The sequence below is a fragment of the Bacillus rossius genome, chromosome 3 (assembly GCF_032445375.1).
Source record: "Bacillus rossius redtenbacheri isolate Brsri chromosome 3, Brsri_v3, whole genome shotgun sequence".
Lineage (NCBI taxonomy): Eukaryota > Metazoa > Arthropoda > Insecta > Phasmatodea > Bacillidae > Bacillus > Bacillus rossius.
In genome coordinates, this window is record NC_086332.1 from 25,654,939 (window position 1) to 25,778,894 (window position 123,956).

The 123,956-nt window shown below is 34.5% G+C and overlaps 2 protein-coding genes across 5 annotated transcripts; one reads left to right on the forward strand and one right to left on the reverse strand.

Moving 5' to 3' along the window:
• Positions 1-371: 371 nt before the first annotated feature.
• On the forward strand, positions 372-90,145 carry LOC134530408 (poly(U)-binding-splicing factor half pint). Of its 4 annotated transcripts, none has more exons than XM_063365204.1 (15): positions 372-533; positions 18,685-18,775; positions 33,670-33,744; positions 37,807-37,967; positions 43,245-43,291; positions 46,848-47,064; positions 48,953-49,080; positions 67,312-67,519; positions 70,311-70,422; positions 72,569-72,829; positions 74,074-74,195; positions 78,264-78,401; positions 80,531-80,616; positions 80,699-80,808; positions 89,800-90,145. In XM_063365204.1, exons 1-15 carry the CDS (start codon positions 489-491, stop codon positions 89,907-89,909), a joined length of 1,911 nt encoding a protein of 636 aa, XP_063221274.1. In that variant the 5' UTR covers positions 372-488; the 3' UTR covers positions 89,910-90,145. The 4 variants fall into 4 exon arrangements, with proteins under 4 accessions (XP_063221274.1, XP_063221273.1, XP_063221275.1 ...); XM_063365203.1 differs by lacking the exon at positions 43,245-43,291 and adding an exon at positions 43,359-43,417; XM_063365205.1 differs by lacking the exons at positions 372-533; positions 43,245-43,291 and adding exons at positions 32,134-32,220; positions 43,359-43,417 and having other exon boundaries at positions 18,686-18,775.
• Positions 90,146-116,564: 26,419 nt separating this feature from the next.
• Positions 116,565-119,036, reverse strand: LOC134530409 (E3 ubiquitin-protein ligase COP1-like). Its single transcript, XM_063365208.1, has 2 exons — positions 118,940-119,036; positions 116,565-118,602 (listed from the first exon to the last, which is right to left on the reverse strand). Exon 2 carries the CDS (start codon positions 118,556-118,558, stop codon positions 116,570-116,572), a length of 1,989 nt encoding a protein of 662 aa, XP_063221278.1. The 5' UTR covers positions 118,559-118,602; positions 118,940-119,036; the 3' UTR covers positions 116,565-116,569.
• Between the last annotated feature and the right edge of the window lie 4,920 nt (positions 119,037-123,956).

Below are 123,956 nucleotides of genomic sequence, written 5' to 3' on the forward strand. Positions count from 1 at the left end.
GTCGTTACGACGTCAACATGAAGTTATGCCACATCGACGCCGTCCCTGTATTGTGTTTATAAAACGAATGTGCCAGTAATGTAATTGGGTGCAGTGAAGGAAACAAATTTGAGTTATTCTGTTAGTGTAAGTTTTAATTATCATTGATGGCAAAGTTTTTATGGTAAAAAAGTATTTTTGATATAAACTAGTTATCTAAAGTGTATTTAATATTGCTTATAATTGCTTATGCAATAGACAAGAAAAAATATATTTATAATGTCAATTTTAAATTTGAAGATTTTCCAATTTTCTTATTTAAATTTTTTTTTACCGATTTTATTTTCTTTTTATTAAAATTTTTCTAATTTGTGTATGTAGTTTGTTATTTTGTCTTTGAACGGTAGTAATTCCTTAAACCGGAAGTTAAGTTTACACGAAGGCTATTTGTATGGTCGATAAATATGTATTTGTTTTTGAAAATTTTGTGGTTTTATTAAATTTTGAGAATGGCTGCTGTTGAGTACAGTGCGATGAACGGTACAAATAATATGGTAAGCACATAAGTTATGTTTTGTATTTGAGGGTACGTTTCTTGAATGATTTTATTTGCAATCGTGTTCCTTGTTTTGGTTTTTATCTGAATGTTATAACATATGAAATAATTAACTTTAACTTTCTACAAATAACTTTTGGCCAGTTATAGTTCTTTGTAAAATTGTCTGTTAGGTTTTATTTTAATTATTGTATGTTCTGTGTATCTTTGAGCCTTTTATGTAGTTTACCGCCATTTTGTTTTACCTAATGATTAGTGGCTTGATGGTCGACTGCCAAAATTTCATGCAATGATGTCTTTTTGATTTTTTCTAGTTATATTATTTTAGTATCCAAAATTTTTTTTTGCGCATTATAATATGTATGATTGAATTCTATTCCCACCATTTCCCTAGTTTTGTTTTAGTGAAAGTAGACTATGGGTTTATACATGTAACAAATGTTTTGTTGGCGCGTGTCCGTGTGTCTGCGAGGTGCGAGCGCGTTTGTGTAGCAACTTGTGTATCGTAAATGGGAAAGTGGGTGGCCCTTTTTCTACAGTTTAATGTGGTTCGGGTTTGAGTAAAGAAATGCAAGATACTTGCGGAGTCGTCTAAATTTTCTGAGGAAGGAGTAGTAAGAAAACGAGAGGATTCCTTTCCTCCATTTGAAAGCCCAATTGCTAGTGTGTAATAATTATTAAGAAGTGAGTAAATACATAAGATAGATGTTTTTTTTAATTTCGCAATTCTTAGAGATCCTTAAGTGATTGTTTACATTGCGATTGTAGGATTTGTGTATACCCAACAAATGCAACAAAAAATTATGATGTGGTTTTTATAAATTACTTCGCAAGGTACTTAACATCATAACTCAACACGTAACATACTCAAGTAAATAATAGTTGCCTATGAAGCACGAAAGATACAAGATGTTATCAACCCTACATTTTGAAATTTTGAAACAATAGAAATCAAACTTGGGTAATTATCGGATGTCCTTGCTTTTTAGAACTTAAAAAAAAAAAATCTGAAAACATGGTTTTTACACACTACACAGTCCATAAATTTACCCTGAACGGATGGTTTCTTAATTCCTACAGTTTGTGAAAAATAATAGTTAATAGCTTACATTACTACACCATCATCGGACGTCACGGCTTCTGGGAACGAAAAGTAAATAAATCAGTAAACATGTTTTTTAAGTATTAGAGAGGTCCTTATTTACCGTGTGGGTATCATGTGGGGATCTGCAGGTGGATTGAAGAAAAATAAAAAAAATCATGGTTTCTGAATTCCTACAGTTTTATTAAAAATAACACTACCTACATTACAATACCTGTGTTTTCACACTGCTGCCGCCATTCATTGTTTACCATTTTTGGTAAATATTTACAATCGCGGTAGATGCCAAAAATAATGCTAAAAATCCGAAAATACTTTTATTCTATGCACTTTCACTTCCTCTTTTCAAATCAACCGGCGGAGATAAGAAATTCCAAATACTTTAGGAGATATCGAATTTTTTAATTTCATGATATGTAGAGTCGCGGTAGATGCCAAAAAAAATGTAAAAAATCCTAAAATACCTTTATCATATGCTCTTCAACTTCCTCTTTTCATTAAAAGCGGCGGAGATAAGAAATTCCAAATACTTTAGGAGATATCGAATTTTTTAATTTTGCAATACAAGACCTGTGGAACCATTCGAGCGGCGCCATTTTTGTTATTTTGCCGTGTTCGTGAATACGTGAATCGTGAATGCGTAATTAATAAAATGGTTGATTAGGTCAGGTCAGTTACATTATTAATACTTTCAAACTAAGCCGACATTAAAAATTATTTTGTGAATAAATTTTAATGGCTGTTTAGTTTTAAAATATTTATAATGTAACTGACCTGACCAAACAAACCCGGACAGAGGGTGAACAGTAAACTAAAATGGTCGATTAGGTCAGGTCAGTTACATTATAAATACTTTAAAACTAAGGTGATATTAAAAATAATGTGAATTAATTTTAATTATTCTTTAGTTTTAAATTATTTATAATGTAACTGACCTTACCTAACAAACCCGTAACAAAGGATGTACAGTAACAACTCACGTAATTTTTTTTGTTACTTATTACTTGCGCAACAATATCAAAATAACAAATAAGACTTTAAAATTAGAAACGTTAAAAACTCACGTAAGTTGGAGGCGGTAATTAAACACCGTTTTAAACAATAATTGAACTAAATAATCACGTATTAGTTCATTTGAATTCTGGCCTATCACGAACAATCACGTGACATCATTATCCAATAAAAAAATAGATACTCGTTCTCGTACGTAAACAAAAAACAATGGTATACGCACGCCACAGGAATGCGCTGGTTTTGTGCTGAAATTTAAAAATTCGATATCTCCTAAAGTATTTGGAATTTCTTATCTCCGCCGCTTTTAATGAAAAGAGGAAGTTGAAGAGCATATGATAAAGGTATTTTCAGATGTTTAGCATTTTTTTTGGCATATACCGCGACTCTACATATGATGAAATTAAAAAATTCGATATCTCCTAAAGTATTTGGAATTTCTTACCTCCGCCGGTTGTTTTCAAAAGAGGAAGTGAAAGGGCACAGAATAAAAGTATTTTCAGATTTTTAGCATTTTTTTTGGCATCTACCGCGATTGTAAATATTTACCCCATTTTTTGTGTATCTCTTTGTTTAGCCTAACTGTAGCCACCTATAGAGATTTAAAAATATGTTAATTCTTTCATTTCATATATAAAATTTTATCCCTGGATCCTTATGGCATGATCTTATAGGCTTGAACCTGTGGTACATGATGCTTGCTGTTTTAATTCAGTATGTCGAAAGATCCTGGGGCCCGTTTCACACGTTTGTTCGTAACAAGTAAATCCTGACAAACTTGTAAAAAAATGTAAACATTGTGTTTCACGAAGCTACAAGTGAACACTTTTGATTACAAGTGAATTTGGTCAAGTTACAAGTAAAATACTTGTTGCGGACAAGTGTAGTGCTTGTTACCAACAAGATAATGGATCAAACTTGTAGGTTTCAATTGTTGTGAACAAGTCTTTTTTACAAGTCTCAGTAGGTAGGTAGACTCTACAAGTGAGTTTAAAACATTAATTTGAAGGGAAAATGGAGTCTAGTTCTTCTGAAGAGAAGAGAATCCACCAAAAGGAGAAGAATTATCAGAGCAAGAATAAATGGCAATTTTCAGTCAGTGTATGAATTTAATGAACGGTTTCGGATGAATGCAGTGAAAATGGTACAGTTGCATGAGGACATTGGGCAAATATTATTTCACCCCACAAACCAGTCTCAAGCATTACCTACAAAATTACAGTTATGCATTGGTTTGCATTGGCTAAGCAATGGGGGACAATACCATGTCATAGTAGATGCACATGGAGTGAGCAAGGCAAGTGTGTGCGTGTTCTGTTGTGAATGCAGTAAATGAAGTAAAATTTTCCATTGTCATAAAGTGGCCTGAGAATGTTCTCAACGTCTCTGCAAAATTCTTTGCTGTGGCACATTTCCCACAAGTAATAGGGTGTGTTGATGGCACACTAATTAAAATAGATGCTCCACCTGCCTATGAGTCTGCTTTTGTCGATAGAAATGGTAATCACTCCATAAATTGCATGATAGTTCAGCCATTCCAAGCAGACGTGTGTGACATTTGGATGATGATGTTTGGCAGTTTTATGTGCGGCTGTGTAAAACACAAAATCATATTTAATTCCCTTTAGTATAGTTGCACAATTTCAATATTTACAATAGTAATCAAACATTTAAAGTCTGAGGACGGTTGTGACAAAGCATGCACTTGCAATTAAGAAACAGGCTCATATCAAGAAAAATCTGTGAACTAGATAAAAATAGAGGTTAAATTTTTTTTTACTAAATAATAAGTCGTTAATAATATATCCGAATAGAAGAAGTTGTTTAATTTAAGATTTGTTATATTTTGAAGCCAAATCCATAGGATAGGTGTGACACTTCACCTACAGATGGGTGTGACATTATGAATTTTACTGACAAATCTACATGATAATTTTTTTAAGGAGGAAAATTTTCTTTGGGTCAGCTAGGAAGCAAACCCACAAGTCATGCATGTTACTAAAAATGCTAAAAATTAAAGTTTTTAAAAAAAATATTTTTTTGTGTTCATTCAAGTTTTTTCACGTACATTAACACTCTAAGGAAACTCATAATACAACCTATCTCCAGTAAGTTTAATGGTTGGTTCTGGAAGAATAACAATGATTTGCTCAAATTGAACATAAGATATATCACTTTCATCCATTCTGAAAATCTGGGCCTTTACTCGTATCACACACTCTCAAACACATTACTTTCACTTCACCATCTTCTTCAGTTTCACCCTGACAAATTGCAGCGTATCTGTATTTAAACTCCTTTACACTTCCACTTACAAATTCAACAAGTACGTAAATTCCCTGCTTCATATTTTCAGCATTAGCAGGCAAAAGTGTTGCATGTTCTGTTGTGTACTGATCCATCTGATTCAGAGTATACATCTTTATAGTGCAGCCTATGTTTTGTTGCCAAACTGAAAATAACATACGTATCATACTCGGAGTCAGCTGTACGACCAAATACAACGGTGGATTTACCCAAAGATCTGAAAAAATGTTTTGACTGTAAACCTTGAATTAGTTGTACCGTTTCCCATTTATCATCCAGAAATTTCTTGTGTTGAGAAATAATTTCACTAGATATGAACAGAACTTTTACACCTTTCGCATTCTTTGTTGCACAGTGATACAAATCTGCAGCTGTATTTATCACTACACATCTTGCCTTCACTTCTAGCCAAATAATCCTTTTTACTAACCCACCTACACCATCTACAGCTCCTTTTCCATGGGAAGTTGCAAAAAAATTCCAGTCTCCATCTACATGAAAATCATTCTTTAAAAATCACAAATTTGAAATATTGTATTTGTTCTTAAATTGTGTGGCGCAACTATAAAGGCAATATTTACCCTTTATAGAAAGTAAATATTTAATTTCCTTAGTATTTATTTTGTTAATTACACTTTATTCCGTATGTTTACATTTGTAATCTATGATTAATTCAGATTTAAATTTCTTTGGTTAGCGTTTTTGTCTATGTATTACTCTATGTTAATTTTTATTTTAAATAATTGTCAAAGCTAGTATAGCAGTATTTTTTGAAACTAATATTAATTTAAAGATGAACAACGACAGTAATTGGTAGTAATTTTAATAGTTTTGTTTTATCAACAACTTTAAGAGAGTTGTTTATTAGTAACGAGGAAAAAGATTCTTTAGAACAATTTGAGACTCGATGAAGGCAACATCTAAAAACGCAACGATTTCGACCTTAATTGATAATTTGACTATTACTAGAAGAATTGAAAATGTTTATTAATGCTAATATTGAATAAGATTTCGAAGGAATTACTAATTTGAATCAACGAAGATAAAACTCAAACATCAAGAATTCAAACAATTATTTAAGAAGAGGGGACGACGAATATCCAGATTTCAAGAGAGCGTCTAATGAATATAAATTGCTTTGAAACTACGAAGAATTGATGCCGTTGATCATCCTGAAGAAAGAAGAGTTCAGTAGAAGAATGAAAAGTCGCAGTTCGAGCCCGGGAAGGATGATCGTCGTGCAGTCCAGCCCAGTTCCCGCCCACAGTCCGAAGGATGGAGTCGTGACGGCGCGTATTCCTGCCGCCCGCTAGAGACCGGAGTAGCAACACCAAGTTCGCAGTCCTGACTGAAGCGAACCAAGGATCCTCCAAAAACCTACACGTCTCGTGGGTATTCTGCTGCAAGGTTTGGTCCCTTACCCCATCACCCGAAGACTCGCTGATTAAACAAGTATCATCACTAATGACGATTTAAACAAGACGAACATTTTTCACCGAACTAGAATTTTTTTATGTTAACAAACGTATTCTTTGTATAGAAAGACCGTGTACTTGTTCATCTTTAGATTTATCATTTAAATTACGGAATCGCGATCCCGAACCTAATAATATTAGATAGTATAGATGGAACTTGATATTGAAAGAACATGTTGCTATTTTGTTTGACGGGTACTGCAAGTTACGTACCCAGTAGTCCACGCTCTGCGGACTGAAGCTAGTTTAAAATAGATAACACACAAATGATTAACATTTTAACTTAAAGATAATTTACTCTAATGAAAGAATTGGTAGAAGCTTTGAAGTCTAGAATAATAACAAATTCCATCTGTATTTTAACATAAACTATTTTAGTTAAGATATTTATATAAAGTGTGATATTGTGCTGGCCGAAGTATATTGTCACCGTCTGCACAAAACCTTACCCGCAAATATAAATATTACATTTGAATTTGTTTACACGTCATTACCAGATCTATTCACGAAATTAGTATTTAACATAATTTTTGACACACTGTAATTTTGACTTACAGACACAAACTTCTAGAAACAATTCTTAAAACTGATAGACAGGCTAGAGAAACTGGAATTATTAAGTACATTTAATAATTTACATACTTACACTAGCTGACTACACAACCATCAGAAAATATTGAAATTTCTTGCAAGGATGTGAACTCTTCTTTCAGATTCTTGATAATTTCCTTGAGGAAAACCCAGACGGCATATTTGTTGTGAAGTAGGTCATTACTGATGATGGCGTAACATCTGCAACATTTCTCCCTGGCTGTGTTCTTAACCCAAGCGCAGCATGTAAAAATGGTGACTTGCTCATGGTTCCAGTGCGCACTCTGGATTTCGTCCTGGTTAACTGCTGCAAAATTTTCCGCAAAATCTATTTGAAGAACAGCATTTTCTTTTGTGACATAATTTTTTGTCTTCTCAAAATGTTTGGCCTGCACTCTCTTTACAAAAAAAATGAGTCTTGAAAACTTTCAGTTGACCCTGCAGCTCAATCATAGCATCTTCAACAGAACCTTCCATTTCTACAAGTTTCGGCCGACAATCTACATCTTTCCACTGTGTCCATGTTATGTGTTTGTCGTAATCACAGTCTTCGGGCATAAAACTCTGAATTTCGCCAACACAATTATTACAAAAGTCTGTCATACATCACAACAGAGTTTGTTAAGCAGTTTTGTTGTATCTGCTGGAAAGCCGTTAATATTTCGTTGCAGTGCTGTCACAATATATGTAAAGTTTGCATGGTATCTGCAGACACATACGTTATGTGGCATTTCAGAGGAAGTAAGTACATACAATGGTCTGAGTTCGTAAAACTTTGACACCTTTAGTTGAACTTGTGGATATTCATCTTGAAATAGAGAGTAGGCTTCTTTCACCGTCATGATCATGTAACATTTTTGTTTTAGTTCTCATACTCCTGTCTTGGGGTTCTTGACGGATTTACAGTCTCTCTTTCCTGGTGCCTGATAACTGATGTCATCTCTGTTGTAAAATTGGACTACCTTTTCTTTAGTTTCATCTCATGTTTTGTTCCATGACTTTTTTGGGATCGGTGTCACTTTGAAAACAGCATTTTGAACATTTGATAATTCTGTGATGAGTTTTTTCACAACTGCTTGTTTTTTACCGGGGCTTGTCGGTAGCACCTTTTTCACTCTTTTAACAGCCTTGCCGAGTGACTGGACGCATTTGTAAGACCCAAGCTGAGACACATTTTTGACACTTTGCTGTCTATTTTGCCAATGCCTTCTTTGTCTTTCAGCATCCTTCAGTCTCTTCAATTTCAATTTGTTCTTGTCTTGAGATAAACAAACATTTTTATCTTCCCACATTTTCTTATCTCTCACCGTTTCCTTTAATAAGTGTGCCTGTTTTCGTTCTGCATCTTCATTTAATTTTTGTCTCCATTTTTGTTTTGAAACTCTTCACTTATCTGTTTCTTTATTCATATATGTAATAATAAAACAAACATTATTTTATTTTAACCTTCTTAACCATCCACATTGTTTTAAATAATTCATAAATAGTGTACATAATACATGAAATTTGTATTTATACACTGAAACAGATTCTTTGTACGGAATAATTATCTTTTGTGGCACCTACAACAATTTGAAAGGACGGGTGTGACAATTTTTCTTTCAATTATTTCTGTATTTCAAAAACTGAATAAGTTTATCTTATTTGCAGGCAAGTTAATAAGCAACCTAATCTCACTTATAAAGAACTTACACTACATGTTCAATTTCATATTGCATAATAAAGTAAACTTCAGATTACTTTCATGGACTGGTGTGACAATTGGAAATGATAACACTTAACAATGCTCTAATTATTGATATAACATTACCTGCTTTCAGCATTCAGCACAAATATGTGGAAGAACACTTCTTCTTTACAAAACACTAACCATTTCACATGACTGTAGAACAGGAGGGAAAAAGCAAGGCTGCCAACTTTTGCCCACTTTTATTCAGGTGGTCAACATAGACGCAGCTTATAGTTTCCTTAAGAATATAAACATATACAAAATTACCAATGCTGCTAAAAAATTTTTGTATGTAAAATACAAATAATGAAGACTTGTGTTCTGTAGTATATAACAAAAAATGTTCAAATTTACAAAATAGTACTTAGGCTCATTTTAGCATGGAATGGCTGAGTTTGTGGTCCAAATATGGAAATCGACTTTGTGAGTGCCAAATGGCCTGGCAGCGTCCATGATGCGTGAGTATTAAGGAACAGTAGCCTGTTCCGAACAATGGAAGGGGGCTGGCGTCCAATCCCAAACGCCATCATCCTTGGGGACTGGTTACCCTTTGCTGCAATGGCTTATCACGCCAACCGTAAACTGTGTGCATGCTGGAAGCTTGGCATTTAACAGAGCACATAAAAAAAACAAGACGCATTGTTGAGAATGCGTTTGGAATTCTCAAAGAGAAGTTCCCTTGTCTCAATTATCTTAGACTGTCACCACTTTATGCTGCTAATGTATTTAGGGGTTGTGCAACACTTTGCAACATTTCATGTGAGGGGGAGTACATTGACCTACCAGCAGTCAATCATGAAGAACCTATGGAAAATGGAATTGTTGAAGAGGTTAACCATGCACCTCCAAATGCAAGACAAAAGATTGCAGGAACTACTGAATTACTTCAACCACTAAAATTTTGCATGAACATTAATAGAGCTACTGTGGCAGAAAATGAACAACATTGACACACTGAAGAATGTATTTTAAAAAATTTGTTCTACAGACATTGTTTAAATTTCATCAATATCATGTAGCCTAAATGAAATGTACTTTGTGCTCTTAAGTAATTTCAGTTTGTACATGCGATGGTTTGTAACATCTACTCAGTCTACCAAATAAGAAACAGACGTTAATGATTCTGTAAACTTAGAGGGAGCAAGATCTAGTTCCTTTTCTAACTTCAAAATTTGCAATGTCTTAAGGTAGTTTTCCTTCTCCAGAAATTCCACCTGCAACATCAGCTACTTCTTCAGCTGATGCAGTGGCTCTTGTGACAATGGGTCTTGAGAATCATTTCTTTTCTTCTTTGTCCCTTCATTATTTCCTGTAGGTGTACCAACTAATTCACTAACATTCCCTGCATTTTCAACAACTTCAAATGTATACGCTTCAGGCACGACTGTTTCATTGATGTCTTCAACACTTACAGCTTCCCACGTCTCAGTAACACCAAGACTTTGAATGACAGGGCTATCCTTTCCAATAATATCTAAAACTAAGATATCCACTTCAGTGTATTTGCAGTCAGGACAACCTGCTGCTCCAGTCTTCTTTCGGTTATCAACCTTTTTCTGTAAAACAAACAAAATATGTAAACATATACTATACATTTTAAAACTAACTCCAAGAAAATTAATGTAAATGATATGCTTTGGTGTTGAGTGCCTTAGAATTAGTAATTATATTTATTATAGGCCATTTGTGTACTATTCGAGAGGTAACTGCAATTATATGAAAATACACAAATAAATATACAAACATACCATTGTTGATTTCTTTAGGTTCTGCCACAATACATCACGAGTGTAAGTACATTCTTTATCAGCCGCCACCAACCCCAAACTGCCACATTGAGTATGAATTTCTTTCCAGCATGATGTTTTCATTTCCTTTGTTAAGGTACAAGAAAATGGTCCAAACAGTGTCTCCTTATTTCTGATTTCTTGTAGGATAAGAATCTTATTAGCGACTCCAAAATATTTAGACATTTTTATCATGCGAATGTACTTCTGACTATAGGTTATGTTTATACTTGTTACCGACAACACGTGTTGCGGACAAGTCTAGTTGGTAACAAGAATTGTTACGGACAAGTCTTGTCACCAACAAGTTTTCCAAAGATACGTAAAACACTTGTTGCTGACAACTTGTAGTAATAAGTACTTGTTACACACAATTGTTGCGAACAAGACTTGTACATTCGTGAAACGGGCCCCTGATGGCATGATCATGTTGGCTTGATCCTGTGGTACTTGATGCTTGCTGTACATAAAAAAATAATGTCATTATAATGAATTATGAACGTATTAAAAAGTTATGAATTTAGGGACGTGTTTAGTGTGTGAAAACCGTCCAAATTTTTTTCGTTCTAAAAAGTAGTGACATCTGATAATTACCCAGATTTCCTTCCCCTGGTGTTCTTTTGATTCTTATTTATTATGAACACATGCAGTTGTCAATGATTTCAATTAAAAAAACCTTATTTTCTTTTATTGTGAGAAAATTTAATAAGTGAAAACATTATGTTAATAATTAAAACATTATTGTTTTCTTTGATGCACATAATGTCTGGATCTTTAAAAGATTTCAGGACACTTCTTTAACTGTTGAAGGCAGAAATGCAAGCATAATTGCGAAGAGTTGAAAGTTTGTAGATCTTGGCATTCTTTTATTTGTGCTTAGTTTTTAACTGGTTATGTTTTGATTTATAAACCAGGCCCAAATTCAAGTACAAAGTTGAGTACTTAAACCCCCTTCATACTTCACTTGTCTTGTTGTAGTGCAGTAGAGCAGTGGACGTTTTTGAAAGAGGATGTGAGCCAACCAACAGCCTGTGGAATTGCCACTGTCAATTGTAGGACACTGAATTTAAACAGTAACTGATATTGAATAAGCTATGTTGAAAAAGATGTCGACAAAATCCTTAAATTAAATTTTAATTCATTTGATATTAGATTTGGTTATAGCCTTGTAAAGGACTTTGGGTAAAAGATGTTTAAAAAATTTTTTTTATGGTTTGTTTGTTTCTTCTTTTCTTGATAAAGATGTGTAGGCAGCAGTATGTGGGAAGAGCTTGTTTGTAAAAGCTGATGCTATTTCTATCCACAGAAAAAAAAACGAAAAGGCCAGATTTATTTATTCCCATTGAGAGGAAAAACCACTAACATGTGTTGAAGCAGTTATTATATACATCTTGTGTAAAAATGTTGTGTATTTACATATTGATTATATCTGTTGTCTTATTGTGTAAAAAAATTAGTTAACTGCAAAATAAATAGTAAATTACCCAGAAAGCCATTATGCCTATGGCAGGCATCAGAGTGAGTCTCTTTTCTAGCTAAAAGTGTCTTTTTTTAAAAAAAGCCTCTATCAATCTCTATTTTTCTGAAATCAGTCTACACTCTCTCTTTTTTGTTCTTAAACTGAAGAATTTTTAAAATATTCATAAATTTGCTCATTACTAATTTGCAAAATACTACATTACTGCAGAATGCAGAGAATGCTTGACCTTTCCTACCAATAACTGTATGGAAATCAATCTAAATCTAAATAAATTTGTTCGTATCAAGTTACATTACAGAGAAATTGCATTTATTGTAATATAGTTTACCCTCTGGTTGAGGTCCTGGCTGTGGTATTCATTATTAGCAGGCAGTGTATCTCACATGACATAATGTGTTGGAGGGATTATAAGTCTGGTTAGAGAAGATCCCTTCTAACCAGTGATGGTAACAGTTGATGGAGATAGGCATTAGCTGACCTTAAGGACGATTTTTCTCTCTTACTGTAAGTTTATGACTACAGTGGAACCCCTGAATTAAACTTTTCGAGGGGAAAACTGAAAATGGTGCAATTCAGAGGAAAGTGTAATTGAGGGTAAAGTAAAATTTTACAAAAAAACTACATGGAGTTATTCTTCAAGTCAACACTTGTTGTCAGGGTTGGGAAAAAAAAACAGTTTTTTAAAAAAAATGTATCAAAAAACATGTTTTTTAATGTTTTAAACGTTTTTTTTTTTGTTTTAAACAGTTTGTCATGTTTTAAAGAGTTTTTTTAAGTTTAAACTTTTTTTTTGTTTTTAATATTAATTTTAATCAGAACCACCACACTATGTTTTGCACATATGGTTTCAGCAGAAGTCCCATCAGGTGTAAGGTACATATATTGCTACACATTTTTGAATATGGAATTCCCTGACATTGCCCGGTTTTCCCTGACTGTAGCCATTCTGGATATTATTAAGTACAAGGCAAAAAGGCACCTTTCAAGGAGTACTATTCAGTCCTGTAACACTAAAAGAGATTAAACCTCTAGTATGGTGGATGGCTTTGGAGAAAAGTACTCATCATGCAACTCTGAACCTGGCACATCGGTTTCACAGTGCAGTGGCTTTGTCAGCTGGTATTGAACGTCTTTTCTCCACATTCGGGTTTGTGCATAGTACTGTAAGGAACCTGCTAGGATCAGAGAAGGCTGCCAAACGTGCACTTAACTAACAAAAACAAATTTTAATTAGGTTAGATGAACTTAGTGGAACTGGCACCCTAAAAGGTATGACTGGTTTGACCCCAAGCAGTGCTGGAATTTTATGTTTACGTGAGGAATGTGTTTCACTTCAAAACTTCTCATCCTAGTCTGGATATTTATCACAATTGGTGACTTACAATGAGACAGTGATGCTTGCGATGAAAATGTCAATATGCAGTTTTCGTTTTCGTAAGAAATAAAACTTTTTTTAAAATACATTTAAAAATAGAATGTTTTAAACATTGTGTTTTAAACTTGTTTTATTCAGAGTGTATTGTTTTAAACAATTTTGAACATATTGTTTTAAACATTTTGTTTTAAACGTGCCAACCCTGCTTGCTGTAATAACAATTTTCAATTTTTTACAGCATTAACTATATTATTTTTGTTTTAACTTTAGTAGTTAATGTCAACCTCAAAACTTGAGTAAAAATAGTTATAGGCCTAACATTTAACAACTTGATATTTTGAATTTACTTTAAGCAGCAGCAATAACACAAACAAATGGGATGAAATTAACAATGCAGCAGCAATAACACAAACAAATGGGATGAAATTTATATATTTAATGAAGACGCAGGAATATCCATTGTTGTATTTGAAATATTTTTTAAATGATCTTTATTTTTTGTATGTTCCCGTTCTGTTTTCTTAGTGCTTGTGAAATTAAGATTAATAATAGTGTTTCTTCGGATGGGCCAGGGAGGGGGGAGGGCAGCCAATCCCCATCCAAAGCCAAAAATGAATTGTTCAGTGAGATGAATGAAAATCAAAGCTTAAACTCCACAAAAAAATATTTGTAATTATTCTAAAATAAAATATATTTTTAGTGTTTAATAAATTAATAAATTATCTGACATCTATTTTTTTAAAGTGCATGTACATTATTTCTAGTCTTGACCTGCAAATTGGTAGGGGTATATAAAGAAATCTTCTTTTAGCATTTTTAATTTTTGTCGTTCTTGATGATTGAGGCTTGATTTTTGAAGTACATTTTATAGAGATTTGATGGTCTACAAAGTCTACTTTTTTAAAGATTTAGTCTACATTTTACCTTTTTTTAAAGCCAAGGGCTACTCCTATCCCTGCTATAGCCTATTCATATGTTTTCCAAACATATATATATATATATTTTTTTTTTAAATTTAAATTATTAAAATTGAAATCAGTTTAATAATGGCTTGAACAACTCCAGTCCCATAAATTTCAAAACAATTTTAAGTTGCTTATATAGGATATAGATACTACCATCTTCATTTCTATAGAGGTAACTTCTGCTAACACAAAAATGTTGCAGGCTCGAATTTTTTTAAATGAGCAGTGCATGCTACTACAAAATTCAGATTTCTTTTCCGTTTCTATTGTGCTTTTGTAGGCGCACACATAATTTGATATTAAGGTAATTTGAGAATACTTGTGGCCTTTCTGTAAAAAAAATTTACAATAATGCCCTTTTTGGATACTTTTTATGTTCCATAATATCTTCTCAAATAGCGTTTTGAAATTCCTACTAGAATTATAAAATTACTTAATAGAGGGTAGGATGATGAAGCCCAGGGAAATTGTGAGGTAAAAACATAAAAATATTGAAATGGAAATAGTAAATTAAAATTGCTTTAACCTTAAACTCAGATGTATAATTTTCAGACTTTACGGAAAAGAGGAAGTACTGTGGCAATTCACAATCGTGCACAGCGTAGACAATGACTTCCTTGCACATACATAAACATTTGAAAATTGCTTATAGAAGCTGGGTGTAATAATCTATTAATAGATTTAAAATTATTTAAAAACCATTACTAATTGATTAGAAAAAAAGTTTTAAATGCATTTTTAAATTTATTCTTCTGATATTGCAAAGTTACATTTTACATGATCTGTTCAAGGAAAAACACTTATCAGTCGCTACTCACAGTCCTGTGACTTTACAAAATATTTTTGTCTAGCTACAAAGATACATGGGAAATAAATCCTGGTGAACCAGCGGTTGACCCGGGTGTATGCAGCACGTCTCAGGTTTTAAATTATAGCTAAAACTTATGAAAAATGATTTGAAACTCAAGGTTGAAATACATTGTTGTGGCACGGCTGTAACCCCCCTCTTAAAATTATCTGTTCTTAAGCAGTTATACTATGTTGTGTTTGAGCCGGCGCTGCACACGTTCTTTCAGCATAGCACAATAATAAAAAAAAATTCCAATCGGGGACTTCCCCGAAAAGCTGCCTTCCTATTGGCTACAAATATTATTCTTACAAATATTATTCAGTGATTCCACGGTCAGAGAGCTCTCCCACAGTCCTGGCGAACATCTCTCTCTAACATGGGATGCAATAAAATATCGTTGATAATTTTGGCGCCACAGCGTTTTGAATCTTTCTTTCCTTTTACAGGAACCACTGCCCTGTGTTATAGAAATGTCACGAACATACAATGAATCATAAACTAAAAAATATAGTTGTGAAAAGAACATTTAAATGAAATAAAATCCTGAAAATCACACATACGTAAATAGCAATTTATCCAACATTGTGATAATTGTTAAAAACACAATTAAAATGTTTTTTAAATAAAATAATTTAATATTAAAAATAATTACAAGTATATTCCCAATGATAGAATATATGTCTACAACTAGGTTACGGTCACCTAGAACTTATATAACCAGCTGATATACTCATTACTTGGGAAACCTCACGACATAGGAATACTTTGCAAAGTTGGAAACGGCAATTGTCTGCAACGCTTCACACTCCAAAATTATCGCTCCTTGGCTATGTACAGGTGTTCCACATGTACAGTTTTCATTATTAAGTTGTGTTGTTATACTGCTTATGTACTGTATGCACTGGTTGGATTCAAGAAAATTAATTTGTACTAACTTTCCAAACTTATTTGCTACATTTCTTTTGTGTCATTACTGAGTAAAATTTTAATTAGATAGTACTGGCCTTTCGGTTTATGCTGCCCGTTTAAATACATGGTTTTTATCTTGTTTTTGAAATGCCCTCAACCTAAATATTACTATCCCATGGAAACATGAAACCACACTTGTTCAGTAAAAATTTCTTGAAAATTAGCACTTTTCATATTCTAGGACTTACATTTGATCTGTAACACAGTTTTCTGCATGGAGGTTTTAGTTCCTTGGTGATGTGATGGTAAAAATAATGGGAACTGTATTCTTTAAAAATTTACTGCAGCAATAAAGTTTTCTGTAATCTGCAGCAACAAAATGTAGAGCTCACACAATATATGTACCGAGATTTCTACTTATGCTATCGTCCTTGCAAATTTTTGTTTTCCATAATTTACAGTTAGTTTTTTTTTGTGCGATGGTGTGACATGCTATTTTAGGTATAAAACATGAACTCTTACGATCATGGACGGAAAAATACGGCACCATTATTAAACTGCTTCCATGCAGCCATAGGCGTTAGGCAACAACTAATTTGTGTCCCACAGTTCCTCCTCCCCTCTCCTGGTGTATCACATGACACAATGACATAAATTGGCTGGTACCTTTAGTCGTCCATAAAGTTTATGACCTCTATTATTGTTATTGTCAAGCTAAACAGGTTCCTAACATTTTTTTTCCCCAAATAAATTTAATCCTAGCAAACATTTTTAAAGGTTGTGTATGTTATCATTATTATATACAAAGGTATTGTGATATTGCAAGAAATTGGTACTAGGTGCCCTCCCGATGCCACTGGACTGCAATTGTGTTGGTGTTGATGCTTGCTTGATCAAGTTAGCTCTGGATGACGTATGTTCGAAGGTCGGTTCTGTATGCCACTGCCCTGGCACACCTGCGTGAGCAGTCTCCACTCGCTTGGCGAGCATCTGTCAAAAGCCACTAAGCCATTTACTGATGTTTGCCGTGACTAATAAGTAAATGCACACCCTTGCATGTGTAGTGGTCACCTGCTGCTCTGCTGCTGTTTACATTGGCTACTCCTCACTATGGGTTGCTGGTTTAGAACTCAACACCAGTTGTACAGAGGCCTCTGTGCATGTATCTCAGGAACACAACTTGCAGCTCTCATCTGGACACTTCTATCCATTCCCACTGCCTCTGTGCTGCTCTTCAATATGCCAGAGTATTCTTCTCTACTCTGCTCTCCTGTATTTAAACTTTTCCTCCATTGTAGGGTATAACCTGCAGCGCTTTGGTATCGTAGACTTCTAATTTGTAGTGTCTCTTAGGCCTGTTCTACATTGACACGGAAATGGAGACAGATCATGTAAATGGAGATGGGTAGTGCAAACTGAGGAGGCGTAAAATGAGATGGATCTCACGGAACAGAGTTTCTAAAATAGGATGGAGACGGACCCATATGGATTAGCTCGGCAATGCCGAGTTCTTCCATTTATGTACATTGCTCCGTGCCACCTATAGAATCAAAGTATTTGGCTGCAGTTGTAGGGGGTTTGTTTATGTTCTAAATATGTTAAAAATGGTTTCAAGTACAAGAATGTCTAGTGTTTCTGTTATGACTTTGTGGTACATTTTTAATATATATGTATATTCTGCCTGTGCTATGAACTCGAAAACCTATTTTTTAAATTTAAGTTAATATTTCATAACCTTGAAATGCAATCTCTTTAGTTACCATTTATTACATTTCAGTGCATTGTGGAAGCAGCAAATACAATAGTGAAATGTTCCAGGAGATCCTTCTCCGTTTACATGATCCGTCTGTTTTTGTGATCCGTCTTCTTTTCTATGCCTTTGTAAAACGGACCTTAGAAGAATTATTTGTAGTGTTCTACTCATGGGCAAAGTCTCGTTTCGCTGTATAGTATTCCGCGTTCCAGCGGCCAAGCGGTTCTGTTAGGCATCTCGTGATGAGCGTCTAGGAAGTTTTGGGGCATCGCCATGCAGGTTAACGGGTAGTAATAGGTACTGTATAGTGGTAAAAGAGTAATTGTTAGTGATTAATTTAATTCCAAGCAGTATAGTATCGAATCCTGAAACAAAGTAGTGAGGGAAGTGTAGGAAAGTAAATGATAATGCCATGTTTTTTTTTGGTATTTAATTAAAGTTTTCAAGGTGAAATTCATTTAGACTACCTATGTTAAGAGCCAAGGAGAAGTTGCAGTTCTAGAAATGTTGTATTAGTGGTTCGTTATTCTATCACTAGCGACCAAAATATTGATTTTAATTGTGAAAGTTAAAAAAAAATTATTTTGTATTAAAAATAGATGCAAAATTGCAAAATAAAAAATTCTGTTTATCCGATTGCTACCAAACTTCACAGGATCACCCTCTGGGCTAATCTTAAGATTGCCTGAAAATTTCATCAAAATCAGTCCAGCCGTTTTGGAGACCATAGGGAACATACAGTACCACATTGATTTTATATATATAGGTTACAGAACATGAGTTTTACTTGAATATAATTATTATTCTAATTTCAGGTTGGACAGGCCCCGATGCCTGTGTCCGCGCAAGTGCAAAATAATAATACATTTGATTCACCACCTCCTGCAAAGAAATTGAAGGCAGAAGGTAAGTGTTTAGAAACATTTGGTTGCTTGTCAGTTTCACCGTTCATTCAGCCAGCATGGTATAAAGTTAGGTGAAGTGCCAGTGGTTAGGAGATTTTCTTTTGTAAATTGTCATGGCACAAAGAATTGCATATGAGCAATTGAGAGAGTCAAAAAATGTCAAGGATATTGCTTGATTGGGAATGCATACTAATACCCATTTGTCTTTCTTTGTTTCTGAGTTGTTACAGGCGACCCCAAAGCCAAAAGCACGAGTGATCCACTTACTTAAACTGCTGGTGGAGTTTGCTCGTCAGGGTGGGGTGGGAGTGGGTGGTAGTTCTAGGTTATGAGCAATTAAATATTTTGATTGTAACATTTTGGCATCTTAAAGTGTAATAGGACAGGTACACATATAAACAATAGTAGTAAAAGTTAAATGAAGTACTATTATTATCTAATTTAAAACTTTAGTTTGGATTTACCAACAGTTGTCTAAATTACTTTTTTTCATAGTGCATATTAATGCCTAGTTGGGATTATGTTTTCTTCAAGATTATCAAACTGCTCCTTTCTTGAAGAGCAGTGCCTAAAGTATAACGATAAAAATGAAATCACACCCAGTTATGGTGTGGATAACTGTGGAATCACTACAGTACAGTTTTCAACTAACAGTGGATATTACTTAGGGAATATGGTGATATCTTAAGTGTGTGTGTGTATCATGCGTGTGTGTGGGAATGGTTGTGTATAAGGGTATATGTTTATTTATAAGCATGTTGACAAGTATGTGATTATTGGTATATGTACACATATGTATTGTTTTTTTTTTAATTAAAGATGTTATTAAAAGTAAGTGGATATTTAGAGGAAATGGTTGTAAATAACGTACTAGAAAGTGTTAAAACTGTCTTCATGGTAATTGATTATTATTTTAGAAAAACTTTAGGAAACTAGTACACCTACTCATGACCTGCATTTAATTGGACATAAGATGCTCAATAACAACTGCAAAGAAAATGGTTGCGTGGCACTGACCAAGTCTGAGTCTAGCAAGAGTCCGCTGCAGTTAGTGCACCAGTGGTGTAAAATTGCCATTATTTGGAACGCTATCATGTTTGGAAAGTCACCTATATCAAGGTGTCTAGCAATTAAAGTTTAAGGTGTAGTCAAGAAATTCATCTAGATTGAACAAAAATTTGGTTAAGAAGCCTAATGAATTTCATTCATGCTATAAAATACACACTAAAAATAAGAGAGAGGATTCATATCGTTTAATTTTTATATTTGAGGCTTTCAAATTGTTTTGTGCAAAATAAGCGTAAGAGGTGCAATTATGGTCACAAGGAATAGAAAACGCTTTAAAAAAATTATATTTATTTTTCTGAGAAATTTTGAATTAGTTTTAAATTGAGGATTTATGCATTGGTAAATCAGATTGAGCTGTTGATTTCAGTATGCCCAATCTGAGAGTATTATTCTATGTACGTGATTTACTGTGTGGTTTGTAGAGATGGCAAACAATGATTAGTATGGTAATGTTTTCCTTGTGGGTGTGTTCAATTTTTTTACGAATAAAACACTTCATAGTTTGTACAATTGTAAAATTAGTTTAAAAAAAGATATGACAAATTTATATATATATAACTCGTCAGTTTGGTTACATCAGCCATGAAGTGTTTTTGGTTTAAGAAAAGCTGTCTCAAAGTTATGAGAGCTTAACTAACAAAACCATACTCCAAGGATTCTCAAATTATGTACCATAGTAAATTTTACAAACAGTTGATAATGCTATAAAAAAAGGCAAGGCAATTTATGGAAGAGATTTTTTTGAAAGCTTTGTCTGACTTGATCATTAGAGATAATTATTTTTTTCTCAATAAGACTTTTGACATTATTCATTAAACTTTTGACTGCTATGGGCATAAATATTAGTTCGTAATACATGTGCGCTCCTTGCTAGAGACAAATATATTCGTCAGACATGCATTGCACTGCTAGTGCGAAAGAGGCATCTATCTACCTGCGTCTATCACATTTGCTACTATAGACAGTTGTTCATAAGGTAACACAATCTAGCAGCTGATTCTGTAAGTACAGTAGTGTTTCTCATTTATCATATAGTACGTTGTTGTTTCTATCACATACAACAGCTGTTATTGCTGGTAGTGTGTGGTACATCCAGTCATGCATTTGAGTGCAACAACCAACAATTAATTGTGAATATTTTTCAATCTTTTGTTTCTATCAAAGGCATTATATTGTATGTTTCCTTACAGATTATGTTGACATATATTTCTATCTAGCATACTGTATAGTTTTCATCCTATATTACTATTTACTTTGTTAATATTCTACCTGATGGTTTATAAGATGTGATCCGACTGAGTTAGCACAACTTTTTATTTGTGACGTCTGTGAATTGAATTTTATATTATTATTTTGTTTGTTTACGTTCATTTTATTGTTAAACTCCGTTTCAATTTGATGGTTTATTACTGTAGCTTGAAATACTTTTTATATGGTATGTTTTAGTTTTGTGCATCATTTATGAGCTGATTGACATTTTGTAAACTTTATTCTGCCATCCCCAAAAATTAAACTAATGAGGAATTATGGGAAATGTTGCAAGAAAGTGATTTAGATAATACTAGCAGTATTTCTGGCATAGAAGACGGTTGGGAATCAGATAAGTCAAGAAATTCGCTGCAACGTCATTCATCCATGACTCAGGCTCTAGCTGTTAGGAAATGTTTCCTAGTTTGACTTTTGAAAGTGATGCAAGTGAAGTAGATCCAGGTAAAGAAAAAGCAACTCAAAAACTGAGATCATTGGATTTATTATGGGAACAGCAAGAATTTGTGCCTTCAGTTCATAATTGTATGATATTATTCTGAAAATCAGGGAATGGAAAAAAAAGCAAGAACATTTGCTGAATTTTTTTGTGTGTTTTTTTCAAACTGCCAGTTGAAATAATTGGTACAAAAACAAATATTTTGATTTCTCTGGTCAGGAAACCTCTACATCGGAGCATTCTCGCCTCGAGAAATGGGTGAGAATACAAATTGGGAAGAAACAGCATAAATTAATATTGGTCATGAGATTCCTTTCTTAAAACTCTTGCGTTTGGTGAAATAATGTCCCGAGACATTTGTTTTCTTATTTTGCTAAGAAAGCTGCACTTTTCTGACAACTGTTTCTCTAAGAATTTTGTGATGTTGAAAATCTGCTGCTTTTCAAGGGAAGGTTAGCATACTTTTCAAGGGAAGGTTAACATTCATACATACAGTATATCACTTTGAAGGGAAGTCACTTTTGTATAAAAACATTTGTTTTGTGACTGCAAAACAAGTTTTGGGCTTGACATCATAGTTTACACTGTTGTTTACGACATTGACGATGAAGGGGCGAATTTGAGAAAGACATGTAATATAGTGGCAACATTACTTAATGAATTCCTGCCGGCAGAATGGAGAGAGAGTGTTTCTTGACACCTGGTACACAAGCTCTACCATTTTCATGTGGCTTCATGAATGATCCACAAATGCATGTAAAACAATCAGGAAGACAAGTCATTCTGAAAATGGACGAAAAGCTGAAGAGAGGAGAAATGTCTTCCAGGTCATCTGAACCACTCATCTGGTTTGACAAAAGAAGTGATTATGCTGACAATTTGTCAAACTGCAGAAATGTTAGAAATTCAGCGAAAGATTTCTGAAAAACTCAAGAAACCCAAGTATGTTATTGACTACAATGAAAACATGGGGTGCAGTTGACAACTCAGGCATGATTATCAGCTGCATCAAGTTAATGAGGAAATCCATAAAATGATACAAGGTTTTTTTCCACCTCCTAGAACTTGCATCGCTGAATGCATACATTCTATACAAAACAGTGACTGGGAGAAATTTGCTTGGTCTTATTAAAAACTTCTTGGAAACACTGAAAGGGAAACAATGGCTGACAGGGGAAAATGTTCAAATGAGGAGAATCCATTTCTTGTAAGGAGATACACTTTCTAGCTGTACTGGCAGTAACTACGAAGAAAAGTCTAACGAGAAAATTTGTGGTATGCTCAAAAAACAAGAAGTGCAAAGGAACTCACTACTACTGCAAGGCCTGCTATACTTCATCCACTGTGCATCACAACATTCTTTGAAATATTCCACACAAAAACCAGCTATTGAAGAACAAAGTAAATAGAGATGACATCACGTCTTTGTATAAAGTTCAGAAAGACAATAAATTAATAAATATAAACCAAATAAACAATAAATAATATTTTTTTATTCACCAGTTGCAGTTTAAAGCTCTGATCAATATGGTGAGGGATTGTATGTTTTTGTGCATTATCATAAGATACTAATAAATAAAAAGTGGATGATTAGAAAATATTGGCTAACACTTTTTTACCACAGAAACTGAAGTGTTTAAGATAAAAATTGGTTTATTAAGTAATATTATACATTAAATACTAAAATATTAACTACATTTTAATAGCCATATACTTGTGTTAGTTGATTAGACAGTTAACTCTTAATAATTATTTTTAATAATTTGCAGTCAAATTAATGCTCACATTACCGAGCAAACCTTAAAAAAAATCATGATCTATGTTTCAGTCTTTGTATCAACACAGTGTAAAACCAGATTATCATGTGTGATGATGCTGTTATGTATACTGATAAGTATGTAAAAACGTGTAATAAATTCTAGAACACAAACAAGATCTGTGATAAATAACTTAGGTTTGATCAGAAAAGTATATGGAAGTGTTATATTTTAAATGAGGGTAGGTTGCAAATGCCAAAAATGCCCCGCAGGAAAAAAAATTGTAAATGGAAACATAAGAATATAAACACACACTGCTGGCAGCATAGCATCTAATATCAATATGTTTGCTTTCATAATGTATATATTTGATGATGCTGCATTCTTATATGCGTTATGTGTTGTTTCATGCTGAACATGTTGGTGTGAAAGTCTGTAATCATCTAGAAAAATTATGAATACAGCTAAACTTATGAAAATATTTTCTTGTATTCTTCCTGGAAACAGCTACTGTTTGTTGAGTGAAAAGGTGAATTTTTCAGCGGGGCTGGAATGAAAACTAGTTGGGCCTCTGGGGAGAACATTGTGTCTACTTAATAAGGGGAATAGAATTTTCACCTAGTCCCTATGATTGCTTCAGTTATCACTGTACACAATATTTTATTAAGTAGCCTCACTATGTACTAGACATAACATTTCTTCTATTTGTCTGTGGGCTGTAACAAAGAAGAATATGAACTTATGCTGCTCAGGAATCCTTTAAGCTATGGCCATTAGGGTGATCTTATTTAGTTGTGTACTTGTGTCTTTGAGGAGCTATACAATAAGTAGTTAATAAAATTTCACAAATGTAACTGTTATCTGTTCTATAATTAACCACCTTCACTCTTGAGGCACGATCTAAATGGTTTTAACGTTTTGGGAATTTTATTTACATGTTTTCCATTCATGTCACATAACTATACTTATATTTATGGATTGGAAATTTTTTTTGCTAGCATGTTTGTGCTGTTGGATGTCAAAAGCAGTTAGTGTGATGAAAATTTGTTTTGGTTCATATCCTCATTTCAGGGAACTCCTTGGATTCGCTTATTATAATTTAGCTCTATGGTTTCATTCTTTTCGTGGACTCATTTTTGCAATGAAAAAATTTCTTTTACTGGGATATGTGTGTTGAACACCATTGCCATCAAATATATCATGTAGTTCAAAATATTGTTTTAAGTTCTTCAGTATATTAAAAAATAGTGTTTTTTGTGGCAGTATCGAAAAACAGCAGGGTATATGTGAAAGTTCTATAAGTGTACAATTTCTGGTAATACAGCCAAGTTTATTGAAGAGCAATTGTTGAAGTCATTGCTTAAATACAAACTGAGTGATAGAATGAGTTATGATCCCCATGTATTCACCATAAGTCTTGTGACAGGTACTGAATGGATACTGCACTCTTCTGTGATTGACACTCTTTTCTTTCTTTCTCGTTCTCTCAGTCATAGAGTAAGATTGTTAATGTGATATGTTTAGGTTTTTTTATGATATCATTCTCTACCAAAGGAGCTAAATACAAAAAGAACAGCATAGAATGATGCATTGCCACTACAAATTCCTAGTGCCAGTAGACTTACCCCTAATTCTGTATACGGCCAGATAATGGTGCTGGTTACTTTTGTTAATTTTGTTCAAGCTGGTAGCACAATTTGTGCTGTATTATTTCTCTGTATTGTTTTAGGTTTCCTCTGTACTCTCAAAGGATTTCAGTTCATCACAAATATATTTTCTCCTAACAAAGCTCACTTTGCTATTAATACTTACTAATTACTGTTCAAATGCCTTTCACTATGTACCAGCTATTAATTTACTAGTTTGTTTTGTTGTCTATGGCCTAAAGGGTAGCAGTGTGTTCAGTTTGTTTGGAAAGTCACAAGGGTGGTTTATAAGTTAACATTATCTTCTGTGTGTTCAGCGTGGAAAGGAGATAATTTTTATGCTAAATTAGATAATCTATTTTTTAAAGATATTTTATGGGTTGTGTTATTAAAGTTTGCTTAGTTGTAAGAGTGTGTGCAATATCAACAAAATGAATCGTTCTGCTTACTGTTTTCAGATATTTGTCATGTAGGAAGTATGGTGTTTGTACAGAGGCGAAGGAAGCCACTGCTAGCATCAATATGTATTGAGCTGTCAATACTAACATGTTTACTGCTCTGCATTGAAATGTTCTGAATGTACTTCATGTAGCATTTCTCACCAGCTCATTCACATTATGTTGCCAAATTCATTACGTATTAATTTCTTAACTGTCAAGTATTATTAACCATTTGTAATAATTGTGGTTTGAGATTATTTAATGCTGAATTATGGCTAGAGAAATAATGCTGTATAGTTAAACCTGACTAAAATTTATGAACATGTTGCAACTGTTTTTATTATGTACTTATAAGTAAGCTATAAATAGCAATTGTCAGTAATTCTGGTTAGTGGTTGGTATGAATGACATAAGTTTTATTTTATATGATATTTGAAGCAAAATTGCTGTGAATATCAAGTTTTGACCTAGGCCAGTATTTTTTTTCTGTAAACCAAGTGCTTTGCTGTAGATGCCATTATCCATTTACAGTGAACTGTTTTCACAATTTGTGATGCCTTTAAAATATTTAAAAAAAATATAACCACTCATTAATATAAGGCTGAAATTATAAGTGTCATGACTATGTAGGAGATATTTTGGATAAAAAAAATGGTAAAATAAATAGTGCAAAACTTAAATCTGTCAAATCAGTCAGTCTGTAAGTGGGACCCTTATGCATTTCAAAAAAAAATATTTTGAAAGGTAAATTAAAGGGGTTAGCCGGATAAGCATAGATGATCTGCTCCGACGTAGTCATATCAACTGTGTTGTATAGGTGGGCCTATAAGTTATATGCATGTATTTTTTGGACCAAAACAAGATAGTTTTGGAGATAAAAGAAGGTTGTCAAAATGATGAGTTTAATTTATTAATTTTTTTCTTGGATACTACTTAACCTAGCATCCGTGAATATTTTAGAGAATACTATGGACACTTTTTATTATACAAATCTGTGTAATTAATAATTATATCAAGTTATCCACCTTCTGGAAAGTCTGGGAAAATCTCGGCAAAGTCAGGAAAGTTGGAATTGGTTAGGAAAAGTAAGGAAATTTACTTGAATCCTCAAAAAATCATGGAAATTCTGTGAAAGTATAATACACTTTAAAATTGAGTATCAAGGTTCTGTTTGAACTAGGCTAACTGTGGGGACTGGACAAAGAACATGAGTGACAGGCATAACACCATGAAGTCCGTTTCAACTCGGTAGACAAACGGATGTACTGTGGCATACAGTTAGCCATACGAGGGGGGAAGAGATGCGCACGCAGGTCTGACTATGCTATCGGCTGTTGTACAAACATTAGCTATGGAAATTTCTGTTGAGGCTGTGGGAGTGTAAAGGACAAAATGTTTTTACGTCCGCGCGTATGCCGCCGTGTCGTACCGTTGTCGCCCGGCCACAGACAGGGCTGTGAACTTCAGTCCAGCCAGTGGCAGGTAACTCACACGGACACATCACAAAGCAATGTCGGCCCATTCGACTGCCAGTAACTGAACGTGTGCGAGCAGCTGGAATCAATTGGAATAATGTCTTCCATCGTGTTAAAAAAATGCATTGAGCGGAAAGGTGCAATAAAAATCCTTGTATTTTTTTCATTGTGTTATCAGATATTAATAAAATTTTGCTTTATAATAAATACATGAAAACACGTTTGGTTTTTTTGGAGGTGGTCACATAATAAAAACCAATACAAATAATTTAAAATTTATTATTTCATTTTATAGAATGTTCCCTTTTATCAGATTTTTTTTTTAGGATTATCTCTGTATGTTAAGTTGTAATAAAGAAATAATATAAAAAACTATGATAATCTTTTTTGATAATTTTCTTTCATATCTCCATGACTTGTCTTGTTTTTGACCAAAAAGAATTATGCATATGGATTATTTATAGCCTCACATAAGCGAAAAAACAGTTGATAGGGGTTTTTTTTTTTTTTTTTTTTACTGAGGCAGAGATCACCTATTCTTATCTGGCTATATCCATATATGATTTCTAGTAAAATATAATTTAAATGTTGGTGTTGCACATGCAGGTAGTAATGTTTTACTAGCTACAACCTGTTAGCAGCTTGCAGCATAAGGTTTATGATTTTTTTTGCAATCAGTTTTCAGTTATCTATATTATTTTCAATAAAATCACTATCACTATATAATAAAGTAAACCATTTGATGGAAGAGTTGGTGGTAAATGCTCGTTATAATTAGCTATTCAAACAAAAAATTTTTTTGATAAATTATTTATCTGGTTTGTCAAGGCAATTTAATGTACATATACTGATATTCAGCCATAGTGTTAGGAAATGAAGTTTAAATGATGAATCATAGATTTTTTTCTATTTTGAATGATTGACAAACAGTTCTTAGATGAAACCAAGGTAGTCCGTTGAATAGTGAAGTTGTGTTTTTAACAACAAATTGTTTAAGTTTTACACAACTCACTTATTTCCTTGTAATTTAGCTCTGTTACTGGGTTGATGTTTGTTGCATGTTTCAATTACCAATTGTTCCATGAAATAATTTAAAATGTAATTTGGTTGATTATAAACACAGTTTGAGTAAATAATTTTCTTGCCAACTTCTGTTGATTACTTGTACAGGACCCATCATTTTGTACGAAAATTTATGTTCTTTAATATTTGATAAAATCTTTTGTCATACATTTTTTCACTTTTGTTTTCATCAAAACATGTTTTCATAAGTTTAAATGATTTAAATTGGTTTATTAATTCACAAGTTATAAATTTTTAGAGGTTTTAGTAAAGCAGAATTTTGATGTATTTTACTATATGGAAAAATATGTAGGCACAATAAATTTTCTGGTATATATTTTAATAATTACCTCTTGATATCTACTTAAAATAAATAAAATTAAACACAGAGAAAGAAAATTGCATACATCTTTGTTTAATAATTTTTATATTAACTTTTGAAGACAAACCAGCCTGCAATTGGCCAAAATGTGATAAATATATAGTTTTATACTAATTTAACTAGCGAGGCAGGGTGGATGAACGATATGGAGCGAAGAAACTAACGAACACTGGAAACTCAATCTTACTGACTTAGTTTGAATATATGTGTGTGTGTGTGTGTGTGTACATATATATGTATATGTATACATACACACACATTTTGGCAAATTTAAGAGTAATTTTTCTTTAACATTTATTCATGATTGTTACAGAAAATGCTGTATAAAACTTTTTCTAAGTTTTTTTTTAAAGCAAAAAGCTATATATCTATACTAATATTATAAAGCTGAAGAGTTTGTTTGTTTGTTTAACGCTCTAATTTCAGGAACCACTGGTCCGATTTCAAAAATTCTTTGTGTTGGATAGTACATTTATCGAGGAAGGCTATAGGCTATATTATATTATCAATAACATTAGGGATTCTTACTAAAAGTCCAATTTAGAATCAAATGCGTTGGAGGGGGTTAGATACAACATGCAGTACACGTACAAAGTGTGTGTTGACAATGCCGCAAGCGCTAGAAGTTTATTAAGCGAAATACCACTCACTGACTCACTCATCACGAGATCTATAAAACTATACACCCGATTGACTTGAAATTTAGCATAGTTACTCATTTTGTGATGTAGACGCTCACTAAGAACGGCTTCTGCGGAAGTCCGATCCCAAGGGGAGTTTCGGGGGCGTAATATATCAAAATTTCCAGTTTTTGGTAGGAAAGCACCATGGCAATGGCTGTTGCTTTGATGATGCTTCATTCGTCTCTTATGGCAACGACTATTTCATTGTTAGTGCAGTCCTCATCACCGTTGAAATTTTGCGGGTACTTTAAATATCAAAAATTGCCCTTTTTTTCAAGTATATATATTTTACAGACTTGAAACTTCACAATAATGTTCCTTATGTTAAGCAGGATGACATTTTCCAAAAATTAGATCCCATGGGTGGTTAAAACCAGGCAACAGTGGGTACTTCGTCTGCATGAGAACAGGATTTTGCATTGTTCATGCCTTCTGCGTCTCCATGGCAACGGGCATCGCGCGGCAGTGGTGTACCCACAAGGAGGGGCATGTATAATGAGCGGCTCAAGAGTGATCTGCCTGTAGACTGCCGTAGCGAAGTGCCGGTACATCATTTGTAAATTGCATGCACGAGTCTGGAAACCATCGGTGCTATTCATTTTCTCTCCGGTACATTATACAGCATTGTAATAAATTTTCACTGAATTTTTTTTTATTTACCATTACTGTAAATGGGAGATGTGGCTTAATTTTTTTCCATTAGTATAGCTGTGCGAAGCCGGGTCGGGCAGCTAGTGTGTGTGTATATATATATATATATAAAACGATTTTTTACATTCTCACTAACGGTTGGAGAACATAGGAGGTGGGCATGACAGAGAACAGTGGGTCATATTATGGGAGCTATAGTAATTTTTTTGTGTTTCAAGAAACCTCTATTTCTACTCTTGGTGGGATTGTGCCCATTATAGAACTCGGCGGAGATTTTCTATTACATATTTTATGTATCAGTTTGGAAGTGATTTTTCAAAATACTGCAGTTATCGTGTCCATAAATATGTTATACATATATATAAATGGTAATTGACACAATATGTATTTTCCCAGAAATCTACCCAAAAGATACCTAAGTTTCAAATACATACAGTTCAGGATGCATCTTTACATCATAGCACAGACTATTGGCTCTTCGCTCAGCGCCAGAAATATACTATTTGTTTTTAGAAAGAAAGAAACTGGGTCGTGTGGTCTTGTTTTAACTCAACAGTATTGCCAGAATACATTTCTTGGGGCAACAGCTGAGGCACACTAAGGCTGCGCCATGAGCCCTTAATGCAGACGCTGGTAGTTGAGGAAGTTTCTAATTTTTTCATATAAAGATTGTTACTTGGTGGCTGGGCTCATCACTGATTTTAATATTATTATTAATAATAATGATATAAAAGATTTCATCAGTCAACAACTGCACACAACCATTCCTGGCTATCGATGAACAATGACTGACAAACGAGGCTACATAACTGCCTATCGTCATGCAGAGAAGAGAGAGCCTCGTGACCTTTAACAAATCACAACACACCTCGTACAAAGGCACATCAGTACACAAATTACATTACATTACCCTTGCATTTAGGGTGTTTCTGTAAAAAAAAATTAAACACAATATTACCAAGTCTTTTTTGATTGTCTCGCATCAAACCCTGATAAATTTACAGCTTCACGTGAGGGCTAATGCCTGATGATTTTCTCATCACAAGAAATATACACAGAAAGCACCAGAATGTCTAGGTTATTGATCAACTGTTTGGAAAATTGGGGCCGCAGTGTCTTTCGTCTTTTCTTTTGAGAATGGCGGCCTGCAATGCCATTAGTGTAGTCACTGCAAATAGGCAAGTACCACCCTCAGGTTGGCACCACCTTTAGATAGTTACCACACACAAGTAGGCACCACAGACCTCCTGACTATACACGAGACAAATGCAGAAATACATTCAGCATTAAAACAAGTACAAACCATATAAATACAAATTCAAAGACCAGTGATGAATAAATAAACATTTTTTTCATACACATAATCATATGTCATATCAAAATTTATGACCATGCGTCTGGGGCCTAAATTGTAGTTGAAAGTACGAAACAAGACAAAACTAAGGTTGTAACTTATTGTGGCATGGCCTTGGCACCCAGACATTAAATTAACTGCCTTACAAATCAAGTAGTGGAGACTGGTGAAGGTAACCTCGTCACAAACTGCTTACAAGTCTTACAATTCAGAGTACATAGTCAGTGGTAACAGAGCTAAAATTTACTCAGTGTTAGCTTGGTTGTTAAAGTGTTTTGTAAATTTATATTCTAATAATTTTGGGTATTTATCTACTATATTACACACACATCTTCACTATTTAATGGACTTTAACTACTATAGGGGTAATAATTACATTAATTTCTTTAACATTGTGAATGAATGATAATCAGTCTGCTGAATTCTAAGTAGTTAAGATCCAAATTTAGTGAGAGTAGTTAGATATTAGTTTTCATAGTTGCCAGGTATTTGTGTTGACAGCATGTTTAATGTGACAGTGTCATAGGCAAATATATTTATATTGTTTGGGAAAGGCAGAATAAAAATTATTGCTTCTGAAACTTTCAATACTTTTTGAATATTTCTTTGGCTTTTGTCAAGTTGTTTAAAGTAGATCAGAATATACCAAGTGCTAATACTGCAAGCCACTCACTGGTTAAATAGGAAAGAATAATGATATGTGTTACAGTATGCAAATGAAAAAAATCATTTGCACTTAATTTATTCCACAATAATAATTATTTTAATTAGGAATGAATAAACATTTTATAAAATGATTGACTATATGTTTTAAGAATAATGCAAGAAATGAAGTTAATTGTTTTGGTATCTAACTGCTAATGCAATTTAGTTGGAGTATCTCGAAACTTTGTTTCTTGGAATAATTTTCTGCCTTTTCCAGTTTTGGGTTGATCCTCATGTAGTAAGGTAGTCATTCAAGCCCGTATGCAAAAAGGGAAGTGTATATTTCTTGTGTTGTGTGAGTGCCCTATTGGCAAGTTATGCAGGGGGCACTGTATGTGTTAACATCGGGGCAATGTGAATAACCCTCGCACTGCTATACATATAACACAGTTTTCTTAATTTCCGTCCATTTTGTTCTGTGTTGTTCGAAGGGCAGAGTTGCACCTAGAACTAGCCCTCTGGTGTTAGCGCGGCCGCTCCGACTGAACTAGGGGCGTCATGACCTCCTATCCATTGCGGTAAAGGTCAACTCTTTGTCTTAAGTATTAGTAACATGTGGGCTGGTCGCTCCCTCACCCATAGTAAAGAACATCGATGTGGGACTCGCAGCGCAGGAGAAAAGCTGGCGTTATTTATGGATATTTCTACAGCCACAATAACAAGTTTTTAGAACAGAGAAGGGTCTAAATTTGACATCCCGGCTTGAATTTTTGACACATAGTGACATCAGAATCATACATATGTTATTAATCTTTGACATGTTTGTAGCTGTTGCACATATGATAAAACTTGTTATAGTGCCTGTAAAAAATTCTAATTATGTTCTCTAAAGGGGTATTCTAAGTAATACTTTGATTGGCGTTGTAAACCGAGGCAAGGCAGCAGTTGAACTGATTTATGATGTCGTTTATTAAGAATTTTTGACAGAAAGCATGAAAAATTGTGTTTCGATAAATTTCTTATATCAAAGGTTTTAAGAAATTTATCAGAATATTACAAATAACCATTACTTTTATATTAACGTTATACATAAAAAAGAAGGCTAATTTTATTTTGTATGATGTAGAATGTATTAGTAAAAAAATATTTTCCATTTATAAATTTTATTGTGCTGTTTTAGTTTAAGTATTCATCCTCTTTATCAGCAGTACTGATCTAATATTTATCAGTACTTAACTTTGTTTTAAAAATTTTACTGTGGTTAAATAATGCACTCAACAAAATTGGTGTAGTAAGCTCTTATGTCTTTTTTATGACATCATATGAGGTTAAAGCTGTTTCTGTCATGTCACGTTCCACTGTCAATGCTACACTTACTAGGTAGCAATGTTAGATGTGTTATTTGCTTAAAACACAAGTCCCGAAGTTGTTAGGTTTATGCCAGACAATACAAACAATTTAATGTCATTTTAATATGTAAATTATTGCTCCCCTTTATGATTTGCTTTCATTTTAAAGCAAGTATTCTGCAACACATTTTAAGTTCTCAAACTGTAAGTACAGGACCACAATACACTATTTTTCATAGTGGTGCTTTGTGGTGTGGGTCACTTTTTCATAATGGCAGGTAAAGTAGGTTTAATACATTATCCCCAAATTGAATAAGAAAAATGTGATATATTTCACTTAATCACTTTTAGTTGCTGAACCTACATTACTAATAATACATTTGTTGCAACTTAGTTTAAAATTACGCATATTTGTTAGCAGCATTAGTACTATGTCTATGTGATAAATTTTTGCACTCCTACCTGCACTTTATTGTTGGTTGTTTTGAAGATCATAAACCATGTCTTTTAGGTCCTTGAAGTCCATGGACTGGGAAGCTTTGCAACACCAACACCAGGACGGTTCCCTCACTGTGTGTCTGCATGTGTGTGTTCTCGTGTGCCTGCTCTTCCATTTTGTCCGTACTTGCTCGCAACACACTGTGTCTGGCATGTGACTGGCTTTTCTCTTGCTTTTAGATGGCAAGCCAGCTGCCTCGGAATTTTTGCCAGGACCTATCTACAATTTGGCACAGTCGGGACAGGTTGTTGCAGGTAAGGGACGCACACTAGCTTTTGCTTTAACTGGTGCTCCTAATGTGCCTAATGAATATTCTCCAACTTCAGGTTAGGCCTTACAGTGCTTCATTACTTAACAAATAATTTTTTTTGTCTTATTTTTCAAAGATAACTAATTGTAGTTTTTCAGCAACTTATTTTCAAAAAAATAAACTCTTTTCAGCAGTTATTTATTTTATGAATTCTCTGGCATATCACAAATAGTTTTTACATCATATGTTAAACATACTTGTCAACTTACACAATTTACTCGTAAAAAGTTAAATGAAAATCGTGTTGTACAGTTCTATGGCCATAGCCGTTATTTTAATGATTTTCTGTCAGTTTTGCATTATTAAAATAAATTTAGAATATTTGGATACAGCGACAGGATATCAACGTAAAAAGAACAGAAAATACATCTGTGTCGTGTGTTGTTGATTGGCTGCTACAAGTCAATCATATTTGGGCATGTGCAGTCCAGTTTAAGTGAATTAATGTGCAAAATGGCAGTGTTGTTTTCTCAAGTTTGATATTATTTCAATGCTAGGTAAGTTCGACATCAGATAGTTTAGTGTAACAATAATAGTTCTAAATGTTAGAATGGCGCCCGGGAAATAAATTTCTATTGTCAGTCTTCCGGAACATAACATATTGCATAAATTTTATAAACTTATATTTGTCAAAGAGTTTTATGCCATTGTGAGGCTTATAGGCTTTTAGTATTGTTACGTCTACAAGTGTGATGTTACAGTAAAACCTAGATGTGAACAGATGAATTGAGAGCAGCTTATGATGGGCGCAATATTGTGTAAAGTACCTACTTTAAAGTGTGTGAACTATGAAATTTAAAATGCAGATTTTTCAGGTGCAATTATCCTAGCTATATTTTGTTTTTCAGAAAATATTTTGACTTTGGTAGTGAGTATAAAATGTACCATATTTAGTAATTTCCAGGTTAAATCATAGAGTGACCAAACTATATTGTTTGATTTATGCCAAAATTAACCATTTGTTTTTTATTCCGGATTTGGGATTTCAAAAGTTGGCAAGTATGTGTAAGTATCGGTTTGCAAAATCCTGTGTGGAATAATGTTGTCTACTATATAGATGCTCATAATCTTCAAGTTTTTGCACTAATAACTATGTGAAAACTTAAATAAGTTATTTAGTTTCTACTTTCTAATGCATTATCAGTTCAACATGGCCATCTCAGGTGAAAGTATCTCTTCCTGAAAGTTCAGCAGTTTTTCAAGAGAGGGCAGTTTCAGCACCAGACTTGATGGATCTGTTAAACAAAAAGAATATCTAGGGGTCACAAGCATAGGCTGTATTCACAACCCAACTATAGCATATGTATGTTTAAAAGTAAAAACACGTACTCCATGATTCCATTCAATTACTCACATAACCTGTGTACATATGTAGAGTTTCTAATTTTTCATGTAAGTACATATGTGCAAACATCTCACACGAACTTTCTCTCTGCTACTATTTCGCAAGTGAGTGCAGTGAACTTTTTCACAAGAATATTATTGCTTTTTTTTTTTATTAAGAAGGTAATAAAATGAAATCAGTTTCCATATTTGATTTGAATTAATCATGCTCAGTAGAGGTGGAAGGCAGTAGTCTGATGGTAACTTTTCTACCTATGATAATTTGAACCCTAAAAATCATCTTGCTTGTCTAAAAATTTTGACACCTATGAACATTATCTAAAAAAATTTAAGGACCATAATCAAAAATATATATTGTCACTAATTAAGAGCTCTGCTTATCTAGGCGCACATATGGTGTGCAGAGCTTCAGGAAAATCCATACAGTTTGAAACCTGCTGAAGATATTTGATTGGTGTATGTTTATGAATAGTTTTTAAGGATACACTGAGGGCAGGTGAGTAATTCTTTTTTCTTATGTTTATATATTTTTAGGAAAGTGCAAAGGCAGGGTGGCTACAGACCGGGAATACCGGGAAAACCGGGAAAAGTCAGGGAAATTTAGTATGTCAGGGAGAACAGGGAAATGTCAGGGAATTCTGGCCAAGGTGCAGGAAATTTTTTGTTGTAAAGTATTATTGCGATTTCTCATTTTTATACACTATTTTAATGCATTTTATTTTATTTCAACCACATTAAAATTGTATCTACCAATTTTACTCCCACATTTTTTCCCCTTAAAAAAAACCGCGAAAATTCAGGGCGCGTGCTTGCATTTGATGCTGGCCCACCGGACCGTGCCGACATCCTCAAGCTTCTTGACTGCGCCGCAGCCGGACCGTGTCGAGCTGGAGAAGCCTAAGATGTACATCAAGTTCTGTCCCTGCCCGAACACGCCCGAATATTCACCTTCAGCCAACCTCGGGATTTGTTTTATTTTTGAGCAGGAAAAATGAATTCAAATATTAAAAGTGGTCGGTTAGGTTAGCTACATTAAAACACTCTAAAACACTATGGGCGGTTAGTTAGGTTAGTATAGCTACATTAAAATAAACAGAGAAATATAAATATATATAAAAATAAACCCGAGGTTGGCCGAAGGTGAATATTCGGGCGTGTTCGGGCAGGGACAGAACTTGATGTACATTTTAGTTTTCGCGTCGAGCTGCGTCCAGTGAGTGCCGAGCACGTCATCAACGTAATGGCGGACGGACAGTTCGATTGTTCGAAAACAATTGTCTTAGCCATGCACGCGTGTGCCGTGCGTGCATGTTGACTAGTAGGATGTAGTTTTCCGTGAATAACATCGTGGAATTTTTGTCTGAAGTGTGAACATAAACAACTGGTTTTATTTATTTATTAGCTGTTTTGAAGTGCCATCATGCAAGTTTGCCATTCGATATGCCTTTGTGAGTGATAACTGCGATTTCTCATCATCAAGAGTGTTTCTGTGTTATGAACGTCGACCATAGTAATGCATTAATGTTAATTCAATAGAAGACTATTTGAAACACGTAAAATCTAATATAAGTTTTAAAAATCGTCAGGAATTTGAGTTATGGTTTAATATTTTTAATTTTTCAAACTTAACCACCACTTAGTTGCCATGTCGAAATTCAGAAAAACAGCATTTAACGAATCATGGCTTTTAGATCCAGACTTCAAGAACTGGCTTAGAGAATCGTCCGGGGATTAATACTCTGCCATATGTACTTTTTGCCATACAAAATTCAGTCTAAGTAACATGGGTAAACGAGCCGTAAGAAGTCATATCACCAGCAAGAAACACCAACTTTTGTTGAGTAATGTTTTCATTTAATTTAAAGTGCAATATAATAAATGAGGTTGGTAATTTACTGTTTGGATACAATTTGCATTGAAAGAAATTCTAGGGGAAATGTTTAAGTTACGTCACAACAAAGTATTTTAACAGTTGGAAATTTCGGGGAAATGTCAGGGAATTTTTCGGCAGAGTATCTGTAGCCACCCTGAAAGGGCTGCAATGCATAGTTCAGAAAAAATTTCTAGACGTAAAACTTCTGGTACAGATCTTGAAAACACTCAAGGGCCATGCATAACATTTTTGTCTTTATTTCTTCATTAAATTATGTTATGGTCACCGTTCTAATCTTACAATTGCTCTGTGCTTGATGAGAAGACTGCGCGTCATTCCACAGCCTTTCGCTTATAAGCCATATCGTGCCAGAGGCACCAGCGAATGTCGCTTATTATCCAGCCTCACTAACACAAATACACACCTGGCTAGGTGGGCCATTAATCTATTATAGTGAGGATGCATGACTATACCAGTTCAGTATAGGTGTCTAGAAACACTGACAATAATAGCACCGGTAAATAATTTTTCAAATGCTAGCCATTATGTGTCATGTGGTGGTTAACAATTTTGTTGGCCATGATTGTTAACACATCATGCTGTTTAGGAGATGGTTTTGGATTTGATTCCACACCTTGCCGTCACTTGTTTTCTTGAGCTCGTGAGTTGTCACCCAAGTAAGTCATTTCGAGTCCATTGCACAACCATTAGGTGTAAAACCTTATACAATCAATAAATGCAGAGCTTCTCTTGAGGTGAATGTATGTTGGACTCCGGCACATGTGACAGGTCCAGGGGCGAGGAACCTAACCATCCCAGGACTGCTGGGTGCGGGGTTACCAAAGTTGAGTTCGGATCAGCAGGAGGCGGTGACACGGGCTAAGAAGTATGCCATGGAGCAGAGCATCAAGATGGTTCTCATGAAGCAGACTCTAGCCCACCAGCAGCTGGTGAGTGCCGACAGGCACCCTTTCAGTACTGCTGCCGTGTCTGCGGTCTGCCTGCTCCAGCTGTGTTGGTTCTGTTCTCTTACTTACTTCACTACTTCCAGCAAGGAACTATTGACCAAGTAGAAAGTGGTACCTTTTCTTGTAAAAGTTAAAATTGTTTTTTACAGTTTAATATGTTAAAAACCTGTTGCGAAGTTTTCGAAGGACTTAACTTAAACTCATTAACCAAGGAAATTTCTGGAAATGGTTAAATTGCATGTACGTGCAGTGAAAGGTCAAATCCGAAATGTTATGGTTCGGCAAATTATGTAATCCGATATATATCGAGCCACTTACACTCGGATATTTTTTTGGTGGATTCCGGGTGTTCACCTCGGCCACCAGGTAACATCATATTGCTACTGGCATTTTGATTTTCTCAGAGTTTATTGTTACTGTCAGTGTCGATTTCAGTACAGTTTTTCTTGTTTCCTAGCAGGTAAATTTTCAATTTCACGAGTACATTTTCAAAATGATCATTTGAAGTAAAGTTCTGAATCATGGGGATATGATGAAGAGATAGTTTTAAAGACCAACAATATTCTGTGGTTTTTTTTTCTCTATAGAGCAATATATTGCTATTTGTTTAAATGACAATGTACTTAATGTACTTATTGTATATTAATTTTTCTTTTATATTATTGTTTTAACATGGAATCTAAAAATGTTTATGTGGAATTTGATAAGGCAAATTTGGGTATGTATACTGTAAAAAAAGGACTTTTTTTGAAACTTGTTTGGAATCCTTGTCTTGAATGCTGAAAAATGTTAGCTACTTTGTGGCTCCCCTACAATTTCATTACAAAACAGATATTGTTAATGTTTCAAGGTTTTCAGGAGTGTGAGACAAATTCATGGTTTGGCTCACCCCCTTAATTTTTAGTTGTAATAAAATTCAGTAATAACCAAAATTTGTAAAACACGTTTCTATAGACAAGAACGGTGTATATTTTCTTCCTATATCTTCAAGTCTTCTACCCAGAATACTTGAATGTCCAACTAATAGTATTTTGTTATTTTTTATTTGTTCGACATCTTTCAGCATTGCTGCTATAATATAAACTTTTTTAGTGCTTTTAAAATACTAAACAGTATTTTAAAAATGCCATTTTTAATGAATTACTCATTGGCACCCAGCAGTGTGTGCACCCACTGCCTGCTTCTCCTGGTGGGTCTGCAAGTCCTACCACAAGCACCATAGGTTGATGTTATGTTCCCCAATCCCCTTTATAAATCAAAAGATACAAACTAAATGTGTGTGAAGTGCAACCATAGTCATAAGGGTTCTGGAGTAGCATACTGCTCAAGCACATGTTTGGAAAGGATCTGTAGAAAAATATCAGGTTCAAGATCCATGCTATATTACAAGCGTAGCTTTATTTTCAGATTGCTCTAACATGGCAAGCCTGTGAAGTGTTGCTTATATCATTGTTTTCGTGATAATTTTTTACCCCTCATTGAGTTTTTTCTGAAACTATTATGGTTTTACACAGCATTTTTAAAGTCTTGTACAGTGGTTATACAGTGTTTTATTGCATAATTGTAACACATTTTATACTAAAATCAAGTTTGTAAAGTAGTGGTGTGATTTTTATGCTAAAAAGCATTTTTTGTCAGGTGAAGTTATTCATAAAGTGCGTATTCATGGAAAGTTGAGTGTACAAAAGCATGCCAAACAATTTAAATTAATAAGCCATACAACAAAAACATTTTGTTCAACTTTAAATAGAAAAATGATAACTGTGGCCCGAACGTGAGCCGGAGTTAACACATAACTATCATTGTTGTACATACTTAATCACGAAAGAGTGTGGGCTATCAAATGTTGTTAACTCGGCAAAAGACAGAGCGCGCACATTGCATACTATCGGCAAGCTATCGATGTTGATATTCGACTATGTGCACGCGCTCTATACAGGAATCAACATAACCAAACATGAATGATGCTAACTAGCCATGGGTGCATTTTTATAAGCGGTACTCAGCGGCGACAAAGATGAACCTATACAGGAGTTAACATTTAAGAAGTCTTTAAAAGAAAATTTACACATCAGACCATTTCGAATTTCTGTTAAATAAGTAAGTGGTAATATTTGAATGAATATTAGATTTCAACTTTAAAATACATTGTTTTACATGGAAAAACTATGTACACAAAGCGCTCGGAATCTCAACAGTGGGGCCAAAAACATCATGCAACGTTTTTACGAGAATTTATTTTCTCCAAATTTTGATGTCCTAAAATAACGGTGTGGTGATTATGTGCGTGCGATAATTATGTGATAAAACACTATGTTCTGATAGTGCCTTGATTTGGTGAACATCACAAGATTAATTTTTGGGGTAATTATTTTGGTTGCCACCTAAAACCTGTAGCAGTTGGCTACACTGTCGGTCGGTATAGGTAGCGCTCCCATTGTCTTCCTCCCCTTTTCCCCCTCCACCCTATAGTCTCCTTCCCTCCCTCCATCCCCACTCCCATCTACTCCCTGCATCCCCGCCGCGATTTTAGCGCGCCTAGTGGCGTAGTTTCAGAGGCCTATATAAACTCCAGATTTTGCATGTTTTGCCACTGTCTGCTTGCTCTTCGGAGTGATCGACAGTCCGTCGGGCATTAGGCGATGTTAGGCTTAAACACGGTGAATCTATGCTAGTGGTAATATCGATGGGGTCTCGCTCGCCATCGTTACGTTTCGGAAGGTTATTATGTCCGTATGCGGTCAGATGGTAGTAGGTTCAGTTATGTTATGGTTACCTACCGTATCGCTTCGTTGTTATTTAGTGCAAACTTGAATACTAGTTGTTTGAATTTCTCTCTTTTATGGCACTCGCGTCGCGCTCAGTAAGGCTTACTTACATCAAACTCTTGTCGGTTGTAGATGCGCCAGAGTTCGTGTTTCCTTGCTTATGATTGTAGCTTCATTCACGTCACTGCCCGACGTACTTCCGTGCAGACGTCTGATATATTTCAAGTCAGTAGTAGGTTTAATGATAGAGTTGTAGAACGGGCGTTTGGCCCATTTAAATTTGTATTGCTCTGAAATCGATATTTATATATATGCTATGTCGTTATTTCCTAAAATCACGATAGGTATAAGAATATAATGACGTAAGCTGAAAGAATACGTTGTACCTTATATCATGTTAGTCATGAATAGCCATCTGTTTAATACAGTTCAGAGGTCTTGCGCAAGTAACGTTCGTCCTATTGGATAAAGTTGTGTGTATTTGATTTTTTCTGCACTATTATTTCAGCAGATTATTATCTTATGTTTTATACGAATGTTATGCTCGTAATCTAAACTGCGTATTATGTAAATTATTTGTATCTCATACCCTCTTTATTAGCAGTAAGATTTCACGTGTAAATGCAGTTGATTGCAAATTTATTGGACTATGAAAATATCGGAAATGAATCACGAAAACCACGTTATCATATTGTAAACACTTAAGTAAAAGATTTAAGGCGATTGAAATATACAAATATACAAAAATGTATAATGCAAAGAATTCTATGTTTGTGGCCATGTGCCAAATTGACTCATGAAAATTTATTATGCACGGAATTGTTACTACAGCCCAATTGGTATATTGAGCTAGTGTGTGCAGCTTATTATCATCAGTATTGTTACTATTTATGTCCTTTATCTAAAATTGTACTTTTATATATATATATACCTGTTTCGTCTATAATAAAATGTTATTTTTGGTAACTTTGGATTTACTTCAAAACCTTACTGCGCCTTAAATAAGGGTAATAGAACCCTTTATTTTTTTCTTCTTGTTACACTCTGTATTGCAGTTAGGGATAGGTAGGGACCATTCTCAACCCTCCCCCCCGCTGCAAACCAGTAAATAAAATTAACCAAAAGTGGTGCAAGAAGTCTAAAACATAAATACAATGCAAAAAACACTTAAAGTATGTATTTCTAATAATTTATACAAAAGGTTCATTTTTGCTTTTTATTTAAAAAAATTTATATAGACTATGGATTAAACAGGAACTATCCCCAAAAAATCTCTTACTACTGTTGTGAATGCTCTGAAACCAAAATGTCTATGATATTTTTTCATGAAAAATACTTTTAATGCCAAAAGTGAATAATGCATGCCCCAGTATATTATTTGATTTTGAATTCATTATAATTTTTTATGTGCACAAGTTATATTCTGTAGTTAGATTAACTTTATTTTTATTTATAAATTTGAAAGTTATTAATTTACATATTTAATTTTAATCCTTATTTATATTATTCTACTCTCTAGCCATGGTATTCACCAAAACAATACAGTATGACAAACCTAAAAGTTGGGTTTGTGAAATTGAGTTTGTGCATATTCTATTTTCAGATGGCTTGTCAGACTGGATTGACATAAACAGTGAAAGTATTGTTTTGGCTGTGCAAATATATTTTTAGTACAAGTATATAGTTTATTTTACCTAAAGTTTGAAAACTGTTTAATAATAAGTAAGCTTGCCTAATTAATGAAACATTGTTTCTTGAATCATGAGAGAAATTTTTTGTCATTAGCACTAATATAGTTTTTGCTATATATGTGTGTTCTGTCAACTTAACAGCATATAATTTTTCATGTGTTTGGTCAAATTAATTGGATTTTTTTTTCCAAATGTTGGAAATTTTTTCACAATTATAAAGTATGCATGATATGTTTGCAGTATTTTTTTAATAATAGTGTTCCCTCTATATGTATATATTTACAACAATTTGTTTTATTTTGTTCAATGTCTGGTTTTTCGGCATTTTTTGTGAATACTTATATTGTTTAAGTAGTTTGCATAATTTTTTGTATCATTTCATAGTGACCTCTTATGCTTTATAAGGTATATAGTTGTACATGACAGATTTGTCTAGGCATAAATCATGCCATGCTGTTGTGATTTTCAGTGAACTAGAGGGAGCACTGTTATTGACAAGTATTTATTTGATCATAAGTATTGATAAGTGTCCCAAAGCTGAGAACATAATTGTGTACTGTCATGTGCTGGTTTCATGTCCATTGGTAACCAGGTATTGTGTTTCTAGTTATTGCAAGATCCAGAACATTAGTTTTTATTAAGTACTGCTAGTAACTGTGAATTGTGAGTAGTAGTAGTTGGTAGCATATAAAAGGAAAGTTGTATGATTATGTTGCCAGTGTTGGGATACACTTGTTGGAGACACTAGATTTTGTGAAGTGTTTTTGCTGATTGCAGTGTATTTGACTTTCTGCCCCCAGAAAGCTAAGGCGTTCGAGCGTTTCCAGGTGCTAGCTCTGATGTGCAGGTTAGTGTTGCTTGAGCGCACCCCTCCCCCGTGTATGCCATGACATGACTTGTTTGATTTGTTGCAGCAAATGGCTAGTCAGAGGAGCCAAGTTCAGAGGCAACAAGCCCTGGCGCTGATGTGCAGGTAAAGTCAGCCGGCGCTCTTGCCTCACTGCATGTTTGCTACACCTTTTACCATGTAAGGTTGTCGCTAGGGCGTTCTTCAGCCTGCCTCTTGGCTCCACATCCGCTACTTGTTCCAGGTTCGCAGAGCTGGTGTTTCAGCAAGGTTGCAGTTAGTCCATGCTGTGTTGCAACTATTTGATTGTAGTGGTCTTCCTGACACAAACACAACCTTGTAATGCAGCCCACTGCTCAACAATTATAGCAATAGGCCAGTAGTTCAGGTGCAATGTACTCCTTTCTAACATGCTAACATTTCAATAAAAGTAGTAAAAATAGTGTAGAACAGAACATTTAAATTTTAACAAGTTTTTTGGTAGGTTTTAAAAGTTGATGGTTGAATTTTTGGAATCCTTAAATTTGATCCCTAAAATAATATTTGAGTTACAGCTGCAACTAACTGTTTATTTCTTCTTAATGTGTTTTAAAATAAGTTTGCCATGTCCATGATCCATCATAAATGGGCAAGATAGCTGCTGTATGGGAAAGGGGGGAGGTTATGATATACAAGGGGTGGGAAGTAATTAGCTTTGAGAATATAAAAATAACAGGTAATGTCGTAGAATATGTTAAACTTTGGTATGTCGTCTTACTTTGTCTTCTCTCAAATAAGGAACATATTTATCCATGCATTTTATTTTGAAGGATTTCTAGAGATGGGAATATTAATTTCACTATATGTGTTTTGTAGACAAACAGCAATGTAACAAAAATTAACACTTGGCACCTGTTTTGTACATTCATAATTATTTACATTTTCTGCACTTCTTTTCTGTGGTCTCATCATTCTTATACAAATTGAATTTTCTTCTTTTAATGCTTTCCTGCATTTCATGTTATTTTTTTTACTAGATATACAAAAAAAGATTTCACTTATTACATATGATAACAGAAATTCAATAAGAATATAATTATTTTTCATTTGATTTTAAAGTTGTCTTCTTGCACGTGCAACTGTTAAACATATAGCAAGTCCTGGTACACTATCATCTTGTTCAGTGTTGTTTCACTTGGAATGAGTTGTCATAAGGAAGATACTTGACTAGCATTTTGGAAGTTCTGGGTTCAAATTGTGGTCTGACTGTCCTGACTTATGCTGTTTCTTCAGACGGATGATGCTTTGCATTATGCGATTGATATAATATTTTACTATCCTTGATTTGTGGTGTGTGTCATTCTGTTATAACTTTGGTGTCATTAAGAAGTAATCAAAATGACATTTCTTGACACATTTGTCTGGGTGTTGACGTGGATTGTGAAAATAGATGGGTTATATTTATTTTAATATAATGGAACATAGGGGATTAACTGAATGTTATAATAATTTCAAATAAACCTTTAAGTTGTTACTGCCAATTATATATTAAAATGGTGATAACTTTATTCATAGCAGTGAAAATTATTTACGATTTCTTATTTTTATGAGTACAATTAACACAACCCACCAGTTTATTCTTATGGCAGGATGTGACATTCAATTTTTAACTTTTTTAATACACAGCTGCCATCTCAAGGAATATGATCACCAATGTTATTGTGTCCTTTCTTTCCAGCAGTTTTGTTTCTTACCTCCATATTTCATCTTTTCTCTTTACATTCCTCTTCATTGTGTCTTCCCCCTTCACTATACCTTCTTACTATTCATCACAAATTCTCCTTCACGAGTATATTTTCAGTACATTTCCCTTCTTTTGGAGAGTTTTTACCTCTTCACTATTGTACACATCTTTTATGTACTGTCTCCATTCAATCCTCTATACCATGCACTTCCACTCATACATGGCCCTCAGCTTTTTCACTACTTTACCTTATTTAGGGTGAATTGTTTAATGTAGAGGAGTCTGGCTCGGTAGTCTTGGTGGGATACAAGCGACCTTATGCTGCATGATGATTCTCATCCCTGATTGGTCGGTTGAGCACACATTGTGTGTTCCTGGCTGCTGATGGTTAGCTGATAAGATCTGACAGCAAGAAGGTTTTATTAGTCCTATCATCTATTGTCCTTATTTCATGTTTTCAACCAGTTTGTTGGTGGTTGTATGAACTTTTTTTTTTGTTAGAAACTGGTCAGTCTTTTAAATTTTCTTTCTAATGCACTGCCAAAAAAAAAAAAAGAGATTTTTCGACTATCTTGTTTACAGTAAAGCCTCTGTAGAGCAAGATAGAACTTGTTATTTTTGGGTTTGTTTGAAAGTTGTTCATAGCCAGCTGTAATGAAATAAGGTCTTAATTCTAGTGTTTTTTAATGTGTGTGTGTATTTTTGTCTGAGATGTTCATGATAAAGTATCTTGTCAGTTCAGTCTCTCACATGTGCTGACGTAAGATCACCACTGTTCATTTTTTACTCTTCAAATTATTTTTAGTGCTCTTCAGATAAACAAGTTTCATGAAACTTATTTATTAAAAGATTTGAGTAAACATTTCCTTGACAATTAAAAGTAATTAATTTTTCTTTATTAAATTTTTATGCTATTTGTTTTTCAAAATAATTCCCTTTATTAAAATTTGTGGAAAATCTGAAGTTTGCCCAACTAGATATTTTAAGTATTCTATTGTTAATCTCTTCTTGGTTAGCAATATTAATAAGTGGCCTGTATGTATCAAACATTGGCAGTTACGGTAATATTGAACCATTAATGGAAAGTATAGATATTTTTGATAATTTTGATTGTAACCTGGTTGTTACATAATTGCATATCAATAGTTTTTTTTTTTTTAATCTGCACAATTGTTTGAATACATCTGTTTAACTTAGGACTTTACTGTTGGTTCTAGAATGTGTAGTTAACACAATATATCTAGTTGGTTACTTTAGATGGGATACCTTTTTAAACTGTGAAATTGTGTGGTAGTATCAATCCATTAAGTGCTTAGAAATGTCTCGGGTTGTTTTAACAGCTGGTCAGGATAAGTAAATAGTTTATAATGATGTTACTATTTAACTATATAGAAATTGGTAGTAATAAGTATGGTGGTGATTTGAAGTAACACTTATTGAAAAACACCTCATATATTGTTCAAGTTTTTTTTTTTTTTTTTTTTTTTTCAAAAGTATTTGTAATAGTTTTAAAAGAAATGTTGTAAGGCTCAACTTCACCCACCATGTTTGATTTAAAAAAAATTTTGTTTGCTTGATGTAGATTTTTGTATGGAGTTCAATCAATTAGCTGACTGTAGAAACACATAGTATAAACTGAGTGGTCATGCTGCAACATACGTACATAGTGAAACATTTGTAGGAAATGCCCTAAAACAAAAATTATTGACTTTATAATTCATTAACTCGATAATGTGCGTAAGGTTGTGCCTTAAGTGTGTTTTGTTGATTTTGTAGTATTTGAACCTTGTGCTTGTCAATGTGAGTGATATGTCGCATTGTCACCTGTTGCAGGGTCTACGTGGGCAGCATTAGCTTTGAGCTGAAGGAGGATACCATTCGCCAGGCATTCCTGCCGTTTGGTCCCATCAAGTCCATCAACATGTCATGGGACCCCATCATGCAGAAGCATAAAGGATTTGCCTTTGTCGAGTATGAAATTCCAGAGGCTGCACAACTCTCGCTGGAACAGATGAATGGTGTTATGATCGGTGGGCGGAACATCAAGGTAGAAGTTATTTATCCATGTTATTCATGCATGACAACATAGTTTATGTCTGTCCATTCTTCAACATTAGCATTATTTTTTATGTTACCATTAAATATATACAATTAAAACCTATATTTTCATTCATGATAAATTATTTCCTATCCAGCAAAACCTTGTATTAGTCTTCCTTTTTACATTTTCCAACAGTACATTCAGTTTTCTTAAGGTACCGTTTGTTGTACATTTAAACTAATAATAAACATTCTCTAAAATGACTCTGCCCGAAATGTGTGCATTCTAGAGATGGGTCAATTCCACTTTTCTTTGATTCCAACACCCTCCATTCCAGGTTTAATTTCTTTTTGATTTAAAGTATAGAAGAAAGCTAACCTAAATAACAACACTTAAGAAGTCTTAATATACATATATTTTCTGATAAACTGAGCATATGAACCCTAAATATATTTCCTCTTAAAACAATTTTTGTTCTTTTTAACTAAACAATTTACCTACATTACATTAATTTGGTCTTCAGGCATAGCAAGAGTTCGTTCAATGTGCGATACATTAAAAAAAAAATTAAAATTTGAAAAGCTTGCAAATATTGATTAGATTTTTCTCTTACCCCCCTTCCCCTTCTTTAAAGTCACAAACACCATATCAGCACATAAAATTGAAATAATCATTTTTAGACTACAGTTGATAAATTTAGACATTGTGGTTCAACATCATCAAATATTTGCGAAATACATAATTTAAACTCTTCAAAATCTATGATACTTGTGTTCTTATGGAATTCCACTCTCCTGCCATGGTCTTGAACAGTTCTGATTGTCAAGTTTCACTTGATTTACGTCCGTGAATGTTTATTGTGTTTCAAATTCATAATAGATTTAATAATAACTCATGTTATGGTCATGGCAAATGAAACATCAACACAAACATGAAAACAGTCATTTTGTACAAAAATTTGTCTACTCAGGTGCAGCAACTTGTTAAGACAAACAATAAATCTTAGGCTTTAAATTAACAATTTTATACATACGTAAGTGTAATTTTAAATTAACTTCTTTTAAAATTAGAATATTTATATAAAAGTATCTAAAATATTTATAAATAACATGGTTGGCAAGCCTGATTTAAATTATTTTACGTTTTGAGTAGAGAAAAAAGTAACATTAATGTTGTATTTATGAAATACAGTTATGAGGTTACAATGTTTTCCCTGCAAGTACTGAAATCTAACTTTGGTTAGTACAGTATTACGAATAAATATAGGCTATTGCGGTTGTAATCTAACTTTCAAACAATTGACCACGTGTTTTGTATATTAGTGCTAGGCAAGTTGCATAAACATAGTCAGCTTACTGGTTGGGAAATAAGACAATTGTCGCAAGAATCACTTTAATTTAGTGAATATATTTTACATATAAATTATCGTCAGTTCTTATGACCTACCATTTGAAATGTGATATGATTCCTTATATGGTTATATGATATGATTACTCGGAACTTGTGAATCAAAGATTCAGATTCTAGGTAGAATCTGAATTGAAGTGCCAAAGATTCGACGTGCCCATCCCTAGTGCATTCCATAAGCTATTAACGTTTCATATTAAAAATGGATACATTTACTAATGCTTATAATGGGGCAAGTCAGATCTGTGCCACTGAAAAAAATATCATAATAGTATTTGTAACATTGCAAGACCCTGCCCTTCCTGGATTAAAGAACATGAGACCGCTGTGTTAAGTTTTTTTCCCCGTGAATTTTTTTGGTTCACCGTTTTGTTGGGTCCCTCTACCCATGATTCATCTGTTCTTTCATTTGCCCTTCTTTTTGGAGGGGTTATAGCATGGGCTGTTTGTGCCCCGAACCAGTGTAATGGGTGGCGTTCCTCCCTTGCAGGTTGGCCGCCCCAGCAACATGCCACAGGCACAGTCTGTCATTGATGAGATAACCGAGGAGGCAAAGCAGTATAACCGTATATATGTTGCATCAATTCACCCTGACCTGACGGAGGATGACATCAAGAGGTAAGTACTTTTTGGATTACGTCACACGTATATTTCCGTGATCAAGTTGTCTGTGTTGATTTGATGAGCATAACATTGTTGGGGACATAGGGACAGTGAAGTTATTGTTTGAAGTAGGCATGTGCGAGAAAGACTTTTTTGAATTCGAGACGAGATCGAGAAAGCAATTTAAAAATTCTCAAGAATCGAGTCGAGATCGAGAAATCTGTACTTTAGTTAACAGGATAATATGATCCAAAAAAGTAAAACTCAATAATCTGACAAACATACATAATTATTCAATAATTTTATCAAGTATCCACAATTGCAATTACAACTTTACCTTTACACTCAACAGTTTATTTGCCTACTGTCGTATGTAAACATACGTTATTGACTCCATAGTCTATACAGTTTCCTTGAGCCATGGACGGTACTTGATCATGAAAGTCTGAACATTCACCACTATCGATATGTCACTATCGATACGGACCGCAATTTAAACATCATGTTGCTTGTTATATACTGCTGGCCGTGTGTATAACCTAAGGCCATAAAACAAAATGCAATCGCGGAAGAATTCTGCAGTCATGTTTATATTTTTATTTTTTACCGTACCGTTTGACGTTGATACTTGATATTGATACCGAAAATGATTTATTTTTAACTTTAATGTTGGTTTTATTAACGGAAAATAATCATTTTCTTCTGTAATTTAATGTGATAACCACAGCACAATTCATTGTTTACGTTTACCGTTTCATGTAGTGACTTGTGAACGGAAGTTGTTCGTTTTTAACTTTTTAATAATTTATCGTGTATACTATCGTAACAAGTATATTTTATTTTATTCGATCTACGTAACGTTGAAGATATGTTAATTATTTCAACACGCAACACAAAATGCTGCCTCAATATATTATATTACCTAACTATTTCTTGTTTACAAAATTCTCGAAAATTCCGAGCCAAAAAAATTATCTCGAGACGAGATCGAGAAAATTTCTGTCTCGACTCGTTCTCGATGATGCCGAGACTCGCACATCACTAGTTTGAAGTAATAGCACAGGCCTGCCAATTTCACGGATTTTATCCGTTTTCACGGATTTCAGGTCCTCAAACGGATTCCCGGATTTTACTGAATTATAACGGATTTTCTCTAGTGGGATTTCCGTCATAGCTGTACAGTGAAACCTCGTTTATTCGTTCCCGCATTGTACAATTTCCCGGTTTTATTGTTCAATGTCCGTGGTCCCGAAAAAATCCCGCAAGAACAATGTTAAAAAATATCCCGTTTCCATCGTTTACGAATATTTTTTAACCCGGTTTAACGGGTTGAACTTTATACAGGCTTTTTACCGATTTCACATTCAAATTCCCGAGAAATATTCCAGTTTACGCGTGTCTACACGACACGCAATACCAATATTTACATATGGCGGCCATTACTAAAAGAAAACGAATAAAGTGAGCATGACGCTGTTGCTAACAGGTTCACCAACTTCGATAAAACAACAGACGAAAGCTAACGCTCGCACGATAGTTCTTGCTTTGTGCGATAATCAACACAACAATATAACCGTGGTCAATATACTGTACATACTAGCCCAACGTAAACACGTTTCTATTTAGCGACAGTGAAATCCTGCGAGAAACATAGACAAAATTGTTCATCCTAGCGTTTCCGTGGCCGGCCGTATATGCGCGAGATTTTCTTTGTTTACGGTAAATTAGCTTTACGCATTTAACTCTAATGCACGTGTGAAATTTGTAAAGGTTCATTGATATCTATCGGCCTACAAAAGAGGTTAAAACCAGTAAAGAGCGTTTAGAAATTATAAATGCCATTGAAAAAAATCCAGGCGAAAAACAGGTAGATTTGGCAAAGCGCTATGGTATTCCTCCATCGACTCATAACAAACTTGTGATTACCAACACCAAAAATATTTTGCTGCATAAAAACTCATCTTATAATTTCTCTGCATTATAAATAAGAAAGAAGTGTGCATCTTATAACATGTGAGTATGTACCTTTTAAATTTTGAATAATACATACGTAATTACTTGCTTAAAACATACAAATTTGAAGTTTATTTTGTTTTGTTCATTTAAAAAAATTAAGGAAGTATAATTTTCCAATATTGATAGTGTATATACAGGGTGCTGCTGCTGTCAGTTTATGGAAATACCTAACTGATTCACTTAAAGTTTTTGCAATAGTACATACATTGTGCATTTGGTAACTTTAGAGTGTGTTCCCACATTGTAGGATTTCCTGGATTATCCGTTTTTTACTCATGGTCCATTGGAAAACGGATAATCAGGGTTTCACTGTACATACTTTGTCGTTCGTAAAACAAATATCATAAATGGCGGAGAAAAACAGCAATGTTGGAAATTTAGTGCTGTCAACTGCTTTTCCAAAATATTTCTAATACACTATGAGCATTGCCAAACATGCATGAAGATGCCATATTTTCAGGAATTTGGTTATGTTGCTGTTTATTTTTGTAAAAATCACATTTAAAACTCATTTCATACTAATACGTAATAGTTTAAAAGGGAAAGATATAAAACTGAATTTAATTTTTGAGTTCACATCACCACTGTTTTGGTTCATGGCCATATGGACTACCATGGCACGTAAAAAAACGTTGTTTGTAGGGCTGGGCTGATCACTAAATTTGCCAATCATTCCGATACTGATCATTTCCGCTGATGATCGGCGCCAATCATTGCAGATCACTGATCAGACAAATTAAGAATTATATAGCTTGTTTGATGTTAAAAATAAAAATCTAAAAAAAAAATTAATGAAAAAGTTACCTTATGATAACTTACCATTTTTTATTTAACACTTCTGACAAAACAATTTGTTCATTGGTTTTTAAAAATGAACAATAATATAATGTAAACTAAATATTTCCTATTTCTACTATTTCTAGACCTTCCCATCCCACAAACCAAAGTACCCATATGACACTTTTCACAGGTCTTGAAAATAAGTGCTTTAAAGAATCACTAAAATAGACAAGAAGTCACGAAGCATAAATTAGAAACAAAGAAAAAAAATATCAGAAATGTTTCTTTGTTTTTACAAACAACTTTGTGCAACAGAAATTTTTTTAATAAAATTTTAAATTTAGAAACTTAGAATACAAAACAATCGGATCGTAAGGGAACAATAACAAACAGGTATATTAGTTCAAAGATTAATGAATGCACAAAATATGAGATCCATGCCTTGGTAAAGAGTGTGCACTGTTTTCATAATCATTGGTAGTTTGCGCCACTAGTCTCGCTTCGGTGCTGGCCATAGATGCTAATAGCGAAGTGCACACTCTTCCTGATGCTATCCATATCTATGGCGCAGTAAAGTTATTTTCTTACGTTTGCAAAGGTAAACAATGGACGTTTTTCAAAAAGCATTTAAACGTAGTTTATAAGGAGGAATAAAACCAAACCATTTGTGAATTTTGGGACTTTTCCGCTTCGTAAAACCATATGAAACGGGAAATTAAATCTTTTATTAGTGTATGTTCCGGGAAAATAAACAATTTTAAATATATTACTTTCGGCGGGACCAAAATTAAGCGGCGTGACACGGGAAAATGTATGAAAGAGGAACGTATCATCGAGGTTCTACTGTACTGTAAATTCGTGTTTTTGTTGATACGTGATTGTAGGCCTACCTTATTTAGTTATTTTGTAAGTAAATTTGAAACGTACAACTTTGCATTTGTAAGCTTAATTCAGTATTTATTAATTTTGATTTAGTATGTAATGATCAGCGTTTGGTGATCGGTATATAATTTGCAGATCGGTACCGATGCCGATGTGTTAAAATTGGCCGATTATTGTGATCGGTGATTGGCATCGGCCCAGCCCTAGTTGTTCGTTTACAATCACAAGCAAAGCTGCCGTGACCACACGCATTAACGTAAAATAAATAAAATCTTTCCAACATTCACTTTCAACTTTTAATATTCCGACTAAACTTTTCTGATATATTGCTATTGAATGCAGTGCTGTTATAAAATAAATTGTGGGAAATGCTTTCGCTTAAAGGTAATATTGGGAAATTGGCGGTGCAAGTGAAAACAATAGGTTCAACACAACAATTCGTAATTCCTGGGTACGTAAAAATAAGGATCTATTGTTGATTATCCATTTATCTATGATTAGGGACCCTGAAAAATGGTAAATAAAAACTACCAATAGCGGTGCAAAAAAAACTAGTGAAAGCGGTGTAAAAAAACCTGGTAAGAGTGGTGTAAAAAAAACCATTAGAAGCGGTGTGAAAAGTCAAAATTTTTAATAAAGCGGTAAATAAAATTAGTTTCACTTAACACGTAGTACATTTATGTAGGGGGGGGGGGGGATACAGGACAAGTGAAAATAACTTAACTGTTAAATTTTAACTTTCATTATGAGATAATATTGAAAACATCATGCTATTTTAAACACTTGAACATTTACACATTTAAAATTGTAATATTAATATAAACCCTTGTTGGGAAGTTGCAAAATTTGCACATCAATATTTTTTTCTTTGCATCAAATACATAAAATCCGTCAGCTGCAAATTGATACAATTTTCGGCATGATTTAAATTAGGGATGGGGCGAATCCTGATTTCCTCGAATCCGAATCCTAATTCAAATCCTAGACTGGAATTGCCGAATCTCGAACCCAAACCCGAATCTTTTAACAGATGATGTCCACATATCTAATGTAAGTGAGATGTATTCTGCTTGCACTAAAAGTCCCTTGACTTTATCACATGTAGTTTGGTACATTTCTGGTATAGCCTAAGTGTATATAAAGACAAAAAATTTTTCTTGAGAAATTTCAGTTTTAGTACAGATTAGCGGTTAGGATTTTTTCTATAAATAACTAGAGGTCTGCGAGCCTAAGAATTTTACTTCCAGCCGAGCTCGAGCGTATGTGGTACAGTTACACTTTTGGGAAATTATTTTTATCTTAAACTTAGTATAATGTTTGAATAGAGTATTAAAATGGAGTGGGCTTATTAATTTTGGGTAACTATTTACAGCGTGTGTTTACATTTTGCACTGCTAGAAAAAAATAACATTTTTCATTGAATCTTACCTGTTTCCATTGGTTCATTAGTAACTGATATCATCCAACTAACATAACCAAGTATATGTTTGTGTAAATGTAACATATCTTTGGGAAAATTTCATCCTTGTCAATTTTTCTGGAGTCCTTACTGAGCTTCAACAAACTTAGCACCAAAAATCATGTTGTTTGAAAAGTACATTCACATTGTTTCAACATTTCCACTTTTCAGCACAATAATTCTGAGAGAGATTGTCACAGAGTATTAAATTATGTTCTTTAATCTATCATGCAGAACAATAATTTGTTCTGCACGTTCAGGAGTTAAATTAGCTCTACGATTGGAGATAGTTTTTCCAGCAGAAGAGAAGCGTCTCTCGCTGGCAACCTGCTTGGCTGGAATGCTTTAGTAAAATTGCTTAACCTCAAAATTAGTGTCATAAATATCTGTAACTGGTCATTAAAGTTTAATCAATTGAAAGTAATAAAAATAAAAGCATTTAACTTCATTCAATTTACACTTGCAAAAAAAACATACACACAAAAACCTACATGGAAATTAAAGTCTTTTTCAATATCCTGAAGTCTGAAATATGTTTACTCATGTCATTAAATGTAGAGCTGTATTGAAGAAACAGATTTTGCCAATATTTAGTTGAATCGGCATTTCTGCCGACTTCCGATACAGTACGCTTGTTAATTTTCGGCCGATATTACTGAAAAACGAAAGAGACTGCCATAACCTAAAAATCCACGAGTACCATTTTCACTTTTCGTAGTAGTACTGCATTCTTTCACATCGCATTATTTCTTAGCAACATGTGCCATCCTTACATATCAAAGTTTAACATCCTCTTTTTTTTCAATAATGTTCTTTAATTTAATATGTCATAAATAAATAATACATTACAATCACGGTAAATATACATCTCGGTTGTTACGGTAACTATAGTGCAAATATGGTAGCTATCATGCTTCTGTAGTAATTATGGTATTATACAAAGAATCTTTAGTTCTTTTTATGGTAATTATCTTAAAATAACTATTGGGTTTGTACTGTAGTTATGGTACATCATCCATATTTCTTCGTATGTTGTTGTTCATTTGTCTTTTCTTCATATTTACGTGCGCCATTATTTGAGACAGGAAGTTTCAGAAAAAATTTTAATGGACTTTATATCACACATTTAATGGCGTAAATGATGAGACCTCGGGCAATTTAAACGCTTTATACGGAAAAACTTACCATGCGGGACCTCGTAAGCGAGTTTTACTGTATTTTTTTTCTCCGTAAATAGTAAAAAACCGAATCCTTTGACGAATCCTATATCAGACCCGCCGAATCTTCGAAACCCTAGGATTCGGCGGATTCGGCGGATATTGGATTCGGTCGCCCCATCCCTAATTTAAATGCTTGTAACACGTTTAGATATGGTGTATTGCAATTGTATAACTGTTGTTTAAATTACATGCTTCATTCGAGGGCAAAGTACTAGATAAATTACTGTTTCAGATAAATGTATGAATATATAAATTCAAGAGTAACACTTAAATCCACTTTTCAATCTAAATAAATATATATAAAAAGTGCGTATTCAACAATAAGCAACTTCAAAACAAACAAGCCCGGAGTTTCTGAGGGAAAGATAAATCTGTTTCTCCGAACGTCTCAGAGAAGACAAGATAAAGTGTGTAAGTTTTGTTCACAATACATCAAGGACGTCATTTTGTATGGAAGGACGCCATGTTGGTAAAATTATTGTTATTTTTGTAAATTACCGTAATTCGGTATTGACTTCAGATATATTGTGAATGTTCTAGAAAATTAAGACTTTTTTCCGTATAAATGGGGTTTGAAAGAAAAAAGTAAAGATTCACAGCGAAAAATTATAAAATTCTACATGGCGTCGCAATGATAAAGTGTTTATGTACTTTCTTTTCTATGGCTTGTTATGGCCGTTAGGAAACCCGTTTGCCTACGAATGGAAACAAATCAGTTGTGTTATTGTTAGGTAAATAAACGTAATAAACCTGTTTCTTGAACCCGAGGGTGTTAAAATATGAAGTTACTTATACAGTGAAACCCCTTATTTACGTTACCGTTATTTACGTTTTCCCGTTATTTGCACTATATTCTTCAGGTCCCGTTTGGTTCTCATTTAATCCAATACGATACTTTCACGCGAATTACGTCTCAAAAATCTAATCCATCCCGCTATTTACGTCACGTAACAACGATAGTAGGCCTAAAAACATTATGAAAAACGTAACTTTTATAGTCAGCAGTGAACATTTTAAATCGCAAATTAAACATATTTTATAACATGAAAAGTTGCTTTTATTTCTAAACATATAATAATTTAAGCCTAGGCGTTATAATGGTTCGTTATATACAAAAATAAAACAGTTCAATGCCGATTGCAAATTTTGATGTTTTTATTTTTATTTTTCTAAACAGAATGCCCCGACGAATCCAAACACTTACAATAGTTCATTCACTCGTTCCACATGTATATCTGACTGTCGAAAATACTGCTGGTAGCTCGCATGATGAGAAATTACCGAAAAATAATAGCGTAGATTGAAGTCCTTCAGTAATGTTTTACTGCAAGTACACGAAGATGGTGCGACCTGGAACAGGGCCGCACCCAGCGAAAACGAATCTCGCCCCGAGCCAAAATGCCTACGAAGGTGGCCGCAATTTCTAGTTAAGTTATACCCGAAACGAAATATATAAAAAATTAGGTTGATTTAATAATAGGCCTGGCTCCGACCACCAACGTGAAATTATCTCTTCATAAATTACATTATAATTTAGCGAGAAGCCATCGAACGCGACCTACTCGTCCAGCGTTTGACAGACGACTGGTGATCTCATGAACTCGTCTCTTCCACGAAGGGAGTAGACGTCACATGACCTCACCGACCAATCACACGCACGCTTCATTCATGCTTACAGATACAAGCCAATCACAGAACAAGTTACACTACATGAAAAAATCTTTTATTTTCTTCCCCTGATCAGTCTCTTTTCAATTTCACATCGAAATCGGGGACTTCCATTCTCGTTCTCTCTCCCACACCGTGAGACAGCAGTTATCACTCGGTTCCCATGCAGGGGGGGAATTACCGTCTTTATCTCGGTTGGCGGGGAAGCACTGTTTCTTTCTCACTTCCACTTACAGGCCTCTCATGCCTCTCTTTCTAACCATCACTCCAGCCCAGACACAGTCCCGTGATTTATAATTATATTACAACACGTTAATAAAAATTAAGAATAATTATAATACGAATTACTTTACAAAATTAAACTTATTGAGAAAAACCTGAATAAGTAGGCCTAAACAGGTAAAAATCTAGTACAGCGGCTCATTTGTGATTAATTACATAAAAATTACTAATGATAGAAAATGTCTGTTAAAATACAAGGTACATTCTTATAACACATAGCAAGTGAAAATAACATATATTAAAAGCCATAACGTCTGATTATACTGTCTCATAATATACACACCACTCTAAAAACATTGACTTATTTATATTTACCTATACAAAAAGAAGTTTAAAAGAAAATTATTTAATTAGGAGGGCAGGGTTCTGCAACATTACAGCGTGTAAGATCCGAGTAATTATAGGAGACAATCTAAAATGTACTTGGGAAAAACGTAAACTCACGAATGTATAAACGTTCTGTTACTATTTTTATGTCACAACTTAGCAGAAATACTGGTACGAGACATAAACTTCACTAGATAAAATGAGCGGAGTCTTGTTAACTGTTTTAAACGTATTTTATAATTTCGGAAGTATTTGTAGCGTTGCAGAACCCTGCCCTCCAAAAAAAATAATTTTCTTTTAAACTTATTTTTGTATAGGTAAATATAAATAAGTCAATGTTTTTAGAGTGGTATATATGTTATGAAACCGTATAATCAGACATTGTGAATATTAATATATGTTATTTGCACGTGCAATGTGTTTTAAGATCGTACTTTGTATTTTAAGAGACGTTTTTAATCATTACTATATTTTATGTAATAATTTACAAATGAGCCGCTGTACTAGAATTTTACCTGTTTAGGCCTACTTTTTCAGGTTATTTCTAAATGATTTTAATTTTGTAAAGTAATTTGTATTATAACTGATGTTTATAGTGTTCATTAACGTGTGGAATGATTCTAGAACATGGGACTGTGTCTGGTGTAATGGTTAATGGTTAGAAAGAGAGGCATAAGAGGCCTGTAAGTATAAGTGAGAAAGAAACAGTGCTTCCCCGCCAACCGAGATAAAGACGGTAATTTCCCCCCTGCGTGGAAACTGAGTGGTAACTGCTCTCTCACGGTGTGGGAGAGAGAACGAGAATGGGAGTCTCCGATTTCGATGTGAAATTGAAAAGAGATAGATCAGGGGAAGCCCAGAGTTCTGTATGTACAAGGTTTTTTCATGTATTGTAACTTGTTCTGTGATTGGCTTGTATCTGTAAGCGTGAAAGAAGCGTGCGTGTGATTGGTCAGTGAGGTCATGTGACGTCTACTCCCTGCGTGGAGGAGAGCATGGCAGGATTTCACCAGTCGTCCGTCGATCGCTGCACCAGTAGGTCGCGTTCGGTGGCTTCTCGCAGATGATGTAGAAGTATTTTGAAGAGATAATTTCACATTGGTGGTCAGAGCCAGGCCGATTATTAAGTTAACCTAATTATTTTTATATTTCGTTCGGACATAATTAGAAATTGCGGCCACCTTCGTCGGCGTTTTGGCTCGTGGCGAAATTCGTTTTCCTTGGGTGCGGTCATGTTTAAGGCCGCACTAATTTCGTGTACTAGTAAGAACATTACTAAAGGACGCTATTTTTTCGTTAATTCTCATCACGCGAACTACGAGCATTTTTCGACGGGCAGATGTATGTGGAATGAGTGAGCAACCTCTTTTTGAAGTGTTTGGATTTGTCTGTGCATTCTATGGTGAAAAAATAAAACAAAAACTAAAATTGGCGGAACATCTGTTTATTTTTGTATGTAACGAACCGTTATATTTGGCGCCCCACGTTAGGCGCCAAATATAACGGTTCGTTATATACAAAAATAAACAGATGTTCAACGCCAATTGTAATTTTGTAGTTTTATTTTTCAAATAGAATATTGCACAGACGAATCCAAACACTTTCACAGTTTTTCTCACACTCGTTCAACACGTACATCTGCCCGTCGAATAATGCTCGTAGTTCGCGTGATGAGAATTAACGAAAAATAACGTCCTTCTGTAATCTTTTACTGCAAGTACACGAAATTGGTGCGGCCTGAAACATGACCGCACCCAGCGAAAACGAATTCCGCCACGAGCCAAAACGCCGACGAAGGTGGCCGCAATTTCTAATTATGTCCGAACGAAATATATAACAAAGAATTTGGTTAATTTAAGAATAGGCCTGGCTCCGAACATCAACGTGAAATTATCTCTTCAAATGCTTCTACATCATCTGCGAGAAGCTACCGAACGCGACCTACTGGTGCAGCGATCGACGGACGACTGGTGAAATCCTGCCATGCTCTCCTCCACGCAGGGAGTAGACGTCACATGACCTCACTGACCAATCACACGCACGTTTCTTTCACGCTTACAGATACAAGCCAATCACAGAACAAGTTACAATACATGAAAAAACCTTGTACATACAGAACTCTGGGCTTCCCCTGATCTATCTCTTTTCAATTTCACATCGAAATCGGGGACTCCCATTCTCGTTCTATCTCCTACACCGTGAGAGAGCAGTTATCACTCAGTTCCCACGCAGGGGGGAAATTACCGTCTATCTCGGTTGGCGGGGAAGCACTGTTTCTTTCTCACTTACACTTACAGGCCTCTCATGCCTCTCTTTCTATCCCTGAATCATTCCACACGTTAATGAACACTACAAATAGCAATTATAATACAAATTACTTTACAAACTTAAAATCATTTAGAAATAACCTGAAAAAGTAGGCCTAAACAGGTAAAAATGTAGTACAGCGGCTCATTTGTGAATAATTACATAAAAAATAGTAATGATTAAAAATGTCTAATAAAATACAAAATACCTTCTTAAAACACAGAGCACGTACAAATAACGTATATTAATATTATAACGTCTGATTCCATTGTCTCATAACATACACACCACTCTAAAAACATTGACTTATTTATATTTACCTATACAAAAGAAGTTTAAAAGAAAATTATTTATTTAGGAGGGCAGGGTCTTGCAATGTTACATATTGTACAGTTGATACATATTTTTTAAACTAACCATTTATATCTGGGGATCATAAATAATTAATTATTGGTATCAAGACATCAAGATGAACGTAAACTTGAACACGTCACGGCAGCGAGAAAACTGGTGCTTATACCAATAAACTGGTATTAGAACTGGACAAAACTGGTACACGGGAGGTGGAGCTTATATTTTTTTCCGCTAAGTTCGCATCTATTGGCTGGCTGCTGATGGAACGTCACGAGTCTGGGCGGAGCGTTGAGTGAGTTATACTGCGCATGCGCAGCTCAGACAACAGAGAGAGCCAGCCGGCGGCTACGCCGCGCCATAACAGCTGAGTACGATGACCTTTCTCGGCGCACGTGGCGCTATTGACGGTAAATTTCCAATTTGCTGCCCTTTTTTTTTTTTTTTTTTTAATTTTTTTACTGTGGTGCAATGCGTATGTGTAATGTAGCCCGCATTTGTTATGAACTAGGCATGTGCGAGAAAGAATTTTTTGAATTCGAGACGAGATCGAGAAAGCAATTTAAAAATTCTCGAGAATCGAGTCGAGATCGAGAAATCTGTACTTTAGTTAACAGTATAATATGTTCCAAAAAAGTAAAACTCAATAATCTGACAAACATACATAATTATTCAATAATTTTATCAAGTATCCACAATTGCAATTACAACTTTACCTTTACACTCAACAGTTTATTTGCCTACTGTCGTATGTAAACATACGTTATTGACTCCATAGTCTATACAGTTTCCTTGAGCCATGGACGGTACTTGATCATGAAAGTCTGAACATTCACCACTATCGATATGTCACTATCGATACGGACCGTAATTTAAACATCATGTTGCTTGTTATATACTGCTGGCCGTGTGTATAACCTAAGGCCATAAAACAAAATGCAATCGCGGAAGAATTCTGCAGTCATGTTTATATTTTTATTTTTTACATTACCGTTTTACGTTGATACTTGATATTGATACCGAAAATGATTTATTTTTAACTTTAATGTTGGTTTTATTAACGGAAAATAATCATTTTCTTCTGTAATTTAATGTGATAACCACAGCACAATTCATTGTTTACGTTTACCGTTTCATGTAGTGACTTGTGAACGGAAGTTGTTCGTTTTTAACTTTTTAATAATTTATCGTGTATACTATCGTAACAAGTATATTTTATTTTATTCGATCTACGTAACGTTGAAGATATGTTAATTATTTCAACACGCAACGCAAAATGCTGCCTCAATATATTATATTACCTAACCTATTTCTTGTTTACAAAATTCTCGAAAATTCCGAGCCAAAAAAATTATCTCGAGACGAGATCGAGAAAATTTCTGTCTCGACTCGTTCTCGATGATGCTGAGACTCGCACATCACTATTATGAACGCTGCAGGATGCGACTGTATTTTAATTAACTTTAACGTATTTCTTACTTTTCCCTTTATTTACACTTTCCCGCTTTTTACACTTTTTTACTTTGTCCCCATGAAAAGTGCAAATAATGCTGTATTATCAAATTAAAAAGTGAAAAAATGATTTGCCTAGGCGTCGTTCTATAAAATATTTTCGTGTAGTGTGGAGTTTTATCTTTGACTAGTAAACATATTCTTGCGCAAATCTTAAAAATAGTGATTTTAAATGGACTATTTCGTGCAAAATTTCGTGAAATAGAGGAATTTAGCCCTATTTCGTGCAAAACGAGAAAAATGGCAAATTTTGTGGAATTTCGCGACGCATAAACGGTTTGTAACACAATAAAAATAACATAAATTGTTGGTATGTTGACCCTATATGCTTGTATAAAAATTTCGTGAATATACCATTTGCGAAATAAAAGGGTCCCTATCTATGATTATTGCTTTTGTTTAGCTATTTTCTTAAGATTTTGTTCGTGTTGCTTTTGTAAAATTTCTAGGGCTTGGCAGTTTAAACTAGAATTAAATACTTGCAGCCCTTGATACAATGAACAAAAAACGTAAGGCGTCAACAGATCGGGCTCCGTTTAAGCAGAAGTATAAACTAGAATGGGAAAACCAACTAGAATGGATAAAGCCAGGGAGCAGCGTTTACCAAGCTAAGTGCACAGTGTGTAATTCTATGCTCAACATCTGCAACGTCACAGAAATACTGAATGTCACAAAAGAAATCAAAGGGGCATAGAACAGAATTCCTCGCTGTCCAGTTTTGTATTGAAGGAAAATATTGGTGTGATTGGTGCTGAATTACAATGGGCAAATTTTGTTAGTGAAAACAACCTGCCAGTAAGTTTAAGTGATAACTTTGCTAAATTAGTGCCAAATATGTTCCCAAACAGTGACATACCAAAAACTATCATTGTGGTTGCACATAAATGGGTATGATTATTCAGCAGGCATTAGCCTCTTGTGAAGAAGACATTGTGAATACAATGAGAACTTCACTATTTACTTTTTTAATTGATGAGTCTAATGACATAACAGTTCACAAACAAATGATTATCTTGGTAAGATTTTTCACAGATTGGCAAATAGAAACACGGTTCTATAAAGTGGTGGCTATTGAAGGCAAAGCAACTGGTGAAAATCTGTTAACATAGATGAAATACCTTGGAAGAACTGTCTAAGCATGTCTTCAAATGATGCAAAGACAATGGTTGGGGAGTTCAATTCTGTGCTTTCCAGAGTAAGGGGATAGCAAGATAACATGATTTCTACGTTGCACATCTGGCTGCATCACATGCATGTGCTGAACTACCTAATATGTGCGAGCAGTTGTCACGAGATAATTATTCTTTCTTCAAAACATCTGGTAAATGCCAAGATGAATTTAGACATGTACAACAGATTTTGGAGTTAAATCAAAATAAAACATAAGATTTTGCGGCCTGATGGCTGGCCATGCTTCAGTGTGTGAATTGTCTACTTGAGCAATGGCCAGCTTTGACAGAGTATTATGTGTACTGCTGCTGCAAACAATTGCCAGTTTCGTTCAGTTTGGTGTTGTACAGAAAAGTAATCTGACCTCAATCAATTTTGAACGACAAAACCAACTGTCTGATGATTCTCTATTCATTGGTCATTCAGCTCGTACTTTCCTAGCAGAAAGCAAAATATCCTCTTCCGAACAAGTGGAATTTTTCAACAACATAAGGAAGTTTTATGAAACTGGAACCAAAGAGCTGTATCGCCTTCTGCTGCCGCTACATGATCATGTTCTTCAAAACCTAGACGTTTTCGACCCAGCCAAGAAAGAGTGTGGAGAATGGGTGAAGGTGGAAAATCTGGCCAAAGCTTTTCCAAATGTCATTTCTAATGATGATCATGATTCCTTGAATGCTGAGTATTTTGTTTATTCACTTGTGAATTTATCTGCACCAGACATTCTGCCTACAGATCCTATTGATGTTTTTTGGCACAAAGTATCCAAGTATGAGAAAAATGGCAAACCACTCTGTTAGTTGGCACAGGCAAGGTTGATTCTCCCTCACAGTAATGCGAGTGTAGAGAGAGCATTCAGCCAATTGAAACTCATCAAAACAGCACATCGGTCATCACTGCAGTCACCAATACTAAATGCTTTGATGCAAGTATCTCCTAGGAAGAAAAAGAGTGAATTCTAGCCCACTCTTCAGATGAGAAAGAAAGCAAGAAATCTCAAATAGTGATTTAGTTGGTTTGTGAAAGACAGCATTTATTTCATTTAAGTATAGCAGTCCACAACCGCCATGTATTAATCAGCAACGTAAACATAAACAAGCCAGTTTCATGACCAAAAACTATTTATTGGTTAGAAATAACTTTATGGATTTTTGTATTGTTTCAAGAGTTTGCTTTATAAATGTGTGTATTTTAATTCAGCAATTTTTAGTTTACCAGTCTTTTAGTTACATAAGGCGAATACATTTTTGGTAAGTTTCCTGGTTAAAATTTTGGTGTATGGTTATTTTATTTAGTTTGCAAGGATTTTACAGGATATCAGTTTTAAGTTACTAGGATTTTGTACTGGATTTCGAATTTGTAAGTTTCCAGGATTTTACAGGATTTTTTAGGGCTGAGACCAGGATTTATGTTAGAAACCAGTGGCAGCCCTGTAATAGCACGAGATCCCACCGTGTGATTTCTACGTCCATCTGTTTTTTTTTAATCAAAATACAAATTTTATAGATAATTGTTAATAGAAAAATACGGTTCTGCCGGGTGGCCTATCAAAATATGGCCGCAAGTATTTTTGATTCATTTTTTTTATTAATTAATTTTTTAAAACTATTTTGTTTATTTGTTGTAAAAATATTTTATAATTAATTTCAAAGAGAAGTATGTAAAGAATGAAAAAAAGTTTGGGTTGCCGCTTCTCATTTGGCCACAACCTTTTGTCGACCAGTGTAAACAGGTATAACTTTGTTAAATTTATACTTTCATAAAATATTTTAATGAAACATATATCAAATTAAAGCTAATTTTTTTTACACATATGTAAAATTGCTCTTAAATAGGGGTTGCCAAATGTTAAAGTAACAAAAGAGCGAGGAAGAGTTAGCTCACCACACCATCCATCAGACAAGGATGCAGTCTGCTAGCTGTTCGTCATCGTAAATAATTAGTCATGATTAGGAATCCTGAAAAACTTGAATTAAAATTGATCAAAAGCATTGTTAAAATAAGGAAAAGTGGTTTAAAAAGTCAGTAATAAAATGTAAAAGCTATGCAATAAGTCAGTGTAAAAAGAATTATATTACTTTTAAAATTAATTCAGTATTAAATGTTCATTTTTGCATTCTATTCCCTTAAAAATTGTTTTTTGTACACTGTCAATTGAAACTGAAGAACTTTTGGTTATTCTAAAGACTACTCTTCTTCCCAAAAAAAAAATAATTTAATGGGCTTTCTTTAACTTCATTTTTTCAATCATTTTTTAAGATGGTGTTTTGAAACTTAAAAGTAATTTAACTGGTTTAAAAGTTGTTGGGTTAGGTACATTAAAATTACTATAGCATTGTGTGAATGGTTGGTTAGGTTGCTACATAAAAAATTTGGTAAATTGGTGTGAACAAATAGTTAGCTTAGCTGCATTAAAAAATATTTTAATACAGTAAGGGTGGTTGGTTAAGTTACCTAGTTATATTTTAAATTGGTAATTCATAATGTTGTTAAGTATTTTTAATGTGGCTAATGAATCTTAATCAACCAGTCAAACTATTTAAAGTATTTTATATGTTGCTAACCTAACGTAGTCAACCATTAACACTTTTTAAGTATTCTAAATTTAACTAACCAAACCTAATTATTTATTAAAAAGGTAAACTTTATAAAGAAATACAGCACCTTTTTAGAGAATGTTTGGAAAATGTGCTAGGAAATAAATGAAAAGTAGATTTGGTATTTTCATTCAGAAAAGAGGCTTTTCTTTAGAGTTACAGATTTAATACATATTGTATCATAAAGTTAACAATTATTTCTTGTCCTAAACTATAAAATTACAAAACATAAAATGTAAACAAACTTTGAGGATATGTTATTTCCTTATTATTTTTCACTTTGGTCCTGAAGATTTTCAGTAGAAGGTTTTCTCCACTGCAAAAAAAAAAATACTTTTTTGTGTCACATCAAGTAGTTGAATAATATAATATAAAATGCATAATAATTTAACTTGAAAACAATGCCATCACTCCTACTTTTAAACAGAACCAAAGATTTAATAAACTAGATGTATAACTCTGGATTGTAGGGACAGCACAAAGAGCATGGACATCGCGTTTCAGGCTTTCATAAATAGTATCGATTCATGCTTTGGTAGAGAACAAAATATCTTCAAGATATCAAAATACACTATTATGTAATTTGTTTCCTTTGTTACACAACAGCATGGCGTTTTCAGAAATGCCGTCGATCATCTAAATGTTTAAATTTCACACCTAAACTTCGTGTTTCATCAAAAATGTTTAAATTTCGCAAAACCTAAAACAAAAAGACATATTTTTGTTTTGCGTATTTTGCAGTTTACTGAATTTCAGGGTCCCTAGTCATGATCTATCTAACACCATGTTCACACCGCTTTAGCTTACTGGCATCCTTGCTGCTCAAAAACAAAATAATCAGACTTAAAAGTACTTAACTGTTGGTGGGAGTGTGTCAAATTATAAATAAATACATATAAATAAATAATCATACTGAATAAAGGTAAGTTTCAAGAGAAAATTGACTGGAAAATGTGTCTTAAATACTGACATAAAATAAATGGCTGCAATAAATAACCAAAATTGGTTAATGACTGATACTTAAAGTGTAAATGTGTAAATTTTGTCATTTGGCAAATGAGGCTGTATTTAAAAATTTTACTGCCTTCGTACAAATGAATTCATTTCACATGTTTCATTGTATTTTCCTATCCTGATGCAAAAGCTATCATTATATTACGGCTTATATAATAAATGAGAATAAATACATCCTAAGTAAAATACTAGAAATTTTTGGAATTTGTAAGTTTCAAACAATTTTTGTTTCATTCCCATTCCAATTAAAAAAATTTTATTTCTGCCTGTAATTTTCCCATTCTATTGGGATTTTTTGATTTCTGCTTGAAATTTGCCCAACCCAGAATTCCCTATCCCACTCAGTTTTAAAAGCAGTTGAACCATCAAAACTAATTTTAAATAATTACACATTCTTTTATTGATATTCATAAAGCATTATTGAATGCTATGTTGATGAAATTTCAATAGTTTTTCTCTTGCCATAAAGTGTTAAGTATTAAAAAATATTTTTATATTCTGCATAGTAATAGTAATTTTTTCATTTTTTATTATAATTTTTTTTATTTAATTTATTATATTATTTAGATTTAGGAGTATTTGGTTAGGTCATGATTGAAGAATAATGTATTATTGTATCTATTTTTGAATTTTAAAAGTTGTCTTTCTGTTTTTTGTGAAGTGTTTTTGAAGCATTCGGGCCCATTAAGTATTGCAAGCTAGCTCCAGGCACGACAGCGAACAGGCACAAAGGCTATGGCTTCATTGAGTACGAGACCCAGCAAGCAGCGCAGGAGGCTATTGCTTCAATGAACCTGTTTGACCTGGGAGGACAGTACTTGAGAGTTGGCCGTGCCATCACGCCTCCTAACGCCCTTCAAGTCAGCAAGGTAATGAAATATTGTGTGTAGTGACTGTCTGTTGAAAGATATATTTATTTTTTTGAATATAATAATTTTTTTCCAAACTGAAGAAAAACATTAGTGAAACTATTTATACAATATTAATTTTACATAGGACCACAAAAAATTGGTGTAAAGTGCAATGAAGTGTAAAACTGTAAAATAAGAGTCTTTATAGTGCATGAATCAGGTGTAGTGAAGATTATCAGAAGAGATCATTTATTTATATTGTAAAGTGTATTTACAGTCTTATTTCTTGAAATCTTCGTGTCAAAGAATTCAATAACTAAGCAGCTGTGATTTGAACATTAGCAAGAAAGATTTATATCAAGGTAGAGTTATTATTACAGTCAAACCTCTATCTATCGTTTTTCAGGGGACCAACAAAAAAATTCAGTAGATGCGGACATTCAATAGATGTGGACTTCACTCTAAGAATTTTTAAAAAATATTTCAACCTCAAAATTAGTGTCAGAAATATATCAGTTACTTGTCATTAAAGTTAAATCAGTTGAAAAATAAATAAAAATGGAAGTATTTTACTTAATTCAATTTACACTTGCAAAAAAAAAACATACGCACAATAAATCTACATGGAAATTAAAGTCTTTTTCAATATCCTGAAGTCTGAAAAATGTTTACTCATGTCATCAAATGTAGAGCTGTACTGAAGAAGCCGATTTTGCCAATATTTAGTTGAATCGGCATTTCTGCCGACTTCCGATACGCTTGTTAATTTTCGGCCGATATTACTGAAAACCGAGAGAGACTGCCATAACCTAAAAATCCACGATTACCCTTTTCGCTTTTCGTAGTAGTACTGCATTTTTTTCAGATCGCATTATTTCTTCGCAACATGTGCCAAACGTACATATAAAAATTTAACATCCTATTTTTCAATAATGTTCTTTATTTTTAATATGTCATAAATAAATACAGTAGAACCCTGTTATAATGAATCTGAAGGGAGTAGTTTATATGTTCACTATAGAGGGGAAACTTTATATCTGGGAAAACTTTTATATTGGCAATACATACTCAAAAGCATAATCTTAACTACACATAGGCCTAAGCCAAGAAAAGAACGAATGAAAATACTCAAAGCAACAGTTTTATGAGCAAATGCAGATATTATTTTTAATACACTACACATGTACAAACTTTCTATTAATGGTTCTTCGACATCGGCGTATTTTCCTTTTTTCAGGCGTTTAATACTCTGTGACGTATTCACAGCTTGAGAAAGAAGATTGTTCAGCTTGTTTAATATTGTATTTAATGTGGATGTTGCAATTCCCAGTTCCTTTGATATTAACACGTGCGGGACAGTGGGGTTGGAGTCTACCTTTTTAATAATGTCCACTTTATCTCGCACAGATAATGCCTTACGTTTTTTAACGCATTTTTCACCCTTTTTTATGTACGTATTTCTTATTGAAGCACATTTGCAGCTTAATAACACGAAATTCTTTTTACCGTCAAAAGTAAATAAACGAAAAATAACGAGTCTGGCGCATCAAAGATCACTACGTATCATTTAGTATCTCAGTTGCTAAAGCTGGAACGAACATTTCTTACTTTCTTAGGAAAAATTTAGTCCACAGAGTTCTATCTAGTGGTAGTCTTAAAAACCTTACTCGATCAAAATGTCCGAAACGTGAACGATAAAAATGAGACGTAAAAATATTGAATTTGCTGCTATAATGTACATACGTATTTGTGTGGCGGTAATTTATGTTTAATTTTGATAACTTATTAAATGTACACGCGTTCGCCCATTCTTTAACTATGCAGGGAAAACTATTTTTTATTTTCACCAAACTGAGCACCATTTCTGGCTACACGTAGCCTACCGAGGCCACTCGATTACGACTTGTTTATATTATGAACAGTGGACAATGGAGTAGCATATTGGGGAGAAAAACGTTAATGTGATCCAGAATAGACGTTTTGTGAAAATACTTGTAATTATATGAAAATATTTGAGATAAATGTGCATTATGTCGGCAAAATTTGTTCGTGGTACACGGGAAAACGTATCAACATTGACAAAAGTTGTGCGCTATATCCAATAAATTAATACATAACCTCACATCATTTTTCCGGGACCGAGACGGAAATTCACTATAAACGGGAATTCATTATAGGCGGGTTCACTATAAACGGGTTCTACTGTACATTACCGTCACGGTAAATGTACATCTCGGTTGTTACGGTAACTGTAGTGCAAATGTGGTAGCTATCGTGCTTCTGTAGTAATAATGGTATCGACAAAGAATCTTTAGTTCTTTTTATGGTAATTATCTTAGGATAACAATTGGGTTTGTACTGTAGTTATGGTACATCATCCATATTTCTTCGTAAGTTGTTGTTCATTTGTCTTTCATTCATATTTACGTGCTCCATTACTTGGCTGCAGATTTAACTTTATTTTTACTACTGTATACTATCGTTACTGTTTTTATGACGGTTTCTTTCTAAGAAATGGTTATTTCTGCAAAATCTGTATGGTTAAACGATCATCTATTATAATTTATAGTGACGGGACCACATATTTTGTACGATCAATGCGGACAAAACGATAATTCGAACATCGGTACAAGCGGACTTTTTTAACCTTAGTTGTATGGCAATTTTGCCGGGACCGTAGAAAATATACGATAAACACGGACAATCGATACATGTGAGTTCGATAGATAGAGGTTTGACTGTAGTTCTCATTAGAAGTAATAATTGTCACTTGTGGGACGATGTGGTAAATAGCTGTCTCCTATGCCAGAACCCTTCGAGCTCTGCCAGTATCATGCCAACTGCGGCAGCCGTTGCTGCTGCTGCAGCCACTGCCAAGATTCAAGCCATGGATGCTGTAGCCAGCAACGCAGTGGCTCTTGGTAAGATTTTAACATATTGTATTTCCTTTTACAGTTCTTTTTACAGATCCCTTCTCCATTTGTACGCCTACTGCCCTATAGAATGAACAGTTAATTTATTTCTGCATTTTTAAAGACAATATGGATAGTGAATGCCGTGTTTTATGACACAATTCTGGTACATTTAAATTAAAATCACGTTTGGAAAGTAGGGTGCAACTTTTATGCGAAAAAAGCATTTTTGTTAAGTTAGAGTTATTCATAAAAACAAAACCTATTGCATGGAAAGTACGTTTATTTGCTAAAAACTTGAAAAAAAATATGTGTGTGTTATACTGTAAATATATCTGAAATTATTTAAGTTGAAAAATTTTACTTGAACCTACTCATTACTGAATACCCTAAACAAATAGGTTACATATATTTATATGACAATACTTTTGATTTAGACACTGATTATTAGTTCGTTCCCATAAACTAATCTGGAAAACTATTAATCCCTTTAACAAAATCGAGGACGCACCACAACGCCGAAATGCCAAATTGATTACGACAGAAAACTGCTGTGTACCTCAACGCCGAAATACACTAACGCCGAAAAATGTCATTACAGGGCTGCCACAAAGGTTAGGTTAGACTAGATTAGGTTAGACTAGGATAGGATAGGATAGGCTAGGCTAGGTTAAGTTAGGTTAGATAAGGTTAGGTTAGGTTTGATTGTGGTATTTCGGCATTAAGGTACATTTAAGAAACACACACAAATTCATTCAGTTGTTATTTCGTCATTGTGGTCAATTTTGACATTCGGCGTTATGGTATTTCGGCTTTGTGGTCAATTTTGACATTCAGCGTTATGGTATTTCCGCTTTGTGGTAACGACCCAACAAAATCTATAAAAACTGTTGAACTAATCATCATCGTCACACGAAAATGAATGTTTGTTTACATTTTTCCGCTTTTTGGCGCGATTAAAATGCTTGTGCCTGGTTCACCCGATAATCTGCTTGATACTACGGCTGACGTGATATGGCCACTCACGTAAAGCTGTTCCAAACACTGTTCGCCCAATAATCTGCTTGCTTTTGTATTTATCCGGTGTCGCTGTTCCAAGCTGATGTCAGTGCCCCGAGTGGTGTGCGTAGGCTTTAAAACTTCGCCTGTTTGTCTTATCTATCCAAACATTATGCCGGAAAGGAAAATAAACGCCGTAGTTTTGCGTATTTTTACAGTATATTTTTGGGTTCAACATTATAATGTGAGCGTGTGTAAGCTTTTGTTTGCTTTAGTGCATTTATGATTAATGTTCAGTGGCTGCCATGTTGCGGTGTTTGTTTACCAGTGACGAGACAAGTCTTTTACCCAGTATTTAAATTTCGCGTAAAAACACTGCGATTTTGCGTTTTAATACAAAATTTTGTGTAAAAACGCTGTGTTATGGCGATTTCGCGTAAAAACTGTATTTAACAGTGATTTCGCGTTTATCGTCGTTTAATCGCTATCGCGAAAAGAACAGGCCCCTAATCATGGTTAGTATGTACTACGATGATAGTTTTGGTTCTCATTCTGGTCATGGTATCAATTTTCAAGGTAAAGTTGAACGAAATTGGTTTTTGTTTCAGGACTTATTATTAATTTAAATTGTTTGGCTTTATTTTCTAAACTTTCCTTTTTAATTACCTGGCACCTTGGTGTCAGGTTACTGGTTTTAGTTGGGATTGTGAAGTGGTGGGTTTGTAAGTCGTGTTGAATATATAAACATGCCATTTATTACTGTATCTGTAGTGTGATTGAAAATTGAGAGTTACTGAGAACAGATTTTTTTTTTTTAACTAAGAACTAGGTGAAAGAGTAGATCCAATACATTGGAGTAAATCCCTGTTAATAAGTTTCTCAATGCACTTGGATATTTAGACTTATGAACAGAAAAAACTTATTAAAAGAGTACAAAATTTTTTTATAAGTAAAGTTTTAAATTTATTTAACTTAATATTTTAGGAATTTTCTTAGGTACTGTATTAGGTATTGTGTAATACATTTTTGGATTGAAAATATGAGTGTGATATTATTATATTATTCATTAGCTTTACGACCAAGGACTGAGAACCAGCCATGACAAAGTGTAGGGTGGTTGTGAATGCATCATGGGCATGGGTGGTGTTTGTTGCAGGACTATCCAAGCTGAGCTCCGCCGGAGTGGCTCAAGCAGCTGTGCCCCTGCTGAATGCCATCCCCTCCCTGCCCACCGTCATCCCCACCATACCTCTGCAGTCGTTGCCTTCCCTCCCGGCCCTGCAGACCTTGGCTCCGGTGGGCATGGCTCACCCTGGCATCATCCCCACCGCCATTCCCGCGGCAGCCCTCATCCAGCCCCCGGGCGTAGCCATCCCACAGTTGAGGGGTGCTGCCCCTGTCACCACGTCCTTCGCAGGTAACTGTCTAAATGAGTTTTCATTAATGAGATATGTCTCGTATTCAGTACTATGGTAAGAATACCAGCTATATAGTCTTTTTAGAAGTATTTGTGCATTTGCATGTACAATCTTAGTTTACATAGTTTCTTGCTTTTTAAATGTTTCTGATGATTTTTATTTTTTTTACCCAGGTCCTTTGTTTGAAAACAGGCTGATGTAGTAGTTTGCCAGTTACGTAATAATTACAGACCGAGTTTAGTCGTAGTGCTGTTGGCATGTTGCATGATTGGCTGATGTTTTTCTGCGTAATTTTGTAATTTGTTGTAAATTACATCACATGGGCTTCTTTGTATTTCTCGGAAGAAAGGGGTGGCCAATGGAGTCGCTCAGTATCTGCACAAAGTACTGGTAGATCATGTGTTGGGCAGTGGTTTACTAGTAATATATTAATGTGTGAATATAGAATTTCACAGCTGTGGTACCAGTTACACCGGTCTTGAAACCTTTTCAAAACCTTTTAATGAGAATATGTTAGACCAGCGGTTCCCAGATTATTTTGGCCAGGGAACCTTATGTTTTAACTTTTCTTTGGGTGAACCCTAACTTCTTCAAAGAAAGTTATTGGACAATATAGTGCCTGCTTTATATGAAAATTCATCCTGACTCACGGAACCTCTGTGACTTTGCCACGGAACCCCAGTGTTCCGTAGGACACCTTATGGGAACAGCTGCGTTGGACCACATCATTAGTAGCAGTGATCGAATAACTGTGTCTGTGTTCCGAAGACAAGTCCTTTGGCTCGTACCATGAGTTGTAAGCAACCCCTGGATTTTCTTGGAAACAGTAATCAATTTCCAACCTTCGGTAACCTCGAACAGTAAATTTTTTTTTGGAGTCATTGCACAAGTGCAGATATTTTGTGTGACCTGTTTGTATTTTCTAACTGTGTTTGTTTTCATGTTCGGGAAATGGCGGTCATGGAGACTTGTGAATTTCATAAAGAATAAAAAAAAAAAACTGAAAATCAGTTTGTATCCAAGAGACATTACTCCAGTAATCAATCGACAGTAACATTTCTTTTGGAACTTCAATATTTTTTCAACACCCACAATTTTCATCTATTCAGAGGTCTGAAATGTAACAGTTGATGGTATTTGAGGAACTGGCCCATTTCTACAATAAAGTTAAGGTTTACTGTACTGTGTTTAGTTTTAATGTTTTAATGTTATAAATGTTTCATGCAGATATTGCTTGTTGCAGGTGCTCCCATGGCTGTACTACCGCCTCCGGGTGTGATGGCTCCCACAGTTGTTGGCCAGCCCCACATGGGACCAGCCCTGGCTCAGCCAGATGCACTTAGGAGAGCCCAGGAGCAAGCACAGGTGAATAGCAAGCCCTCTTACCAGAAGTGCCGTTCTTTCTTGAATGTAATACGTCATCAGTTCTGTGATGCATCCCTCTTTTGATCCTCAAGTTACCCAAAAATAAAATAAAAATTTACTTAAATATGCAGGGTGTACATCAATATTTAAGTAACATATTATTATTACTACTACTAAATTTTAAGTAGAGGCACTGGAAAATAGCGTTTATAAAGACTGTTCGTAGATTTTATATTTTGCTGTGTAGCATTTATATAGCTTTAATTTTAATAGACTAGAAAATTCTATTATTCATTATTTGATTATTCCATATTTTTGAAACGGTTTTGACAATTTTCTATATACACAATTCACGATAGCATTATTGTCCATATAATATAAAATTGCGCCTTAATAACATGTAACATAAAAGTTTAAATATCACATTTGTAAAGTACCTACATCAATTAACACTGAAAATAAAAATTTTCAACTGAGATGTTAAAATATCAATGCAATAAACAGTCAATGTTGTTCAAGTACAAACATAAGTGTCAAAAATCACTTTCACAAAACCGAATATCAAAAATAATTTTCACAGAGTTTTTAAATAAAATATAACTTTACCAAACACATATGCCACTAACAAAAATTAAATGACAGCATTGAGCATGTTTCAACAGTCTTTTCAGTCATGCTGGTTCTTCGATCTGTGACAATTAAATTATATTTGCTAGAAAAAAATGTTCACCATCAACACTGGTTAATAACCTTAATTTTATTGTGAATAGCAGCGCAATATTTTTGTTTCACAGATTGCCGTTGGTTTTTCGGGTTAGGAAATTAGGAAAACACTAGGTACGTTCAACAAATGAGTGACAAAAGCATAGAGCTACATTGCTGCCATCTTTTTTTTCCCGTTAAAGTGCTAACGAATTTGACTGAAGTAGAGTTTTGTAAATTTTTTTTGTAGTTGCCAAATATAAGCTGCGTGTGTTGTAAACTTAAATTAATGCATTTTTATATTTTAGTTGTCATTTAACAGTAAATAATTTGATTACTTGTGTTAATATCACACACGCACACACACGTTGGCAAACATGGCTGCTTCAATGTTTTCACTTTCTTTCCCATGAAAATATTCATGCACGTAAATAAACGTCTCTCTTTAATCGTTTACATTTGTTTGGGTCGTACGTTAAGTTTGCCGTTAACAAAGTTTCCGCGCGAGCCTATGCGTATTTAAATTGTGTTTTGTGTTATTTACAAGATTCATAGATTGTGTATTACATCTAAAAACGGGAGTGTAGCGTTTATTCGTTGGTATACCATTTTGTCGCTTTTATTCGCGCCTATATCGTTTTTACAATTTTTCAGTGCCTCTAATTATTAGATGCCAATTTACAGTTGAAGAAAACTAATTTGATAGGCATAAAATGCATAAACCCAAATACTAATAACAATAACTCAGAACAAAAGACAAACAAGGACAGCATAACCAAAGATCAATACAACAATGATAAAGTAAAAATTATAAATAAAAATAGATGACTATACCATTAATGCCAAATAAAGGAAATAATATTTAAAACACACACACACATATTACCAATAAAGTAATATAAATATAAAGTTCATAAAATGCTATAAATCTAAAGTACTGTAAAGTTAAATGAATAAGTTAGTAGAAACAACAGAAATAATGAAGATAATGCTTATTCAGTTTATTTACCAGGTTTTCTAATTTATTTATCTTATTTATAAATTAAATATAGACCAAATCATTCCTTTTGTAAAGTGTGCACAAGGTAGTTTTTAGATGACTGTGAAACTGTGGAACTCTTTTGAAGTCCAGCGTTTAAAAATATTTTAGGGATGTGCGAATCCTTGATTTTCAGTTCGGTTCGAATCCGAATCAAATTCCTGGCAATATTTGATATATGAATCCGATTCCGAATATTAAGCACAGAATAATTAAAAATAACTGTATTAATTTAAAAATAATGTTTGTTCTCTTTTTTCTAACTGTAACTACTGGTAATTATTTCTTACACTGAGATTTAAATGTTTTAATTATATTAACTTAATTAATAGTAAACCCTCTAAATGATGAAATTCAAAACACGAAGCAAGTTTCAAATATCCTAGTGGTGCACCGATATGACTTTACCGATTACCGATTCGATTACCGATTATGAGAGCAATAATCGGCAGATACCGATTCAGTTACCGATTATAATGAAAAAAAATTTTTAAGAGTAATAATGCACACAAAAATTTTTATTCCCATGTGAATTTAATAACAAGATTAGGTAAAATTGAGAATACAGTTATAATAACAGTATAAAAATATATAAAATACACTATTAAGTCATTGCAAAGTGTAAATTAAATTAACTTCTATTTATATTTGGTATTGTAAACAACTTGAACTACAGTCTAATAATTGTAATTTACAGTGGGTAAGTTTTTGTTGCGGAAAACTAGCATTATTATCGACTATCACATAAGGTTGCATCGAGAAATTACCGTTTGACAATGTAAACATGTTGCTATATTTTGTTCACTTGAGTTTATAGAAAAAGGTTTCCACACTTCACTTTTTTTCTCCCTAGTCGCCATCTCACTATAATTATATAAAAATGACTCAAAACCAATTGTAGCACATGTGATTTTATTAATGTTGACTGAATGTATAAAACTATAATTACTTTTTCATTTATCACGTCACATACAAATAACACAACAGATAATGTTACCAAAGATGCCCATAACGAGTTTGTAAAACGCAGAGATAAACTCTAGAAGGTATCGGGACCACGATTTTGAACCGCTACTACGACTCGAAAAGATCGATTGTCGTAGAATACACTGCAACTGCTTGTGGTATTTTGATTGCGTGCCATTTATTTTACGTCTCTGGCTAAACGTATTGTACAAGGCCACTAAACAAAAGACAGAACAAAAGACGAAACGTAAATAAACGTGTAGGAAAAATATTTTTTTTTTGTTCGAGGCAATGAGATTTATTAAACTTAACGAAATATCTGTAATCAGGATATGGCGGAGTTAGATGAATTTTGTAATATATACAAATATTACCGTATTTCGTCCTAAAATGTGTAACAAAATATTACACGGTAAAAACCTACTTAATTACGCCGGGACGTAGATAATCGGCAAAGTAATCGTTAAGATAATCGCCGATTACGATTAATCGGTAAGTACCCATAATCGCCGATTACGATTCATCGGTATCCGCATCGGTGCACCACTAAAATATCCCCTACTTTGCCTATCTAATTCAATTGGCTTTCAGAAATTTCAGAATACTCTTTCTTGTGCAGCATTAAATGTTTCTTCATGCTTGAAGTACTACCAGGGGTGCATTTAAGCTCACGTGCACACGTTTTACACTTTGACTTAAAAGCTGAAGTTTCAGCGAAAGAATTCCAAACAAAGCTACGCCAACTAAGATGATTTCTAAGCCTGTGCGAATATCAGTTTTATAGTTTGAATTGAATTCAAATACCAAATTATTTTCGATTACGAATAGTAGGGGGAGCACGCCGGTTCTGTTACACTATAAAAATGGACAGGTGTTTGTCTGAGCATGTGGGGGGGCGTGGCACCACGTGGTCGGGTGGTCGTTGCCGGGAGCCACGTGGAGGGGTCCGCAGGGGGTTGTTGACGTCACGTGGAGGGGGGTGTGTGTATGTTTATGTATTATTTTTACAAGTATAAAAATGTGAGGGCGGGCGGCGGTTGGATTCGAACCTTCGTTTCTGGATCGTTAGTCCGTCACGCTAACCACAGGACCACGAGACCATGTTGGAGAAAATAATTTCAGATGTTGTATATATGCTTATAAATTATTTTTTTAAAGAGAAGGTATATTTTTTGTAGTGCTAAGCGGGAAATTTAATATATTTTGGTAAGGACTAAGGAATATATCAGGCCCAAAACCACCCTTCCGTGAATGACATGAACCAACCTCACCTCCCTCTGGACGTGTGCTGAATGTGTAGAGTGATATCAGCCATAGTCATGGAGTGTCTGTAATCACCGTACGTGTTCTTGTGCCTGCAGCAAAAACAGCAGGAAGAGCTGCAGAAAAAGTTGCTGGAAGAGACAGAGCCTCAGACGCTGCAGCAGCAGGAGAACATGTCCATCAAGGGGCAGAGTGCCCGTCACTTGGTCATGCAGAAGTTGATGAGAAAAGTTGAGGTGTGTTCATATTCACTCCTCTTGAGCTTACAATACATCATCTATCACCCACAGAGGTGCATTCTGTCATAAAAGTTGCGTGATGTTTTTGGTCTCACTGTTAGATCCCGAGAGCTGTGTATGTAGTAAACATGACAGTATAAAGCACCATGAACAGCATTCGGTTTTCAAGTTGCTGCCACACAGTTTGGTAGTTATAATGGAAAAACACAATATTACAATTTCAGTAACACTTGTGTAAGATGTACCCGACGAATACTATTCTGCAAAAATGAAAAGTGGACATTTTAAGATGCTTCAACATTCACATCTCTTACTCAGAAACTGAAAATTTCACGTTCAATTTTAAACAGTTGTGAATAACTTGCAAGATTGGATGGATTAATTTTTTTCACTATGTGAGATTAAGTTCTCATTAATATTTAAAAATGTAAACATCTTTGAAATTTTATTTAGAGTGTTGTAAATTTGCATATTGTGTCCTTTATAGTGAGACAATAAAAAATCATTTTAACACTTTCCCCCTTTTAAGTTTTCCTGGTTTTTTTCTTCCTTCATCAAAATTTGTGTCAAGGTCCCTTGAAAGTGGTTAATACGAGGTTCTACTGTATTTACTTTTTCTTTCCCTATGTATTTTTTTACATGAGGAAAATATTTTTTTGTGGAATTCTAATTTTATTTTTATTCAAGATTAAATTTGTATTTGTATTTAAAATTTAACTAAAAGAAACAACAGTACTTTATATGTACATTTGATATTTAATTTACTGTTAAACATTTTGTAAAGTGTTTTCCCAGAACACATTTTATATGTTTCTAAACATTTAAGAATAACACTTTTCTAATACAAGACACATGGTAAATCATAGATCTGTATCAGCACGGAAATTTAAAAAAGCAATTATTTGGATATTAATTTCTTTCTTTTAGATTCCTAATAGATAGTATCAATGTATGGGGCTAACATAATAATGTGCTGGTGTAACAACAAGAAAGTTTTTCATCTAATATATTTTTGTATTTTAGTATTTATTTTAATAATGGTCTAGCTTTTTGTTTATTTCAAATGTTAATACAAATTTTACAACAGAATTTATGATATTTTTTAGTACTTCACATGACAGGTATTGTTATTTTTGAAATAGACAAAATTTTTGTTAATCACATATTTTTAATGATATGTAGAAATTATTATTTTTTTTTTGCGTGAATATAGTAGGTTGCTTAAAATAAAAAGATGGCACCCAGGTTTGCCCTTAAGAAGTCACAAAAATAATTTTATGCGTGGTTATTATTTAATTTCTATTGAATAGAGTTACACCTTGGCTCAAATTGTGTTTATCATCATTAAAAATTTTAAAAAAGTATTATTATTTATTAATTCCAGTATATTATAAAAATAAAATAAATTTTAGCCATGCTAAGAAATATATTTGCAATTCTATTTAACTTTAAAAATATTTTATACATTCAATTTGATATTTGCTCCACTGTTGGAGCCTTGTGCTGTTGGTGTGGCATGTTACAAATTAAATAAATAAATAAATAAAAAGTTGGTATTTACACAGGTCTATATATGTGTAATAGGCAATTTATTCTAATTACTAATTAATCATTACCAACCATTATTCTACCCTCATCTGTTTCAGAATGTGTCTTTAAAGTCTAAAGCACTTAACTAAATATTAGTCCTGGATAGGGGTCTGAGAGTATTCAAGAAATATTTGATATTTCTAAAAAAAATTATCTTTGATTTGGTATTTCATGTCAATTTTTTCATTATTCAGTACCAATAGATACAGCATGTGGGACACACTCACAAAAAATTTTAATGATAAAATTATACTTGTTACATGGAAGCCAAAAATGATAAGTTGAGAAATTTGGATTTTTTTTCAGGAACATAATATGTACATACATGCTTTTTAGTAACAAATATATGTGATTATCATTTTTACAAATGATTAAAAATGGTCCGTTTTTTATTGTATAGTCAGTTTTATCCACAAAACTATTTTCAAACTTATAATTTTCGTTGTTTAAGAAAATGCATTACTAGGTTTTTTATTTTATTGAATTTTACACTACTCTTTTATGGTGTTATGAATAATTTATTTTGTATGTTATAGAGCCGTGTAGTTATCCTTCGAAACATGGTGGAGCCAGATGATGTAGATGAGTCTCTCCAGGAAGAAATTCAAGATGAGTGCAGCAAGTAAGAATCCAAATGGTTTTGGTGAATTTTGTTTTGATTTTTTTAAATGGCATTTATTTATTACTTTTTTTTTTCCCTCCAGATATGGCACCGTTGAAAGAGTAATCATTTATAATGAGAAACAGTCAGAAGAGGATGACGATGATGCGGAAGTAATCGTAAAAATATTTGTTGAATTCTCACAAATGAGTGGTAAGTAGTATAATATTTTTCATTTAATTTTCCAAACCATTCTGTTGTTTCATACTTCAAAAGGAAGTTGCAATTAAAAATCTGTGCTTTGTTAATGATGTTCAACTCGTATAACAGTATAGAGTTATTTTCTGTTATAAGTAGGGATAGGCATGTTGATTCTTTCTTTGGTGCTTTGTCCTTTTGGAGAAAAAAAAAATATTCAAAGGAAGCAGCTGAACACTACGATGTTAGACAGAACAAAAACAATCCGGCCGCGTGCAGCGATTCCTCCCCACAAGTGAGGTAGCTTACTGCACGCCCTGTGTCAGGTGTGGAAGGGAGGCGAGGACGGGTCTACGGCTGAGAGTGCGCCACGTGACGGACAACCAACAAATGCAAAACAAGCGGCAGTAATACTCGTGCCTCTCGGAAATTAATTCGGTGACCCTATAATTTTATTGGTGTAAAGTGTGATGACCTTATAAAAATGCCACATAAATACCGTGAATAGTTTGTAAGATATGGCAGCATGAAAACCTTGTTTTTGGCTATATTGAGGGGTGATAAAATATTATTTTCGATGTGCTATTTATTTTGAAAAGTTAATTAGGTCATGGCCTGATGTGTGTGTTCTTTTTGTACGGAAACAGATTTAGAAAATTTTCCATAGTTTTTCTGTAAAAAACGTGTATTTCAAACACTCTGCAACGCTGTTCACAAGCTAGGTAGGCCTTAACAGTCTTGGCAAACTGGCAAAAATTATTAGTGGTGCACCGATATGACTTTACCGATTACCGATTCGATTACCGATTATGAGAGCAATAATCGGCAGATACCGATTCAGTTACCGATTATAATGAACAAATATTTTTAAGTGTAATAATTCACACAAATTTTTTTATTCCCATGTGAATTTAATAACAAAGTTAGGTAAAATCGAGAATACAGTTATAATAGCAGTATAAAAATATATAAAATACACTATTAAGTCATTGCAAATTAACTTCTATTTATATTTGTTATTGTAAACAACTTGAACTACAGTCTAATAATTGTAATTTACAGTGGGTAAGTTTTTGTTGCGGAAAACTAGCATTATTATCGACTATCACATAAGGTTGCATCGAGAAATTACCGTTTGACAATGCAAACATGTTGCTATATTTTGTTCACTTGAGTTTATAGAAAAATGTTTCCACACTTCACTTTTTTTCTCCCTAGTCGCCATCTCACTATAATTATATAAAAATGACTCAAAACCAATTGTAGCACATGTGATTTTATTAATGTTGACTGAATGTATAAAACTATAATTACTTTTTCATTTATCACGTCACATACAAATAACACAACAACGGATAATGTTACCAAAGACGACGAAGACAAAGAAGACGACCATAACGAGTTTGTAAAACGCAGTGATAAACTCTGAAAGGTATCGGGACCACGATTTTGAACCGCTACTATCGACTCGAAAAGATCGATTCTCATAGAATACACTGCAACTGCTTGTTGTATTTTGATTGCGTGCCATCTATTTTACGTCTCTGGCTATAGGTAATGTACAAGGCCACTAAACAAAAGACAGAACAAAAGACGAAATGTAAATAAACTTGTAGGAAAAATGCATTTTTTATTGTTCGAGGCAATGAGATTTATTAAACTTATCGAAATATCTCTAATATTGATATGACGGAGTTAGATGAATTTTGTAATATATACAAATATTACCGTATTTCGTCCTAAAATGTGTGACAAAATATTACACGGTAAGAACCTACTTAATTACGCCGGGACGTAGATAATCGGCAAAGTAATCGTTAAGATAATCGCCGATTACGATTAATCGGTAAGTACCCATAATCGCCGATTACTAGGGCCTGGAAAATTTCGGTGTTTTCAATATGCAAAAAGCGGTACTTTCAAATTAGAAAAGCGGTGGTTTAAAGTCGGTATTTTCGTTATGCAATGGAAATTTTACCGGTATTTTAAATGTTGACTAAATTGTGCAGTTATTGAATATAATAGTTTACATATTTAATAAACAATCCATGTATACTAGGAATAGGCTAATATGCATAATAACAGCCAATTAAATCCAAAACAGTTACACAAAACAGACACGTTGCTATAGATGTTTGCAACTACAATTTTTTTTTTTTTTTTTTTTTTTTTTTTTTTTGCTGCCAATGCCACATGCTTAGCCGACTTTAGGTGTTTGTCAATGAAATTTTTTCTATCCCATGAAACTTTACAGTTGCAAAATTTGCACATCACTGTGCTATTGTCAGTACAATAAAACCCATGTTTCTGATACTGATATGCTCGTATTTAATGGAGTGGAGGAACACGGGGTTGCCCCTTGAACAAACCCCAGCGCACAAATGAGAAGAAACTTAGTGTGAACTATACCCCAGATCAATTTTGAGCATCAAAACCATACACGAACACAGCTTATGTAAAAATAAGGTAATTATGCTGAAACACAAGACTTGGGTTAAAGGATACTTTAACCTTGTGTGGATCAAGTAGAAAACATTCGGCTATAAACGAAAGAAATAAGAACAATGCTATCCTGAAATGCTGTGACATGTTTTTGGAGTAGATAATCACAGCGACAGACCGACAGGATGCGCTCCCGCCCTTGCCGCCAGCGATGTTTATTTTGACAGCTCAAGCAATTATCATTTCCACGTCCCTTCGCAGCGTAAAAAAAAAAAAGAAAAAAAACACGCTGACAGTTTCTCACGCAGAAGGTTGAAATAAGGGAGGGAATGTGTTGAAATGTTAGCTGTTAAAAAAAAAGGGGGGGGGGGGTTGTTTTTACATGGTTTGTGGCTCTGGGAGGGATGAGCCTTGAAGAATTAGCAGGGGATGGGAGAGGTAAGCGTCGCGTCACGTCACGTATGACGTCAAGCCGCCGGGCGGGTAAGATAACATGACAGCTGAGACGGCTTTTCGTGCGATAGTGGAGGCGCCGAGCTCGTCTAGACACTGCAGTGTGGCCAGTCTAGAGGGGTGGTATCTATTTTTAGACGTCTTTTGTATGCCTGGCTGCTTACAGTACAGCTCTCGCCAAGATAAACGTGAACGCATAGAGCCCAACAAAGTGTAACAGATTTGTTTTTCAGCCGATTTTACTCAAATTTTCGACTTTCTCTGCTTAAATTTTTCATGTTTTCTCAAAAAACGGTCATATAAACGGAATGGACGCATCAGAGGGGGCTCGCATCGGCGGGATTCTACTGTAATGGTACTTTTCGGGGATATATTCGCAGTGTAATATAGAAATGTTGTGGTTTTCGCGAATGTACTTACTTTTCGCGTTTTCATGCGAATTTTCGCAAAATTCGCGATCGGGAAAAATTCCAGGCCCTACCGATTACGATTCATCGGTATCCGCATCGGTGCACCACTAAAAATTATAAAAATATTTACTTATTTATTCTGTGCAGAAACAGATGCCGACCCATCTGGCTCACGATCCAAGTGCTGGGCCAATTAAAAATTTAGCAGAGAATCTAAAAACAGTTAAAAATGTGAATGAACTATGTTAAGTAGGGCAGTGCTAAAAATCCAAATGAACTAAAAATTAACCTAAACATATATTACCGTCTTTTTAAGATATTATACACATTTATAATAACTTTATCATCTTTCTGTATATAAAGAAAGACTTATTATGCAAATTTATAATATTTATTAAAAATATGAAATATAAAAATAAATATTCCAACAAGAAGATATATACGTAAAAATTCCCATTAAAATTCTTTTATAAAAATTATTGGCCATGTTAAACTTTATCACTGCGCAGTGGATAGCCTAAAAAGAATCTTAATTTAAAATTATGTAAAGTTTATATAAATTATATATAAATTATATATATTTTATACTGCTCATGAAAATGGGAGGCAAATTATTTATCACCAAAAACTTAAGTTCCTAATAATCGTCATGCAATACTTCATAAGCAGGAATCATGACAATTTTCATAGAAATGACTGTACACACCAGGAAAGAGTTAGATGGACGCAGCTGTGTGTATATCAGGACGCAGCAATTTTCTGGCACGCTTTTCGCTATAAACGTGTTTAATAAAACTATGTTCCAACATATTTACGTAGTGAGGCTTTCCCAAGTTACACTTTTAAACAAATAATTTATCAATATGAGTATATGACCAATCACAATCCATTATGGTTGGTTTTGAAACTTTGCTTTTTACTGACAGTTTTTTCCCAGGGGCTTCCAAAAAATCTAGCCAGTCCTTGCCTGCCTGGGAGCTGAACACCAAATCAGTGTAAAAATTACTTGAATTAACCATCACAGCCAAGTACTAAAAAATTACATAATGTCAGTACAACTCGTAGACATGGCAAAGTTATATTTACGCACATAGCACAGGCTTGTAAAAGTTGCTGCCACGATTAGGGATGGGGCGAATCCTGATTTCCTCGAATCCGAATCCTAACTCAAATCCTCGACTGGAATTGCCGAATCTCGAACCCAAACCCGAATCTTTTAACAGATGATGTCCACATATCTAATGTAAGTGAGATGTATTCTGCTTGCACTAAAAGTCCCTTGACTTTATCACATGTAGATTGGTACATTTCTGGTATAAGTATATATAAAGACAACAATTTTTTCTTGAGAAATTTCAGTTTTAGTACAGATTAGCGGTTAGGATTTTTTCTATAAATAAGCTAGAGGTCTGCGAGCCTAAGAATTTTACTTCCAGCCGAGCTCGAGCTTTTGTGGTACAGTTACACTTTTGGGAAATTATTTTTATCTTAAACTTAGTATAATGTTTGAATGAAGTATTAAAATGAAGTGGGCTTATTAATTTTGGGTAACTATTTACAGTGTGTGTTTACATTTTGCACTGCTAGAAAAAAATAACATTTTTTTCCATTGAATCTTACCTGTTTCCATTGGTTCATTAGTAACTGATATCATCCAACTAACATAACCAAGTATATGTTTGTGTAAATGTAACATATCTTTGGAAAAATTTCATCCTTGTCAATTTTTCTGGAGTCCTTACTGAGCTTCAACAAACTTAGCACCAAAAATCATGTTGTTTGAAAAGTACATTCTCATTGTTTCAACATTTCCACTTTTCAGCACAATAATTCTGAGAGAGATTGTCACAGAGTATTAAATTCTGTTCTTTAATCTATCATGCAGAACAATAATTTGTTCTGCACGATCAGGAGTTAAGTTAGCTCTACGATTGGAGATAGTGTTTCCAGCAGAAGAGAAGCGTCTCTCGCTGGCAACCTGCTTGGCTGGAATGCTTTAGTAAAATTGCTTAACCTCAAAATTAGTGTCATTAATATCTGTAACTGGTCATTAAAGTTTTATCAATTGAAAGTAATAAAAATAAAAGCATTTAACTTCATTCAATTTACACATGCAAAAAAAACATAACACATAACCTACATGGAAATTAAAGTCTTTTTTAATATCCTGAAGTCTGAAATATGTTTACTCATGTCATTAAATGTAGAGCTGTATTGAAGAAGCCAATTTTGCCAATATTTAGTTGAATAGGCATTTCTGCCGACTTCCGATTCAGTACGCTTGTTAATTTTTCGGCCGATATTACTGAAAAACGAAAGAGACTGCCATAACCTAAAAATTCACGAGTACCATTTTCACTTTTCGTAGTAGTACTGCATTCTTTCAGATCGCATTATTTCTTCGCAACATGTGCCAACCGTACATATCAAAGTTTAACATCCTTTTTTTTTCAACAATGTTCTTTAATTTAATATGTCATAAATAAATAATACATTACTATCACTGTAAATATACATCTCGGTTGTTACGGTAACTATAGTGCAAATATGGTAGCTATCATGCTTCTGTAGTAATTATGGTATTCTACAAAGAATCTTTAGTTCTTTTTATGGTAATTATCTTAAAATAACTATTGGGTTTGTACTGTAGTTATGGTACATCATCCATATTTATTCGTATGTTGTTGTTCATTTGTCTTTTTTTTTTTTTTTTTCATATTTACGTGCGCCATTATTTGAGACGGGAAGTTTCAGAAAAAATTTTAACGGACATTATATCACACATAAATGATGAGACCTCGGGCAATTTAAACGCTTTATACGGAAAAACCTTCCATGCGGGACCTCAAGCGAGTTTTACTGTATTTTTTTTCCGTAAATAGTAAAAACCGAATCCTTTGATGAATCCTATATCAGACCCGCCGAATCTACGAATCCCTAGGATTCGGCGGATATTGGATTCGGTCGCCCCATCCTTAGCCACGATTGAATATTACTGGCAAAGGGCGTTGCAGCTGTTCTCATTAACATGTGTTGCGTTTGTCGGGGCCTTCGATGTGCTGGCCAGTTGTGATGCCATGCCTCTCAGAGCATCGTCCCACGCGTCCATCCTGTCCCGTACCAGGTACAACTCGTTTCTCATGTTTGACTCCCGTCCGCACGGTGAACCACTGCAGCACTGTAGCGCGTGACGTCTCTTGACCAGCGGTCACACTCCCAAGCGGCAGTTGCGTGCAACAACGGACTTGTAAACGAAAATTACTAAAGCCTATAAATTAATTTTACAATAAAACTAAATGTTAAATAATTATTTTAATAAAAACATGGAATACTAATAATAAAAAATATGTTAACTAAAGAATTAAAAGGCGAAATAAGCTTTGACAATTTGTAACAACCCAGATTACAGCCTTACCCATGCCATCCAGCAATAATAATTTGTTATAAATTTTTTGTCAAATTTCAAGTTAGGTTTTCAAATGATGTAAACTTGTTTCTTTTTCAAAGTTATTGTAAACGTAATTCTCCGGGTTTATTGTTTTTATTTTAAAATGTGTTTGTGTGCGTATATATATATATATAATTTTTTTTTGCTGTCTTATCTGTGTGGGAAGGCATGCGACATAATTCTCCTTCGTTTTTTCCACGACCGAGGCTTTGATTCACACTCTAGGCGTGTGAGTCACGGTCACGGGAGTGTGAGAAAGAGACAAAATCACTGCGTCGTGGGAACAGAAGTAAGCATTTCGTGAAAGCTTCTGTTGCTATGCGCCGTGATTGGCTGAGAATTACGTCAGCAATAATAAGATTGATACATTTCACAAGTGTTCATGTAGTTGAGTAGCAATTCTGTAATACATTTTTTGTTTATAATTTTCACTGCTCGCACAAAGGGAAGGAAGGCTGTAAAATTCAGTCATTGTCCGAGCACCAGGCCGAGTGGTTGTTAGGGCGGAGGGCCGAGCAGGCCATGGCCGGGCGATGGCTCAGTGTTTTATATATTTATTTTTGAGGTACAGTTAGTTTTTTTTTGTGTGTTTTCTATTGTACGGAATATAGTGTGATATTTATATAAATAAATAAAACTGGTAATACATCAAACTTTGTATATAAATTTCTTCTTTCTTCGTGATCTGTAACTTGTAAGTTCCACTAATCACCAAATTGAGCTAGCCGGAGGTGGTCAGTGGTGACAAATTCTATTGCAGATAGTAAATTGTACACAAAATGGCTGCATGGCCACAGGACATCGAACATCCCATTTATAGAAGGGCAGTTTTCCATGCGACAATGTGACCTCATTTACATTCGGATCAGGCCATGGACCAACCACATGTTCAGTCTGTTGTAGACGGGCCAATAAGAATTAGTATCATATTTAGAATGGTAGGTCATAAGCACTCCCATATTTTGGGTGTAAAATAAATTCACATAAATTGATTCTTGCCACAATTGCCAAATTTCCCTTCCAGTTAGCTGAAAATTCAACGTATATAATCTTGCCTCTATTTACAGCATAATTTTTGTTCATTTTATGCTAAAATCAAGTTGGATAAGTAGGGGTGTGATTTTTATGCAAGAAAAGCATTTTTGTCAGTGTTAGGTTTTTCATAGAAACAAAACATGTTGCATGGAAATTATGTTTAATTTAAAAAAAAAACTGATTATACAAAAGAAGGCCAAAAAAAACAATTCAAATTAATGGGTCATTCAAAAAAAAGTTTATTTTGTTCAACTTAAAATAGAAATAGGAAATAACCTTGACTGAATGTGAGCCGGAACTATTGTAGCACACCTTAACCACAAAAGGGTGCGCGCTATCAGATGCAATACTTGGCATGAGACAGGGCGTGCGCATAGTATGCATTAAGTGAGATATCAATATTTGACTACGTGTGCATACTCTATATGGGCATCAACGTAACCAGACATGAATGTTGAAAACTAGCGCTGGCTACATTTTTATATGCTTTTCACAGTGGTGACAAACAGATAAAGGGTTTAACGTTAGGAAACGTTTTTTAAAAGAAAATTTACATATTGGACACCTTGGTATTTCTGTTTATTAAATAAGTAAGCTTAAAATATCCCAACGAATAATGGATTTCAACTTTAAAATACAGCATTTTATATTAGAAAAGATGTTTATGGCAGACCTGAAACATTTGACCGAATTGGACGGGAAATAGATTCATGCAAGTATATCTTAAACGGGTTTTACTGTAATTGTAACTACTGTATTTACCTTTTATAACTACCACACTGTCTGACAGTAACTTAAAAAACAGATTGCGGTTGCACAATGGCCCCCAAGGCTCCGTTCTCGGTCCCTTGCTCTGGAACATCCTCTTCGATGGATTTCTCCGAACTCAGCTTCCAGAGGGATCTGCAGAGTGAAGGGCGCTACCTTTCTGGGAGGTGGGGCCTCCCTGGACCCCCGCTGCTCTGGCGGGTGCAGTCGGTCTAGTGGCCTGCCTCGTTGTTTCCCTTTAGTATCCATATAACAATATTAATAAAATAATAATGTATCATTAGGGTGTTGAACTGTTAATACTTTTTTTTAGTCCGTTGTTGAGTTGGGTAGTTTTTAAAACAGCAGGTTTTATAGCAATGTAATAACAAATAGTTGTATCATTCTTGTTTTGCAGTTAAATCTGCTCATCAACATGCCTTACATTAGATGTGTCAATTGTGTTTTCAGAGGCAGAGAAAGCGCGGGATGCGTTGAACGGCAGGTATTTTGGTGGCCGACTGGTGAGAGGTGAATTGTACGACCAGGCTTTGTTTGACCACAGTGATTTCTCTGGTTGAACTGCCTCTGTATGAAGTAAGGTGAATTTCTCCTATGGAAGAAAAGATGTGATGGATGGCTATTAGCCATCAGTAATATTTCTGGTTCATGTTAACTGTGGTTGTAATTGATTAATTGCATTCTAGTTACATTCTTGTGGACTGGTTTTTCTACACCATCAATCTGTACAAACATCAAATATGCAATATATAGCACTATGTACATGTACAGAATTAATAAAATATCACACATTTTACTGTGCGTGTTTAGTATTTTTGTTGTGCTCCTTGAAGTACCATTAAGTAGTAACAACTCTTTCCCAGAAAAGGTAGTCTGTACATTAAAACTTGCTTAAGATGTTTTCCTGCCCGAAACTTCAGAATAATGTAGCACCTAAACCCATCATTAAACTTTTCATCCCTTTTTGAGAATTTTTTTAAAAATTTCTTTGGCTAAAAGCAGTGGGCAACAAATAAAATTAAGCAGGTCTCAAAATTTGCATAATGTAGCAGTAGAAGTCAAAGTTTTGTGTGGAAGATATTTGTACGTTTCCTAGGCCTGTGCTAATATCTGTTTTTTAGTTTGAATTGAATACAAATACTAAATTATTCTTAAATATGAAACAATTTAGTATAGTAATAATGAGAGTTAGAATTGTAATAAATATTATTTCACATCGTGTAAGAATTTCCGGTTAATTAGACAAATAATACTCAAGTGAAAGTATGGTTAAGCTAAGTTAGCTACAATAATTATATGAAAAACATATGTTAAATTTTGGTAATTATGTAATAAATAATTGTATTTTTATTATGCAGCTAACCTAATCAACTAACCTTTCATTTCAGTTCCAATTCGTCTTATTTTCCAGTCATTTTTTCGATCCACAAAAAACCATGTATTACAATGCAATCAGTTTCACAAAAAATTATATATTTTTTAAACAGCTGTTTTCGTAATCTATACTAATATTATAAAGCTGAAGAGTTTGTTTGTTTGTTTGTTTGTTTGAACGCGCTAATCTCAGGAACCACTGGTCTGATTTGTAAAATTCTTTAAGTGTTGGATAGTACATTTATCGAGGAAGGCTATAGGCTATATTATATTATCAATAACATTAGGGATCCTTACTGAAAGTCCAATAAGGTAACCCAAGGTGTAAAAAAAATGACCTGAAAAAATCCTTACACGGTGTGCGCTGCGAAACCTATTGATTATAGAACAAAACAATGTACTACCACTTTGCAGAACATATAATTGTCTTCAAAAAATATCACGTAACCATATGTCTAACTATTGTAGTTATCTCACAATTAGTTTTTTTTTTTTTTAATAATTAAAATGCAGTCGCTTCAAAAACTCTTTATTGTGTACCTTGGTATTAATCCTTATCAAAATAAATTACTGCAAATTCATGACGAATTCAGTACCTTTCTAGAACTTTATGAATTATTCAATTAGGACGTTTCATTAAAAAGATATAGCGATATTTAAAATGTAAGTATTAGTGTTGTAGCCAAATAAGTACGTATTAAGTATTGCATGCGCATGTATGATGTGGTGGGCGTCATGAGGGGCGAGGGGGCGGTAGCCTCTGCTATATATATATATATATATATATAAAAATTTGATTAGTTTTCATTTTAAGACAGGCAGAATTGTTCACATGGTGTTGATTTGTTTTTTGATAAGTAATGTGTGCCAGATAAGTGATGATAATGGGTCAGAAAGATAATGCATATGGGACAAAGAGGAGTCGTGGAATTGGCTGGAGTAAGAGTGTAAAACCCTGCTTTAGATCTCAATTTTGGTTTTTAGTTTGGTTGATTGAAAAATTTGTGGTTTTGACTCATTGGTAGGGACAAAATTATATGGTGAATTGCGATATAACCGAAATAACACCAAAAAGCAAGTTAATACGTATACCAAGTGGACCGTTCAACGATCACCACGGGTAAACAGAAAATCATATGTCATAGACATACGAACAGTATATTGCGTGTCATTTTGCCTATGCCCATCACACTGTCATATGGCGCTACCCATTTGGCTTTAACTCGCGGACAATATATCACTCAGTGTTCAGCCCGGGCGATGCCGGGGATTGCAGCTAGTTTAGTTATAAAATGAGCTAATATTCACATATTTAAACCCTAGTTATTCAAGAGTTTTTGTTGTTTATGGCAGTAAATTTTATTTCAGTTAAGCAATATTAAAAACAATATCTGCTGATTTCATCGGGAATCCTAAACTATTATTTACCTTTTTTTTTATTTATATATTTGAGTTGCAAAGTTGGTTTCGTCATACACGTACCAGTAGCACATGGTGTTAGATCCATTGTGACTATTTATTTATACGCCGTTGAAACTAAGACATTTATGTACTTTTAATGACCATCATAATGGAGTGTTGGTGTTTAGTAATGTTGTAGTCCATGGTTTTTTAGGTTTATTTATTTTTTTCTTCATGGTGCAGGTGACGAAATGATTACAAATTTAATTTATATTCTGTTTCAAGTTTGAAATTACGAATATGCCGTTTTTAGAATTGTTTACTTGATTTCTCAGTTGCTGTTTAGCGTTAAAATAGCAAAAACAAAAATATTAATACTTTTTGCATGTTAAAAATGTCGCTTATTGTTAATGTTTTTGATTATGATGTCCCATTAAAACATGAAAAAAGGGGGGTGTACATAACATCCGTGGTATCAGGAGTGTTTTTACTGCGAAGAGAATCAAATCGAAAATGGATTAGAACTCTCAGCACCTTTCTTTGTGACCGATGTTCGCCCGTTCAGATAGTTCTACCTAACCAGAGAAGGATGCCTACATGAGCATTCAACACTTATATATATGGATTTTTCTTAATGTAGCAAAATATTTAAGTAATCTTCGTCTTCGACTTGGATTTGGAATTGAGAAAATTATCTTTGCACACGCCTATTAATTTTTGTGTTTCTTAGCAAATATATTAGGGATGGGATTTTCGAATCTTGGATTCGTCGAATATACCGAATCCTATGGATTCGAGGATTCGTAGGATCCGAGGTGGGATTCGAGGTGGGTTTTTAAGAGTTTAAAATTGTTTACGTAATTTAAAATTGTAGTGCTGGGCGAAGTTTGAAAATTTCGAACCGAACCGAACCGAATCCTTACGATCGGTTCGAAACCTCTTAAAATATATTCGAAAAACCGAACGTTCGTTTAAAAAAAAATTACGTTTTTATAATTTTCTAACCCCCATTTGAGACCATTCTCAAAACAGCACAACAAAATTCCATTACTTGTAATATTCCGACTTTTATCGCATAATCGTCGCCTCAACAGTTTCAAGCGCAGACAAAATAATGATAAAAAAGTTTTTCATATAGGCGCGCTTTGTTTTTTGTTTACTTTAGAGAATTTAGTATGCATTTCTCGTACTACGTAATATAAACTATCGTACAAATGCCAAAGGTATTGTATATTATACCTTTAACTATAGTGCGTGTACGAGAAGTGCTGTAAAATCACCAAAGATTGCGTACCCCATACGTTAAACTAAAGCGCATGTACGAGAACTCTCGTATTTCGGCAAAACTAACGTGATCAAGTTAACACCAAATGTGGTAGGAAATGATTACGTAAATTACGTATTTTAAATTACTGGAATGTATTTATTTTTTTTTGGCCTTTTTGGTTATAACAGTCAGGTACTGAAAATATTAATTTAATCTTGTGTATTTAAAGTACTGGTCCAGTAAATTTTACAGTACGGTACTAAGTTGACTAGCGTAGTCGCGGCAGCCATCATTATTTCTCGTGTTTTCTTTTTTCCGACGCAAATTTTTATAACCACACTGACTTATGTTACGTTTACAATATTATTGTTCTTGAGGTGATTTGCGATGAGCAGGCTTACGTCGATTAAGTTTTCGAAATGGAGAAAAGATAATGACGACCCAGATGACCCAGAACCACCCCAAAAAATGTCTAAAGTTTCTTCTGACGAGCAGCATTCTTCCAAGAAAACAGCAACTGCAGTCAGCGGGTTTTGTAATGTAGATTGGTAACTTAATTCACATTCGACTTTTTTTAATGTCCTATTAAAAAGTTTTACTTTTTAAAAATGTTAGGTTATGTCTACCACAAAAATGTTATGTGGCCTTATGCTGAATGTTCATCATCTTTATAATCTTATTTTTTTTTTTTTAATGAAGGTTAGTGTACACTGAAAAAGGAAGATAGTCTTTTTGAAATTTAGATGGAACTTCACTTCATGAATTAAAAGTATATATACATATAAAGAAATTAAATGCAAAATGATTTTCTCTAAACTGTTTTCTTTCCTTCATTATTTATTGCATAAACTTTACTTATAAAATGTTTTGCAATGTTTTAATAAAGCTAAGCTATATAATGTTTTAATTTTACATATGGCTGGAGAACCTTTCTTTTTCACCATTCAGTTAAAGACCAAAATGTTAGTGGTCGGTTCATTTTAATTCAAAACAATTATTTCTGTATGAGGTTCGGTTCAAAAATTTTTTGCTATGGTTCGATCCAGTTTGGTTCGAAACCAGAGAACTGAGGTTCGCCCAGCTCTAGAAAATTGTATACCTAAACTGTATTATAAAGGTAAGGGAAATAGCACAAACATAAGATAAACTACGCTGCATTTTGTCAATTAGCATAATTACTCGATCATTTCCAACCTTCAATAATATAACATTGCAGAAAAAACGTAACTTTTTTAAATGGTGTCTGTTATAAAAACGTATTTTATTGAAAACATAGGAAGGATTAATTTAACAGAGAATTAGACAGATGCAAACTTACGTGTGTGGTTTTTGAGGTTATTTGTCTCTATTTTATATCAGGTGTATACACTATGCACTTATTTTACAATTTTATAAATACGCATGATTTTTTTTTAATACATAGGCCTATGTTATTTTTTAAAATAAATGTGTGTTTTTTTTAATAACATGTGGTGAAGTTTAGTGTGGGACTGGGATTCGAGATTCGATGACAAACACTGAGGATTCGAACAAGGATTCGGATTCGACCAAAATGTGGATTCGTCCCATCCCTAAAATATATCAAAGGTTTCAGCAACCACATACAGTTTTTTGGATTACTAATTATTTACCATTTATTATCTATGTACACTAAACTCTCGATTATCTGTGTTAATTGGGACGTTCCAATGCCCGGATAATTGAATGCCCATAAAAAAAACCCGGATAATCCGGGTATGCTTTCTTAATACTGACACCACTCATGATAACATTTATTTATTTAATTCCCAAGTGACTTAAAAGTAAAATAATGCACGTTGTATTTAAAATACAATAACACCCAGGTCCAGTAGTCAAGAGAGGACTTTTTTTTGCTCCCAACTTGAATAGCCGGCAAATCAAAATAAATCTATATCATTAATTGTGAACATTGAATGGACTTTTGCACAGTCATGTGCATCATATCTGGCAATTCTATATTAGGACATTTTCTTACATTTTATTGGACAAAGGGTTGGAAAGGTATTTAGTTTATCTGTGGAGTAATCAGAGCCGGATTTAGGGGAGGGCAACCGGGGTGAAAGCCCCAGGGCCTCCACAAGCGGAGGGCCCCCACAATCGGGACTTCGGAAAAAAAATCTTTTAAATTCCGACAAGTAAACACTAGTAAACATCTTTTCCTTTGATATTCTTTTTTCGCTGTTTTACCTTTACCTACAGTACTTTGTACATAAATGATTATATTATTGTAAAATATTAACAGAAATAATTTATCTATATTTGTTCACTCCAATCAGGCAATCAGTAAAATATCGAAATGCCTATTCAGCCTATTCCCCGTATTTGCGTGTCAATACGAGATACGACGGTACATGTTTCCTCCGTTTTTTGTCTGTACGATCTGTCGTAGCGTTGACAAGTATCCGCTGAGTGGCATGCTTGTAGCAGGTATTCCCGGAATTTGATACATTCTCTTGCGTCTGAGAAGCTACGAACTTACGAACATTGTGCAACAAATGTAAACCCTTTCAAATGTTTACGGACGTGAGTATTTTCATTGTTATCTTGTAATCTACAATATAAACCGAATGTCGTATTTGATTGTGCAATTACGAAAACGTGTTTTTTTTTCCTTAACATGTAATAACATATATGAAATATATGCAAAGAACAAGAACATAAAAAACGGTTACAGAGAGGTTATGATTTATTGTTTATCATGTGTTTGTTAATTAATTATTTAATCATTGAGGCAACTGGAATATCGTGATCACATGCTAATATTTAATAGGTAAAGAAACATTTGCTAATGTAATTTTGAAATAATTTTCCTCAATTCACTTCTGTTCATGTCTCTTATTTTTTGAGTGCATGCACATAACTGGACAGGTTTCAATACATAGCTAACAGTTTCTCTATTCTTTTTGACTTCCGTGTGCAAAGCTCGGAAGGTTCCGTTCATTAACACTAAAATTTAATTTCATATAATACTTGTCTCTGATTATATTTATGTATGTTTTTTAAATACTAAGAGAATCTAATTGATTTCACAATAAATTATTTATTGGAAAACTCTGAAAAAAATTGTTCATTTTATTTGGAAAATAATTTGGGGCCAGGGGCCCTCCACTCCTCTGTTGCCCCGAGGCCTCCAGACCTCTAAATCCGGCCCTGGGAGTTATAATTTGTTGATTTGTTAACATATAGTAAATTCTTATTTGTCTTGTAAATGTAATTAGTTCAATACAGCCAGATTTGTTTATTTATTTATTATTAATTCGGACAAGTTTTATTTTCTTTTATGTTGTGTTTATTCACTATTGCATAACCACAGAATCTTTCAATACAATAATTGGAACTTCTATTTATTTATTAAAAGTGAATATGTAATAGCAATATATTTAATAATATCTACACATTTGAAATTACATACACACACATGTTTTTAAAATCACACCGAAACACATGTCCCAGAATAGAAATTTGTACCGTAATGAAAACTTCTATATCTTCTTGCCTTAATAATTCCCTAACTATTAGTCTTAAATATATATGTGCTGTCATTATTTAATCTATATAATTGGCACTCTTACTCATATCTATTCAGAGTAGCTCACGGCTCAGACATGATAGCATGGTGATTCGTATGTTTGTGTATAGAGTTTATTTAAATGAAGCAATTTAAGCCAAAATAATGTATTTCAGACAATACAGATATTTATGTGTAAAAATGTAATTTAAGCCAGTCAAAAATGTAAATCATGCTCATTGTTGGAAAGAGTAGGCTATGGGCCACTTACAGGTAGGTATCCCAATGTCTGGTACCTGAGCGAGACTGTTTCAGTAGCATTCCTAAGCTACCACGGCACATTCGGTGAACGAAAACGACTCTGCGTGCACCAATACCGCTCTTGTACAACACTGGGCAATACCATATTTTGTACGTTCACCAGACACATTAATGTTGATATTATGCTTTATGTATCTTATTTCTTATATTACAGGACAATGTTAAACAAAATTGTTTTTGAATTTTAATAACAAATAATGTTTATGTACTATTCTGTGTCTGCTTTTTATTAAAAGTTTTAATATGCAGTCAATGTCTGGTTTTCATTTGGATCCATTACAGTAAGAGCGACTAGCTGACAATAATGTTTCATGTTAAACCAACCGTCGTGTCTCCTGACACGGCACCACCCAATTCCCTGAGTTTTTTTTATTTGCCTTGTCTCTTTTAACATTCTTTCCTTGTATCTTTGCTCCTGCTACTCTTACTAAAAAATTACATTTACATACATACATACAATTGATCATACATGCAGTCGCCCATTCATGCACAACATGCAGAATAGTTTACAGTCTGCACTTTACCATATTGATCAACGCTACTTAACTAACATTGCTAGTCTGGAAAGGGAAGCAAATTAATTTGTTTTATCAAGTTGTAGAAAATGCATTATATATTGTGATAAGATGAAAGAGGGGTTTGCAAATTTGATTCAATGTAAAATATTTGCAATTTTTAAATATTTACTGTTTTAAAGTAAATTGCTTTTTTATTGTGGCAGTTAAGTGGCAGTAATATTCTGTTATGCATTGTAAAGTTTATTACAATTTTGTGCAATTAACCTTTTTTGGGTTACCTGATAGTTGTGATTGGTTTACTGTTTCACCAGTCACTCTCATTTCATGACCCAATCAAAACTTTAATGCCATTAGTTGATAATCCATGTTCTTGATTATAATTGGTAACATTGAGAATCAGTACTCACATTAGAAACTATCTCAATTCAGTGATTGGAAAACCTGTTCAAATTAAAATTGTCTTATTAACCAAGCCTATCAAATACAGGGTGTCCATAAATTGTCTTGACAACTTCACAATTTAATTACTTGGGAACTGGACTAGATATTTCTGAACGGTTTGCAGCATACGAAATGTACACAAATCAAGTTTTTTTACCCATATTAATACACGTCAATGTGTGCACCCCTAGTGGCTCGAAGAACTTCCAGTCGGTATTATAATTCATGCCATGTACGCTCCAGGATATCCACGGTAACATGTTGAAATGCATTGCGAATGCGTGTCTTTTAAGTCCTGTACGTCTGTTACCTTTGTTCGGTACACCATGTCCTTTACAAAACCCCATAAGAAAAAGTCTAGTGGTGTTATGTCAGGTGATCGTGGAGGCCACCGAATCGGACCATCGCGTCCAATCCATCTATCCGGAAACCTCTTGTTCAGAAACTGACGAATAATCAGGGACCAGTGAGGTGGTGCACCATCCTGTTGGAAGATAACGTCAGGTTGCAGGTGTTCCAACTGTGGCACTGCAAACTCTTGTAACATGTCCAAGTACACACCGCTGTTGATGGTCGACTCAATGAAAATGAACGGACCAATGATGCAATTGTTCAAAAGCCCGCACCACACATTCACTTTGGGACTGTCTCGTTCCATTTCACGTGTCACATGAGGGCGCTCAGATCCCCAGATACGAACGTTATGTCGATTCAGTTTGCCTGATACGTGGAATGTTGCCTCATGGGAGAAACAAATCGTCTTTAGAAAGTCATTGTTGGCATCAATCTTAACTAGTATTTCCACTGCAAACTGTTCCCGCTGGGGGTTGTCTGTCGGCTTTAGTGCGTGCAGCAACTCAACCTTGTAGGCATACAGTCATAACCTTGAATGCAACACTTAGTGCACTGTTGATCGTGGCATTTGCAACTGTGTGGCCGCTGTATGCTCTGACTTTGACGGACTCCTTGCAAATGCTTGCTGTACCGTGTCCACGGTAGCTTCTGAAACAGATGGCCGACCTGCTCCCCGTTTATGTAGCACAGTACCGGTTTCCATAAATGACTTATGACAATCCCTAATGCTTTGTCGAGACGGTGGTTTCCTTCCATACCGGGTCCGAAAGTTACTTTGGACTTGGTTATCGGACTTCGTCTTGATGAACCAGGCTACAATACACGCTGGGCCTTCTCCTGTGGCGTCCACATTTCTTAGCCAATCAGTGTCCCTGAAACATTAGAAAAAATTTTTATAAGTGTACATGTCATATGCTGCAAACCGTTTGTTTTTATATAGTCTAGTGCCCAAGTTATTAATTGTTAAAGTTGTCAAGATAATTTATGGACATCCTGTATTGTAATTAATAATTTGCATTGCTGGGAATATGTTTAAATGTAGATGAAAGCAAAATAATTTTTAATGATTTCATTTACTGTCGTTTACAATGTTCACTGAGAGACATCGTAACATGTTACCAACCATAAACACACTCAACTGCACAGTAAAAGTTATGATTATTATTAAGCTCATTTTGGCCTATTTTAGTTTACATGGTTCTAGTTTTTTTTTTTTTTTTTTAGGCACAACTGTTTTTTATTTCTCCAAAAGCACTGGCTGAAAAAAGAAATGCAATTTCTAGGCTGGTTGATGGGTTCGTTCGAGATCGTGATTCTTCCATATACAAGATAACCAATTCAACCCTAATCTATGTACAAGTTATTTATAAAAAAAATAAGTTAAAAACGTAAATATGACTTCTGGTCTAAAGTGCTTCTCAATGCTGGTATTTGCCTTTGAAATTGGAGCTGAACAACGTTTTCATTGCAAATAAATAAATAAATAATACAGTTTTTAAGATGGAAAACTGAGCATCTGGATAATGTTTAACTGAACAAATCTCTGCAACCACTGCAAAACTTGTTGCTGGCCTAAAATGATTTATTTGCAATAGTTCAAGGTAATATCTCAAAAACAAATATGGAAAATAATGGTGTTACCTCCTCTTGTTTTAATGAGTCTTGCATCTTAAATACTTCACTATTTGCAACTAACAGTCCGATACCTCGTTACAATAGTATTACATCTCAAAAAATGTAATTTACTATTTACTATTTACACTGATTGCTGTATTCAGCATAGAATTCTCTGTAAGTACAAAAGTTTTATAACTCAAAAACTCATAGTAGTTAAATGTTTATTGGGATACAGTACAACATTGTGCTGGAATACAGCATTTTGTTAATGCAATACTTTTACAAAGTTGCAGTACATTTGCACATACAAAGTCCTACTACCATTTACCCAATACTCTTAACATTTTTAGTTACAGTATTGTTTTTTTTTTCAGATTTATGAAAGCTGGTTCAATACAGTTAATTTATAGTTGTAACAGGTTTACAGTAAAGTTTCAAATTAGGGCTGTGCATAATGGATTTTTCAGGCGGGAAATAATTTTTTTCTACAGAAATTGGGAAACACATTTAGTGAACTAACAGTGTTAACTATGTAATTGTATAAAATCAAATTATTTCCTAAAATGTCCTACATAAAATTTAAAAAAAAAAAAAAAAAAAAAAAAAAAAAACACCCTTAGGGTTGTTGGGTAGTTTGGTGGTGTTACAAGTTCAAAATCTAATTTTAAAAAAAGTATTATTTTTTTGAATGTGAAAATTTAAGGCATATGTAGTTTGTAAGTAAAACTTTAGAGGCAGATATAGGTTAGAATATGTGAAGCAAATAACTGCTGCAGATACAAGCTATTTACCACAATTTACTTCCTTAAAACTGGTGAATATTCTGGAAGGTGGGTTTAAAAGTATTGTACACTGAAAAGCTTTTAGCTGCAATTGAAAACTATTAAAACTATATCATATAAGTAGTTCTTTCTTACTGTATATAAATTTCCTTTAATTTATGAATTTAATTATTTTTTAAATTTAAGAGTAAGAAAATGGGTAAAACTAACTGATAATTTCTTCATCTTGCTAAGGTGAAAGGGATGAATGATTTGTTTTATTTGCACTGTGAAGCAACTTTTTTTTATCAACCCTACGGTAAAAGGTAATTAATGTGAGATGTTGCTTTATTATAGAAGTGTGGTGGGCCTGCATCTGGTCTGTTTCTATCCACTAGCTACCCAAAAAAACATGTCATAGCATTCATATTTCTTATGCCACAACTTCAACAATCAAAGGGTCACCACTTGAAGAAACAGGTTGTTCTTGCAAGAGGGTTCACTGCATATCAGAGAAGGTTAATTCTAGTCAACTTTACTTTATAATTGACATTTTTCTAATTAATTTTGAAAAAAAGTGGCAAAGTATAATTATTGCATTGTCTAGTGTATTGTTACCTTCAGACTAATAAACAAACATGTAGACAAATTACTGACAATTGTTGTTCTAACCTTTTTTCTTAGGGTCAATATTTAAGGTCCCATCGAGGATTAGAACCGATAATCACCACTGCTGAACCCGGACTGGAATCACGATTTCCTGCAAATGTAATCAAACTGCTGGAAAATGTGCAAATGTCATTAAACAGAATTGAAATGTTCTGTCTTATGCCAAAACTGCAGCAGAGAAAGTTGCGAGAATGTTGCATAAATTTGGTGATGATGATGTTTGTGATATGGGTAATCTTGCACAATCAGGGGTGAGCCGGGGGGGGGGGGGGGGTAGGGGTTCTAACCACCCCCCCCCCCCTCTCTCTCTCTGCCACAATTATTTTTTTTTTTCTTATCTGAAAGCAGGTTAGCTAAAAGCCTGGGTGTCTTACTGCTATCACCGGCCACTGCACTGGAGGGGAAGAGTAAGTGCCCCTACCAATTCTCCTTCCCTTTCCCCTACCCCTGTCGCGAGCAGAAGCTATAAGGTTGTGACGCCGTGACTGGTTCCAAGATTTCAAATATCTTACACCTATTGTATTTAACCAGCGGTAATTATAAGCAGGTGGTGACTGGGTAATTCTTCAAGCTAAAGCTAATTGTTTCCAGGTATAGGCCAGTTCTGCCAAAACCCCACCATTTTTATTCCTTTTTTTTTTTGTATTGTCGAGCATGATTTATGATTTTGAGTGGACGTGGACAAGGCACTTGGATTGATTAAAATATCTTTAATTAATTTCTTACTTCATCACTCAAACAATTTTTTATTAAAAAATTAATATTTTTACCATTACAATATTTAAAGTTAAGTACCGAAAACTGCTCAAATAGCACTATTTTACAGCTTAAAATCCAAATTTTTTCCTGGGAGGACCCCCGGACCCCACTTTAATAGGGGGGGGGGGGGGGGAGGACCATGCTTCTTAACACCCCCCATACATAAATCCTGGCTACGCTACTGTGCACAATTGAGATTGATCAGTGACACTCCTGAAATCAAAAAGAAATCAAAAAATTATGATGGGAAGATGAAACATATGGTGTTGATTTCGCAGGACCGTTCTAGAAAAAAAAAGTCACGTAGTTCACATTCTGATATCACGCAACATAGTAAACCTGATTTCAAAACTTTATAATAAAGAAAATGGGGGGAGAAAAATGGTTACTTGGAGTCTTTACACTTGCAAGACAAGAACATGATTCCAATTTTTAAATCTTATAATGTTATAATAAAGAAAAAGTCAGCCAAACAAACTTGCAAGTGGTGATATGTGGATTAGGCATACTGGCAATATCACATTTGAAAAAAGTGCCTGTAACATTACCCCTGAAGTAGTTAGAAAACTTTTTTTTTTTTAAATAAAAATAATTGAGAGTTTTTTCCACAGAAAGACATGCAGTTGTTGAAATGGTTATATATTCATGTTTCACCTTTCCTTTACTGCAGCATAAAACCTTAAATGTTGATCCCAGGAAAAAAAAATTATTGACCATTTAATATACAACATACATTTCTGCTTTTTCAGGTTTAATTTTAAAAATATTGATCATAGAGCAAAAACTGTTGTATCAAAAGTGTTATTAAGTATAAGTTTTTGTATATTGAAAGTACCTACGTCCCGACTGGTTTATTACTAGTACAGTAAAGTTAAGTAAACAGGATTTGATTTATTATGCTATTACATATTTACCAAGTTAAAATCACTATATTGATTTACAAACCTCAACACAAGCAAGTAAGTTATTGAAATGAAACCAGTCTTTTGTGATAAAAGATATTGTAAATTTCAATTTCCTGTGATACTGGGTTCATATAGGTTTTATAATTATATAATTTGAACTGTTAGTGGTGATATACATATTTTTAAAATTATAATACATGTTCATGCATTTCTGAGATGATATTAAATAACTTGAGATTTTAATTGTTGACACACTTGAATTCATTTTTAAAAAAAATTTGTTTCAGTTACTTAATCTCTGTCTTTCCCTCCCCACCCCCTTTTTTTTCTTTCATTACAAATGTGAAACAAGGGAATGCTGACTGCATTGAAATTTAAAACTACCGAATATCACAAAACTACAAATGACCCATTTTTCATTCAGATGTATTTTTGCATTGCTTAGAAATTAATCTTTTATTCTGATGCTATGTCTCACTGACAATTTTTATTAACTAACAGTCAGACTATTTACTATTTAGGCCTAACTCCATGTATGCCTAGCAGGAAAATGTGGCAGGCACATGGTACATTTCATTTGGTTTACTAATTAGTGGTTTGAATAATTTTAAATGTTCTGTTATTTTTGTTCTTATAAACTCATCACTCGACCATTCTCATCACTAACTGCTGACCGCAATGTTCAGAGAGATGTTAAGCTGGAATCTGCTACTACCAATATTAGTTATGAAATTTCATGAAAAGATCCGGAATAAGGTTACTAAATTTTAGTTCCAAGATTTATTAGACATCCTGTAAAGATTACTTTTCAGGAAGTATATAGGTACCAAGAAGTCCGTAACTGCTTATGTACAGCAGGCTGTGGTATCTCAATTTATTGCATGTTCTTAAAAATAATAACTTCATGAAAATTAGTTTAATAACATTCCCAATATGATACTGTATGGTAAAAAGAAATAAACACAATGTTTTTTGTTTATTAATGTATTATTTACTGTTTTATAACTTGAGAGAAAATTGCTTTGGTGTGATTCCTTACACAAATCTCACATGACTACCTCTATATTACACAAACAGCGATACAGTGACATAAGTGTTTATTTCAAGTAGCTGAGCCTAAAAAAACCATAAACACTTTCATTGTTTAATAGTTCCTATACTGCAAGAGAAAACTGCTCCTGCAGAAACAAAATGCTAGCATACCATGGTTACAATTAACTTGCAACTTTGTAGCTAACACAACAGTGGTACTTAATGGTAAACAACTGTTAAGATGGATATTACGTACACTGAAAAAAAAATGCATTAAGTACTTTAACAATTTCATAACACTAACAATCTTAAATTTATGGTTTAAGCTGCACCAAGTTATTTTGCTCAGGCAAAATGACCACAATACTTATGGGTTGCTACATCCAGATGTAGATAATAATTAATTGCCATTAATTACATGACTGCTCTGCCTAATTTGTCAAGAGTTACCCAGAGCTTATGGTGCAATGTTCAAAATTAATACTGATATTTCCAATGGGTTCTCAAGTAACTGTAAATATTCTGTATGCTTGAAAGGCACACCCAGAATGAATAAAAGCTAACAGGAAAGTAGCCTCGGTTCAGAACTGATTTACATTACAGAAATACCTTCCAATTCATACATATTCAGTTTTATACACAGTCTCGTCAGTCTTTCATAATAATTAAATCACTAAAAATATATTCTATGTCTGGTATAGTGTTTGAGACCCCAGCCCTACTGTGGGTCCACCATTGGTAGGATATACATAAACTTCAGCCAAATTCCTACGAAAACTATTGTTAAGAACAAAGAATAATCTGAAAACTTACAAAATTTCATTGACCTTTATTCCCACTCAAAATCATATAAACTGTAAAAGGTTTTTCGTAATCCCATGACATTGAAACAATGTACTCTCACATTTAAACATGTCAAGGAATCTATTAAACTCATAAAATAAAAAGAAAAAAAAACATTTAGTGTTGGGTCGATTTTAAGATCCCCATTTTTAACACTTGGTAGATCAGGCTGATTTACAATAAATTGTAATTCTAAAACAAAGTTACTCTGTACATTCTTCATTTACAACACACAATACACAATTAAACAGAGTTTACATAAACTCTTGCACTTCCTACTTACAAAATAATCTTTATTCATCCTACCGGGAATGCCAAGTATTTTTTCAAATTTGTCAAATAATTGTTAATAACACAGTGTTCATTAGTTGCAAAGCTTGTAGATATACGTTATGCAACTTAAACTCGAATGACATGTCTATTCTAGGCTCCTGAGGGAATTTTCAGGCAGTCTTCAATAAGATTTAAAGAGAAGCAAATGTTCACCTCATCCTCATGAACAAACCAAAAATGTAAAAAAATCAATTACAAGTAGGAAATAATAAGCAGTGCAGAATGTAACAGGGTGCAGTTCACACCAAAATCTAGAATGTTTGGTTTTTAACTATTTATGTAGGCTTTTATATTTGTACTTATCAATTTAGAAATTATTTACTTCTTGCTCCACTTCTTCCTCCCCCATGTTTTTTTTTATCAACATGTCTGTGAAATTACATCCTCTAATTTAACACCTTTCTACTCTAAGCTATAAAATACATTTTACTTTTCACTGGAATGCTTGCAATTTACATTTGGCAACAGCGTTCAATTTCTAACAGCAGTCTTTGTATTACATGTTAATTCATTTATATACTTGTGCTTTGCTATGGAATCTCAGTTTACAAAATACATGATCTAATATTTTTTATGATGCCTCACTACAGGTTAAATTTTTCTAGAAGTTGTAAGTAACCAAAACAGTACCTACTATTTAAATGTTCATCTAATGAATGAATGGAATGTATGATTGAAAGATGAATGGGTGGGAGAAAGGTAGTACCTCAGAGAAAACCCACTGTCTCACGGCAATGTCTGTCATGCCTTCCACGTGCGAAAAATCTTGAGTTCAGTCCCACGAGGAATAAAAAAACCTCGATCACCCAATGAATCACTAAATACTTCACGAAGTGAAAAATATTTTGTGACATCTCATATAAATGTACTTATTTTTAAAAAACCAAATTACATATCAAATCCTCCAAAACATTTTATATAAATTTTTTTTTTTTCAAAACAATGCCAAAGTAATATTTGTTTATGCATCGTAAAACAGTAAACTTCCTTAACCATAAATGACACACATATAACTAACAACAATGTTGTTCTGTACAAGTTAAGATATTTTCAAGAAGTTATACACCACATCATAAATAAGTGACATACACTATAATATTTCTTCCAAAGCTAAGAACAAGAATCTACTATCCTTTTCCTTTATGGAAATGGTATTTCACAGGGGCAATTGCCCCTACATTGGTGTGCGTGCATGTGTTTTTTTTTTTGTGTGCACAAACTACATTTTACTGCCTCACTCTCATCTGAAAATTATTTTAAAAACTGACCATGTGCAGTCCAGTTTGTATCACTGAATTGAATTTTTAGTAACCATCATGTCTTTTGAATTGTGTTTTCGGAATGCTTTGTGTTGATGAGAGTTAATATTACCAAAGCAGACATTTTTTATGTGATTAATGTTCAGGGTTGGGAAAAAAACAGTTTTTTTAAAAAAAATCAAAAAACAGTTTTTTTTAAAAAAATCAAAAAACATGTTTTTTATTGTTTTAAACTGTTTTTTTTTGTTTTAAACAGTTTGTCATGTTTTAAAGAGTTTTTTTAAGTTTAACTTTTATTTTGTTTTTAATATTAATTTTAATCAAAACCACCAGAATATGTTTTGCACATATGGTTTCAGCACAAGTCCCATCAGGTGTAAGGTATATTGCTACACATTTTTGAATATGGAAATCCCTGACATTGCCCGGTTTTCCCTGACTGTAGCCATTCCGGATATTATTAAGTACAAGGCAAATATTTCACCTTTCAAGGAGTACTTATTCAGTCCTGTAACACTAAAAGAGATTAAACTTCTAGTATGGTGGATGGCTTTGGAGAAAAGTACTCATCACGCAACTTTGAACCTGGCACATCAATTACACAGTGCAGTGGCTTCGTCAGCTGGTATTGAATGTCTTTTCTCCACATTCGGGTTTGTGCATAGTACTGTAACGAACCGGCTAGGAACAGAGAAGGCTGCCAAACTTGTAACTGTTTTCCGTGCACTTAACTAACAAAAACTGATTTTAATTAGGTTAGATGAACTTAGTGGAACTGGCACCCTAAAAGGCATGAAAATGACTGGTTTGACCCCAAGCAGTGCTGGTATTTTATGTTTACGTGAGGAATGTGTTTCACTTCAAAACTTCTCATCCTAGTCTGGATATTTATCACAATTGGTGACTTACAATGAGACAGTGATGCTTGCGATGAAAATTTCAATATGCAGTTTTCGTTTTCGTAAGAAATAGAACTTTTTTTAAAATACATATTAAAAACATGTTTAGAACAGAATGTTTTAAACATTGTGTTTTAAACTTGTTTTATTCAGAGTGTATTGTTTAAAACAATTTTGAACATACTGTTTTAAACATTTTGTTTTAAACGTGCCAACCCTGTTAATGTTTAAGGTATATTTCCACAGTAATAAAACTTAAAATTTATTAATAATACATCATTGGAACCTCTTTCCTCAGTAAAAAGAATTTTTAACTGCAAATACCCTAAATAATAAAAATTTACTATTCAATACTAAACAATCTCTCTTTTCCTTGAAAATGAAAAAAAAACACAACCAGGTGGGGTAACATGTTATGTCAAGTCGCAGGGTGGTTGCCCACTAGATCTAGTGTTCTCACTGTATCTTTTTATATGGTAATCATTGTACTCGAACATGTAAATCTGTCAAATAAAATTAAAATTTGTGAATATAAAGTTTAGTTGCTTAACAAATATGACTTTTGTGCAACTTAATCAGTTACATAACATTTCAAGAGATTAATCTGAATGTAACGTTGGTTGAATGCCATTTTGAATTAAAATTAATTAATTTAAAGTGTAAAAAAAATCATAAGAAAATACTATTTTGTAATTTTTTCTTTCCAGTTGAAACATGATCTAAAATTATTTCCCCAAAAAAATTGTTTTGCTACCTGGAAAATGAGTGAAGCAATATTAATAAATAAAGCTACAAATGGATAGATTATTGGTTTGTGTTGCTCAGGGAAGAATCAATATGTATGGTGTTTAAAAATCTGTAGAATTTACCTTCTAACAAATGCACGACACATATTACTGTCATCCCTGTTCTAGGACTAGTATTATTCTCATCTCTGTTTTACATTTATCACCACGATGACACTCGTCTCCAACTGATTTCCAAAACTCCAAGCACTAAAAACCTGTCAAATTTTGTTTTATTGATGCACTGAAATCATCAAATCTGCTACAAGTACAGCATAGCCTTGTGAACTTAAAAAAAATTCAATCTCGTACAATACATGAAAAAATAATTGTGATGAAAACTGGAGTTTCCTACGATGCCTCCGCAGTTAAGTCCGTTTGTGCATGGAATGGTCCTGGGTAGTCTCTAAGGTACCACTCACACTGCTGCGTTTTCCACTGTTCAAATACTGTACACTGTTACACATTTTACAATGATGCCCACAGAACTGCTAAAGATAAATAATAGTAGGTTAACTAGCTTTATACAGCTTACGGACAGTACAATTACTCATAGTCTCTTGGAGACCACTAGAAAAAGTAACACCAGCCTTAGCATTGCATATAGTAAAACCGAATTTGTGCCGAATAATGCCAAGCCCAAAAATCTTACAGTAACTATCGAACTTCATATGGCCTCTAAATTTTATAAGTTAATATAGTTATTTTGGTAACTTTAATTTAGTCACTGAAATTAATTTCTAAGTGACAAGAGCATATTTTCCAATATAAGTAGAAACCACTAGTTAAACGACTATGTATACTATAAATTCAAAACATTCAATAATATATAAACATATTTAATACACCGAAGCACATTAAATATACTACCTACAATTTTAATAACCAATTTTTTAATCATCTTTAAAATTTCTTTAAACCATGAAACAAAATTATTTCCCTGTACCTTCCAGCAACTCAAAATTTTACACTTTAGTTATTCGTTTGAACATATCCCTGCCTATCAATGCTTAACCCATAAAGTAATCAAACACAATTGTTATATCTTTCCACAACTAATGGTTATTTTCACCAACTGCAGCCACTACAAGCTCCATTTGTTGGTTTCATCACAAGTTTAACAACCCACAGGATGGCCAGGAAGTAAAAGTTTTATTTATACGCTGTTTTCGAGAAATCCACAATACAGTTTATTACGTTGGTATAACCCGACAAGATAGAGCTGAACCTTTTACTGCGCATGCGCGAGTTCCCGAGGACCGTCGAGGGGAAGTAGGGGAAGGGAGTGACTCGGCCCTTGTCCTTGTCCGTCGCGTCGGCCCGACTTACACGAACACGGTATCGTACCCACGCAGTTGGCCAGTAGCAAAGTAAACTATGTACGAAGAAATAACTCTTCGCCGCAGCTTTGCGCGGGCAACACTCAAGTATTTAATACCTTTTTTTTGTATGTATCTGAGCTCATCTCGCTCAGTCTAAGTTGTACGCCTATTGTTAAGAATGTAAAGAGTAAGGCTAAGTATATAAACAAAAAACCATAACGACAAAAGGATGGCAAGAAAAAAACTAAGTTATTTTTAATGTAATAACTATATTGAATGAGATTATTGGGAACTAGGATTTCGTCAGCTTTTTCCAATACGCCAATCGTCTACAAAGGAAACGTAAGTTATTTAACAAGTTATTTTACAAACACGAATAACAAACTTTACTGTCAATTAATACAAACAAAGCAGACGCCCACACACAAATAAAATTAACGCAGCGAAAAAGTAAACCCAGGGCCTGAGATACACATTTTGAGCATTTTACATTATCGGAAAGGATTTGTTATGAATTAAGAAGGCGGACACTCCAGACAAAAACGCTAGAAAGTTGAGAGTTTAAAAATCGCTATGTTGCGGTCTTGCGTCGTTCTTTGTTTAGGAACCATCACATCGTTCAACTGTTGTTTAATTTCTGGAAAACATGGTTACCATCAAGAACGCCAGAGTCGGGATTCGAACCCGTTTGCAATTAGTTTTACAAAGGAATTTTTGTAAAAGTACAAAAACATTTATAACTATGTATAACAGGGAAGTACGGTTAAAATTTATTTGAACGCGACTCACCTATTCCGAGCTCGAGTCTGAGTTCAGACATTCGGCCGTTTCTGTAGTGCTAGATCCTGTGTCACCCGAAGAACTTTCGCCACATGATGAGTCAAGATTCACTATTATCTTGTCGATTTCGATGTCCACTATTGCATCGTTCTTGAAATATTCGGCTTCAATGTTTTTAACGTGATCACAGCACTTTTTCCACTGTTCCACCGTATAGGAACAAAATAATTTCTCACACAGTTTTCGTTTATCGTCCAAAGATGTAGATATTTCCTCGCAAACTTTTGCTTTGAAATCTGCCCACACTAGTTCAATCGGATTCAAATCCGGGTGGTAAGGAGGCAAACGAATAGTGTCATGGCCACACTCCTCTATTATTTGATCCACTTTGAATCTTTTTGTGCTTTGGTGGGATTTTACCAAAAGTAGCAAATCGGCTTTGGTCATGTGTGTGGAGAATTGAATGTTGTTGGCTTTTAACCAGTCTTGGATGCCAGATTTCAGAGTAGTGGTCGTAGGCTTTTTATTTATTTGGACATTGTGGTAGCTGGCATTGTCTAGAACTATGACACTATTTTCAGGTAAATTTGGAAGTAGCTTCTGTCTTACCCAGGTAGAAAAATTTTGGTAGTTCATGTCATCATGATAATCACCAGACTTTTGTTTTGATTTGAAAATTAATAAAGCATTAGAAACGAAGCCTTCTTCTCCACCAGCATGCACGATTATCAAACGTGGCCCCTTGCCAATTGATTCTGTTACACCTACTTCAGTGCTCGACTGCCAGCAGGAATTAACGCAATGTGTTGCATGTAGGTATGTTTCGTCAACATACACGATATTTCTACCTGCATTTCGATATTTACGAATTGTTTGTAGATACCTCCCCCTCCAAGCAGAAATTTCCGGTTTTTCTACCAAAATCTTTCTTTTTGATTGGCATTTCTTCCACCTAAATCCTATACGTTTTAACAAATGCCGCAAGTACTCTCTACTGCAATTTAAAACTCCGTCCTCTCGTAATGCCCTGGTCAGTTTCTTTAATGTTGGAATTGTTTTTCTAACGGTGTAAAACTCGTGAATTTTCCGCCGTATAGCGCCGCACGTAAAGTCATCTACTTCGATTCTTTTTTTTCGCTCCTTATTCTTTCCCGTGGGAGTAGAAAAACTTAAACTATTTTTGCTTTTTACTTTACCTTCTGCCAAAATTCTTTTTACAGTTGAGTGAGAAACCCTTGTTGCAGCACTTGTTGCTTCGACAATGTTGTACTTCAAATTATGTAATCGCTTTTGCTCTTTCAAATGTGTTGCCACATTGTACACAATCTCCCGTGCCTGTCCCCGCAACGGCGTGCCGCTTAAAATCCGTGACTTATGACCCGACGTTGATGCCATGGATAGCGTTGGATCGTGTAACTAGGACCGCGAGCTGACGACACCGGACCACTGTTTCCCGGAAGCGAGCGACAGCTCAACTGGCTCCCACCCCCGCCAGAAGCTTCGGTCACGTGACTGCCACCTCCCTCCCCAGCTCATCCAAGGTTCTTTTGTAACTTGTCTGATTATAGTATTTTCTTTCCTTCTGATCTCCAGGGAACCTTTTATTTTGTAGGTAAATAAGGAATGTTATTTGATCAGTGGTAATGTTAATAATCATAAGAGGTATTAAGTAAAGTCAAACTGGCTTGCTTGCCTGTGCATAGCACAAGCACTGGCCTTCTACTGTTGTGCGAGATGACGTTCACCGCTCCCAGCTGCCGTACCGTTATCACTGCATCACAAGAGAACGGATCATCCAAGATAATTGTGATTTTAATTGTTAAATTCTTCTCAGTGATCTATCTCTCTTGCTTAAGCAGCACTTGATTTTAAGCTCACGGGGCCTTTAAAATCTAACGTAAGGAATTACATATACATCTTTCAATGTATACCTAGAAATGACTTCAAATTTGCACAAGCTTAGTTTAGAGTGAGATAGACATAGTAATAAGGCTCTCCCATTCAATATACTTATATGATGCACATTGATAACAAAAATAAAATTGATTTATTTCATGTTGTATAGTTTTTTTTAACATTTATTAGGATTAAATTAATAATCTGTAAAACAGTTGGGTAAGATCTGCTACAATATTCACAGTTGGTGACTATGATTATTTTGTGTAACACATTTTTGGAAAAAAATACACCCCAATACAAGCAAAATCAAAGATTAAGTGTGTACTCTTTTAAAGCGAAAATGTGCTCGTGAGTAGTACATAACACAGTTTTTTATGATCAGTAAAAACATTCTTCACTGACCTATATAAATTCAATGAAATTTAACTCTAGAATTGAGCTATCCTGTTTTAAAAAGATTTTAAACTTCCAGAAGCAGTTATTGAATAATGAAATATAATTGTTTGGTGTGCTTTAACTGTAGAGGATAAGAAAGTTCAGTCAATGAGTATTTTCATAAAAAAAAACCTGCACATACTTGCACGTTCCAATATTGTCAAACATCTGTTTTAGATCTCAAAATTTTCTAATGCCTGTATGGTTCTTAAGTGAATTTTATTAAAATCTTGTAAAACACCTACTATGCTAAATGTTTACATTTAGTCCAACTTAATTTTCAGTTAGCATAAAAAACCTGCACATGTAGTGCTTTCATTCAAAGTTTCACAAGTTCATACTGAAATCGTAGATTAACAATTGCACATGTTTTACGGTGTACCTACATGTTTCATTACAAGAATTTATTTATTGTATGAGATGTCCATGTAAATAAATAATCACTATTTAAATTTGTTATAATGGTTGCAATACACAAGTTACTTTTTTTTCCCCTTAAATTACGTTACCGGTATTTTACTTCCCACGTAGGTGAGTTTACAGATGTTTTATCTATTGTAACACAAAAGACAGTCAGAGGTCTTTACTCTTGTATCCTATGATATATATTCTGTAACATGTCACCATTTAGCCGCTCACATTTAGATTTGTTCGGGTGAATTCCAGTGGTTCACCTGGGCCACCAGGTTGCATTGCTATGTTGCGGCATTTTTAGTTCACTCAGGGTTTATCGTTACTGCCTGTTTTTGTTTCAGTACTGTGTTTCCTGTCTTATAGCGGATTACATTTCACTTTTCATGGGTCAATTTCCATAATGATTTTGTGAAGAAAGCGTATGCTTAGCTGTATTTTTTTTTGTATGGACCAGTTTATTGAAACATGTTTTAAATAACATTGTATTGAATATTAAGTTTTCTTTGGTATTTCCCTTATAACTATATTGACGTTCAATATTCCAGCAAAATTGCTAATCTGGCATGGCCATGTTACGAACATGCTGGATTAAAGAGTTCTTGGAGTATCTATCACGGTTTTTATACCCATTAACACCAGTTCACAGAACTCAAAGAAGAAAGCTGCAAATTTTTATTATGATTACGACAGTAAATAACAGCATAGCGATGCACATAAACGTTAAATGTAATAGTAAATAAAAATCATAGTGTGCTTAATGTGTAGTAGCAATCATAACAGTGCCAACTCAGACCTCACAAACCATTTCAATAAAACAATACAGTAACGCCCAATTTAATGAATTCTTTACAAAAATACTCACACCTACACATGATAAAAAAAATTCAGTTTTTAGTTTTGAATGTAGATTTCTACTTTTGGGTAGGAAGTTATAAGAACTAATAGGCTATGAGTGTCATTAAAAGCTTTAAAAAGAATGGGGATAGCCACCCAAAATTGCATGGTAAATGTGCTGACAATAGTAATTTTGAATTATTGATAACAAGTGTTTATAGTTTAGTAAATGTCAATAAAAGTTAACGAATTGGCAAGAGATTAACCACAGAGTTTAAAACAAAATGGCATTTAAATCTTAATAATAGTGGTAAGACTGGTGGGCCCAAAAAAAAAATACAGAACCCATGTCCCAATGTCCCCTGGAGAGTGGATGTCGCCTGTGCCAGTGACTGGACAGCACATCTACAGAGAGCAGACGTCAAGGACAAGCAGCTACGTTATTACAGAACCCATCATGCTCACCAGCATGGTTGGTAAACGCTACCTAAATAGAAAGTAGGCATACTATACATGTGTGACACTGACTATCACATTATTCTATATAGCGACAAGAGGCAAAAGAATCTGCGCAGACCCCAAGATCATTGGCTGATCACGTGATGAGCGCATCAGAAAGTGGAGGGAATCAGTCAAGCAGATGCCTCTTCCTGATAACTTTTTTCGCACATGGATGTCCAGGGGTGTAAGTTACACATTCCGATTTATGGAATGGCTTCTACGTCAGAATTTAAACTGCGTATTAGATTGGGTATACCACTGGGGGATAAACAAGAAAGATGTAGTTTAAATGCTGCTACACATTCCAGTGAAATTTGATGTACAATGTCGCTGAAACATGTGTTTCAATGAAAACAATAGAAAGAATTCTGACAATGGGAAAAGAAAAAAAAAGGTAAAATCAGTTTGATTTTTTGACACAATCAAGTAAATAAACAAAGCACATGTAAGTTAAGTAAAGAAGTGGAGAAAAAATATGAGTTTTATTCTCAAAAAAAAAAACCTGTCCCAAAATTAAAGACAACAGCAATTTTTGCTTAATTTGTGTTTTTAGTCTTTTGGTTTTTTGTAGTTTTCTTCTACAGACATACATGTGCTTAGCAATGACGTATGTCCAAAAGCTTACATCAAGTCAAGTTATACAAGGCTTTGCAAGAAGATATTAATTGAAACTGCAAAGAAATACTTTAGAAATTTGTTGCTAGGTATTTTGCTGGAAAAAAAATGTCAAACCAAAGAGAAAAATTTTTGTTGAAAAGCCTGGATTAGTTGTTTGGAGAGGGTGTGATCTCGACAAATACAAATACACACATAAATTTCTTAAGACTGACGGGATAGCAGCTAAGGTTGACTATACCACTTTCATACTACACAGCATAATTACTTGTCAGCACTCAAATATGGAAATTGGCATCACAAAATCATTGACACAGATGCACAATTATTGTGCATGCATATAGAGAAAAGGGTTTCGTTCCGTAGAGTTTGTTTATTTTTAAGTCACAGCAGAAGTCTGGAGATAAGCTCAATGATATGAACTATGAAAACTTTTTCAATATAGATGAAAAGTGTTTACAGCCAAATACCTCTGCAAAAAGTTATCATAGTATTCAGTTTAACATAAACCTGCAGCATCATACCTAAACTGGCTGACTACCAACCATAACAAAACTGAAAATTTAGTTTTTTGTAAAAATTGTGCCGACACAAAAATTAGTTTGTTATAGGTAATTTTCTTTTTTCTTGCACAGTCGATACTTAATCACTTCTGTAAAATACAAGTGCAATTAAAATTTTTTGCTATGCCATAAATGAGACAATGTTCATATCAGTTTCTGCAGTCATGCCTTTGCAAGGGCCTTTAGATTAATGAATATCTGAAAGATGTTTGTATTTCTATTTGTCGGTTGAACGACTTTGAACATATACTTAGTTCCCAGTAACATCACAATATAAAACATTAAATACAAAATTATTAGTTTGAAGTATTGTTTGGAAAGCAATATTAAAAAGTTAGCACTTGACTAAATTACCTAACAAATTCCTGAGTTAAGACATTGCTGCTCGTGTAAGACTGACTCACGTGCAACGGTTTGTTTCTACCCCTCTACTGGCTCGCCACATGAGGGGAAGGCTGTGATGCGAACAGGAAGTTCGAGAAGGCTCTTTTGTTTCTTGTCGCTTTATGGGAGATGTAATTATTTAGGACACTTGTCAAAAATAAATGATCAAACATTAACACATGTATTTTGTAAATACAATTGACACTGATCTCTATATGAAGAATATATGGTAACTATGGTATCTTAGGCCTTTAAATAAAAGTAAAAATTCTAAAAACATGAGTTATTTACAGTTGGTTTTGTACTTAATAGACAGTAGGCTTACAGCCAATTTTCCTCAAGAAACAAAATGTTACACCTTAGGCCCATAAATAATTTTTATAAACACAAATAATGCCAAATATATTTACACCAATTCCAAAACTTTAATAATTCCTTGGCTATTTGCAGCAACGACAACATTAGAATGCTGACGCCAGCAAACCGCAGACACAAATTCGTTCACGTCATCTTCCTTCCTCTCCCGTTCCACCACACTCCTAACCGGCTCGAACTTGAAGTTAAACAGCTGCTTGGTCAGGCCCTTGTAGTATACATAAAGTGCGTTGTTCTCCGACCCGCAAGCCACGTAGTCCCCGTCTGTCGCCAGCCCCACAAAGTTCTTCTCGTTGATGTGACCAACAAAGGATCGCAGACAGTGTGGATTGTTGATGTTCCACATCTTCAGTTGGCTGTCCGTCGAGGCGGACACTATTTCTTCCTTGTTGAGGAACTTGACGTATGAAACGGCCTTTCGATGGCCCTTGAAGACAGAAAGTGCTTCCTTCATGATTCGCAGATCATAGTAGTGTACGCAATGGTCTGCAGAACCAAACGCCAAGTGGCAAGAGCTTTGTGGATTAAATTTCACACAACATACGTTAGCCTTTGCCTCTAATGTTGCAATGGAGTGTTCTATGTTGAGGGACCATAATTTAACTCTAGCATCGTCAGATCCAGACGCTATGAGCCGTGTATCCACATCGTTAAAATCCACACTCCAACAACGTTTCTCATGTTCCTGGAAAGTCTTTGTCCTCTGGCCCGTGACCGCATCCCACACCGTGACAGTGCCCTCGTAATCGCTACTGGCTAATGTTCCTTTATGATAAGAGTTCCAGCTAATGCATGATATCTTTGAATTTGAGGTCATCTCCACACATGGGTAATGAATGTCAACTGCATCCCGAATCACGATACCATAGTCAAACACTTTGATACGCTTAGTCACACCAGCAATTGCAAAAAATTCATTGTCCTTGTCAAACTCAATGCTGGACACTATGGTAGAACTGTTGAATATATCACTAGAATAGTTGAGCGTTGCCAGTGGTCGTAAAGTGTTGTAACGAGAAAATTTAACCAGATTTTCACGGAACACATCCAACCCTGAGCCTGCAGAGAACCTGCTGTTGTCCGTGGCTCTGTCTCCACAACCAAAAACTAATTCCTTAGAACGAGTTGAAAAGTAGCACTGAACAAAATCGTCAAAGTGTGCATGCATTCGTTTTCTTCTGGTCGAAAATGATGCAGTAATGTCATTTTTCTGAGCTTCATTTGAGCATTCATAAACAGAAGCTCCATCGCCACTACTAGCTTGCTCTTTCAGCAGATCATCAGAAATACAACTAGTACTAGCAACAGCCTCTTTCTTCACATTTTCACTTGTTGTGGTGGGCCCTATAGACTCATCTAGTTTAGGACATTTGTTCTGAACATCTCGCAGTATTCCTTCAACCTCCTCCATGTCTCGCTTTATCAGCTCTACTTCTTTTGTAAGCTGTGTCAATTGCTCCTCTTTCTGTTGCAGTAGATGTTTCAGAAATTCGTACAACAGCTTGTTCTGAGCCACACATGACTCTGCTTCCAATAAATGTTTCCTCTGTGTTAACACCTCTAGGATCAAGTTAATATCAGGCAGAGACAAGTTTTGAGACTTTGATGCTACAAGATTCCTAAGGCCATCTGCTGGACCTTGTATCTGATCACCAATTTTTCCTTTTAATTTTAAGTCTCTAATACCTAGTAAACGTGATTTATATTCTGAGATCAATTGATTTAGCAAAACATTTGGGTAAACATGTTCCATTCCATCAACAGCAACGTTGCACTTGGGGCAATGTCCATTTGTCTCCAAAGACTTAGTAATACAGCCATAGCAAAATGTATGTCCACACTCAGTCATGTGTGCTGCCTCTATCACATCAAAACAAATAGGACAAAAAAAATACTTGTCTTCAGATGCAGAATCCACACCATTCATGACTGTCGGATGTTGACGCTTCAAAGGTCTAATTCGTTGAGGGGTAGTAGAAGTTGATGCAGGACAACTGCTTTGGCCATGCCCAGATGCCATATTCACAAACTAGGCATATGTATTAACGAAAGCTACGCTGCAGTCTAGAAAAAAAAGACAAAAGGAAGGCGTATACATACATGAATAGCAAATAATACCTACAAACCAAAGGCAACAGTCATAAAAGCTTTAAATAACATTCATTAAACGTCACACAAAATGAAAATTACACATGTCTATTAGATATTTCTTGGTTTAAAATAGGAATAATATTTCCATTTACGTAATTATATGTTTAATAATATCAGCGAAACGACGAACATAACCTTAAAAGGTAGTCAAATTGACGTAACGAAAAAATTAACCACCTACAATATATTAAAATACCGGCATTAAAGAACCCTATTTAGAAAAATTATCAACAAATAAAATTATCATCACCTAGTTATCAATATATTATCAAAAACACTCGCAGCTTGAACCAACATTATTTAATCATAGAAATGAAGCCGATTTCCGATAGAATACGGCAAACAAAGGACAAAATTATTCTAATTATTCAAATATATTTTGTATTAGATAATCTTACGGAATGCGGTACAGGAGACTGATAAGTTTTTCATGAGAGGTCCTAATTCGTTTGGAATTGAACGTATTTGAAAAAAAAAAATTTAAGTCTAAAAAATTTAATAATATTTTTTTCTGAATTAACAGAATAATTTTATCAACCGTTCAATATTTTGTAATTATTTAAAACACTAAAGGGCCGTTTTCACCAACGCCTCCTAAACACACCCTCAGCAAAGGACTGCTTAAGTTAAGGCGTTCCTTAAAAACAATTCTCACGAAATTGGTTTTCACCATCGTAACATTCACTTATGTAGGGGTTGCTTAGTTAGGGACTTGCTTGCCATAGAGCGAGGGTTCGTACAGATACTGTAGGGCCGCGACGTCTTGGCGTGTCGTTTTGCGGGGAAGCGGGGAAGAGTAAATGAGAGGGGAAGCAGCTGCGCGCGCACATCAGCCGCTATGCGGTTCATAGCAAAAACATCAGGCGCCACGCTCTCAGTCTGAAGTGAACAATGGAGCCCGACGCAGGACGTTCAAGATACAATAAAGTAATACATAGTGGGGAGAGGGAAATTAGAAGTAGTGTAATCCAGTGTTGTGATGAAGAAGCTGCCAACATATGTCTGCTAGTACCTCTAACAAATGCAACCGAAAGAGCTGCGCGATACACAGGTATAAGCCAAAGATCAGTTTCGCGTATCCGAAAACACAACAGAGAGACGCCAAATAAAAAACAAACAACAACATTATAAGTTTTTCAACGCATTCCCCGTAATTTCACCCGCGGTTTGTTTGTTTTGCATTTGGCAATTTTCCAAACTTTCTGCACCGCTTGTTAGAATATTTTTTATCTACAAGTGTAGCCGATATTGCTACACATTATATTGCATTATATTACATAATATTATATTACATTATATACATTATATATTGCATTATATATTGTATGATATATATGATTTTATGATATATATTAATGTATATTATATTAATACATTATTTATTTACAATTTATATGTTTATATTTACATATATATATCACTCCTTTATTTGACCGTTAAACAGCCTCTCATGTTTAATTATTCATTTCAAGCAAAAAAAAAAAACTGGGAAACGTTTGTTGTCAGTTGATGACTTTGATAGAAGAGTGATCAGAGACACTAGCCACGAATTTTATGCAGTAAAAAAACGACAAGGAAACTACTGCCAGTTTTGAAAGAAAAAATTCGGATGGAGTTAGGGAAAGACATCGCTGCGTAAAATACTCAAAGAAATGGGTTTTGTGTGGAGAAGAAGCCAAAATAAGCGAATGCTTCTTCTCGAAAGATCTGACGTTGTTGCTTGGCGATAACGGTAGCTGACTCAGATGAAACAGTGCAGGGAGACTGGGAAGAATATATTTGACATGGATGAATCCTGGGTTGACACTAATTTAACCTTTCAGAAATGTTGGCAAAAGAAAGGTGACGTTGTAGGTGTAGGTAATGGCAACAGGAAATGCAGCGCACAGGCTGATAGTTTTAAGCGTTGGTTCTAGGCAGGGTTTCCTTCCTGGAGCCTCTCTTGTTTATAAAGCAAGCACAACAACAGGAGACTATAAAATACGCGAGGATGGTTTGTTATAAATATGGTTTTCGGACCCCTCGAAATTACTAAAATGGTTCTTTCAGAGTGCTGTTATGGAAAAAATACCAACCCGTGTTAAGGTTCTTGAAGTGCGTGAAAGTGTCATGTCGATCGTCTTCACATTTCAGCCAAACCAAATGGAAAAGTAAGCATCAGCGAGGGAGTTACATGCAAGTCTTAATTAATTGTGTTTCCTACAGCAACCCACAGTTACAAATTTAGTTCTTAACTTTAAAGAATTGTATAGCTATGTTTAACTATGTTTAACTAAGCTGCCCAGTCGAGCAAATGGTGCACTACCTTTAAATAATAAATTACCGTAAAGCATTATCGCATCTCTGTATCATTAAGATCTGCGCTGTGTTGCACCGTACGTGAGATTGTTCTCGACCAATGTTTTCGGAACGGCATGGAGACTTCCAGGCCGTGTCTATCAGCGGAGCAGACAAGGCGGGACGTGTCGATTACAAGGTCGCTGAGCTCTAGGGAGGCGACCCGCCAAGACGTCGCGGCCCTACTATATAAGTACTAATAGTTTTCAGGTTGGTACTTCGAACTTGTTGTCACGTGACATACATAAGCCAATCAAATATTTTTACTAAACAGTAAACAAATATCTGAATGTTTATTAATTTCGCAGTAATTGGATGTTACGATGTTAGTGTATTTTCACGGAAAGTAGTAGCTATATGGTCGTTGCAAAGTAGTGTGAAAAAGTTTGAAACAAAGAGAATGAAAATGCAAAACTTTTCTTCTGATGAGAAAATAAAGGTGTTGAGCCTAGTTGAGAGGCATAAAAATATAATAGAAAATAAGAGGACGAATGCTGTTTCGAGCAAAGAAAAGGACGCAGTATGGGAGAATTTATTCGCTATTGTAATTTTGTCTAAGTTTAAACTAAGTTTTAATAGCAGATGAAAATAAAAAAAAAATATCAGTTTATTTCCTTTAGGACATACAAAATTCCTTGTAATAAATGTTCTTTTAAGACTTTTCAAAAGAAAAACCTTTAATTACTTCCTTATTAAATGAGTTCTTAAATAAAAGTGGAGTATGCGAACATTCTCGAATGTATTTATAATAAAGGATTTCACATTAAGTTCACCTTAAAAATGTTCCACAACTTCAGCAATAACATTTATATCAAAAATAAAATGTACATCTTCGGCTAGTTCGTATTCCTCCACGGCATCCATTTTATTTTTCTTGTTTTGTGACAGTAAGTGCCGCTTAAATAGTTAGGGGCCCGATTTCCACCACTTAAACTAAGGGATGCTTAAGATTACTTAAGAGTTCCTTAACTGTTGGTGAAACGATTCAATGTGCTAGGCAGCCCTTACACATGCCTTAAGCAGCCCTTAAAAGTTAGGGGACATTGGTGAAACCGGCCATAACACATTTTCTCTTTACATTGCGCATATATTCACGGGTCTATTAGACTCATCGATGTCTCGCCAGACTTGTGTAACGAATGTGCTCTAGGCACAATGTAGTGCACCGATTCGACCATTGGAGTCGATAGATCGATAGCTACCCGCTTGGCTACCGACTAGTGGATATTTCTATTCTTCCGTCGATTATTAACTGTGTATATGTATCTTTCCACTGTTCACGTGACGCCACTGTCTGTGCTCCCTCTGAGAGCACAGGCCGTTATGTGTCCTCAACACCTGAATAAGTGCCAGTGCTACGAACACGCCCGCGCTCTGTAGTTTCCCGCGGATTTTACTCCCCTCCCTGGCCGGGTTGCCAGGGAGAATCGTCAGTAGCCTTCCAGCACTCACCAGGTTCGGCAGCCCCGCCCAGCCACCAACTTTTCGCGCCAGAATCAGCATGTAGCTTCAATAGGTAATGTTTCTATATCTTCTTTCATCAGCTCCACGGTCGGCCCTAACTCAGCCGTATGACATGTCGTACGGTCCGTCAATAAAATGTGTGACTCGACTACGAGTCGTTTCCGTGTGCTACGAAAATCTTAGTGTTTTTAGGTGCCTGCGATTCACGCCTTTATCACTCCATCCGGAGAACTTGAACATTGCCCACACGGGGCGGCATTACGCCTAATGCGAAACCAAACTTTAGAACGCATCAAATCCTGGGACGTGCCGCAGTCGCGGGTGAGTTACCACGTCAGGTACCACCGCGCCCGTACCCAGCTTAACGTGGCCCACGCCACCACGAGGACGAGCCTCGATTAAAACATAATCTCCCGGAACGGAGGGACTAGTATCATGCCGAGCTCGGAGACATTCTTGTAGTAAACTTTATTGCCAGATTTTAGTGTTAGTGTTTGCCATCGACCATGCATAAGTGTCAATTTTAGTGTTTTGTGTAATTTCTCAACCATTAATAAGTGAACTCTCTGTATAATGCACCGTCCAGACTACCACATCCTAATCACTTAATTCGCCGCGTGTCTTAATAATCGTCGCCGTCGCTCTCAGGGTAGCCTGCGCCCCTAGATCTGGTAGTCTCCCAGAATACTGCCAGATGCTAACCATTACCGCCAATCGAGGGCCGTGTGAGCAGAGATGAGGTCGACGATGATACTGTAACATGTGACGCCGCAATAAAACCAGTTACGTTCACGTGTGTTTTTCAATAATTACGGTGTCCTGGGTGGCCAGAACATCCCGGGGGTGGTTATGGGGGGGGGGGGGGCCTTTGTAGACGCGTCCCTGCCTGCAGCCACGAGGCAAAGAACCCTGCCCTCGAGTCAAAATTCTTGTTCACGTAATTTAAATATAACAATTTTAATACAGGCAGCGGGGACTGCGTCAAGCTTAAATTTACTAATTCTAAATCAGGTAGCGGGGACGGCGTCAATGTTACTGTTTCACATCACGAACACATTAACTGCTTATATTATTTAAATTTTTTATGTTAAGTTAATGTACCACACAAGAGGTTAATAGATAAAGTAGATTTGTTGGTAAAGGTGACAGGGTGGTATGTTGGTTAGGAGACTTTCTTACGGATAGAAGATAGTTGGCGAGTGTGGGAGAAGAATAGTCTGAAGAGGGTGAAGTGATGTTAGGAGTGCCGCAGGGGAGAGTGTTGTGGTCCCTGTTATTCACGAAAACGATGAACGATATAGGAGAGGGAACGGAGGCCAGGATGAGAGTGTTTGCGTTTGATTGAGTTATATATGATGTTTCGGTTGACGTCGTCCGACCGAAGGCCACCCTGAAGCCCGACCTGCAACCGCCAGTATTCAACCCCGCTAACGGAACGCGCCCCTAGCCATGGCCCACCCGAGTCA

Coding starts and splice junctions, on each gene's coding strand:
- LOC134530408 (XM_063365203.1), top strand. CDS start 489: ATGGCTGCTGTTGAGTACAGTGCGATGAACGGTACAAATAATATG. Junction 37,968..43,358: donor CTCTAGCCCACCAGCAGCTG/GTGAGTGCCGAC, acceptor GATTTGTTGCAG/CAAATGGCTAGTCAGAGGAG. Junction 80,809..89,799: donor TGAATTCTCACAAATGAGTG/GTAAGTAGTATA, acceptor TTGTGTTTTCAG/AGGCAGAGAAAGCGCGGGAT.
- LOC134530409 (XM_063365208.1), bottom strand. CDS start 118,558: ATGGCATCTGGGCATGGCCAAAGCAGTTGTCCTGCATCAACTTCTACT.